The 144,179-nt window shown below is 32.9% G+C and overlaps 2 protein-coding genes and 3 long non-coding RNA genes across 14 annotated transcripts; 3 read left to right on the top strand and 2 right to left on the bottom strand.

Annotated features, from left to right (window-relative positions):
- Positions 1-12,152: 12,152 nt before the first annotated feature.
- LOC143068604 (monocarboxylate transporter 13-like) lies at positions 12,153-28,162 on the bottom strand. 5 transcript variants are annotated; one of them, XM_076242794.1, is made up of 6 exons: positions 27,876-28,162; positions 22,706-22,824; positions 19,921-20,064; positions 19,299-19,445; positions 12,954-14,051; positions 12,153-12,443 (listed from the first exon to the last, which is right to left on the bottom strand). In XM_076242794.1, the coding sequence occupies exons 2-6, from the start codon at positions 22,755-22,757 to the stop codon at positions 12,280-12,282; spliced, it is 1,605 nt and encodes a 534-aa protein (XP_076098909.1). In that variant the 5' UTR covers positions 22,758-22,824; positions 27,876-28,162; the 3' UTR covers positions 12,153-12,279. The 5 variants fall into 5 exon arrangements, with proteins under 5 accessions (XP_076098909.1, XP_076098911.1, XP_076098910.1 ...); XM_076242796.1 differs by having other exon boundaries at positions 22,706-22,768; XM_076242798.1 differs by having other exon boundaries at positions 12,300-12,443; positions 13,738-14,051.
- Positions 28,163-57,722: 29,560 nt separating this feature from the next.
- LOC143068603 (uncharacterized) lies at positions 57,723-74,225 on the top strand. Of its 4 annotated transcripts, XR_012976210.1 has the most exons (9): positions 57,723-57,845; positions 62,065-62,136; positions 64,672-64,735; positions 67,417-67,471; positions 68,516-68,562; positions 69,169-69,312; positions 70,195-70,341; positions 71,556-72,689; positions 73,476-74,225. It is a non-coding gene; the product is annotated as an uncharacterized LOC143068603 (long non-coding RNA). The 4 variants fall into 4 exon arrangements; XR_012976207.1 differs by lacking the exon at positions 68,516-68,562; XR_012976208.1 differs by lacking the exon at positions 68,516-68,562 and having other exon boundaries at positions 70,195-70,345.
- A 7,206-nt stretch (positions 74,226-81,431) lies between these two features.
- Positions 81,432-110,028, top strand: LOC143068600 (monocarboxylate transporter 5-like). Of its 2 annotated transcripts, none has more exons than XM_076242791.1 (6): positions 81,432-82,452; positions 85,818-85,887; positions 87,798-87,941; positions 89,575-89,721; positions 90,393-91,523; positions 109,794-110,028. In XM_076242791.1, exons 2-6 carry the CDS (start codon positions 85,833-85,835, stop codon positions 109,976-109,978), a joined length of 1,662 nt encoding a protein of 553 aa, XP_076098906.1. In that variant the 5' UTR covers positions 81,432-82,452; positions 85,818-85,832; the 3' UTR covers positions 109,979-110,028. The 2 variants fall into 2 exon arrangements, with proteins under 2 accessions (XP_076098906.1, XP_076098905.1); XM_076242790.1 differs by having other exon boundaries at positions 82,358-82,487.
- Positions 89,529-90,500, bottom strand: LOC143068602 (uncharacterized). The gene is made up of 2 exons (XR_012976206.1): positions 90,312-90,500; positions 89,529-89,736 (listed from the first exon to the last, which is right to left on the bottom strand). It is a non-coding gene; the product is annotated as an uncharacterized LOC143068602 (long non-coding RNA).
- Positions 95,313-101,564, top strand: LOC143068601 (uncharacterized). 2 transcript variants are annotated; one of them, XR_012976205.1, is made up of 3 exons: positions 95,313-95,724; positions 98,798-98,878; positions 100,475-101,564. It is a non-coding gene; the product is annotated as an uncharacterized LOC143068601 (long non-coding RNA). The 2 variants fall into 2 exon arrangements; XR_012976204.1 differs by lacking the exon at positions 95,313-95,724 and adding an exon at positions 97,164-97,769.
- Positions 110,029-144,179: the final 34,151 nt, after the last annotated feature.

Below are 144,179 nucleotides of genomic sequence, written 5' to 3'. Positions count from 1 at the left end.
CTTGAAAAGAATTGTTTAATACAGCTTGGTTGGCTGTGTCGTTGACATTATCAGAAAATGTATTGGGCTTTATTTCAAAATCTGACTTTTGTTTTTTATTTGCTGAATTAAAAGATTTCATTGTATCAGCATAACTCGATTCACCTCTATTAGGTAAATTATTCCACTGATTACGTTCATTTTTCGAAAAAGGCGATGAGGTTTTTTCCAATTTTGCATCTGTATTATTTGTTCGATACTTTTCGTGCCTATAATGTGCAGAACTACCACGCATTTTGTAACTCAGCTGTTCTATAGAAGAGTATGAAGGGGGTTTATCTCCATTGCTCCTATATACAATTTCCCCACTATTTGCTAATTTAGGCGAATTACTCGAAATTGATAGAGGTTTTTCATGTAAGTCTAGTGTTTTTATTGACTTCTCTGACCTTTCACACGAACAATCGTCACTATCGAATATATTTTTTGAACTACTACTGACATTTTCTACATTTTTATGTACACTTGGTTTTAGTGGTGAAATAACTATGGATGGAAAATATGATGAATCTTCTGTGGGTCTTTTTAAAACAGACAGCTCTATTTTAGTTAATTTTGCTTCCATTTGTAGTTGGTTTGAAATTTGTTCATAGTTGTTTGTTACATAAGGTAATTCTGCTTTTATATCTTCGTGATATACATAAGACCGAGTCTTCACAAAAGCTGCCTTCCCAACGTCAGGTGCTGTAAAACTAACGTTGCTATTTTGTCTATATACTGAATTTGGTTCATAAACAGTGCTACTTACAAGTGCAGCCTTTCCAGGAGTTTGCACAGAAAATAACAAATCTCCATTATGTTCAACATTAGAAGTACCATTATCTAAATATTTACTGTACGAATGCTGTTCGGGGATCGATTTGGAAGCTTCCATTTCATTTTGACTAGGCATTTCAATGGATTCGGAAGTTGAAATTCCGAATGGATGATCCTCAATACTGACGGCACAACTTATTATAGTAGACTCGGTCAATGTTGATAACGGCGAGTTCTGAAAATTGTGTATCGAAACAGTAGACTGTGAATTTGTAGATGTGCTTGTAAACGATATGTTTTCCGGGAAATAAGAAATCCCGGGTGTTGACATAACTGACCTTATTCCATCTACATCATTTTTATTGCTGTTTCTGTCATTATATTGGAAACTTTTTGCAGATGATGGACGACTTCTGTTATTTAATTGTTCTAAAAATAGCTGTCTTCGTAATTTGATTTTCCCCGTGATTAAATCTCGAACATGATATATCTTTTGCTTAACAGTTGAAACAGGGTCGTTTTCTTTCATATATTTTCTACATTTATAGCAACCATAAAGTCCACAACAGCTACAGAAGACAAGAAACATAATCGGCGCGACAATGTACATTGCAATATTGTTTTTATTGTCGAAAAAATCATCAGCTGATCGCCGAAATCTAGATGAACGTTCATAGTAAGGATATTTAAAAATTGGTTCTTTAGTATATAACCCGACAGAAGAGTTAGTTCGGTCAGCGTTATAATATTCGTACATTTCCATTTCCACTTAATGAATTACAAATCTTGTTTACAGTCTGCTAATGAATAACAAAACTCGTCTTCATATTAACGAAGAATGTGTGTTACTATGTCACGTGGTGGTAGACTCATTTCATCATGTTTTATCTGTAAAAGAAGTAAAGACATGTTAAAGTTTGATCAGGTTAAAAAAAACAAAGAGAAAAAAAGTAAAAACATACACAAGTCGAACAAAAGAGGCATTTCATTTTCAGTGTACATAGGGCAGTTGGAGAAGAGCACAACAAATCATTACAAATTTAAATTGAACATTCAACAACCGTAAAATGATACACCAATAACGAAGAAAAAAATGCAAGCTCAATTCAATCAAACAAACTTAACACAAAATAAACAAAATATTCATTTTGAACCGAACATTAACCTGGAACAAATTTATGGAAATGTAGAAATATGGTTTTTAGAAAGTCAACCAGGTAAGAAATGTGTATATGCAATGTCAATATTTGTTCATATCATTGAAAACTAACCAACCAAAACTTTAATATCTCCAGCCTCGTAATTCTTAAACAACCACACAATAAAAGAAGCAATCCAAATAAGACAAATGAAATAACTACAAAATAAATAATAACAAAACAAATTATCAAATAAGTTTTTCATTTTTAACCGATTATTAACCTGGCTCAATTTGCGTAGAGTGGTTTCTTAATCAATGAATCACCATAAACCATAGTTAAATAATGTAATTCTGAAATAAATCAGCAGTTGCAGTCAACATTTTCATTCAAGCTATATTGATAAAAACCCAATAGTACTCTTTTGCTTTAATTTGTCCATAGAATAAGATTTGCATGAGAATACGATAAACTTGTTGACGTTTTTAAACTTTAAAGTTTATAGACTATGTTGAAACTTCCCGTAGTGAAACACCTTAGAAACTGTAAATAAAACGGAAATCGTATACAGGAGATTACCTTTCTAATGTTAAATTTTTATAAAGTTTATTCCGTATTTGAATGTCTTTACCAGTAAAAAGACGACATTGGACTTTAACAACATTTAATGGTTCAGATTCTACTGCACTAAATACGCATTTCGCTATTTAATGGACAGATAATTAGAGCCATAAATAAACGCATCATAGATACCAGGATTGACATTAAACATGTACGCCAGACGGGCGTCTCGTCTACAAAAGACTCATCAGTGACGCTCGAATCGAATATTTTAACGTTAATGTAAACTATGGTACTTCATTATTTTCAAACGATTTACCTAGTTTTTAAAACAGCTAATTTTATTGAAACAATTATTTTATTTCAATTTTTACGACAAACGACGGAAGTATACACCATCCAATTAAAAAAAAAAAACCATTAGGAATGTGTTGAAATAAACAATGTGTTTGTGACTCAACCCAATAGCGATATGTTTATCGGTTTATGATCTTAAGATATCAGAATAGTCGTTTGATCTTTAACTGAACCGATTTTTCCGTTTTCGTATTTGCGATATTTTGAATGAATGTCGACTGACTGATACACTCTTTCATCCACGTCATTTTAACTATGATTGGTGAAATCTGTCTCATTGGCAATACATAACAGAAAACGCTAATCCTGTTTCGTTCCTTGAGGATTTTATGCGATTTTGGTTTTTCCCCGCTTTATTTGGTCTTCTTAATTTTATGAGATTTATACATTAGTTAACAGTTAAATCACAAAAATACCGAATTCCGAGAAAAATTCATACGGAAAGCCCCTTATCAAATGGCAAAATCAAAAGCTCAAACACATCAAACGGATATATGCTATTGTGGCATCAAATTCCCATGCCAGTAAAGAGATTCAGAGCTCATGGGCTTATGATACCGTTGGGAACCAACAGTTGTTAAACAAGTTATTGTGATCCCTGGCTTTCCGTCTTCAGAAATTTACAGTACGATTTTTACTTTCTGAAAATCTGAAAATCTCTAAATCGACATGACTTTTGTACGTCAAATTAATAACTGTTTCCAGCATGCTTGCATAATGCCATATTTAATATTTCATTATTATATGAGTTAATTTTGTATCTCAGACTAATCGTATGGTTTCTTATGTACCTGTTTCCGTTCTACATGAATCTTTTGTCCACAAAAGACCTTAAGGATGTACTAAGGTGAGGTTAGGTCAAAATTAATAAATTAAGAAGTTAAAATTTATACTATCAGCTGGTAGAGCATCAATTAAGGATAAAAATAAGCTAAAAATATTGATAGGTCATGGACCTCCTTTTCGAGATAATTGAGATTTAAAATATGGCGGGAAAAGACTGACTTGGACTTTTACCTTATATTTGCATTGGTTTTATTGGGTCTCAAAACAAAAGAAAGAAAATTAAGAATCTTCTAAAATTTTGGCAAATGACCTTTCATGAGGTATCAAATCTTGTATGAAAAAATAAAATGGGTGTTATGGGGCAAAATATTTTACCTTGTATCGTATGGAAAAAACCTAAGGAGTCCGAACATTTGACACAAATTCCAAAACCTAACCTAAGTACATCCTTAAGTAAATAATTTCTTCTCTAAATATATATTACTTATTCTACGCAGCAGCAAATGACCACAGGCTTCAATTTTTAAATGTCGTTGTACATAGTATGAACTGAAAACATACAGACATAAAGTCGAATATTACCAAAAAGAACATTACCAAGGGAGTTAAATGACAATTGTAAAACGATGATAGAGACGGGGACAGCGATTTGAGTCATTGGAATTGTTAAGTTTTTATTTATTTTCATTTCCATGAATTTTTTTGACATCCTGTTAATTTCCAAGCAAGGTCTGATATGACATACATTACGCTGTTGCTATGATATATAGCTATAAGTTGGTCGGAGTAAGGTCAATAAATTTACATATTTGAAAATGCATACATTTCTAAATCATACAAAATTTAGTCCTTGTATCTATGATGAGTTTATTCACTAAATTGTTTTAAATTGGATTCTCTGTTTCAATATGATGGCATTAATAAATGATGTCAAACATTAGATGTGTTGGAATTCAATTAATGAAAAAATCCTATCGTTTTCAATCGATAAGATTTTTACACTAAACTGTAACAACTTTTATACTTTGCTAATGAAGTAAACTTTCTCCGAGGATTAATGACATAATTTTAGATTACAATCTTTAATATATTTTATTTACAGTCACTGACATCAATTGAAATATTTTCACATCAAAAACGTTAACCATATCTCATTATAGATAAATAACGTACAATATCTTTTACATAGATAAATGAAATAGATACAACATATATAGCAAAATTCAAAATCATGCTTTAAATATAAAAAAAAGAAGATGTGGTATGATTGCCAATGAGGCAACTGTCCACAAGAGACCAAAATGACACAGACATTAACAATTATAGATCACCGTACGGCCATCAACAATTAGTAAGGCCCATACCGCATAGTAGCTATAAAAGGCCCCGATATGACAATGTTAAACAATTCAAACGAGAAAACAAACGGCCTTATTTAAATTAAAAAAAATTAATGAAAAACAAATATGTAACACAAAAACAAACGACAACCACTGAATTACAGGCTTCTGACTTGGGACAGGCACATAAATAAATAATGTGGCGGCGTTAAACATGTTAGCGGGATCCCAACCCTCCCCTAACCTAGGACAGTGGTATAACAGTACAACATAAGAACGAACTATAAAAAAACAGTTGAAAAAGGCTTAACTCATCAGATGGACAAAAATACAAGTGGAAGGCTGGATAAATTAATACCTTAGAAAGATAGTCCATAAAAAAATAAACTGACTAGACTCTCTATATAGTTAAAAACAGTTACTATTTTATTTCACACAATGTTTATAATGATGGTTGTATATTTCTCGTTAACCATGTTTACAACGTTTATATTTCCAGCACCAAGTCAATGCATCATGGGAAATTTTTAAAGGACAAGGTATGATAAGAGCCGTTTCTGGCCCCCTTTTTCCAGAATTTTTAAACTTAGTTAAAATCCATCACGCTTGTGGAATGAACTGCAGTATCTGCTCGTCCGTGAAGAACCTTACTTATAGGTGTTCTGTTCGGAGACAAAATTAGACATCAGCGCCAACTTAGACCATCCTGAAATTTTCAACCATCAACTGTATTCTTATGTATCTTTCATATCATAAAATATCATTATGGTCAACGTTGGCGCTCATGTCTAAAAAAATGAAAAATGTTCCGATTGTTTACAATTTTGACGAGTCAATATAATACGTCAAAAGAAACGGTACGGGTACGAAATTATTCCGGGATCCACAGTTGATTAGGATATCACGTACGGATAGCTTTTACGTCGTATCCAGTCAGAAAATATGTTGTACGTGTGATTAGACCCAAAATGATCAAAATAGTCTAATACTGTGCTGACAAATAAGAGTTGTGGATAAGACCCATGGCAAGCAGACTTATGAAGTATGCGTCGAAAACATGTGTATTTTTTGCCATTTCAAACATGCATTTTGTTTTGTCTGGATTTTTATGAAAGTGACAATAATTTCAGCACTTCGGTGTTGACATGACTATCCTATCAATTATATATAAAAAAAGAAAATGTGGTATGATAGCCAATGAAGCAACTCTCCACAACAGACCAAAATGACACAGTAATTAACAACTATAAGTCACCGTATAGCCTTCAACAATGAGCAAAGCACATACCACATAGTCAGCTATAAAAGGCCTCGAAATGACAATGTAAAACAATTCAAACGAGAAAACAACGACCTTGTTTATGTAAACAAATATATGGTCATTTTTAAAAATTTCCTTGAATTTTTCGAAAAACTAAGGATTTTCATATCCCAGGATTAGATTACCTTAGCCGTATTTGGCACAACTTTTCAAATTTTGGGTTCGCAATGCTCATAAAAAGACATAAGACATAAAGCTTACTTTAGAGTCGGTATAAGCATTGCAAGTACACACATAAGAGCTTTTTAAAACCGCTCTTCCAACTTTGTACTTGTTTATAACTATTCTGATCTAAACAGTTCACTATAGTTTATTTGGCATTCTAGTGAGTAGTAGCATTAGTGGCCATGTGGTTTAAGTAGTTATTACATTTTAATGTTGTGTCGTTGTTCTCCTCTAATATTTAATGCGTTTCCCTCAGTTTTAGTTTGTTACCCCGATTTTGTTTTTTGTCCATAGATTTATGAGTTTTGAAAAGCGGTATACTAATGTTGCCTTTATTTATCTAAAGACCAATTTACCCATTTTCAAGGTTTTAAATAACTACAAATGCGACTTATTAGTGTGAATTGAGAAAATGGCGGATTTGATGGTCATAAATGATGGTTATAATGTTTGCTCATTCGGTCACATAGCTCGCCAGGTTTGAACATCCTTGTTTTTCAAATTATTTGGTTTGTCAAATAAAGGTATTTTATTTATACATTGTTGTTTTCAATTATATAATTATATAATAAACGAAAACATGATTAAAATAAAGCATGCAGAACGATAAAGATTAACAGTTTCAAAGTTTCAATTTCAACCTTCAACCAGTAATATGGTATTGAGGAGCATTAGTGGCCATGTGGTTTAAGTAGTTGAACTACTCACTAGAATGCCAAATAAAGGCAACAGTAGTATACCGCTGTTAAAAATTAATAAATCGTTAGAGAAAAGCAAATCCGGGTTACAAACTAAAACTGAGGGAAACGTATCAAATATAAGAGCAACATTCAGGTTGGGCGATCAAACCAAGCATGTGACAGGTTCGCTTAACTCCAATCTCTATTGACAAGGATTGTCAGTTTTCCTACCAAAACCAGTGGTTTTGACGGCTTTCTCTACTTATAAAACACTGCCATGAAATAGGTTTATCGTGGCTTTGAACACCAACCATTCAAAGTATTCTATTTTCGTCGTGTTTAAGTCATTAAACCATTTTATTTGTGTATCAAATATTCATGTATTTAGTTATGATGTTGTATTTGTAATTCTGATTGGATATTGTTAAATGTCTTATCGTTTATAGTTGTAATTCGATTTTTAAAATTTTATATTCAAATCTAAAAGTAAAGATAATTAATCACCCAGTTCATTAATAAGGTTTTAGTTTAAAGCAACTTTATGTTCACGATTAATTTGGTTTACAGTTGGATTAAGAAGAAATACCGAGATGGCTATAGTAGATACTACAATTAATTAACTTATTACTTACACAATTTTATATTAATATTCTTGTAATTTTATGAAATACATCAAATAACATAATGACAAACTTATGTTTATTTATTAGTGTTGTCACATCGTACACTTTTGCCTAACCGGTTACTCGGACAATCGTTCGACCGATTAACCGGTTAACCGGTATAGTTCAGATTGGGGTTTGAAAGTCTTATCAATAGTACCCTACACATAGATATAAGATGTAGTATGAGTGTCAATTTGACAACCTTTCATCCAAGTCATAAATTTACGCTTTTAAAATTTAATATTGTCCTTTTGGCATTATACGGCTTGCTTTGAGGATTCCTGGCGAAGTTTGATCTTTAAAATCAGATGCACCGTATCAACTATAGCGTCTGTACCAACTTAAGATTGAAAAATAAAATAAAATTTCTATATCTCGTAGGATTGAATATGTCTGAAACCGCTTATTCTTTTCTTTTCTCTTGTTGTCTCCGAAAATAATGTGGAGTGTTTCAATTTGAAATGATTAATTATAAAAAAGAAGATGTGGTATGATTGCCAATGAGACAATTTTCCACAAGAGACCAAAATGACACAGAAATTAACAACTATAAGTCACCGTACGACCTGTTTCTTTGCTTTGTTTGCTTGTTTCTTTAAGCATGTTACTCGTACTATCACGTATTCATTGAGAACATTCACATTGGTTTGCATTTCACAATTTTTTAGTAAGCAATTCGTTTCAAGTAAGACTACGCCTTGCACGACGGAGGTTGCACATTTAGATGTAGGTTCACACAAAAATAGATTAAAAACGAACTTACGAAGTAAATCATAAAATTTAATCGCATTACTGATTTAAAGTTACTGTTAAAAAAACATGTAAACTAATTATGTTTCTTTAAGATCCTGCCCCAAGCTGAGAGACAAGTTCTAATTAATTTTATATTGTTGGATTAACAATAGCAATCAATATACTGGACAATTGATCTGTCAAATTAATTACCACGACGACAATTTTAAATAAAACATAACTATTTAATGATTTCAATACAAATTTATATCAAATCTATCAAAATTGAAAAAAGTCCGGTTAACCGGTTAGCGATTTTAGTATTCGGTCGTTCGAACGGTTAACCGGTTAACCGTTTAACCGTTGACAACACTAATATTTATATACATTTTTTAAAAAATTTACATGTGACGTCACTTTTGTGGCGTTGAGACATTCGTGTAATGGGCAGTTCGTAATTCTGTTATGCTGTTTTTGTGTACTGCCCTAAATTATTTTACGAGTTCGTTGTTATTCTGTCGTTAGCATGGCGAAATATACTATTATATGACTAATTTATGTATTTCTGTCATGAATGTTTTTGCATTTATTTTTACTGAATTTGATGAGACTGTCGTACACGTGAGAGGTTTAGCGCTATAAAACCAGGTTCAATCCATCATTTTCTACATTTGCCTGGATTAAATCAGGAATATGACAGATTGTCTTGTCATTTGATTTGCCATGTGATTAGGGACCTTCCAATTAAATTTTCCTCGGAGTTCAGTATTTTTGTGATTTTACTTTTTCCTGTCATGTAATGTATTCATTTTAGTGGTTTATTATCATTGCCGTAAAAGCCCGAGGTTCCAGCCTACATTTCTTTTTAAATGTCCCGTACCAAGTCAGTCATTGTCGTTTATTTTGCACTTCAGTGTTTTTCTCCTATAGTTGATGTGTTCGCCTCAGTTTTAGTTTGTCACCTGAATTTGTTTTCTCTCAATCGATTTATGACTTTTGAACAGCGGTATGCTAATGTTGCCTTTGTGTAACGGTAGGAAGAAATGTAGAAGAACACACATAAAAACAACAGTCAACTAAAACTATACACTTAAATATAAAACAAAGATGTGGTATAATTGCCAATTAGACAACCCTTCACAGGAGACTAAATGACACAGAAATAAGAAACTATAGGTTACTATACTGCCCTCAACAAAGGCTATGATTGTATATGCGTTAAAGAAAATGTATTCTTTGAAAATATAACTATCACTCAAGACAGTGACAAAGTTTCGAAGGAACTCAAAACAAAGACAGCAGAATTGTCTTTGTAAAAGAGAAATGTTTGCAATCTTTTAAAAACAAAACAACACCATATGTTGTTATCCAAGTTTAAATGGCAGATAAGTTCAAAAAAGGTAATCGCATTCCTAAAATGAATGTTTGTAAAAGAACCTTAACAATTCGAGTGTACTGCTTCTAATAATTTATCTATTAACTTCCAAACATTCTTATATCGAGTATAACAAAATAGAATATTTACGATTCTTTTTAGTGGCATCATTCATTTATAGAAATGAAACTTATAAATATATTGCATACCTTATAATTTCCTGGCATAATCGGATTATTTCAGTATTATTACTTAACAACACTAAATTAAGATCCATACTAACTTTTCATGTTATCAACTATGCACACCAGTAAAAAAAAAACGTCATCAATGTTTTATTTATGAGTTTTCAAATCCTGAAACTCGTTTTAACAAAGCTGGTTATTATCACATTTTTCTCCAAATCAGTTCAATAAAAATAACGGTAAAACAAGTCAATACTTTATATTTGAACTAATCATTGAATGTATATCTATTGGATTTTTTGAATTATCCTAAACTTTATAGTACAACATTAATAAGCACTTTGCCTACTATTGAAGAAACAAATCAGTATGTACACAAATTTGCCATGAATTTTTCTATAAATGTTGTTACGTTATTTGCAGACATTGTACACTTTGCTGAACGCCCTTATAGAAAAACTGACACAATTCCGTATTGTTAACATATAATTATTTTGATCAATTACTTATTAAAAAAAAACTGTCCCACAATTTAAATATTTTTAAAGTGTTATTCATTTTGAAAGTAATAATCCATAATTCTCATTTATGGCAACTAAACCTAGCTTTTTGACGTAAGCAGGTTAGGAGTAACCAACATGTTCTTCCCTACCATGTTCTATTGAATGCGCATCATGCAAAGAGCAATCTAAGTATAAAAAAACCAAAATCAAAACTTTTCCCGCGCATTGAATTTTTGGAAATCTACATTGTGTACACACGGAGAAAAGGTTTCATGGATATATTATCATTGTCGTCCGGTTGTTTATTTTGACGTTACGTCGATAAAATTATGCGATTGATGCAAACGGAACTTAAAACAAAATGCTTTTGTTATAAGTATGGAGCTTAAATAATGAAAGCGAAACATGGTTTTCAGGTTTTTTGTTTGGTAGTTACATTTAGAACAACTAAGCATTTTTTCACCTTATCTCAGCTGTGCTGGTACTTTTGTTTACAATTATATCAAACTTATTTCGTATACTGGCATATAAAGAATATTTTATTCTATTCAAGCGTACTTTCGGACTGAAAGGGTATGTTTTAAGACTTAGAAAAGAATTCTAAAAATTCCATTTTGAACTTCCACAAAACAATAAAGCATTGCTGTAAATATTCGATTTAAACTATACAAAAAAAAATGAAGAAAACAAATATTACGCCTTTCTTTCATTGTTATAGTATATTTAAAAAAAAAAAGATTACATAGCTGATATTGTAAAAGACAATACTTACCGACAAGAACAAGGTATGTTTGAAAGTTGTTATAACAAAAAAAAACACCTGAGTATATTGAATATTTATAAAACCTTTTACGAATACAACTAGATCTATTTTTTTCCTAAAATGACGGCATGTAATTACTATACTTATGTACCAAACAAACGGTTATTGATTCGGCGTTTCATCTGTCATTAAGCGTTTTAAATCTTTTATAAAATCCATAGTTTGTGTTATTGTTTTATTCATCAATAATACAACTTCAAAAACATACAACACTTGTAATTAATGCTCTTTTTATCACACGTTGAATGACAGAACAAAAGATCCAATAGTTATATTTTAAGTTAGAAAATAAAAAGATTAAAGTTTAAATCCAACTTGCTGTTTCAAATGATGAATGACGCATCAAATTCAGTGAACAAATTGCAAATCATATTTACTTGCGTATGAAAATAATAAATAATTAATTATAATATTTCTATGTATGGTCATGGTGTGCCTTATAGTTTTGAATCGACACGAATGTGTACTAAAAGTTGACAGTTACATAGTACATGTTTATACATTTTAAACAGGTATTTTAATATATGAAAACTTTGACAGTTTAAGCATGTTATTAACTCCGTTTTACAAGAAAATAATGACTGCGAAAATCACATATAGTGTTTACATATTTCGAGCGGATCAATGACCATAACTGGACACTTCATTTATTAGATTATCCAAAAAAACACCTGTCTATAGATGGACTGGATGAACTAATTAAACACTGATTGACTAAAAAATGACTTTAGGAATACTGGTATTGTTTTTGTTTACCCCTTATGATTATCACCTTGTATTATATTACCGATTTGTGGAGCCTACAGAAGAATGGTAATTGAAATATCGAATAATGTAAGTTTGTAACATCAATTACTTATCAAGGACAGCTTTCTGGTCGAACCTAACTCCCTGAGATCGTCTGATAATCCGATTTGTAAGAGGTTCACATAAAAATAATGCCGACGCCAGTAAAGCTAGTGCTCCTATGGTATGGAACGATGCTATAAAGTCACCTGTAGAGTCTCTTAAAATACCTACAAAAACAAGAAGTAATTCTGAAATAATTCTTTTGATAATTGTTTATTTTTACTGTATCTGAAAAGTGAATAGCTAACTTTCATTTTACTCTTTTGCTTCAAAAAGACTTGAAATGAAACGTATAAACTTATTCTGATCAAGAGCTTAACTGAAATGTATTAGTATCGTTTCCTTAACATATTATCTATGAAGAGCAGTGTTTTGTTAATGCCTTACACATGTAGACCAAGTTGTTCAATTTCTCGATGTTCTCACGTGTTCTATATCATTCCATGTGCTGACTTGCCAGTATAAAAGTTAACATTTTGCCCGAATATTAGAAAATCCTAGGTAGATTCAAAAAATGGGAGAAGCCCATAAAAGCAGGACAAAATCATACGTTATCAATCAACGGAAATTGTCTATATTTTGACTTTCTTTTCTTTAATATTCACGTATTTATTGAAGTATAAGTTTATGCAAATTTTTGCAGTTTGAGACAAAAAGACCATACTTCAGCTACTTACCGAAAATTAGTGGTCCAAATATAAACGCAGGAAGTTGACCAACAATAAGGATCGATACGGCAGGAGGAGTTAAGTCAAGTCCAACTATTTCTACAGTATGACTAAACATTAATACAAGTTGGACCCCAGCAAATAGACCAATTGCAACACAAAAAACCACTAGCCCGGCAAACGATGTCAATAATGGATTACAGTTATATATCACACCACATACACCCTGCGATATTGCCAAAATATAGTATGTTTTTATGCGCGGTATGTCAGCCATAATTCCAGAACATATTCTCCCAACAAAATCCACTGCTCCAGTAAGGGAAACTAAAATGACTATTTTGATATTGTCAATATTGTGATGTTTGGCATATAGCGGAAGGTAAGATAAAAACGTAGCAGCGACAGTTGTTGCCAAACAGTTTGCAACAACAAAAAGAACAAAAGTTGGATTCAAGAAAGGAATACATGGATGAGGACATTTTTGAACCTCAATAATTGGCGAATAACTAACTTGATTATCGCTGGAATTTAGATTTGTCATCGATAATCCTAAAGATGCACTTCTATTTCCAAATGTTAATGAATCTGATATTGAAAATCGTCGCTTATAATAATGCCAATCGTTTAATTGGGTGTCAACGTTTCTATCAAGACAATTTTCACTTGATGATAAAAGTTTCACTTTGCTCTTTTTTTCATACAACAACGGATCTGATCCACTAGAAACATTATACATGTTCACGTCACCATTCTTAATGCTATGATCTTTTATAACATCCTGGCTACGTACTTGTCTTTTTGATTCTGTTGTATTTCTTTCGTTGTCGGTCTCTTTCGTAGTTGCATTTTTAGAAATGTTTGAAGCCTTGCCGTTTGGTCTTAATAAACATGCCATTGGGATATTGTGCATCAGGATACCTCCGGTAAGCAACAGAGCTCCTCTTAAACCATAGTTGTCCAGTAAGTATCTGTAAAGAGGAGGACAAAAAAGTCCACCTAAACAACAGCCGGAGATAGCTATTCCATTTGCCATAGCTCGGCGCTTTGAAAAATAGGTCCCAAGTAAATAGATTGATGGTGGCAAATTCAAAGCCATTCCGACACCTAAATTAGAAAACAAAATTGTTTGCATAACATATTTAAAATAATTCGTGTAAAAATGTTTTGATAGTATTTCTACCATAATAATGAACAAAAATCAGTTTCTTACTTTCCGTAAATATTTTCTAATAGTTTCTCCTCATTCAACACAATCGGTGATAATTAAAACGCTACTAGTGTTTAGTATTGTTCAGTACTTAGTCTTTGTTTCAGTGTTAAATAATAAACATAAATTAATAACCACAGAGAAAAATGTCTGCTCTTTGGTCGGGTTGTTGCCTCTTTGACACATTCGACCTTTTACCTTACAAAAAAGTTCGCGTGTCAAATGTCAATGTGGACGTCGTGAATGTCGAAATTGAATATAGAGTGTGCTACAAAGTTTTCCGAACGTATAAGTACATCTTATTCCCCATGAAAAACCCTTTGTGAAACCCAGTATTTAAAGTAAGAATCATGTAAAAGACGAGAAACATTAAATTAAGGCAACAGTAGTATACCGCTGTTCAAAACTCATAAATCCATGGACAAAAAACAAAATCGGGGTAACAAACTAAAACTGAGGGAAACGCATTAAATATAGGAGGAGATCAACGACACAACATTAAAATGTAACACACACACACACACACACACACACACACAGAAACGGACTAAGCATTAGACAAAATTCTATGAGAATAACAAATATAACATCAAAACCAAATACATGAATTTGGGATAGATAAGTACCGTGACACGTCTTATAGTAATGTGAATTCACACTCAAAAATAAGAGAAAACAAACGACACAACGGAAACACAACGTTAAAATGTTTAAAAAGAGATGCATTCAGTCATCAACGAGGTATAATGTTTTCATTTTATTTACCCTTGTAATCATATTTTACTCCATTAACTAGTTTGTATTAACTGTATGTACCATCAACTACAATAAATATTGGCGTCTTAGTAAGATTTGCAATCAACTACAATTAAAAAAAATGTGGGCGTCACTGTCATATTTGTTTGTTTGAAATTATTAAAGTCAGTTGTGTTGTATTTCGGCGATGTTTATTTACACAGTTTTGGCTGCTGGATCCGTTTTATTTACACATTTACTATTTATAAAATCGGGAATGAAAATGAAGAAAGAATCAAATAGTTAACAACTTGACCAAAGAGCAGAAAAAAGGCGACGACCAACAATAGATCTTCAACGCAACGATAAAATCAGATTTCAGCTGGACATTGAACAATAATGTATACTTGTTCATTGAAATAGACACCACACTATACTTCAAAACATATAAATGAACCTTAATCTTATATGACGATTTGACAATAGTTATCAAAGGTACCAGGAGTATAGTTTAATACGCCAGACGCGTGTTTCTTCAACATAAGACCCATCAGTGACACTCAGATCAAACAAATACAAAGTTGACGGAAGCATGTTTTTGTCTATTAATTTAAAGGGAATTAATAATTAAAATTGAGAACGGAAACGGGGAACGTGCCAAAGAGACAACAACCCGACCATAGAAATAACAACAGCAGAAGGTCACCAACAGGTCTTCAATGTAGCGAGAAACTCCCGCACCCGGAGGTGTCCCTCAGCTGACCCCAAACAGATATATACTAGTTCAGTGATAATGAACGCCATACTAATTTCCAAATTGTACACAAGAATCTAAAATTGAAATAATACAAGACTAACAAAGGCCAGAGGCTCCTGACTTGGGACAGGCGCAAAAATGCGGCGGGGTTAAACATGTTTATGAGATCTCAACCCTCCCCCTATACCTCTAGCCAATGTAGAAAAGTAAACGCATAACAATACGCAAATTAAAATTCAGGTCAAGAGAAGTCCGAGTCTGATGTCAGAAGATGTAACCAAAGAAAATAAATAAAATAACAATAATACATAAATAACAACAGACTACTAGCAGTTAACTGACATGCCAGATCCAGACTTCAATTAAACTGACTGAAAGATTATGATTTCATCTCTATGACTATTTGAGATTTCCTACCATATTTTAAAAAAATAAAAATAAAAAAAATACTGAACTCAAAGGAAAATCAATTTGGAAATTCCATAATCACATGGCAAAATCAAATAACAAAACACATAAAAAACGAATTGACAAGAGCTGTCATATATAAAGTTTTTCTGGCTTTTGTTGACTGAAGTATTCTCCACCCCCTTTGAATGGAAACTGAAATACCTTTTGCGTTGAACCGTTTTTTTTTTCATTCTCCGCTTCAGTTGTTATATATGTAAGCAGGAATGAAGAAGATGTACTTACGGCTTCTTTAATTACTGGCACAGCGGGATAGACAATAGCAAATGATAATATCTAACAGCACAGAAATAAATGTTTCATAATATAGGCATTGAACTCATTGAGCAGTAGAGAATTAAATATGGTTTCATTAATAGTAGGTCAAATTCTAAAACGGTAACTTTCTTGAAATATTAATATGATTTCTCTTCGGGAGGTCTTCACGGTCAAATCTTGAGTGAACGAAGTTCATAATCAACATAATAAACAAGAATGTGTCCATAGTACACGGATGCCCCACTCGCACTATCATTTTCTATGTTTAGTGGACCGTGAAATTGGAATAAAATCTCTAATTTGGCATTTGAATTTGAATGATCATATCATATGGAACAAATATACTAAGTTTCAAGTTGATTGGACCTCAACTTCATCAGAAACTAACTTGACCAAAAACTTAAACCTGAAATTTGCACTATCATTTTCTATGTTCATTGAACCTTGAAATCGGGGTCAAAACTCTAATTTGGCATTAAAATAAGAAAACTACTTTGACCAAAAACTTTAACCTGAAGCGGGACAGACGGACGAACGAACGGACGCACAGAACAGAAACAATAATGCCCCTCTACTATCGTAGGTGAGGCATAAAAATCACACTATAGGATAATTGTACATGTTAATCCTATAAACTGGCATCACTCGAATGTTATCTATACTATTAAACGAGAAGACTTCATTTTTGGTGTCGCTTCTCTTCTTTCCAGAATAAATTAATCAACACGCCTCTGTGTCCTATAGGTACAGTGCATAGTCGCATTTGTCATCCATTCATATGATTATTCAGATTGAGTTATTTTAGGAGAAAAACGAGAAAAAAGGCATCCGGATATTGTCCCGTCATTGTACGAAATTTTAAGTCAGATTAGACCTCCGGTTTGCGTTTTTCTGTATACTTTGAACATACATATACTTCGAATAAAGTGTATTTTCAGAATTTTATCTGCTATCATTTTCAAGTTTACTATCCACGGCGGTCACAGAGTTTATTAAATAGAAAGGGTCTGTATACTATATCAATGATCACCATGGATCGATTAGTAAACTTAGAATTGAAAGTAAATACGCTTTATTTATATAGTAATGAATGTTCATAATATACAGATAAGCGCTAAAATTATTCATGTGAACTTTTGATACTTTTTCTGAAATTCTCCAGTCATTAAATCTTTTACAAAATTCATTGATTACATAAAAAAAAGAAAATGTGGTATGACTGCCATGTTAAGACAACTCTCCACAAGAGACTAAAATGACACAGATATTAACAACTATAGGTCACCGTACGGCCTTCAACAAAGAGCAAAGCCCATACCGCATACTCAGCTTCAAAAGGCCCGAAATGACAATGGATCGATTAGTAAACTTAGAATTGAAAGTAAATACGCTTTATTTATATAGTAATGAATGTTCATAATATACAGATAAGCGCTAAAATTATTCATGTGAACTTTTGATACTTTTTCTGAAATTCTCCAGTCATTAAATCTTTTACAAAATTCATTGATTACATAAAAAAAAGAAAATGTGGTATGATTGCCATGTTAAGACAACTCTCCACAAGAGACTAAAATGACACAGATATTAACAACTATAGGTCACCGTACGGCCTTCAACAAAGAGCAAAGCCCATACCGCATACTCAGCTTCAAAAGGCCCGAAATGACAATGTAAAACAATGCAATCGAGAAAACTAGCGGCCTTATTTATGTACAAAAATGAACGAAAAACAAATATGAAACACATAAACAAACGACAACCACTGAATTACAGGCTCCTTACTTAAATCATACTAAATGTATGTTCATATAGAAATTGATAGAAAACCAAAAATTGGGAACTTTGGAAATAAAGGTGGAGGGTAAAAAAAACATTTTCCTGTCCCCAATAACCTATGACTTATGATACTTTTGCTGAAATTCTCCAGTCATTCTGTATTTTACAAAATTCTTCCAACAACACTTTACATACTTTAAACTACGCTCTGAATGCCCGCGATTTCGCGGGTGTGTTCTAGTATTTACTTAATCGACCTTAATATCCAGCAAAGTTAACGTTTAATTGCTACCACCAAAACATGTATGTGATTGTAGATTAAAACTGACAAACATTCAAATATCTTAGTGTCATTTTTACAGTGCATTGCTTTTGTACCAATCCATTTATCGAGAGTTGTCAGATAAAAGTGGAACTGAACGGGTGTATGTAATCTAAATATAAAAATATGAAGATGTGGTATGCTTGCTTACAAGACAAGTCTCAGGCCAAATGACACAGGAATTTACAACTAGTCTATAGGTCATCGTACTGTTCATATATTAAGTACGTGCTTTGTGTGCCTACTCCAAGATAGAGCTTGTGGTCCAGTGATTGTTGTTTTCTTCTTATTGTTAAAATATGAAACCAGGCCGATTTGTTTTCTTCTTTTGATTCTTTAACTTTTAATTCCGGACGTTTTATAGCTTAATTAAAAAAATTATCATAGATACAAAGCTTATAAATTTAACGCTAGACAAATCGTCTAAAAAGATTCATCAGTGACGCTCGAATCAATAAAATTAAAAGACCAACCAAAGTTTGAAATTGAAGAACATTGAGGACCAAATTTTCAATCCGATATAGCTACGATAATCTATTGTTGGGTTAGAAAATCACCAGTATTTCGAACAATTCATTGTTTACTAATATCACAACATCAATGATAATTCAGATCAACACAGAATTGCTGACTTCTATAATATATTTGTTTTGTTCATTGTTGACGACCTTACAGTGATTTGTAGTTTACTTGCATGTTTGACTGTTGATAGTCTCATTAACAATTGTACTACATTGTATATTAAAATGTGAAAAAAGTCATTTCTTAAAAATTGCAAAAGAATCATGTTCTGTTTTGTTGTTAGTTATACAGTTGTATACTTACCCACGAGGAAGCTGAGAGTAAAGAACAGGAAGTATATATTTCCAGCCAGACAACTCAGACTATAACCGGAAGCTGTGATTAAACTTCCAAGTATTACAGTTGTTCTTGGTGTCAATACTTTAATCAAATACATCATGATTGGAAGTGCTGAAAAAAGATATAACAAAGATCTAAATGAAACAGTTCGTGCGTTATCTGAACATGTGTTTAACCGCCACAACCTCAGTCATTTTTATTCTTTGTTTATGAAGAAATATAAAAAAAGATATTAACTGATTTCTGTACGGATCTTTCTATAAGAAATCTATTAACTGTTTTGCAAATGTACAATTTAAGTATACTCTTATAGAAGTATCAGGTCGGTACTTTGTGTCTTTAAATGCATTGGTTGTCTTTGTTTCTGTATTGTCTTTTTATACATAAATCAGGCAGTTGTTTTTTCGTTTGAATTGTTTTATAATTTTTCAAATTCACAACCGGAGGTTAGTATCCGAGACAAAGAAATAATAAAAGCAAAACGGTCTCTATTCTATTTTGTTTTTTAATAAGTTTGAACTCGTCACATGCTTCATATAAACTGATATTTTCAAAACAATTTTGAACTCGAATACAAAAAACTTACATGACAAACAGTAAACTCCATTCATCAGTCCCATGATTAGGGTTGCAGTGGATACTTTTTCATCGTAAACCTCAAGAATCTCAACGAAAAACAACCCGAAAGAACTGACAACCCCAGCTGTCAGAAACTGGAGTGTGACACAAGCTGCAATGCATAAGTAAAACAGTTATCGATACAACATGTTTGTATATAAAACTTTGAAAATTATGCACCCCCTCCCCAAATAGTGCATGCATGTACTTCATTTATGAAGCTCAGAAAAAAAGAAAACCAAAACATTTTTATAAAAGTCACTTAAAATTATAAACTGTTAATTTAATTGTTTTTGGAAAAAAATCATTTTGAATTCCCTGTTGATTAACGTAGCTTTTGGACCACACATCACAAGCTCCCTTGTTGAGCCGTGTCTTTAGAATGGGAATTATATAGATCGAAATACTAGACTACTAATTTGTATCAACAATGATATTGGTGGTTTATTTCTTACATAACTAGAATATAAAATAGAAATAAATAGAGACACAGATGATGCATGCATATAACGAAAAAAGGGACTTTACTGAAGAACTGTAACTGTGAACCTACACAAAATTGTACTTTATCTGTGTTTTGTGGTAATGAGCATTGTGTTTACGTTTCATAACATTCAGTTGAGGCGAACTTAAAAAAGAGAGTGGAAACGAAAAATTCAGTTATCTTTCCATTTGTAAAGGGGCATAACTCTAGAACAGTAAAAGTGACGCCACCAAAATTCATACTTGATCTGTATTTTGTGGTAATATGCATTGTATATAAGTTTCATAACATTTGGTTAAGGTAAAACAAATGTAAGGGAACCGAAGTCAATTTTGAGACGTACGGACAGACAAGGGTAAAGCTTAATACCCCCTCCGCTACGGCGTGGGTATAAATATACTTAGTTCTAATGTCTGGTAATTTAGGAAAAAAAATATCAAACAATTCCATAATGACAGATGCACAATTTCAATGTATGTGCGACCTTCCTTCGAAGTTTCATGGATCTTGGTTGTAAACTGTAGGAGTTGATAGCACAAAACTTGTTCTCTTTTCATTATAAATTTTGCTGAAGTCAAATACAATCTGTTTATGACTCAACATACAAAGGGTATGGTTTTATCTGACTTTTAATGACGTCTTACACTAGATCTATTGAATACTTGATGTGTGGTAATTGATATTTTAGTCTTAGATACATGTTTTTCATAAGTTTATTGGCGTTGAACTAGCTGTCAGCAACTGCGAATACTCTCAGATTTGAACTTTAATGATTGTCGTATGTTGATGTGGTTCATAAGTGTTAGTCGTTTTCTATGTAGATTAGATCTTTGGTTTTTTTCTTTTTGAATGGTTTTACACTAGTCATTATTCGGGTCCCTTATAGCTTGCTATTCGGTATGAGCTAAAGCTCTGTGATGAAGTACTTTGATCTATAATGGTTTACTTTTACAAATTATGACTCAGATGGAGAGTTGTCTCATTGGCACTTATATATGAAGGGCCGTTCGGGTCATTACTCATTTTGTTAAACGTACACTTGAGGTACACTAGAGATACGAGTTAGGCTTTGTTCACGTATCCAAATGTATACGCAACACTTTGTTCACGTCCCCAAGAGGTACACGTAACGCTTTGTTCACGTACCACAGAGGTTCACGTAGCACGTTATGCAAGTACTCTAGATGTACACGTAACGCTTTGTTCACGCACCCTAAAAGTTCACGTAAAACTTTGTTCATGTACCCAAGAGGTATACGTAACAATTTGTTCACGTACTCTAGCTGTATACACCTAGCAGTTTCTGGGAGTCCACGTAACAGTTTGTTTATGTTTCTGGGAGACAGCGTAACAGTTTGTTCGCGTACTCTGGAGATACGCGTAACAGTTTGCACGTGCAGCTAACCGCAACGGGCAGTCTGTTATCCCTCAGGCTATCGCTGAATAATTGATTATCTGTGTCAATTTCCGCCTAACATACTGTTTTTCATGTACACATTCTGTTGACAAAATTAATGTTTAATATAAGTATTAGTTTAATTAAATCAATAATTTTAACCAAGTTTTAAGACTTTAAATTAAGCAATGAATATTACATTCCTAATTAGGTTATGAAAATAGGACTACATGTATAACTTTTACTGTATGTGTCTTTGAATCAAGAAGGTGTTATTGATAAAAAAAAAAGAAAAAGAAGAGATAAACGCTTTTAGTGTAAAAATTACCAAATGGTGTTAAGAGTTTTTTCTACGATATAAAAATGGTAATAATATTTTAAAATAAGAATTATAATTTGGAATATTTTTGTTTAATAGATATAGGAATATATGATCAAGTCGAACCCTTTACAGTTTCGGTCTTATCTAATAAGCCGAGGAAGTACATTGTTGAAATTTGAATTGACAAAAAACTTGATGCCCGAGTTATCTCCCCTGTTCCAGGATCAAGAAGTAATCTCCAGCAGAGGAGTTCATTGTGCATATGGTATATGGATTATTCCACACACGTGAACAAACAGTTACGTGTACCCCTAGGATGAATGAGTAAATAGTTATGCGTAGCTCTATGGTATGTTAACAAAGTTACGTGTACTTCTAGGGTACGTGAAAGACCTCTCAGGCGTACTTCTAAAGTTTTTCGTCAAATGAAACTTGTTTTTCTCAGTTAGTCATAGAATAAAAAAAACAACCGTTATTTTAAAAGTTTAAATTGCAAATGAGAATTAAATAACAAGTATCTATTTATCTTGAATTACCCATTTTCAACTAACCTGATAAAACCACCCAAGCATATCCGCCATCTGTACTGGCTGTACTCCTCATATCGTCAAAATCTGTCCAGATAAAAAGGAGACACTCTGATAGACAATCACGACCACAAATACTCCGTCTGTATTAAAAGATCTTAAAGTTATTAATCCAAATTGTGTTTCTATGATTTATATTTGCATGAATATGCATACAAAAGAAATTTCTGTTTTAACAAGATAATCTTTATATTTTAACATTAATAACACCGTTATGCGTGAGTTTAAGATTACATTATTTCATATAATATAATATAAAGCAAATAAAAATATTAACCGTTGACACAAAGATATGTGACGCGTGACTATAATTTCGATAGTATAATGAAAATATTTAAAGAAAATGTCAACACGTTTAAATGAAAATCTGTACACCTGGCAAAAAAGTAAAATCATAGAACTACTGAACTCCAAGGAAAATTCAAAACGGAAAGTCCCTAATCAAACGGCAAAAACAAAAGCTCAAATACATCAAACGAATGGATGACAACAAGCATTGCGATCAAGAATACCTACAAATTAAATGGTCTTTGAAAAAATAGTTTTTGAACATTATTTGCTAGAAACAAATATATAATATAATGTTAAAGGATGAAATTTATAAAATAAATAAATAGGCAGGATAGGAGTTTTGAGTAAAAACAGGACACTTTGCAACAAAAAAGGCAGGATAAGTCACTTTGCAACAAAAAAAGCAGGATGACAATTTAGGTAAAAACAGGGCGGATAAAATAAAAAAAAAACAGGACCGAATACAGTGTAAAATAAAAAGGCAAGACATATGAAAATGCAGGAAAAATATTTTTTTCATCCTAGCAAGCAATGGAGTGTCCGTACGATAGAAAGACCTTGCAAATTGGGAATTGCTACGAGAATTCCACAGTGTTATGAGCTTTCATAGCTGACCCAGTCTCTGGTGCAAAATATTCCCAAGATTTTTATATACAATATATAACCAGACTAGAAATAGAATAAATGTGCGGTTAACTATTTTGAATCAGCTAGCCTGCAATGTGCCCCGACGTGAATTAACTCGGGGGGGGGGGGGGGGGGGGGTTGAATGCAATACCTCTTCATTTTAGTTTCTTATGCATCCTCCGTTTCGCCGATCGGGATGTATAGATACGTAGCCACGTTCGGTTCAAACTGTGTTATTTAAATAATACCTCGACTAGAGAGTGCCACATTTTATACATTTGAATGGGGACATATAGTTGGAACCCCCTTTTCACAAATGGCTGGATCCGCCCTGTTGTATGTTGCCAGTTGCAAGCCAATATATTAACCCAATACAACATTATCCTTTTTATAGAGAAACAGGCAAAATTCAAGCCAATCATACATATCAGATTGACTGTGAAAAGTTTATTTATCATATATTATTTATATTATCATATCTTCATTGTCATAAAAGCACAATTAGCGTGTGACATTAATCAAAATAAAAAACAAACATGATATAGCAAAGAAATAATAAATTTATAATAATTGGACACAAGGAAATGTACGACTTCTACAAATATGGAAAATATTAAATCCGGAAAGTCAGGCTTCTGGTAAAATAAAAATACGTTATTCCAGAAGCAAGTACAGCTTATAGGATATACATTTACAATTCTAGACATATTAATAATTAAACTAGTACATTATTCACTGAATGCATATATTATTGTCATCAAGATATAATAGGTTTAATTAAGATATTCTACAATTTATGATTGTAAAGAGGTGATGTGTAGTAATTTCCGCCAAGAAAAATCATGACCTTAAAAAAAAACAAAAAATAAATCATTCGGTAAAACACATTCCAATAACTACTAATTGAAACAGATTGATAGAAAGCAAACAAAATCCAATTTAGAGCCAATGACAAAATAGAGATATAGGAGTACTAAGAAGTTAATGAAATTTGTTAGAATTACATTTTCTACTCCTGAAGAAATTAATAGAGCAGAAAGTGACAGTATATGAGATAGGGACAGAAAGTTTGCCTTGCAATAGGCCACCTTCAGAACAAATTTATTTTGCAAGTGCGCTTCAAGTGCAAAGAGCGTGCTCCCTCCTTACAAACGCCCCCATTATCACTGGACGTGGCTAAGTACTTGTTCATTCCGCACAGCCAAACCGCGGTAAGCCCACTTTTGTAAGGGGTTAGCATCTAGTCTGTAGAAGATCGAGTGTGACCATATTTCTATTCCCCAATCATCCTTTGGTAACAAAATAGCGACTGTGGAGAATTAAATAAAGTAAATTCATCTCCACGTCTAGTATTTAGAATCTAGAATCTTTTTACAGTAAAGGACTTACATTAATGTGATTCTGAGGACATGCATTGACAAAACAAATATATACACTGAATATTAGAACACAAATAACAGGAACCTATCAAAATATATATATATAGTGCTCCGGAAGAGTTAACACTTTTAATTCCACTATTGACAATTATAAGTGTGGGCCGTGTCAATGAAAGTGATCTATTAGATGTTCTAAGATGTGTCTTAGGACATTATTTAGGATGGTCTTAGGATGTAGTTCTCATTGGAAAAAGTAGGAAGAGTTCAATAATTTTCCACATTTAAATTAATATTGCACCGTATGTTCAAGTGCAAAAATGCTGTTGATGATAGCATTTTTTAAGCGTCAAAAAAGGCAACACGAAATATTTTAGATGAGCGTTATAATATGTCATCGTCAAATATATTTTTTGGAGAGTTACAGTAACTATTGGTGCCTATTTCATAAAAAAAAATATATATATGATAGGTAATGTTAGTTAGTAAAGGACGTCACCAAATGACTCCGCAATATCTCAATGTATTTATATATGTGCATCAAGTAAGTTTTAGAAGACACACACAAAGTTCTTGTAATATGCTTCTTATTCCAAAAACTCAAACTGAATACAATAAAAGAGGGACGAAAGATACCAGAGGGAGAGGCAAACTCATAAATTGAAATAAACTGACAATGCCATGGCTAAAAATAAAAAAGGCAAACAGACAAACAATTATAGTACACATGGCACAACATAGAAAACTAAAGAATAAGCAACTCGAACCCCAGTAAAAACTAGGGGTGATCGCAGGTGCTCCGGAAGGGTAAGCAGATCCTCCACATGTGGAACCCGACGTGTATAAACGCTTTTTTTTTATATCTGGAAGTATTTTATGGATAAAATTAGTCTACAAACTATAAATAAAGTAACACAGTTGAATATTTAAAAAATCTTTAAAAAATATTTTGTTTAAATAGTTTAATCCGAATAAGAGTAATATAGTTTAATATTGTATAAGTATTTTTTTATTATTGAGTTTATGCCATATTTTCTATTTTTGTTCCTTTTTAGGACATCGTAACTTTTAGGACTATCCTAAGAAACCTATTTATATATCCTAACTTTTCGACCAAATCATAACATATCTTATTTTAGGACACCGTCGTTAACCTGACTTAGAACTAAGACGTGTCCCACGACCATCCTAAGACACTTCCTAGTCCTAGGACAGCTTCGTTGACACGACCCCTGGTACCTTTAATAACTATTTATTCGATGACACTGCTGGTGGACGTTTCGTCCCCGAGGGTATCATGGGGTCTATCGTCAGCCCAGTCGTCAGAACTTCGTTGTTAACATTTGGATAATTATTTTAATACCATGAATACCGACTATTTCAGTTCATTCGTTTTATTATTTAGATAGTTTGATGTGGCTATTTATAACCGATACCTGGTGAACCATCAACACTACTTGTACGACTTTGCCCCCCGCAGAGCTATAGAAAAACAGTACATTAATGGGTGTTACACGGACTCTTTTTAGACGATACACGGACTCTTTTTAGTTGTTACACGGACACTTTTTATGAATAGAATCACTCGTGCATGAACAATGAGTTCATGGGCACTTTAACTTTCAATTAGATTTGAACTTTTTGGTTCACCGACATATTTCCTGTCTTTTTTTTAATAAATATTCCCGTTATCATCAATATGTTTTTTAAAACATTTCCAGTAAAATACTATTCATATCAGTTTACTAATAGATTCGTACATTTAACTTCTAAAGGGGGGGGGGGGGGGGTATGTTTTTCTCCTAATAAAAAGATATTTTGATCCCAAATTTTATGAGAAAAAAATTACTATGGTCAAGCAGATAACAAATTAATGATTCCTGATTTTTCGAATACCGTATATATATTATAGTGCTAATTTAAAAAAAAATAAAAAATATATATATTGGGTGATGGTGTTGTAAAGGTTAATAGTTAATATAATTAGAAAAGTACATACCCCTCCCCCCTTTTTATGGAGCATGGATATGCATAGTAATTTTAGATAATGCTGAAAGTGAAGAAATGATGATACCGACGTTTATATTTCAATTAAAAAAGACAGAAAATATGTAAATAAGAAACAAATTTCATCAAAAGATAAAAACCCTATCAACTCACCAATGCACGATTGATTCTATAAATAAAAAGTGTTCGTGTAATACATGTCCAAATAAGCAGCAACTCTTGAAGAAAATCATCCAACTTATGTCAGGCCTCAATTTTGGACGGTTGGCTGCGATTGGTCATATAGTAACACATGTTTAATTAATCGCGATCAACACTTGCAAAGACCGAGCATGATTTTATTTTTTTTAAGTATTTGTCTTAATATATACAATGAACAAAATCTTTTTTTATATAACATTTCACTCAATAACGAAGTAGAAAATTCATTCTTTTGATACATCTATATTGTTATTGAATTTAATTATAAGTTGAATTCAAATCTATCAGGGGCGGATCCAGTCATTTTAAGAAAGGGGTTTCCAACCCAGGAAAAAAGGGGGTTTCCACTATTTGTCCACATTCACATGCATTGATCGTCCAAAAAAAGGGATTCCAACCCCCGGCACCCCTCCCCCACTATCGCCTCGGACCTTGACCTGACTACTCGTGCAGAAAAACTATCCGGCAACGGTTGTTACCGGCCTGTTTCTTTGTTACCTTTGTATTTTATCTAATACATATTTTTGTAGCTAGGCTTTGACATGTATCCATGAATTTGCTCTACATAGATATACAATTTAATTGATTGACCAGGTTAACCCTTTTAAACTAAAATGTAAATATTTACCTACCTTAAAGTAAGCGTGTTGACCTGCTTTCATTGTATTTTAACAAATCACCTTTCTTCACCATCATGTGGTTTAATAAACTTGAAGTCATTATCTTGACAACAAACCTACTTATAATGTGCACGTTTATGGGTTCTTGAGTACACATTTAAAGCAAGAATATTCAGCTGACAATGTTACGTATATTTGAATGGTCCATCTTTCACTTGTATCTACAACTAAAACGTTTTAGTGTTTAGGTAATAATAATCAAGCTAATCAGTATAAAATAGTTTTCGGTCAAATTAGGAGTCAATGATTATGAACCACTGTCAATAGCTACAACGTGTACGCATTACCGTATTGTACTTATTTAGATAATTACAATTTTGTTATTATTCTCCTGTTATTGCTAGCCCTGATCGGCAAATCAAAATGTGGATGTTTGGTAACATCGGTCCAAAATTACAATTTGTCATACAGATTTGTTAAAACTTGATTGTTGTTAGCATAATATTTGCATGATTTAGTAGCAAATATTTCATGAATGTTCCGGACGAGAATAAATAAACAAAAATTACCATATATAGGTACAGCAATGGGAGACAAATTAGACTGCTATTGGAAAATCAGTAGATATTCCAAAGAGACATTATTTACCCTTATAACAAGCCACTTATAAATCTATCAGAATTATTGCAAGCATGCAGAAATCTAGTCCTTTTCTACACGAGGCGTCTGTTTTAATGTCCCCTTTCTTACCGGACGTGGCTGCGAATTTACCTATCCCCACTTTTTCAATCGTTTCATTGTCGGTCGGAAGAAGACCAAGGGATGACCCTAATTCTATACTACCCATTCAACCCTTGTGTCTTTTTTTCCTTGAAAACAGGAGATTTGTTTTTAATGCCATGTCGAGAAAGAGAATGAATCAAGTCCCGTCAATATATGTCCAAGATTTTGTATGTGTATACATTAATTATATTTGACAATGTTTTGTTGGTTATTGCCCCACAATTGATTTTGGATTTATTTGCAAGATTCTAGTATGTAAATGTATTTTGAAATTTGCTTTAAAAAAAAAATGCCTAAAACAAAACAAAAATAGATAATAAATTTTTCTGTCTTCCTCTCATATTAATAAGTAGGATATTTGGCAAAGCTTGTAGACAATAGTGTTTCCTTCATGCTATTTTCATATTTATCTGGTACTCGCAGTTTGTTTGTGCCCATCGGGATCATAGTAGTTATTCTGTGAACGTATGAAAAAATCTATCAAATATAAAAAAAACTTTTCAGATGGTTTTTGTCAAAAATGAAAGCGGTCGCATCCGTGTTCTTCTCAACCTTTATATATATCGTGTATCATCATCAAATACAACTTGCATCTAAATGTTACGAATAAACACAAATGCGGCCACTTCCAATTTAGACGGAAACCATCTAAAAATTTTCCCAAATACTAAAATTTCAGTAATTTATTATGTTAATATCCAATACAATGTCTAAAACAGCCCATGTTTATGTAACTGAAGTATTCTACATTCCAATAAATAGCGGAAAGTAAACATTTTAACAATTTTGTAAAACTACTATATGTTGGGGCCAAAAAGGTGTAATACTGGACCTATTCCTTCATTAAGTTTGGTTAGACTCTTTTAATTTCTACAAATTCTTCGCTTGGGCTTTTTAAGATACCACCAGGCAGATGGTCTTTAAAGTGGTTCTTTGTTAGTTTGTCAATTGCTGGAAGAATGTATTGTATGTTTCTTTGGAATTACAATCAAAGATGAAGAACTGGATGTTTCCATCAATGTAAATTCTGTAATGGATACCTAAACATCATAAGCGTTTTTACAAACAACGGTATATTATTTTCAGATTTAGTTTATAACCCGGATTTGTTTTTTTCGCAATCGATTTATGAATTTCGAACAGCGGTATACTACTGTTGCCTTTATATCGCCGTCTACAAAGTGCTCCACGAAACCTCTTTCTAAATTATCAACATCTATTTTATCAGCAACCAAAGCCGGACATCAAAGTTATTGTAAAACTACTTATTCTAGAGGTGGCGTGAATCTGATGTTGATACTAAAAAATTCCAAAGATATTTTAGAGTACATACAATTTAAGACTCTTTCATCTGGCAATAGTATTAAAACATTTTACTTTTCTACACTTTACACAAGTATTCCCCATTCCAAACTAAAAGACAAATTGAAAGAGCTGGTATTGCTTTTTTTATATATATAAAACAGAACGGCCAACGTAGATAGAAGTATCTTGTCTTAGGGATAAATACTACTTTGTAAAAAAATACTCTGATTCAAATAAATTCTTGATTGACAACACATTTGTTACGTTAGGAGGACGTGTTTTTCAACATACTGTCGGCATTCAAATGTGAACCATTTGTGTCTCTCATCTTGCCGACTTGTTCCTTTATTATTATGAGGCTGGATCTATACAGGACCTTCTTAGGATGAAAGATAAAAAGTAAGCAATATCCTTTAACTTTACTTTTTGCTATATAGATGATGTTCTCTCACTAAATAATAATTCAAAGTACGATGATTATGATGAACGCAGATATCCCATTGACCTAGAGATAAGGGGACTACATTAATAGCTAAGTCTGCCTCATATCTTGACTTATATCTAGAAATTGACAACGATGGTCGGTTGAAAACAAAACTTTGCGACAAATGAGCTGATTTCAGCTTCCCAACTGTGCCCTTTACATTTCTATGTAGCAACATTCTAGCAGCGGTGTATATATCTCCCAATTGATACGATATTCCCTGACTTGTATTTCCTATTATGATTCCATGATACAGGGTTGTTGCTCACAAGGAAGCTATTACGAAAGCCATCACGAGTTGGTTGTATTTTTTAGGAATAACCGTTCACAGATGTTATCGGATATGTTCCTTATGTCGTTTCTACAATCCCCTTCCCTTTTCATGAATGTGACATACCGAATTCTACTATTTCCCGTGTTTTTAATAACATGAGCAAGACGACGGGTGCCACATGTGGAGCAGGATCTGGTTACCCTTCCGGAGAACCTGAGATCCCCTCAGTTTTTGATGAGGTTCGTGTTGTTTAGTTTGTAGTTTTTCTATGTTGTGTCTTCTGTTGTTAGAGGTTTTAAATATAAACAGGAATACAATATTAAATTAGATTTCTCTATATTAAGATATAGAATGATATGTATGATCAAATATGCATTTAAATTAGTCATTTCTTTTACCTTTAATAAATTACTAGAACGCACCCGCGAAATCGCGGACACATACAGCTTAAGAACTGTTGTAGGATGATTTTTTTGTAAAAGATATTATGTATGGAGAATTCATAAAAGGTATTAAAAGCCCTCTCCCTTATTTCAAAGTCCGATATTTGTTTCCTTTCTGTTATGTTATGATATTGTAATTATTGTATTTATTTATGTTGGCCTGATTTGTGTTGTGTGGCCTGATAGTTGTTTACAGAATAATCTTAGAACTGTGCAGTTTAGAAATCACTGGAACAATTACAGCATGATTGGAACTTTCCAGAATGATCCTAATTAAAGATGCGTTATATAAACTTCTACATTTTACTAGAAACTTCCGTTGTAACTTTCCAGGATGTTCCATTATAGACTGTTCTAGAATTTTCCGTGACAACTATATATATACAGACACTCAAGTTAAACTCTCAGACTTACACTTGGACTTAGACATCGATAGACATTAGTATTCACCGCATTTGGATTGACACTTTATTCTACAAACAACATCATACTGGATTGTGACCTTAGTAGTGAACGTAATATTCAGATTGGATTCCGAAAGATTTCCGGATACAGATAAAGATAAAAGATTGGACTCATATTTTGACAGTTAAGTTGACAGTAATATTTGTGTAATACTTCTTGTAAACTTTTGTATAATAAATATTGTTAAATTTTATTATTGATTTGTGTCTTTTGTTGGCTACAATTTAAAGGTAATTTCTGGCCGTAACAGAAATTGGGGGCTCGTCCGGGAGAACGAAAATATCTTATTCAAAATTTATTCAATATTTTTATTGTAACTAGCCAACAAAATTCTACAAAATGGCATTTGATGCCGGTAAATTTTTGAAAACGCCAGACCTGGAGGGGTTTGATAATTTAAAGAAAGAGGAATTAGTGTTGCTTGCTAAACATCTGACATTAGATTTTAAAGTATCTATGAGAAAACAAATTATAAAAAATTTGGTTATAGACAATTAGTTGACGCAGAAATTTTAGGTGAAGAGGCTCTTGAACTTAAGGTCTAAAATATTGACGCCTTAAAATTAAAACAGCTTGAATTAGAACATGAACTCAAATTAAAAGAACTGGAGATAAGAAAAGAAGATGAACTTAAATTAAAACAACATAAATTTAAATTAAAACAAGCAGAACTGGAAATGAAGGAAAGGTTGGAAATAGAGAAAAAAGAAAAAGAAGATGAATTCAAATTAAAAGAACTGGAAATGAAGGAGAGGGAGAAAATAAAAGAACTTGAAATGAGAGAAAGGCTAGAGATGGAAAAACTGAAAATTGAAATGATCAAAGAAGAAAGCAACTCTAAAGTCCAGTCGAAATCAGATTATTTTGATGCAGCAAAAAATATACGTTTGGTTCCCAGATTTTGTGAAAAAAAACAGTCGATAAATATTTTCCACAGTTTGAGAAAATTGCTCATAATTTGAATTGGCCAAAGCCATATTGGACTACAATGCTACAAAGTGTTTTGGAGGGTAAGGTCGCTGAAATATACTCCGCACTTCCATCAGAAAAAAGTTCTGATTATGACACGGTGAAACAGGAAGTTTTGAAAGCTTATGAGCTAGTACCAGAAGCATATAGACAGAAATTTAGATCTTATAAAAAGTTTGATTCGCAAACCTATGTGGAATTTGCTCGGGAAAAAGAAGATCTATTTGATAAATGGCTTACTTCAAAGAAAACAGATAACAATTTTGATAACCTAAGACAATTGATGTTATTAGAAGAGTTCAAACAATGTGTTCATTTAGACTTAAAAACACATTTAGACGACAAAACTGTTGGGACAATACATGATGCAGCTGTAATTTCAGATAATTATACCCTTTCACATAAAAGAAGTTTCAAGGGTCAAAATGTTAATACTTGTGGAATATAAGTGGAAATTACAAAAATCAAAGCACTGAGCGTACTGAAGGTAAGCCTGTTGCACAGAACAAGAGTCAGTCCAGTTATAATATGCCTAGTCCAAAATTTGTTACTTTTGAGAAGAAGTCACTGATTTGTGCTTATTGTAAGAAAAATGGTCACCTGATGGCTGATTGTTTTAGACTCCAGAAGAAGAATGAACGAGATAATAAGCCGAAGTCCAGTGCTTGTACGACACCTTATATTACCAGTACGTTGGAATGTCCTGCGAGTCAGGCTTTTAAGTCCAGTTTTTGTGATTACATGGAGGAATATAAACCCTTTATGTCTGATGGGTTTATTTCTATTGTTGATGATATCACTCTTCAGCCTATTAAGATTTTACGGGACACTGGAGCTTCTCAGTCTTTATTGTTAGAAGGTGTGTTGCCTTTGTCCGAGAAGACTTCTGTTGGTGCCTCCGTTTTGTTACAAGGTGTAGAGTTAGGTTGTATAGATGTTCCTCTCCATCGTATTTATCTGAAGTCAGATTTGATAACTGGACCAATTATTGTGGGTGTTCGTCCTAATCTCCCCATTGAGGGTGTTACATTATTGCTAGGAAATGATCTAGCTAGGAACAAAGTGGTTGCTGAACCAATTGTTACCAGTGAACCGGTGGTGGATGTTAAATTATCTGAAGATGATGCTGAATTGTATCCAGCTTGTGTTGTCACTAGGGCGATGGCTAGAAAACAACAAGATGAGGATTTGCAAGAAAACCCGTTTGATTACATGGACCTTTCTGACACTTTCCTAGCCGACATTGAAGGTCCTGGTAGCTCAGAAAAGGCCATAATAAGACCACCTAATGTTAACAAGAATGTAATTATGCCATGGCCAGACGTAAACAGCCATTCATTAAACAGAAAGAACCTTTTGGAAGAACAAAATAAAGACCCTGAGGTTCTTCAGCTCTGCAAGAGGGCTCAACCACAGGAGGAAGCAGACAAAGTGGCTGAATGCTATTTCCATCAGGACGGCATTTTAATGAGGAAGTGGAGGCCTCCTGATGCTACCACAGAGGAGGAATGGAGAGTGGTATACCAAGTGGTGGTGCCTAAAGTTTATAGGCAAGAAATTATTGGTCTTGCCCATGACACCCCCTTGGCTGGACACTTAGGTATAAGGAAGACTTGCCTTAAGATCTTGCAGCATTTCTACTGGCCAAGACTTAGAAATGATGTTGCAAAATACTGCAAATCATGTCATATATGCCAGGTTGTTGGTAAGCCTAATCAGAAAATACCACCAGCACCACTTCTGCCTATTCCAGCCTTTGACGAACCTTTCAGCAGAGTTCTAATTGACTGCGTTGGACCTTTACCAAAGACCAAAACTGGAAATGCGTATTTATTGACAATCATGTGTACATCCACTCGCTTTCCTGAGGCTATTCCGCTAAGAAATATCAAGACACCTACTATTGTCAAAGCACTTATCAAATTTTTCACATTAGTAGGACTTCCTAAGTCTATACAGTCCGACCAGGGATCAAATTTCATGTCAGGATTATTTACCAGTTAGGGATTGCTCAGTATAGATCAAGTGCGTACCATCCAGAATCTCAAGGTGCCTTAGAACGTTTTCATCAAACATTGAAGAACATGATAAGAACTTTTTGTCTTCAATTTGACAGAGACTGGGATGATGGAGTTCACTTTCTACTTTTTGCAGTCCGAGAGGATGTTCAAGAATCCCTAGGATTTAGTCCCTTTGAGTTGGTATTTGGCCATACTGTAAGGGGACCGTTAAAATTGATTAAGGAAAAGTGGCTTACTGAACATAATGACTTGAATCTTTTAGACTATGTATCTAGATTTAAAGAAAAACTGTATACTGCTTGTCAAATTGCTCAGAAAAACTTGAAAAATGTACAGAACAAGATGAAAATATGGTATGATAACGATGCCAGGGATAGAGTTTTTTAGCCTGGTGATAAGGTACTTGTATTTTTGCCGGTCCCTGGACATCCTTTACAGGCTAAATATTGTGGTCCTTATACAATAGAGAGTAAAATCAATGATATGAATTATATTGTAAAAACTCCAGGTCGGCGTAAACAAAACAGAGTGTGTCATATTAATATGTTAAAACCATATTTTGAGCGTACTATTGAATGTGAGAGTAAACCAGTTGCCACTTTAGGCATGGTTAAATTTGAGAACAATCATGACAAACCAGATGTAATTGAACCACCTTTTAGTTCTAAAACTATGGAAGAGACAGTTAGATTGAAAAATTCAGAAATTTTGTCAAATTTAGACTCAAAACTTGCACATTTGTCTTTTGATCGTAGAGAAGAAATAAAAACTTTGGTATTTTCTTTTAAAAATCTTTTTCCAGATGTGCCAAACAAAACCACTGCTGTTTGTCATGATGTTGATATAGGAGATGCTTCTCCAATTAGGCAACATCCTTACCGGCTCAATCCACTCAAACTTGAAGCTATGAGAAAAGAAATTAAATATATGCTTGACAATGATATTATTGAGCCGAGTAACAGTGAATGGAGCTCTCCTTGTCTCCTTGTGCCAAAACCAGATAAAACCTTTCGTTTCGTGACTGATTTCAGAAAAGTAAATTCAGTCTCAAAATCTGATTCCTATCCGATTTCAAGGATAGATGATTATATTGACAACATTGGTCAAGCAAAATTTGTGAGCAAATTTGATTTGTTGAAAGTTATTGGCAAGTTCCATTGACACAGAGAGCTCGTGAAATATCAGCTTTTGTTACACCAGATGGCTTATTTCAATATACTGTAATGCCATTTGGCATGAAAAGTGCACCAGCTACATTTCAAAGAATGATCAATTATGTTATAAAAGATTTAAACTGTTGTTATGCTTATATTGATGATCTAATTGTATACATGTAGTGATATCTGGGAACAGCATTTAACACATTTGTATGATACTTTTAATAGATTGTCACAATCAAATTTGACTATTAATCTTGGTAAAAGTGAATTTTGTCAGGCCACTGTTGATTATTTAGGGCATACAGTTGGCCAAGGTCAAGTGAAATCTATTATGGCTAAAGTGGAAGCCATTTCCAAATTTCCTCCTCCTACAAATAGAAAACAACTTATGAGATATTTAGGCATGATTGGATTTTACAGAAAATTTTGTTCAAATTTTGCTACTGTGGTTCAACCACTGACTCATCTTTTACGAAAAGATTCTAAATTTATCTGGAGTGAAAATTGTCAAAACGCTTTTGAAAATAGCAAATCACTTTTAATTAATAGTCCAGTTCTGATTACTCCAGACTTTAAAAAACAATTTAAACTTGCCGTTGATGCAAGCGATGTAGGAATTTGAGCTGTTTTATATCAAGAGACAGATGATAATGTTGAGAAACCTAGATCATATTTTTCCAAGAAATTAGATAAACATCAGAAAAATTATTCAACTATTGAAAAAGAGTGTTTTGCAATGTTGTCAGCACTTCAACATTTTGATGTATACTTGAATCCCACTGTATATCCTATTCTTATTTGTACTGATCATAATCCTCTCACCTTCATACATAAAATGAGAAACAAGAATCAGAGGTTGACTAGGTGGAGTTTATTGTTACAGGAATATGATGTAATTGTAAAACATATTAAGGGTAAAGATAATGTAATAGCTGATGCTTTATCTAGAGCTTATTAAAACAATTTGTATATACTATGTATATTTGTTCATATTATTCATGATACGTTTTTGTTACACTAAAACTTCTTTTAAGGGGGGAGGTGTTATGATATTGTAATTATGTTATATAAATGATATTGTAATTATTGTATTTATTTATGTTGGCCTGATTTGTGTTGTGTGGCCTGATAGTTGTTTACAGAATAATCTTAGAACTGTGCAGTTTAGAAATCACTGGAACAATTACAGCATGATTGGAACTTTCCAGAATGATCCTAATAAAAGATGCGTTATATAAACTTCTACATTTTACTAGAAACTTCCGTTGTAACTTTCCAGGATGTTCCATTATAGACTGTTCTAGAATTTTCCGTGACAACTATATATATACAGACACTCAAGTTAAACTCTCAGACTTACACTTGAACTTGGACATCGATAGACATTAGTATTCACCGCATTTGGATTGACGCTTTATTCTACAAACAACATCATACTGGATTGTGACCTTAGTAGTGAACGTAATATTCAGATTGGATTCCGAAAGATTTCCGGATACAGATAAAGATAAAAGATTGGACTCATATTTTGACAGTTAAGTTGACAGTAATATTTGTGTAATACTTCTTGTAAACTTTTGTATAATAAATATTGTTAAATTTTATTATTGATTTGTGTCTTTTGTTGGCTACAATTTAAAGGTAATTTCTGGCCGTAACAGTTAAATTCAATTATTTTCGTGTTTCTGGCCTCAGACCACAATTATTTTTCTCCTTCAACTTTGTACTTTATTTGGCCTTTTTAACTTTTTTAGATTCGAGCGTCACTGATGAGTCTTTTGAAGACGAAACGCGCGCCTGGCGTATGTACAAAATCTAGTCCTGGTATCTATGATCAGTTTATTTGCTACAATGCTTCTTTTGGTAAAAGTCAAACCAAATTAAAAATTTGCACCGTTTCAAAAATAAAATAAATGTAACTACTTATATAAAGAACATTATTAATAAAATATGCTTCTAGGACAATCCATCAGTGCCTTTTCTTTTTAGAGCCTTATTAACATACAATGGGTAGGATATGAATCATGTATAAATGACTAAGACCAACTTAGGCTAATTTGAGGGGTGGTCGGAGGGATCCTGATCCCGAAATCCCGAGCTTAAAATATGAAATCCCGAGATGCAGAATTTAAAGAAATTCATATCCCGAAATCCCGAAATCGAAAAATATATTCCCGGATTCCGTAAGGATCAATCCCCAAATCCCGAGCTTAAAAACACCCGATCCCGACGCCCCGAAAAAGGCCCTGCCTCCCTCTTATCTCTACCTTACTTTCATACAATCACTATTTTCCCTTTCAACCATAAATTTTTATTGCCCATTTATGGGCATTATGTTTTCTAGTCTGTGCATCCGTGCGTTCGTTCGTTCGTTCGGTCGTCCGTCCGTCCGTATGTCCTGCTTCAGGTTAAAGTTTTTGGTCGAGGTAGTTTAAGATGAAATTGAGCATGTTTTACTTATTAATATATATGCAAGTGGTATGACCCATTAAATAGTAAACATTTCAAAGAAAACAATAGACAGAATCAGGGACTTTCTATACTAACATAGAAAGTCCCAGACAGAATACAGAGAGTCTCTAACTATATATTAAAGTAGTATAATGATCGTAGTTTACATATAGATAAAAGCCGAAAATAATTCTCCTCTCTAAGGAGGTATAATAATTGTGGTTCTTGCGATCTAAACACCATGATATGGAGAACGCTCGGAATGGCTTATTTATTTTTCATTTTTGTTATCTATCATACGATTGGTTGTATTTGTGCATGTGTTCAAACCGGAAGTCTTATCTATGACTAAAATTCAGTCTGATGACGGAATCATATCCGGACTCCTTTTTTTGTCGTTTTTCTCCCAAAATAACTCAATCTGAATAATCATAAGAATGGATGACAAATGCGACTATGCATGTTACCTATAGGACACAGAGGCATGATGATTGATTTATTGTGGAAGGAAGAGAAGCGACACACAAAATGAGGTCTTCTCGTTTAATAGTATAGATTAGTAAACTATGAAATATGCTGTCCAATAAAGGGACCAGAGTAACAGACAATGGGTCATATTATATTATATATTTTTATTATTACAAATTGCTTACTTCATTTGCTTTGATATTTTTTTATTAATCAATTAAATCAAAATCAATCATATTATGTACTTTGTTTAACCTATTGTTAATTTACTTTACATTATGTTTGAAAATTATATTGTAATTATATTGCACATTTTGGGTGCCGCGATTGGCAAATAAAATATTTGTTTTTGTCTGTACTCTTATTTTTCTGGTTGTCTTTTTATTTTTAGCCATGCCGTTGTTAGTTATTTTCAATCTATCCCTCTGGTATCTTTCGTCTCTCTTCTGTGACTGCTTAGGTATTTATGAAACTGAAATAAGTAGAAAAAACAACAACATTAAAATACAATAAGAAGTAAAAAAAATAAATGCCCGAGAAACATTCTTTTAAGTCTCATATATCGTAGGTTACCCTTTGATGTATCTTTTGAAATATTCTTTGTGATAACTTTTTTTTAATTCTCTTCAAGTCTCGTACTATGTGGGTATGCCTCAAAATCTTTTTAACTTTTCTATAATGGGCGACTGCAAATAAATGAAAACTAATATGCCAATGAAATTTTATGTAAAATTGTCAATAATGATTATTTATTCATCAATATCAATATTAATGCACTCAAAGTCGCAATACAAGAGATAACTATTGTTGGTGTTTTATTGAATGTTATGTCAATTGCATCAATCAGAATGGCAATGAAAATAATAATGTAACATACAACAAGACATGCTTACCCTTCCGTGGTACCTGAAATCGTTTTTGCGGGCGTTCTCCTTAAGTTTTGTATGTGCTGTCTTGTTTTTTTTTTTATCTTCAGTTTAAAAAAAATCATTCAAATATTTTTTTCTATCGCAGTCATTTTCAAAAAAAATAATATCAATCAGGACTCAGATTGTACTTTTTTATGTAATGGTCTTAGACGCGATTTGTAATGATTTCAACAATTAACAAATGCCTACTCTAAAATATTTAACAAATGTCATCTTTTTTAAATATTTTTTTCAAACTGAGACCATGCTAATTTTAGTGATATGTCACACGATAAGTAAAAACTATTAAAGTTAAGAAATTTCTATTGAGTTTTATGTTAATTATTATCTAAATGTTCAAAGAAAGAAATAAACTTCAATAGTTCCAGTCTGTATTTAGTCTGAAGTATAAGATGAAAAGATAATTACGTGTCATTTTCATATCTGATCCTTTATCGGCCCTCGTTCATGATAATAATCAGCCCTCGGGCCTTGGCGTATGCAGGGGCTGCTGGAAAGTTGCTACATAGAAATTAAAAATTCACGATTGGGAAACTGAAATCGTCTCTTTTGTCGTAATTTTTTTTGTCTATATACCCTTATTGTCAATTTCTAGATGTAAGTCAAAATATTGAGACTTAACTGTCATCTGTTTTATTAATTACCTTAGCTGTATTTGGCACAACTTTTTGGAATTTTGGATCCTCAATGCTCTTCAAGTTTTTACTTGTTCGGCTTAATAAATATTTTGATATGAGCGTCACTGATGAGTCTTATGTAGACGAAACGCGCGTCTGGCGTACTAAATTATAATCCTGGTACCTTTGATAACTAATTATCCTTTATCTCTATTTCGATGGGATAGCTGCGTTCTACATAGTCACCAACTTTGAAATTATTTATTGAGAAAACATCATTCTTTATTGCGAAAAGTAAAGTTAATGCTATTGCTAACTGCTTTTCTTTCTTCCTTAGAAGTTTTTGTATGAAGTCAGCCTAATAGGAATAAAGGATCAAGTCGACAAGAAGAGAGGCACAACAGTTGGTTTCCATTCGAAAGTCGATTCTTTGTTTAAAAACACATCATCCAAACGAAACAAATATGTTGTCAATCAAGACTCTTCATAATGTCAGTTTCGGAGAATCGGTTATAATGTCAGTTTCGGAGAATCGGTTATAAAGTTGGATTTATCCCTCCCTAAGACATGATACTGGTATTTACGTTGGCTATGCTTGTTTATGAAACAAAGCAATACCAACTCTTTCTATTTGTCTTTTAGTAAGGAATGTGGAATACTTGTGTAAAATGTAGAAAAGTCAAATGTATTAATGCAGTTAAAAGATGAAAGAGTCTTAGATTGTATGTACTCTAAAATTTCTTTGGAATTTTTTAGTATCCACTTCTGAACGTCACCACTGGGTCATTCTTAGAATTAACGATCAAACACTGTCACAACATCATTTCATGAAAAAACAAAATATGTATGTCATATACTTATATGCAAACATGTTGCAATACACACTCTGATGGTTTTATTAAACAAAGCAAAGCTAATTTTTCTATTTAAGTATCAGAAAAAAAATAGATATCATGCAAATAATAAAAAAATGCATAAAACATGCTGTCACAGTTTACCATTTCTAATTTGTCTAAGCAAATTATTGACGTTTCTTTCATCTAAACTAAGAAAGAAAATATTCACGAGAACCCTTATAATCATATTACTATATTTTGAATAAAAATCAAAGATGTAACAAACTAGAAACAAAATCTTCAAGTTAGATTATATGTCACATAGTTGCGTGTCATTTCCGTAACACGGGCTGAAAATTTAAGCTGTAGAAAAGGGGAGATAATACGAATATAGCGTTCATGTCGTTTATGACGTCATCGGCCTTTTACGTTTTGTATGGAAGAAAGATGGCAGATGAAGACAACGGTATGTATATTTTGTTAATCTTTTTACACACAAATAATCACGTATGTTTTTATTGAGTCATTGCCGTACGCGTCTCAATTTATATGCATTTTAGTATTTTCCAAAATTTGATATACATCGTGAAAGGTGAATGTTTCCTCATGAATTTTAGACATCGTCCAGCCCTTAAAACATTTCAAGCCCGCTTATATCCACGAAAGTCAGCACAAGTGTCAATTCGTAACGTATCATCACCGTAACGAATGCAATGTTACGGTGATGACTAGAGTCGTTACGGTAATGACCAAAAGTTATATATAAGCGACAGCAATGATCTTTTTATTTTGTATTACATATAACCTACGCTTGGTTTTGTGAATAAGTTTCTTAAGATTTATTTGTAACGAGACATCTTAATTAAATCACAAAGCAAACAACTTTTTTGTCAACAATTTTTATATTGCTAGAAACGTTAGAGCAAAAAGTTTCCCCAACCTATCAGTACTTGCGTACACTGCGTATATACAATATTTAGTCCTGGTATCTATGATGAGTTTTTATATACATATCTACTAAGATAAGTTACAGTTCAGGGACAAGTGCTTTTTCGTGATACAATTTTATATATAACTTATGATAATAATAATTTTAAATACTCAATAAATAATAATCGTAATAAAAACTTTTATTTTTGTTTCTAGAAATAAGTGAGCTTAAAATTTGGATAAAAAAATTGGATACATCATTAGTCCTAGCTGAATGTGAACTAAAAAAATACTACGAATACATCCTCTTACAGACGACTTTAAGATAACTTGGTCTAAATACGTGTGTGATGTACAAGAGCAAATTGACTCTGCAAAAGAAAAGCTAGTTCTAGCAAACAAAATCGCAAAACAAAATTATGGTACTGACTGATGCTGAAAGAGTGCTGAAGAGAACGCCAAAAATCAGACCCACGAAAATATTCTGAATATCTTCAGAAGGAAAGAAACAGATATAAAGATAAGAAAATATCTGGTGTTGTAAAACCAATTGAAGATATGACAGACCGGGAGAAAAGGCAAACACGAAAACACTGGAGGAAACATCAAGCCAATAAAAGGGAGAGAACAAAGCAGGCAATTGAAACAAATAATTTCTTGGCAGATAACACACCACCTGTGTCTCCAGAAAACGGAGATTTTCAACATAACATCAGAGGAACAAATGCTCAGCGACGAGGAAGAAAAAAAGTTAGAAAAGATAGATCAAAGGCGTACAGACAACTAAAGAAATTGAATGTCCGTCTTATCAGCGCAGAAAAACTAAACCAACGCTACCGTCAGCGTCTTCATAGAATGAAAAAGAAAGGAAAGCTATCATCTGAATCACCCCGATCCAAAACAAACATTTTGCTGAAGGGACAAAAAGTTTGCCCGAAAGTGAGAAAAACCCTTATGTACCATTTCAGTTTAGTAGAGGGCATAACACAAAAGTACAGAGATAATAAAAGTGAAAAGAAAAGACAACTTATACGAAACGTAGTAAAATCAAACATTTTGAAAAAATATAGATTTAAACTTTTCACAGAGAAAACATTTTCTTTCTGCAGAAAAACAAAAACAACAGAACATTTAGAATACACTAGAAAACAGCATAAAAACCAAACTGTGACGAAATTTTAAAAAATAGTCAGCGAATTTCTGCAGAGGGATGAACACAGTAGATGTGCCGCTGGTAAAAAGGAGACTATAACCAGAAATAAAATAAAAATGCAGAAGCGTTACCTAAATGATGATCTTCGACATCTTCACGAGAAATTTTACAGCGAATTTCCAGAACATCCGGTTTCATACTCAATGTTTTGTAAATGTAGACCCTTTTGGGTTGTCAAACCGAGCACAAAAGATAAAGAAACATGTCTTTGTATAAAGCATGAGAATATTCAGTATCTAATAGAAAAGTTGTTCCAATCACAGTTAATAACAACTAAAAGGATTGAAACATTTATTGGCAATATTTGCTGTGATATCGACAATAAAAAATGTATGTACAGGCAATGTGACATTTGTGAAAAGAGAGAAGTCGAAATGAATGAACAAGATTTAACAAAACAGGTATCATGGTATAAGTGGTGTACACGAAGAGAAGAAAAGGTAAAAAATGATTCCATTGTAACAGTTTCAACAACAGTTAAGATTGAAGAAACGGGAATATTAGGCCATCTTATTGATGAATTTCAAGAAAGTTTAAAGAAATTTTACTACCACTATTTTAACATAGTTCACCAGTATCAGGTCCTGAAAAGGCTGAAGGAAAACTTGAATGACAACGAAGTAGTAATACATATGGATTTCTCCGAAAATTTTAACTGCAAATACGAAAAAGAAATCCAAAGCGTCCATTTTGGCGCAAGCCAGCGTTCCATTTCACTACATACTGGTTTGGTATATCATCAAAATAAAGTGTTATTTTCATTCTGTTCTGTTTCGGATTGTAAACAACACAACCCAGCAGCCATATGGGCACATGTTACTCCGGTTTTGAAGATGATTAAAGAAAAGATTGGTACAATTGATACTGTTTACTTTGTAAGTGATGGACCAACAACCCAGTATAGAAATAAACAGAACTTTTACTTGCTGTGCACCTATTTCTTCACCATAGGGTTTAAAGTTGGAAATTGGAACTTTCTTGAAGCCGGTCACGGCAAAGGAGCTGCAGATGGCATAGGGGCTGCGGTGAAAAGGACAGCTGATAGGGTAGTAGCAAATGGCCAGGATGTGACAGATGCAAAATCGTTTATGCAAGTGTTAAAAGACTCTAATACTTCAGTTCAGCTGTTTTTAGTGGAGGAAGAAGACGTTGATGCTGTGAAAAAAATATTACCAGATAGTTTGAAACCAATACCACAAACAAAGAAAATTCACCAGGTATTATTTATATGTATACAATTAACCAATTCTTATCAACTGAATGGTTGCCAAAGATTAAAAAGAAGCACGAGATCATTAAGTAGACCATACCAGACCTCAGAAACCATCAAAAGTCAAATTGCGTAGCCTTCATATGATCACAAGGCCGGTTAAAAATACAAATTTGTTTTTAAAAAAAAAACCACTATGAACAAAGTTCAGAACGTTCTTTCAAAAGCCACATATGAAGTGGTTAAACGTCTAAACCAAATCATCAATACACTAATATATATATCATCCTGCAATTATACTGAAGAGATGAGTAGATGATCATTTCTGTACACTAAAAATAAATACTTCGTGTATTGTATCAGAGATCCTTGTTTAATTCCTACAAGAAGGTAACACCTCCCGAAACGAAAGCTTATTTTTTATAAGCTAGAGTTAGAGGAGGGGATAAGGTCTCTGCGCAATGCTAGGCGGTGTTGTCGTAGAAGTTAGAAAATAAAGTACAGGTTCCAGCCCCGTCGCCGGGGAGGAAGTTACGAATCAAATCTACTCTAACATCGTTAGGTTGATTTTCTAGGCACTTTATACATATTCTAAGGCCTGGTATTTCTTAATCATAAGAAATCCGATGGACAAGGTATAATTTGCAGTTGTCACTACACACAGGCAGACATATACATATATTTATTTAGTGATTGTATGCTTCTAAAAATAGATAAGCATCCTGCAATTATACTGAAGAGATGAGTAGATGATCATTTCTGTACACTAAAAATAAATACTTCGTGTATTGTATCAGAGATCCTTGTTTAATTCCTACAAGAAGGTAACACCTCCCGAAACGAAAGCTTATTTTTTATAAGCTAGAGTTAGAGGAGGGGATAAGGTCTCTGCGCAATGCTAGGCGGTGTTGTCGTAGAAGTTAGAAAATAAAGTACAGGTTCCAGCCCCGTCGCCGGGGAGGAAGTTACGAATCAAATCTACTCTAACATCGTTAGGTTGATTTTCTAGGCACTTTATATATATATATATATATATATATACAACTCGTCTAAACATAAACCCAACAATGTTAGATCTGTAAATTTTATATTTCTGCTAGCATACGAAACAATATTTAAAGAAAATAGTATGGTAATACGAAACGCTAGTACTGTTTCAAGAACCTATCTATTAAATTCCACTGACTTGTTAATAGAATCTTGAATACAAGAAACATTTTTGATAAAATTACTGTTAACAATATTTTGAAACTTTTTACCCCAGTCAAGCGTTTCAAATACTTTGATTTTTTGCAATTGGCGTAAATAAACATAACTTGTTGTATTTCAGGTTTTTTGTCAGGAGCACCATAATCTAAAAGTACAGTCAAGGCATGTTAGTTGCTTCTGTAAGAAACCAGAGCCATGTGATTGTTTTGAGGTATCTGAGTTTCAGTTTGATAAAAGTAATGCAACAAATATACAATCAGACTCCTTGGACCAATCAGTCATTGGAAAATGGTGTATAGTCACTTACGATAACAAACCGTAACCTGGAATTATACAAGATATCGATGCAAACGAATGTGAAGTTCAGGTGATGCACAGGATCGGCGAAAATAGGTTTTATTGGCCTATGGTTCATGACATTTTATGGTATCATCATTCCAATTTTGTAACTTTAATTGAACCTCCAACAAAGGTAGGATCCCGCCATTACGAGGTTGACAAAAGAGTCTGGAAGCGAGTAAAAGATGATCTTGGCATTTAAAACTGTATATAGTTGTATTGATTTCTTTGAATCATGTTTCTAGTTCGTTCGTTTTCATTCATTAAATTTGTTTAAGAGTGACATATTTAATTTTATCTGCACTTGATGAAACCAATTGAAATAACATATTCAATGCATCTTTATATAAAATAAACAACAATTTTATTTGAAAGTCCGGCTGATCAAAATAAAAACAATATTTTGTTTTTATTATAATTATATTAGTAAACTATTAATAGATATAGGAAGATGTGGTATGAGTGCAAATGAGAAACTCTCCATCCAAGTTACAATATATAAAAGTAAACCATTATAGGTCAAGGTACGTTTTAGTTAATATAAGTAGAAGTCATTTGTCTAGTCAAACAATCTCAAAACGTTCAGTTTGATTTTGGATTTTTCGGGAAAAAATATCAAACTTTAGCGAGTCATTGACAAACTATATTGTTTGCGATCCCAGTCGAATACATCCTTTGATACATAACAGTGATAAGTTGAGTGAACACAGATGCATATGCCTAACCAAAGTCCTTCACCACTTATTTTTGAGTTCTTGATTGTCTCATCAATACTGGGTATCTAATAAACTTTCTTTCGAAATAAAGGATACCATATCGTTAATGAACTTATCAGTTTCCTTATTTTAAATGTCGTAGTTCATATTATTTTAATACTTTTTTGCACACTACTGGTGTAAGAGTTTTTTTTTTATTAAATTATCCTACAGCTGAGAGGTTTGGTGTTCAAACAGGTACACATTTTATAACCATTTATACAGTTTAAGGGGACACAGTCATTACCGTAACAGTAACCGTCACTCCCGTAACACTTTGTCATTGCCGTAACAACATTGACTTGCCGATTTGTAACACTGTTATTATATAAATGATACCATTTGTAAAGATTACTATAAAATATAAATACAGTTTATAAGTAACAAGGTGTTAAAACACAAAACAAACACAACCATAATATTTAAAAACAAAATAAGTTCAAGGAAATTATAACAAGTATTGTTTGCCAACATATTCCATTAAAATTTATGTTTTATGCTCATTGTAACGGGAAATAGCTAGAATCGGTTATAAAACTTCAAGATTGTATACGATATGTCAATAGGACAAAAACAAATTGAATAAGGTTTTTACAAAAATTAATGTCTTATAATCCGTTACGGTATTGACATTTTCCGAAACTATGTGGACTATTTCATTTTTTAGAGATCTTAAGGTTACGTTCTAATCACTCCTCAGTACGTTTCTTATAAAACCAATAATTGTGGAATGCAATGATACACAAGAAAAACAGCTATGATCACATTTTCATCTTATCTAATACACGTTGTTAAATGGGCATATATGTGTAGAATGACCCCACTAGAATATACAGTTTAACAATATCTTGAAGCTTGGATTGCTGATAAAAGTGATGTTGATAATTTAGAAGGTTACGTACAGCACCTGGAATCCTCATCAATATACCGTTGTTTTTAAGGGCACTTATGAAGTCTACGGATCAAATACAGTGATGGGATATCCAGGTCTTTATCTTTGGTTAAAAGTCCAAAGGAGCATAGAACATTCTACATCTGATTCTCCAGGATGTCATCTTAAGCAAGTGTTGTAGGGGTATATGTTGAACTTGCAAGTGAATTGTCGATGCCTAATTCATATGTTAAGCAGTTTAAGTAATATAATATACACATAGAAACGATGTTGTTTGGGGATTTAATAATCTGTTGGAACAATCTATATTGGGGATTTATCTCAAATGTAGCATATGGAAGTATTCGCATTTACCTTCTTCCTTCCTATTAACATAACTGCGTATTTCTATCTTTATCACACTGAAAAATGTCTCGTAAGAAGTCTCGCTACTTAACTAGACGACATCTACTTTCATGTTTCCCATTACAGTATAACGTTGCTGCGTACTTATGCATCCCACATTGTAAAAGGAACTTTGCTATGGCTTGCCCTAGGCTATCGTATGGCCCGTGTGATGTAGGAAGTGTGAAAGTCGGTTGATGACTTTTAACATAAAAATTAACAAAAAGTTGAACTGCATTCAAACATAACAAATGTATATTCCATCGGGTTTTACTTACATAATCTGAGGAGATTAAAGTCAGTGTTTCTTGAGATTTAGGATGTTAGTACATTTTGTAGGACAATGCACTGTATTTTTTCAAATTGTTCTGATTCTTAATTTATTATAAAGCAAACACTGAGCTAATGATTTCTTGCTTCGTTTTAATTTATTAATCGTTTATGAATTATGAATTTAAACATGGATTCAATTTGATTACAAAATCGTAACAAAAAATTCCAGCAATTAAAGTTGAATCACTATTGAATTACAGAAACATAGGTTTGAACCGGCCTCTACACAATCTAATAAAAGATACATTAACAATATAATCACAGAACGAAACCTCTTGGCTGAAGAAACTGTCAAAATATGTGTAATTTGGTTACACACACAGGTTTACCTTTTTTGTTTTGATTGTGTCCATAGTGAGAGATATAAGATGGATACAGTGTGGATATATGGTCTTGAGGTATAAATTCTGGTTATTGCCATTGTTTATCATCTTAAAAACGTGGTATATAGTATACTTTTGTTTGTCTTTTTGAATATTACTTTTCCAGTTTCGTTCTTTTGGTGATATCCATTTGTACTTATACATCCCGTCATTGTACTATAATTTTTATATTCTTTTCTTTAATTTTTGCAATTAAGCTCTCTCTTTTAATACCTTATTGTGCTTCTTGGTTACATATATGGCGGTGCTGTGTACTCATGCATCCCGTCATTGTTCTAGAACTTCTGAATTGTCTTTCTTTTTTCTTTTTTGCTAATGTGCTTTGTCTGTGTGCCTTTTTTGTGTTTCATTCTTGCATATGACGTGACTCTCAACTTTGTACTTGTTTGGCTTCATAACTATTGATCTGAGCGTCACTTGTGAGTCTTTATGTACACGAAATGCGTGTCTGGCGTGTTAAATGACGAGCATGGTACCTTTGATAACTATGTGCACCTGTGCATTCCGTCATGGTAAATTTTAGTTTATAAAACTGTTTGTCTTTATAGATACAGTTTCATGGGAGGTGATGACGTTGCTTACGTAAAATGTTTATTTTGCGACGTCAAACTCTGACATATCAGGAAAAACTGCATTTTACGACTATTTTTTTTTTATTATTTAAACTGATTTACCTTATCAATTTTAATGGAAAGTCAACATTGATTTGACTCGAGTCTGGCACGAGTCATAGAAGTCCGAACTCTATGAAATTCGGGGATGAGCTCCCCATCACCACCGCCTCTTTTCATAATTACAGTTACTCTGCCATAGACTCTTTTGATACTATAGCTACTCTGCCATAGACTCCTTTGATAAGTTCAGTAGTCTTTCGATGGGTTCAGTAGGGTCCTCTATTATCGCATTATTTAATGTATTTAAAATTTCGCTCCTTGAAATACTTGTATCGTATGATTCGTGTGTGCTCATTGTTACCGAGAATGCGAATAATGACATGAGGGTCGTAAACATCAAATAAATTGTTCTTAAATTAGCCCTACACTCAATGCGCCAGTAAACTGATTCGGTTCTCTGTCTGTTTTGTTGATATTTGTATCCATTAAAGATTAGTACTTATCCTCCCCGATTCCCGATTTATAATAACTTTTGTAGTCATCACTCAAGTGGTTTTCGACGTAGGATCGATGCATACAACGTGCTTTCAAATTGATAGTTGAGTTGATATAAGGGATTAACCATTCGCTTTTTGATTTCGAGGTAGTAAGGCCGGACGCAAAATGTTACAAAAATCTAAGGTGATCTACTTTCACCTCCATGACTTTTTCTAATAAGAATATTGTGCATATAAAAATGTGATGTGAACAAATATAAGTAAACAGTTTCTTTCTTAGCCTTCCCTATAAAATTCATATAGTTCCCCCAAGTATGACACCCGTCAATCAGATATCTACATTGCAACATAAACGTTTTCACTTCAACGACGTCACCTGTATTTAGTATTTAGCGACTGACGGGTGCCACATGTACAGCAGGATGTGCTTACCCTTCCGGAGCACCTGAGATCACCCCTAGTGTTTTGGTGAGGTTCGTGTTGTTAATTCTTTAGTTTTCTATGTTGTGTCATATGTGCTCTTGTTTGTTTGTCCTTTTCATTTTTAGCCATGGCGTTGTTAGTTTGTTTTAGATTTATGAGTTTGACTGTCCCTTTGGTATCTTTGGTCCTTCTTCTGTAATATACCGACGTTTATGAACATCGCATACATTAGTCCGAGATTACTCTGACGTCAAACGGCTGTTTTGCTAGACAAGCTGGGACCGTGAGACGTCAGAGCTTGTGTAATATCAAAAAGTGGATATATGCCTGTCCAAAATGAACGCGCTGCTTCATTGCTTTAGGGACCGACTAAGGGACCATGGATCAATATATATCGGGCCTCAAGTTGTTCATTTTTTTTATTTATCTCTTCATTTATGTAGTTTCATCTACTTAACACCTTTTATTTTCTCATATTCAGACAGTTTTCACAGTTACCCATGGATTTCTGCATTTTAACTATTATTAAAAATGATTGTCATGTGATCAGCGAGTAAAAGCAAAGCACAATGAATCATAGGAGCTGATTTATGCAAATGACCCTAGGTCAATATGAATACACAATGTTACAACTCGTTCATTTACGATGCAAGTAAGGTAAATGCCGAGTGCGTCCGATTGTTATCATGGTTGACTACTAAATGTTCAATACCGACTTCACACGAAAATCTATGATAAACGGGACGATTTAAAATTCCAAATTATCAATTTCTTAGCAGTAACATACTTTATCCCCTTCGTATGGTGTTTACATATCTCAGTTGATACGTTATGCCCGTGCATGTTCACACTATACGGACTTCATATACAGGTGTGTGCTCCTAACGCAGATACTGCTCCAACAAAGTTATGAGGGGGACAGATTAAAAATGACACTCGGTAAATTCTATGGACACCATCACGAATTGGTTGATCTATACGATTTGCCTTTGTCAAAACCAACCAAGGACATTTCTATCACGTCTTAGATTGTGGTTTGCATTACGTCGTCTGATCTCTTAAAAGTACCGAACGTGACTTATTTCCCATTGTGAATTTTGCAGGGCGTGAATTTGCAATGCTATAAGACGTCAAAAATTCATGTATTTAGTTTTGATGTTATATTTGTTAAATATGGTGATATAAATAGTCAGTCATGTTTAGAACCATTAAAGAAAATAATAGTTTAAGACAAATAACATCATAAATTCTATATAAATAAAATATATAAGTTGAAATATATAAAAATGTATTACTGAGTATTGATTTTGACATATTTTCAACATTAAAATTACGAAAACGACATATAACAGAATTGTAGTATGAGTGCCAATGAGACAACTCTCCATCTAAGTCGTAAACAATTATAGGTAAGGCCACACCAATTTAATTCCTTGTTCGACGGACCCGCCCGCACCTATTTTTTTCAAAATAGAATTTTTTTTATTTTTATTATATTCCCGCTTCCCGCATCCGGAAATGTAAACATGTCCATTTCCTGCACCATTTTTTGTAAATATTTTAAAAAGGTCTCAACATTTGTTTTAAAATCTCAGTCTAACCTTTATATAACGATTTTAAACCTATAAGCACCCCACAACACTGTAAATATCTGTGAGAATATTTGTTTCAGCATGAGTGGAGTGGGAGTGCTCCGATAAAAATATATAACAGCGGGAATACCTGTACATAACAAAACATTGGTTTCTTTCCCCCTGACTTATATTCCCTATCAAAAAATGTTCGTTGTTAAAATAAAGTACTGCAAAGGACTTCTGAAGGATTTGCCTTCAACTGCAATTATATTGTATGCTGAAGGTCATAACCGCTACAGGTTTGTACCTGTCCTGATTGATTCAGGGACCTGTTGTTCAGCAGTTATCGTTTGTTGTTTGGTACTTTCCCGTTTGGAAATATAAATTAGATCGTTGGTTTTCCTGTTCGAATTGTGTACAATACTAAGTTGTGGTCCCTTATAGCTTGTTGTTTGGTCTGGATTAAAGCTCTGTGTAAAAGGACGCACTTTGACCTATGTTTGTTATTATCAGGTTATCCCTCAGACAAGGGCATTGAAGGGGCATTTTACCATGTTTACTGTTGTAGAAAAGAAAATAGAAATACTAAGGATTTGTATAGTGCTACTTATAGCATGTTTCTCTATTGTCATAAAAATTCATAATATCTAATAAAATTAATAGAATTAGCTAACAAAGTCCTTATATTTCAATAAGGTAACTTTATTTGTTAATGGAAAATTGTTTTAATGTTAATTAGGCTTAAATTAAAAATTGTTTGCTTTCCCCTCTCTGTGATTAAAGTAAGATAACTCTGGCCAATTTTCCTAACATTCAATCATTATAGAAAGATGATATAGTTCTGTTTTCATTTATAGTCTTTTTCAGAAAAGTTCTAATTGTTTTGGGTAGGTCCCAATTACAATTTTACACTCTAGCATTCGGCATCAGTTAGAAGCTTCTGGAATAAAATGGTGGCTATGGTGTACTGTTTTGTGTTTGTGTTAGGCGTTATTACACTTCTTTCATGTATTTGTCTTAAGGGATCGAGTAAAGCAGATAAGTTACATCAGCTTTCTGCTTCATTTGAGTTCTGGCATAATGGTATACACCAATCCATACCGATCTTAGAAACAAATGCCTTTACGAGTAGAATGACGAATGCTGTTGGACAGTTTTTGATGCATACCACAACTTGAAACAGTGTATTCTTGACAGCACAATTAATGTTTTTCACCAGCATATTGTACCTCAAATTAAAAGTAAAAAAATTATGTTTTTTTTTAATAATTTCCAGGATATGGCTTTAATAGAGAGCAATTTCATGAATACTGGGAAGATGCTTTTTCTGTGACATAGTCACTTGTTTCAGAATATGTCCCCCTATATTCCTTAATGGTATATTAAGGTATAACAAAGGAAAGTTTTATTCTGTGATCTGTGATTTAGTGCAGTTTGTCTCATCGCTCTAAGTAAGTTAGTGATGATGAAGGCAGCTTTGACCTTGCTTATTTTTTACGTATAAACACGGTAGAATTACTTATATATGTGGTGGTGTTTAACGACCTTGACTGGCTATACAGCCCTCGCACGGTCGGCTCGGTGCCCGAAGGCGTTTGGTGAGCTTTATCATATTTTGATGCCATGGGTCAGGAACAAGTAGTGGAGGTCGCAATATGTAGGCCGCCATCGTGGTTTTGGTGAGTTGTTTTTCTTTTGTCGACTATTTTGATGTTGGTTTACTTCACAACGGCTGCTTTCAGGGCCAGTTTGGTCAGCTTGGCAGCCCGCTAGCCTCGATGATGGAGTACTGGTAGATGATCTCGGACGTAGTTCGAAAGATGACAGGAAGCGTTATCAGGACCAAAGCCGTGAGGCAGTGAAACGTAGGTCGTATCACCCAACAGCCTAGGATACAGCCCTCGGACGTTAATCGGCATAACACTCCCCATGATACAATGGTTTTGGAGTGCATGTTAACGCGGGTACGCGTCTATCTGTACGGCATGGATTGGTTTCTGTCATCTTAAGTAGTAAGTCGTTGATATCTAACTGTAAACCCTCATCGAAGATAGCGGGTAAAGGAGAGCTGGCCCAGCACGTCCGTTCAGCTGTAATGACTGAGACGTGATGATGATGTGATGGATTGATGAATTGTTGAGAATTACTTACAGATAACAAAAAAAAAAAACAAAAAAAAAAATATTTATAAGATAACAAAATAATTCTTTATATTGGTATATATTAATTTTAAACATTTCAAAACAAATAAAAGAAATTATAGATATACATAAATTTCTTTGATAAACTAATGAAAAATATGAGTATCTAGTATATTACAGATTTTGTAACGATTTTAAATTCAATAAAAAAAACTATATCTATTAGATGTAATTATAACCATGTTCAAGGTAGACAATCAACTTATTGACTTTATGAAATTAAACATAGACTCATAGTTCAAAGGAATATAACTCTTGTATACAAATGACACATCAATTGAGTTATTTAGCTGCGAATTCGTGCGCCACCTTCAAGGAAGATTCTAAATTATCAATATAACCACAAGTTGTTAATCTATAGATACTGACGACTAATGAATTCTAACCACAGTAAATAATATTTGTTTGAAATTTTTTAACACTAACTCAGAAAAATGCTCGAACTACTTGACTTTCAAAGCTCATAATTAACGTGTTTACACACTGATATAATATGGTTGTTAAACATTACAAACCTGTAATCGTATAAGACACTATCCACCTCGTGCGCTTGCATTAACTTATCCAAAAATATATTTATTTCAAGCCTAAATATTTGGACATGTTGTTTACATTTAATAAATTTTAGAATCACAATTTCGGGTTAAGATTTGACTAAATACCAAATTCCTGATATTGTCAGGTAAATATGCTACTACTTCGAATTTTTTTACTCAAAAAGAGGAGAAATACATTATATTATTAAACAACTTTTCTAAAAGAGGGGTTCACTTATTTTGAATAATATTAAACTGTTAAAGTCCATGTAAATGTGTTAACATGGTTCAAGTCCAGTAAAATTCTTGGACATGTTTTGACCATTTAATACCATATAGATATTATAGTTCTTTGGGAAAATATTAGCCCTTTTGTACTAAAAGTGTTTTTTACAAAAAAAATATATTATAACTTATATTGACCCCTCATTAAAGGGATATTCATAACATTAAGGGGTTGTTCTGAACCTGATTATGACTTGGATGGAGAATTGTCTCATTGTCAGTCACACATACATACTAGACCAAATTTAATTATTCAATTATCTGATTATTTCTTGTTGAACAGGGAAAAATACTTCATAAATTAAAGAAATGTCAAGGTACAAGTGATAAATCAAGTTTTAATATAGTGAAAACCTACTATTTTATGTTTACAAAAAAAAATTATAATCGCTCGCCTCAACTTTTTAAGCTTCGCCTTAAAAAATTTGCAAATTAAATATTTTTTTATTAAAATTTTCAAATCGCTCGCTCGCCCCAATTTTTGAAGTCCAAAAATCCGTAGAACAAGAAATTAAATTGGTGTGGCCTAAAAGTAAAAATATCACACCAAGATTGTATGTGAGGTATTTTCATTATAACATTTAGAAATAAATTTGAATATGTATGACCGTTTACTTCTCTGATATCTTTACAAACTTGTAGGCCACTAGCGCTTTTAGGTCTTTTTTTTTTTGCAATGAAAATATTTTTTTTTAATTAAAATTGAGATTTACTGAATACAAATTCTTAACAGCTCACAAACAGCTAAGATACATTAAAAAAATGTTCATGTAAAAAGAGACAAATTATTGCTACGACAGAAGATACCAACTTGACATTCAAAGCTAAATAAGACAAAGAAACAGACAAAGTCATGACAAAACAAAACTTAACAATGAGAACGATGACAAACAAGCCTTCTAAAAACTCATACATGATAGAAAACATATTAGGACTGAACATAAAAGACTTGCATTAACTCATGTGACCCCGAAAAAGGAAGCAAATGTTTTGCCTCATCGATTTGTCCTACTCGATACGTTTCTGGAAGTCATAGAAATCTATTTACCTACACTCCTATCCGATTCATTAGAATTTTGTGTTTTTCTTTGGTCCGAATAATATTTCCCTTGAGCGTGACCTAACAATGCTTTTACAACCAAACGAAAGAAAAATAAACAAACCTTGTGAAGCATTTAAAAAAATGAAGATGTAAGACAGTAAATCAATAAGTGTCCATTGATAAACAAATCCAAAGATCCAAGTTATTCCTGTGATGCAAGTAATTTTGATATAAATAATCAACATTGGACGGTTGTTTTTTCTATCGGACTCAATTTGTGGTAATGTTTCCATTCGGAAAATAACAAGACAAAACAAAAGGATATTTATGAGTGTAAAAAAAAGCCACTGGGATAACAAACGTATATAGTACCATGTCTGCCTTTGTAATGTAACAGCGACCACCACCGTACCCTAAACAGCCTAACGTGGGGTCTTCGCTAACGAAAAAGTTAACAATGTTGATTGTTTAAAAAATACAACAAACTGATACAGAATACAGAAGATAGCGTTTAAAAAGCTTCATTGGACTTGGATTACTTATAGTGTTTTTATATTGATATATAAAATAGAATACCCTAAAAATATCAAGCGTACAAACATGCATCCACATGATTGACCCCAACCAGAAATAGTGAGTCAGTAGTCCAATAGCAATACATAGGCCTGTATCGGATGTTGCATTCTTTCCAAAAAGGTAGAGTGTGTGCGCAACTAATAAGTGGAAGGACAACATCATGTGTTGCATTCCTGGAAAAGTTCGAAGTTCCTTCAATAAAACGTAGACAACCAAGGTTAGTGCCAGCGATGTGATTGATAAAATTGAAAAAACATATTAACATTAGTGAACATACACTGAACGAATATATTTAATCTATGATACAATGTAAATACAAAATCAATAAAATAAGGGGGGAATAAATAAAGCCAACAGAAGTATGCCGCTGTGAAATGTTAATCAATTAAAAAAAATAATGATAAAACTTGAACACAAAAAACCGACATATACAATAAGACTAAATCAGAGAATGGCCCCATTATAAGTTGTTGTTTTATGTAATGCTGTGTGCGCCAAATTTTTAAAGTTGTATAAAGCTAACTAAGCTCTTCTTTTTTCAACTTAGGGACATTATTTTTCGGTCCATCCGTCCGTTTGTCCGATTTCATGTTAAAGGTTTTGGTCAAGGAAGTCCAATCAACTTCAAACTTAGTACTCATATTTCCTATGGTATGATCTTCTTAATATAATTTGCCAAAAGAGTTTATACCACAATTTCACGGTCCACTGAACATAGAAAATAATACATATGTAGAAGGATGCACGATGGCAGGCAATCCAAACTTTGTAAACAGACACAAAACATACAATGTTATACTAGAATAAACGGATATTTCAGTGTATACCACATTTTTGATGGTTTTTTTTTTTTATTATTATTTGTAAATATTAATCAATTTGCTTTAGTCTAGAATTTTAATATATTGAAGAACTTTTTGTCTCATTTTAAAAATATGCTTTAAATTGTAAAAGTATTCGAATTAGCTCTCGCTACGATATAGCCTTTTGTGCTAATGCGGCGTAAAACAACCAACAATCAATCAATCAATCTTCATAGACAGAAAAAAAAATGCTTAACTGAATAAAAAAAAAATGTTTATTGTCTCGTAAGGGTACATTGTACCGATCTAGTCAAATATTCATTGTTGAATGAAACTAACTTATTAATATTAGGAATAGTGGCGTGTGTATAAAACTTTCTCGTCAAAGATACCAGAAATTACTTCTGTTTTATCAGATAACAATAAACATTATATCACTTAGTTTTACATATCATCTTAGCCTAATTGTTAATACGATAAGTATACTGTTAGTGCGTGTAACCTTTTCTCTGTGGTTATGTTGGTGTGATTGGATACAATAGCATGGTACAGCTCTTGAAAGCCGGTCTCAGCTGAAGGTTTGTTGTCTTGTTTCGTTTGCTTTCTTTTGTTCTGTTTTTGTTTTAGGATGGATTTTTTTTTTTCAATTAAACAAAGAGAATGCGTGAAAATAAACGATACATTAATTGCCTCCAAAAAAAAATTCATATCCCCCTTTTCTCCCTTTCATGAAATTATACTGTTGTTTCATAACTTATTGAAAACTCTTCCTGTAACATCTTAAATTTATAAATGTAAACAATTGAAGCTCTCAAATATCACAATCACCATTTCAACCAGATTTAATTTAGCTGTGCATAATGTATACATGTATACGTGTTTATACATCCTCTACGGCAAATCAGACAAAAACAATAAAGGAATGCGGTCAGAGAAGTCCGGATGATTGTAATTGAATTAACATTGAGACCCTAAAGTCATTGATCTTGAAACATTTCGTTCATTGTCAAAGCTATCCCAGTATAAAAGCGATATAATTGTACTTTTATCATCGCGGATAAGAACATTGATTTATGCATACAACGTGAAAAGTAAAAGATAAATGTATGAGTGCAGAACTAGATTATCATGATTATAAACACACACAAAACAATTAATGACTCTTTTAAGATTAAATATATAAACTTGAGATACTATACGTAAATGTGTTATTAGGTCAATAGTCTACAGCAAGGTACTGTAACGTGTCAAATCATAAAATAATTACATCTATAGAATACCACAGCATCTGCTACTGGTATTACATCTATGCTGTAACTGATGAAGGTAGGCTTGATTAATATAATGTACAATGTATGTGTTATTTCTGCACTATAAACAAGTTAATATTGTAAAACATACAGCTGATTTTTATAGTTTGTTGTACTGGTTACACCACTGTTCAAGGTTAGAGGAGGGTTGGTGCCCACTAACTTGTTTAACCCCCGCCCCATTATGTATGTATGTGCCTGCATGTATGTCCAAAGTCCGGTAGTTCAGTTGTGGTCGTTTATTGCTGGCGTGCGTAATTGTTTTTCGTTCATTATTTTGTACATTCATTATGCCGTACTTTGTAGGTGTAGCCAGTGTAAGGAAACATATGCGTTGATATGAATTATTAAAGAGTCAGAGTCAATCCCTCTCACCAGAGATTTTTTAAAAAAAAAGCAATCCTCCTGTCCTTTTTTGTAAAACAGTCAATTACTATATCAATGCCATTGGGTGTCTCCTTGTATGCGTGAAGGATACATAGCCCCGAAAGTCACTCTGTTGTAATTGTATAACAAAGATGTTATAATCCGGTGCATGACACTGAAACTGCGTGTTACTGTTTGGATACAGGTCAAAATTGATCAATTGCAAGCTTTCTGTAAGAGTACCAGGGATTTTTCCTTTGCTATAGCCCATCGTGCTTTCTACATTTCTATCTCGATGTAAAAAGAATCATGGTAAAATGGAAGGTCAACCGCAAATGTGTTAAAAAGACGGTTCACAACTGGTAAAGAACTCTCTAATATTGACGGAATCAATTATTTAACTACTAACCTGTCTTCAGGTTTTATTAAGCTATTCCTTAGTCCCTGAAGTGGATGATTAATAAACGGGATGAATAACGCTGGTTTCAAATACTCCTTCGGTCCGGTAGCTGGAACATTCCCCGAAGCTGTTGTCTTACTACCCCTCGTGGCATCGACGGAGTCTGAGAAGTGATATCGACTCGTTGACTTCAACAATCTTTTTTATTTAACCGCACAACGCCCATTTCACTTCCCCTCCACTCACTCTCTATCTCCTTTACATTATTTTTTTTTGTCGAAACGATGTTGAAGTCTTGGCTTCCACCAAGCTACTCCACTAACAAGTTAAAACTACTACAACAGTTATGTTATGCGTCGGAGGTGGATGTTGCAAGACAAAAGTTGGTCGTATAATTGTATTCATCCTCATTTTCCACCGGAAGTCTTTACCGCCCGCAATATTGCGAAACCTATCATTTACATATTATGTGCAATAATAAGTTAATGTGTTCCTATCCTAAATATGCATGACATTTTGACATTTGACTTTCAGTTACAACGGCAAAAAAAAACATGCATTGAACTAAGGTTTAGATATTAAACAGGCACTTACAATGAGTGCTTGAATTTGACATTGTGATGTATTAAGAACAATGGCCTGATTCTTGACAATACAATTACAGAAAAATATATATAATAGGCTGCAATCAACGACAGATACTTATATACATGTTTTATGCTTTGGCTTTATAACTATTTTGATCTGAGCGTCACTGATGAGTCTTATGTAGACGAAACGCGCGTCTGGCGTATTAAATCATAATCCTGTTACCTTTGATAACTATAATCATATATACATGTAATGTGGCAGGGTTAAACATGACTGTGAGCGCTCAATCCTTCTTCTTATCGACGGAAACAGTGGAGTATCCCCAATGTTTTAGCTAAAACTAGTTTAGTTGATTGGCTAAAATTAAAGGATACAATCATACAAGCGATAAATATGCTGACTAGCCTGACTTCATTAAATTCATTGATGGTTGTACATTATATATATATATATGGCAGTCAGCAGGGTTAAAGAACATCAGTTGTTCGACCTGTTAGTCAAATGCGTTTTGGTTAAATATACTTTTTCACTTTTTTGGTCTTTTGGAAAATGTTGTTTGTGCTGTTTTAAGACCCTTCTACAACGAAATTTGTTTTACATGCACACGTATAAAAATTGCGGTTTTTATCTTTTATCCAACGCAATCATATATATATAGATATATATAGATAGATAGATAGATAGATAAAATTTATACATCTATAGATTGAGGTTGAAGTAGACACACAACTTAATCAGTATGAAGAGTAATATTATAAATCATAGCCTAGGCCTTTCAAAGTGTTCTTTTTAAAAGTGAGCATGGTATTCTCTTAACAGGATTTGACTGATAAGACACTCATCATATATTTAGCCATCTTTCTGATTAAAAAGGCTGGACCTGCAACATGTTAAAATTATAAATAAACACTATATATATATGCACATTTCCATAGTTTTTGCTCGTTTCTATAGCCCAAGACGTTTTAAGATTTAACGGGGAAAAGTTGAAAGATGTTTACTTGAATCTTCCAAGATTGCCACTAGCGCTGAAATTTATTGAGGGTTATTATGATTATTGTACAATAAACACCGGAGCAACTTTAGTTAAAACTTGAATTATTCATTATTAGAATATTGGAAATTTAAACAAAAAAGCGTGGTTGTGGGTGCGTAGGCTCATATATATAATATAGCTGATTGTACACTATAAAGAAAAGTTGAGATTGCAGTTGCTCTCCGTGGTGTTTTTTTTTAATGTTTTTTTATTTTATGTATTTATATTTTGGTTGATGGTTGTAACTTTCAAAAGAGGGACTAAGGATACCAGAGGGACAGCCAAACTTACAAATCGATAATAAACCGACAACGCCATGGCCAAAAATGAAAAAGACAAACAAACAATAGTACACATGACACAGCATAGAAAACTAAAGAAGAAGCAACACGAACCCTACAAAAACTAGAGGTGATCTCAGGTGCTCCGGAAGGTAAGGAGATCCTGCTCCACATGTGGCACCCGTCGTGTTGCTTATGTGATAACAAATCCGGTATATAGTCTAATTCGGGAGGTGAGCACTTGTATCTTTCGTTGCGATTTTTGTTATCTTTTGAACCTAGTATCAATATAAGATAGTTATCTCAATACTTCAAATAATCAGATAGCATATAAATCAAGATCAGATTTAACATACAATTCAGAACAATCGAGATACCAGGGGAAGGAAACGATCGATGATTATTATTTAAGGTTTCTGATTCCTCATTTATTTTTATATTTCCTATTTTGTATATTGATAAACCTATTTGTCATATGTGTTCTGCTATTTTTGAATATACGTCTATGTTGGACTATAATATTTATGAGTTTGATTTTAAGTAGAGGAAGGGTGTTAACAGTCAAACATAATTTTTAAATTGTATGGTTAGTAAACATTTATCAATATTCAATATCATAAGTGTCAGTTTGTCACATATATATATATATATATATATATATATATATGTGTGTGTGTGTTAGGCAATATTAGTCATAACAAAATAAAACATCCCGTTCTTAAAAGTGGATGTGAAGCAAGTGTTGTTACCTTGTTACAAGATTATTGGTTTTAAACCAGTAAAAGGTTATATTTTTCGTATTATTTTAATCAGATTTTCAGTTTGCGAGAAATCCTATTCTGCTTAATGATGGCGTAGGAAAACTTCTGAGAATAACCGAACCAGGTATGTTTTATTGCTTAATTGCTATCAGAATGATGCTTAGGGGGTCCATGGATTCTAAGGTCAGTATTTTTTTTATTTTTTTTTATATTGTTCACATTGCAAAGTCATATATCTAAAACTACCCATATTTTAAAAACTTGTGCCTTTGCTCATAGTAGATATTGAATAATTAAAATTAATTATTGGAAAAGGGAGATAACCCGATCAACTGAAATACCTTAAGGTCAACTTTCTTTTCGACTAGGCAGTTTGGGAAAGATTATTAACCATTTTATGATTTCAGTAACTAGTTAATGAAATATTAAAATTACAATTGTGTAGGCTTAGCCTTCTTCGAGTTGCTTTGTCTTTCGTAATTTTATTGAATGATTGATATATCATGCAGGACTTCGTAAGTAACCAACTAGTATACTTTGATGAAATTCGAGACGAGGAAAGTCAATAAAACTTTTGCTGCAAGGACAATTTGGTATAAGACAAGTTTCTAGGTATAACCAAGATCTAATGCATTTCACAAAATCCAACTTTCTATAAAAAAAAATAAAACACTTCGAACTTATTAAATCGAAGTTCGATACAAATTGTTATACATCCTTGTCGTTTGGTTTGAAACTCCTCAGTCTCGAACCAGTATCGCTTTCGTCTTATATTACAAGGAAAATATTATTGCATTTTGTGTTTTATTTCCTCGCTTAAATTATGCATAACTAGTTTATTGTTTCAGTTTATCAAATATTATCTAAATAACTCAAAATAAATAATGATAAAATACATTTCGGAATTTTACTAATCAGTTCATTTTGAGATTCTAAAATATCTCATTGAACTACATCTGTCCATTCCGTGTAAAATAAACGCAAACTAGATGTCCGCTCAATTTAAGGACTTATAATTTCAAAACACTTCAATAGAACCAGGAAAACGGCCTGTAAATTATTTCAAATGTATCAGAATAAAAAAGATGTGGTATGAGTGCTAATGATACAATTCTCCTTCCAAGTCACAATGTGTAAAACGTAAACAGTTATAGATCAAAGTTTGGCGCCTCGTCTCACACCGAACAGCAAGCTATTAGGGGCTAAAAACTACTAGTGTAAAACAATTTCAACAGGGAAACAAACGATCTAATCTATATAAACATAACGAGAAACACTTATGAACCACAATTACAAACGACAACGTGCACAGAAAACAGATCCTGACTTAAGACATGTGCAAACAAATGAAGCGGGTTTAAACGTTTTAACAGGCACCATTTTTTATTACAAAATGCTAAGCTATTTCTGTTCAATATATGACAGTAGTCAGAATTATACAGTTACAAGTATTTCGAAACGAATAAAGGATCGATTTAAGCTTATATTATAGATCGTGCTTCATCAACTCCGTTTATTACATGGGCATCACAAATTTCAATCTAATAAACTATACTAGTCTTTGATCTGCCGTAAATAAAACATTTTGAGTTGTGGCGAGAGAAGGGGACAGTCTTTTTTCTAATTATATACCTTAGAACACTTTTTATTTGATTCTGCAGCATTTTTATTCAACTGTATTTTAAATGCATTGGATATTATTGGATTATTAAGTTTAAACAGTAAATAATTTTTAATGTGCCTTCTTAAAACAAATTTATGATAAATAACAGAAATTGGTATCGGTGTTGTATTCGTTGTATGATATCGAATTTACGGTTCTATAGAAAAACAAAATTAAGCCTTAATGCTTCTAGATTTTATTCTGGGTGTTCTAACACAGCAGGCAAGTAAACAGACGCTGCATACATACGGAGTAGTATATATGTTGTATACAAGATGTAAGTTTGTCAGTTTAATGTCTTAATTAAATTCAAATTTATATACTTCAACCTAACATTTAGTCCTATTCTCCTTGTCTTAAAAACAGAAATGATGACACCTGCATGGTTTAAATTCTATTCTTATTTTTCTCCTTCTACCAAAATCATATCCATAAAAAGTCTTTTTGTGTTCTTATGATGTTTCTTGCATCAAAGCTCAGTATTAGACTGTATCATATTATGTAGTAGTGAAAATATGACAGAAATATGCGAAACAAAAGACTGTGCGCTTGCATCATCCATTTGCTTTAAGCGGTTCATAAAACAATTATAACTTGTACACAAATTCTGTACAAATTATTATTTGCACAACATTAGATCTTGTACACAACTTATATATACTTACCCCAAAGGAACTATGTTCTATCTGTTTTCCTTACTTTAATTGCCACGTTTTATTGCTCTGACTTACTAGTTTATATTTTTCTATCAACATTTATCAATATCACACATGGTGTTTATTCAATATATTGACTTAAACAGAGAACCAAGCTTTCTATTACCTTCCTTGTGTTTCCTTGCATATCATAGTTGACAAACTCAATTTAAATCATAGAGAAAGACTCGAAACTAATAATATACAATTTGATACAATGGATAGTTTAGCTTTTAGCGTCCGATCTAGCGATGTACTAGATGAGATGTATATCTTTGTTATATTGATATATTAACAACAGGTTGCACATGACAGTACACAGATAAGACACAGGAACGTGTACATCAACTGAATAATATTGAAAGGTAAGAATAAACTGGAAAAGAATAATATTTCGGTATTACTTTTTTCCCAATGATTTGACTGTTACAGCTTTTCTATCGATCAAATTATCAGGTATGTAATGTTTTTGAATATCGCTTTGTTCAATACACAAGTTTATATTTTTTCTGACTTTGAATTAAACAATATCTGTTTGAATTTTTAATGATTTGTTTATTATTAAATGGTAAAACAAGAAATTGTACTTTCAACTGAAAATATAATATGAAAAGTACAAGTTGTATACAATGTAAATTAATACGAACTTCAGGGTGTGCGGGTAGATGTCATTGTTCAAGTGGTGATTGACCCGACCTGAATTTAAACGGATGGTTTTTTTTTTGTCTAATTTTGTCTAATTTGACAAACTCATTACTAGTATTCTTAACAGACAATGCCATGACAAAAAAGAAAAAATAGACAAACAACATTATAGAAACAACCAAAGACCGAGTAACAAGAACTCTACCAACAGCCGGGGTGATTACAGGTCAACTTGACAAATACTAGATTTAATGATCGATGCTTTCTTGAATGTATCAATATATCTACATCTGATTATCTTTAGTAAAGAAAATAAATGATGATCCCTTCAATACATTCCCTCCCAAGTTTGCAACAGTGTGTATAATACACCATGAAAAACATGCCTATTCTAGTGGCTCATCACTATCGCTCATTAATTGGGAAGTTCAACCCCTTTTTCCCCCTCACATGTTTCACTAGCAGTTTGTGTTTCTGACCTACTTCTGGAACTATGTCAGTTTCTTGTTATTGGTTATTTATTTTTTCAATTTCATTGTTTATTTTTAGTTTGGTCAAGTTATTTGCAGCTTTGCTATAAAATAGATGTACCTTCGGGGTGCGCTCTTGTTTTATTTTTTATTGGTTTAATCTCATTAACCTTTACGCTATTTCTTTTATTCATATACATGTGAGAAATTGCCGCAACCATGTACTATTAGTATTATTGTAACATCTGGTTGTTGTTGTTAAATGTGTTATATCTATTTATAACGATTATTATACAATATGTGTTTGAATAAATAATTACATACGTGGACGTTTATATATAAATATACATGTATGTTGATTAAGGATGTACTTAGGTGAGGTTTTGGAATTTGTGTCAAATTTTCGGACTCCTTGGTGTTTTTCAATACAAAACAAGGTAAAATATTTTGCCCCATAACATCCATTTATTTTTTCATATAGGACTAAATAGCTCATGAAAGGTCAGTAACCCAAATTTTAGACGATTCTTAATTTTCTTTCTTTTGTTTTGGGACCCAAATAATACCAATGCAAACATAAGGTAAAAGTCCGAGTCAGCCTTTTCCCGCCATATTTTAAATCTCAAATATCTCGAAAAAGAGGGCCATGACCTATCAATATTTTTAGCTTATTGTTATCCTTAAAGAATGCTCTACCTGCTTATAGTATCAATTTTAAATTCTTGATTTATTAATTTTCACCTAACCTCACCTAAGTACATCCTTAACATACAGTGGCAAGTATTTCGGGAATAATCAAGGCGACATTTTTGTTTGAGACATCAAGAAGCTAAACGTCGGTTCCTATAAAATACTATTTGTAATTGCAATGTTTTCCCATCTATCGTTTCTTGCAACCTTACAATCGCTTCAGTCGAAGAGGTTACAATGTACCAACTAAAATTACATGGGCGCAGCCATTTTATGAAGGAACATGACATAGAGATAAAAATAGATGGCTCTCTATGATTTGTTGTTATATCATTTATATATTTTTCTTCTGGAAAGCATTATGAATGAAGTTTCATGCAAGCACAAATTTGTCCTTAAATGTATATGATGAAGGGCCGGAAATATTTGTTTTATGTTGATTAGGGAAAATTTTCTGCGAAATCGTAAGGTATCGTGAAAACCCCCCAAATTCACCAAGAAAAGCCATGGGACCATATATATTTGAGTGTGGTAAAATCATAAATAGATATCGAGCTTCAATTAGACAACAGCAGTTTTTCCATAATTAGTTTATTAAAAACGCCTTTTAAGAAGATAATTGTAAAAATAGCATTGCCGGCAATGGGGCCACCATTTAGTACTTTATATTCTTGACGGTTGATGTAATTTAATAAAAAAAAAATTGTGTTACACAGTATATTGCATTAGAATATTGCTATCGTTGTTGGTTGTTACATGGTGACCTTTCCAGTGACGGATCCAGGGGGGGGGGGGGGGGAGGGGGGTTCCGGGGGTTGGAACCCCCTTTTTATTGGCCGATCAATGCATTTGAATGGGGACATATAGTTGGACCCCCCCCCCTTTTGTCCTGGGTTGGGACCCCCCCCTTTTTTTAAATGGCTGGATCCGCCACTGCTTTCGATATGAACATAAAGATCCGGGATAGATTTAAATAAGACCGCAATCCAACAACATTAAAATACAAAATCCTTCACGTTGTCAACACAAGGTCTTCAAAAACAAACAAGTGTTTAACGTTTTCAAGCTTGAAATCATCCAAGAGTTTGTAGAAATTGTGAATAACGTAGATGACCTCCAATCCAAACAAAACTCTCAAAAGGACAAACACATTTAGATGTCATTAATTTTATTTTACAATCGTATATTTTCACATCGAAATGCTAATTTAATTAATGTTAATATTGATATAAATGTACTAGATGTTAAAAGACAAAGAAACAACAGATGACTGCTATGCTTGGATAGTTTTATTTGGTAAGTTCTAATTATAGTTTAAATTATCAGCACGTTTTGGTTGAACATACATAGCTGAAACATTTCAATGAGGTATTGCTAGACTATAATATTAAATAAAGAAAAAAAGCTAATAAAAAGTAAAATCACAAAAATATTGAATTTCAAAGGAAAGTCCATAATTAAAATTTATGTCAAAAATCAAAAGCTCAAACTCATCAGACGAATGGATAACAACTGTCATATTCCTGACTTGGTACAGGCATATTGCTATTATACAGTTATGCGTACTCATGATGGTACATCCTGTAAATTAGGTTAACTTATATTGTGGCATGGCATAATGACATGTTTGCTCAGACTGTTTATGACGTCCCTGATATGAACTGATTGACCTTTTATTCTTGGAGAACATGGTTTATTTGCAGTTGTAATTGACTTTGAACTAGCTCTCAGCTACTATGAGTTATTTTTCTTGTTTAAGGCAGCAACCATTTGATTTTCTGGGGGGGCTATGGTTTTTTTTTCTGGACAAATTTTTTTTTTCGCCTGCGGCGAAAAACAATCTATCTTTTTCGCGACAAGTCGAAAACAATTTTTTTCTTTCAATTTTAGCATTACATATAGTGGCAGCTGAGGGTGAAACAAACAATTTTTTTTTCTCAGAATCAAAAACAAATTATTTTTTTCTCCAAAAACTGGAAACAAACTTTTTTTTCCAAAAAAAACCATAGCCCCCCCCCCCCCCCCCCCCCCCCCCCCCAGAAAATCAAATGGTTGCTGCCTAAGGATTATGTACCCTTGTGTTGATTCAATGCTAAACATATGGAAATTTTACAGAAAATCCACAGCCTTTATCCTTGCACTCTCATATTTGGCAATTTGATGACTGATAGATATAGGATTATTGCATACAGTGTAGCATTGATTTCCTTAAAACAAGTATTATTATTATTACCAATGTAGTTATTGGTTAAAACAAATAAAAATATGGACGAAATCAAGTACACCTTTTAGGGTGCGCTCGACTTAATGACTCAGCACGAGGCATTTTTGAATTTACAGGTTGGTTTAAACTTTTTGTAAAACACTAGCACATCATAGAAAAGCAAGTGAGTAATGTATGTTCCAAATTTTATTACAAAACTCTCTGTATATAAAGCTGTTGATTTTCTTTAAAAATCCTGGTTTACTTGCCTCAAAGTACTCTTTTTCTATTGAATGAAATGAAACAGTAAATAATAATGCTTGCATCAAGTTTCCCCTTGGTGCATTTACAAAATGGCATATCTCTATTATTCGTTATATCTGTAGTTTTGATACAATTGAAGTTTAAAAAATTCGTACACAAATGGCTACAGGTGTCATAAACCTTAAATTGTTCATTTTTTGGCATGTCGGGGCCTACTATAGCTGTATACGGTACGGGTTTTGCATATTAATGAATGAAGTATGGTGATTGCCTAAAGTTGGTGGATATATAGGTGTCTCATTGTCATTCATACCACAACTAAATATTTACATTTAATTAAATCAAAATTTGATTCAGCATACATTTTGCTCTTGACGACAATATTGATTCAGAAGTTTACCATGGTTAATTTTCTAATAGAACGTTGTGATTCGAAATTAACTTGTATCACAGAACCTCATCCTTATATCATTTCAAGTTTATTATTGCCTTTATCTAATCTCATGTTGTTTTCATTCATTTGCAGCCTGTACAGTGTTGCAGTTTCTGACCGACAGCATTCTGAAATCTTTTGGACTCTTTTACGTTGAAATTATCGACGAATTTCAGGAAAGTGTCTCATTTACCAGTCTAATAACAGGAATAATGTTTGGCGTTTACTGTCTATCAAGTAAGTCCAGTGTCCATTACCACGTGCATCGGAACTAGACTTACTGTGAAACTACCCCTGTACCACAGGACAAGCGCCAGCGGGGTACTGGCACCTGCGTCACAAAAAAACATAGTATTTACAAACAACTTTACATGAATGATTGTAATAAAAATAAGATACTTACAAAGATTTATAAGTCTAATACATTATCGTTAAAAAAACAATCAAACATTGGTTATTTTGTAAAAGTACATTAAAGTAACAAATTCATATTCACATATTATTGGAAATCTTTCTTTCGTCCATAAAAGATTAAAAAAAATATCAACCTTGAAATTAAAAACTCTTAACATCTGATAAATTGTTCAAGATAAATACAATCATATATTATAATCACATGCAGCTTTAAAAGTGCATGTGGTTAAATTTATATTTGATAAAATAATAGATAATAAGGGGTTCTGATATTTATTCAGCTGTTATTAGTTTTTTTTTACAATTGTTCGACGTTTTGAAATTTGAGTGTCATAGATTACCAGATTTGTTCCATTAATCGTATTTGCATTCATTGTTTTCTCTTGAATGACATATCATTGAATTATTTAAGAGTTATAATTGAATATTACATGGCACTAACAGTAACTATATATCGTTTTTGCTTATTTGTTATTGTTTGTCCTGTTGAAGTATTCTGGGTTTTATTTAAAACAGGTAATACAGGATGGCACTTCAGTTAGTACGAGCTATTAGAGAGAGAGAGAGAGAAAAAAAAACCATGCTATATCAAACTGTTTGATACTGTCGTTCGTCGTTTATTAATATTTTTTTCAAAAATCTTACCTGATTCTACGACATATACCCAATGTTTCCTTAAAAACATATACCAATTTATAATTTCAGCGTTACCAGTCATGATGTATCTGATAAAAGCTATCCAGCCAAGAGGTGTCATGATCATTGGAAGTGTTTTGATAGCAGCCGGATATAGTCTTAGTTGTCTTGCACCGAACATTTATTTCCTACTCTTTTCAATAAGCATTTTAGTTGGTGGGTATGTCAAAGCAATAAATACTTTCTAGTTTGATATAAGTTGATTGACCGCGTGGTACAATTATTTTTCAGTTTCGATGGTTTGGTGTGGAAATTTATAAAAAAAAATCTGTTTTAGTAACCGTTAGTTGACGTATTTTTTCTCAAATTTCGTATTACAATGAACATTCTAGTTCATGAAAAGAATGTCGGAATATATTACTTGGAAATGAAATCGTTTTTGGATATTAACAGTTTTAGAAGTAAGTTATTTATGGTTTAAATTATAAACGACTCTGCTACTGCAATACTCCCACAGAACGTGATCAGAAACATTCTTACCGTAGAAACGTATTCTAAATCAAGTGTACCTTGCACATCTGACACAAATGGGAGGGAGCTGTAATGACGCTACATTTAAAAACGTATTATCCGATCATAAACATGCTGGTTGACCTTTGTTCAAAGATAATGATGTATTTTACTGGTACTGTTTTATAGTCTCCAGTTTGTTCAGATATATCTAAAACGTGCATTCTAAGTTTAAAGAACATCTGTCATCATACAAAAGAAAGATATAAAACAAAAACAACACTGGCCGTTTCGGGGCTTTATGTTTTCATGGCTAGTTACCGACATCGCATGAGTACTGCATGGTAATTTGTATTAATCATGAACATAAAATGCCGAAAAGAACACGGCCGTGATATTGGTTCGTTTCATTACATCGTTCACGCCTCCAGAATGCATGCGGTTGTTGAATTGGTCGGGCTTACCATTGACGTTCAAAATAATATTTGGATAATTTGCTACTTCTCCCATTAAAACACTTCTTCCGAAATCAAAAACTAAGAAAGACTGGCTGTGAGTCGCAAAAATGTGTCTGGAAATACATGTAGTTACTCATCTTCTTGTTAACGTGTGTGCTGGAACGTATAAATACTGTATAAATACTTGTCGGCTAAATACAAACGAAGGCATAACAATATATTCATGAAACGTTCAAATTGTATCGTCCTTCGGACATTTATTCAGTTTGTGAGTTGACTGCCCCCGGTAAACACATCAATAAATATATCTCGACAAATATGCCAAATCCTACAGATGCACTTGTCTTAGATGCGTCTTTCTAAGATGTGTCAAATGACGATGCGATTTGCAAAATTGAAAATTTTATTCTAAAAGATGTTCTAATATGAGTAAATTTTTTAATCTGATATATACATTTTCAGGTGTGGGCATGGCATGTATATTTCCACCATCAATTTATGCCTTGGGTACATATTTTACCAAGCGAAGAGCGACAGCAAATGGCATAGCAATATCAGGTTGCAGTTTAGGAGCATTAGTTAGTCCGCCTTTATACCAGTATCTAATAAAAACATACGGTCTAAGAGGATCGCTGTTGGTAACAGGAGCAATTCTTCTCAATAACTTACCAATGGCATTTCTTCTTAGGACTCCAAACAAAGTTGAGCAATCAGAGAAAGCCCATAGATCGCCTTTAATCAACAAAAAAGATCCAGTGCAGGAGATGAAACCGACTAAAACATTAAATGGAGATATTCATACAAATAATTTTCATTTTATAAATGGATATACTAGTATGTCAAAAAGAATACATAAATCTAATCATAATGGAATCGGTTTATTTAGTTCTCATCCTCAACTTTCGACTAATTTAGAATTAGAACTTGAAGTGAAAGTACCGAATATGGATGAAAATAAAAGTAATTCTGACGAACATCTTAATGGTAAAACATTTTATCGGGAGTTTCCACTAAGTTCGTTCAAATATTTCAGCAGTAGTGCATTAATACTATATCCAATATTAGTTGAAAGTGAAGACAGAATTAACGAAAATGAGAGCTCTGTAAAACTAAATGATTCCGTCACTAACCCAGTGTGCAACTTATTAAAGAAACCAACGTTCTTAATATTCTTATTAGCAAACTCTTTATCAACTATTGTGGCGTCAACGTTCTTGTCATTCTTACCTTTACATGCCAAGCAAAACAATATAAATGAAGCTAAAATGGTCATCCTTGTCTCACTGACTGGAGCAGTGGATTTAATTGGTAGAATCTTGTGCGGTATCTTAGCGGACAGGTCACACGTTCAAAGTTATCAAATTCTTGTTGTCTCACAACTAATATGTGGTGTTACTTATAATTGTAATCAGTTTATGACGTCATTTTCGGGACTTGTCGTATTCTGTGTTTTGATTGGTCTATTTAGTGGAATGTTTTTACCTCTGCGACATTCAATAATGGTGGATATCAGCGGAATAGCATTGTATCCAACTGCTTTGGCGATCACAACTGTATCTCAGTTACCAATTTATGTTGCTGGACCTCTAGCATTTGGTAAGATTTTGCCTTGTTATTTTTAGCTCATTGATACGAAAGCGAATATCATAATGCTATCTACTGGATTTTTTAAAGCTTTAACATAAACTTGCTCTTTGTCTAAAAAGCGAAAAAGTACGGAAAACAATTCATTATGTCAAAATAAACCACTTTTAAATAATAAGCCCAAATACCACTTGATTGGACATTTCTGATGTACATGTACCCATTCACCGTAGAAAGGGTTTTGGAATTACAATTACATGTACTTAATCCATTTGTACATGTCTTAAAGAGGAAGTTGTTAAAAAAACTTATTAGTCGATATGCACATTCATTATATAAAAAGTCTTTTAAACATTTAAGGCATTACGGTATCGATAATTATGAATGTGCTTTCTTTTTTCACTTTTTTTTATAAGTAGATATAGGAAGATGTGGTGTGAGTGCCAATGAGACAACTCTCCATCTAAATAACAATTTAAAAAAAGTAAACCATTATAGGTCAATATACGGCCTTCAACACGGAGCCTTGGCTCACACAAAACAACAAGTTATAAAGGGGCCCCAAAATTACTAGTGTAAAACCATTCAAACGGGAAAACCAACGGTCTAATCAATATAAAATTAAAAAAAACGAGAAACGAGAAACACGTATAAATTACATAAACAAACGACAACTACTGTACATCAGATTTCTGACTTAGGACAGGTGCAAACATTTGCAGCGGGATTAAACGTTTTAATGGATCCAAACCTTCTCCCTAAGGACTTCAATGAATCATATTATTACTTTATTTTTAGGTATACTTCGTGATATCAACGGTAATTTCATAGCATCTTATCACTTGATAGGTGTGGTTGCCTTGCTCTCCGGTGTGTTATTTTTATGCGGACCATTACTTAAAAGATGTCAAAAGAATGTACCATGTGAAGAGGGCCATAACACACAAACAACGTAGCTGCAATATTGTTGCACAAGAGATGAACACAAAAAAGCCACGAAGAACCCCCAGAGACATGTCTGAACATTTTCAGTAAAACAGATATGTGAAATGAATCTGTCGCACATTGCACTTAAGATTTAAAACACTGATGAATCATGAAAGGTTGTCATGAACTCGTGTGCCTCAGCTGTTACACTGTTACAAGTTACGACTGCTATTGCATACATCTTTTTATAAATTGTTTGTCGTTAGATCGGAAGAGCCTTGCATATACTTATTGTCATTAAATATCAGCTAATGTTTCTTTAAAATACATTAAAGCTGAATACGTTATGATGTTATACTACTGTTTCAGAAAAGGAGACTGTTTGGTACCATTTAAACGTTTAATCCAGCTGCAATTGTTTGCACCTGTCCTAAGTCAGGAATCTGATGTTCACTGATTGTCGTCTGTTTATATCTATATAACGAAAATCAATACTGTGCTTTTATAAAGAAATTTCAACTATACCTATGTTCAACTATGATAAACCCGAAGTTGTCATGTATTCAAAACTGTAGCATCGATTAACAGATTATCTTGAATATAAGGCATCAGCAAGTTTGACGTTAACTTTTCTTTTAATTACTTAGTACTGAAAATGTTTTCTGCTGTAAGATAAAATGTACTACATTCTAATCAAGATTTTGTTAAAAGAGAGGCAAAGGAACATTCTAGGTCATAAGTCAAAAGAAACAGACAAAGAGACAAACAACAGTACAAAAAACAACACACAAAAAAAGACTGAGTAGCACGAAGCTCATCTAAAACGGAATGGTTTAAGGTGGTACCCAACACTTTCACTAAAATTAATTTGGCTCGTTTAAATTTCATAAAATTTTGACAAAGTATATACTTTGTCCCTTTGACAAAAATATTTAAATTTCAAATAATTTGAACCAACCGTTTTGTCAGAAAAATTACACTGGTTATATAGCAATTTGACAAACTCCAATTTTGATCATTGAGAAGCTTAATATTCCCTTTACAACACAACGTAATTAAAACGTTTAGCTGATTTTACAGAGTTATATCCCTGTAGTGTTAGGTACCACCTTAAGGTGCTCTGGAAGGTTAAGCAGATCCTGCTACACAACAGCAACTCATTATTTGAAAAATGGAACATTTCTATTGGCTTGTCTCATCTTTCTCATTGTTAACAAAAGGGCTTAGAATGAAATTCAAAACAGTGTGGCTGTGGCCATTGATTGACAAATTAAATTCATCCATTGACTGGGTCAATTTAGGTGAACGTTTGTATGTAACGACCACTGCTTACTATGTACTTTTTAAAGACACTTAAACTATGGGGTCACCAAAGGTTCTCAACACCTTAATAAAGTAATTCGAAAAATTAATCAGAAATAACACGATGTTTTGATTATATCAATTATATAAATCAAAACATATAGGTTATTCCTGATTAATTTTTCGAATTATTTTATAATTAAAGCCGTTAAGAAACCTTTGGTGACTCCACAGTTTAAATGTCTATCGTAGGTACGTCGTGAACAGTGGTCGTTACAGACAAACGTTCACGTAAATTGTCCCAGTCAATGGATGAATTTGATATGTCAATCAATGGCCACAGCCACACTGTTTTGAATTTCATTCTATTGAAGATAACAGGCTAATAATGTTGTATACCAGAAGCGCGTTTCGTTTACAAAAAGACTCATCATTTACGATACGAAGTTGAATGAAGAGCATCCCGGCCCCTAAAAGTTTTGTCAAATACAGCTATTTTAGGTAATCTATTTCTGATACAAAAATCCGTAGTACATTGTATTACGAAAGTTCCAAAAAATTTAAATAGTTGATTTATAAATATGACCTTATCAATGATAATTCATGTCAACACATATACCCGAGTGCTGAATACTGGACTGATGATACCCTTGAAAACCTCAACCAGCAGTTAATTGTAATCACCAAAAATACCAGGTTTATAATTGTGTATGTCAGACGCATATTTCGTCTACGAACGACACAGTAATCAGTGACGATCGAAAAAAAGATTTAGATATTTAAATACAAAAAATCTCATCCAAAATACCAGGCGTATATTATTTTTTTTTTTGACATTAGACGAGTACAAAGACTCATCAATGACGCTCGGGAAAAGGCTCAATCTAATTAAAATATAGATATCTGATTTCGTTATACTACATATGAGTATGTAGTATAACGAAATCAGAGATCTATATTTTGATAAGATTGAATAAGGCTAAGAGATGTGAACTTCATCATCTCTAGATTCCCGTTTGTACTTTATATATTTACGTATGTTTATAAACGACCCTATTCCGGACAACATCCAGATAAATAAGATTTCAATGACGACTAGCATTTTATATATTTTTTGACTGGTCTATGTAAAACATGAATAATACAAATGTAACAAATAAAACTCAGTGAATCGCATGAAATTCAAAAGGAATGAGAAAGAGTTAGTCGACTATGTAAGCGTCTTCTGTCATGCATGCAGCAACCACCATACGAATCTACACTCGTGTCTCGTTCAAATAAAGGCAACAGTAGTATACCGCTGTTCAAAACTCATAAATCGATGGACAAAAAACAAAATCGGGGTAACAAACTAAAACTGAGGGAAACGCATGAAATATAAGAGGAGAACAACGACACAACATTAAAATGTAACACACACACAGAGAAACGGACTAAGCATTAGACAAAATCCTATGAGAATAACAAATATAACATCAAAACCAAATACATGAATTTGAGATAGATAAGTACCGTGACACGTCTTATAGTAATGTGATTTCACACTTGTTCTACTAGTTTTCATGCTGTTAGGCTACCAGACTGGTAGAATCCTCGGGGACAGATTGTCCACCAGATTGTCAAAACATCACAATCGGGAATAAGATGCAACAGCGCAGGATCGGTAAAATTTGAGATTATACAATCATTCTTGTATCTTCAGTCCTAAGACACCGAAAGACGTCGCTAGCAGGTTAATATACAGATATACTGCAAGTTAGTAATGAAAGAACACAATATTTTAATGAAGAAAGCCAAACTGCCAAATCGCTTAATTTTCACCAATTTGCTCCACTTTCTACCAACTCGTAACACTCTTGTTTACAAACTTGCCCAACATCATGAGTAGGACGAGTTGGTAATCTTTAATGCAGTACGGTTTAATTCTTTTTTTCATTAGTTGGGAAAGTTATTCATAGTACTGTTAGAAAAGAAAGCACATTATGTATCAACTTGTTACACATAATTAAGGAAGCTGGTTAGTGTCAGGGTGGAGTTTTATTTCTAAGTCGTTATTACATCTTATCTAATTTTTAATAACGGCTTAGTTTATCTCACTCGTTATAACCACTAAGCTTATTTTTTTTAATTACAGAGCTTACTCGTTTAAACAACTTAGCTCGCTCGTTTAAACGAATTAGTTATCTCTTTACAACGACTTAGCTACATTGTAACTCGTTTAAACAACTTTTAGTTGTCTAATTGGCAATCCTTTAACATCTCAATTGAGTTCTCAAGCTTTTCAAATCTTAAAGATACATTATAAAAGGATTTTCTACGTAGGGAACAACTAGTGTTATTAAATATGAGATGAAATATTTAGTTAATAGAAACATTTAGATGATAGATGAATATGGGATTGTTTTTACCATCCTCTGAATAAAAAGTAAAAGCGTGAACAAATACACCTGTCAAGGATCTTATTCGGTTCAAAAATTATGCATTAATATTTAAAATTTAGTCAATCTAAAACAGCGGGAGTAATTCGGCCAATCGTTGATAACTGAAGTCTGACTGCAGTAAGAGATGGTATTTGATGTTATATAGTAAAGCAAGAATTCATTGATACGGACACAGGTATATAGTATTTTTTTCTTATTTCTAAATAAGTTTTCTCCTTTCTGAAAGCATTTGAGAATAATCATTTAAATTTATATTAGTTTGAAACAGAAATTTGTTTTTGTTTTATTAATATTACCGAAATCATTGAATCTCAGTTTAAAAAGCACAGCTTCAGGTCATACTCAGGACAACCCGTCATAAACTGAGAGCCTGTAATTCAGTGCTTGTCGTATTTGCTCTTTATTATCTATACTATTAAACGAGAAGACCTCATTTTGTGTGTCGCTTCTCTTCCTTCTACGATAAATTAATTATCATGCCTCTGTGTTCTATAGGTAACATGCATAGTCGCATTTGTCATCCATTCTTATGATTATTCAGATTGCGTTATTTTGGGAGAAAAACGACAAAAAGGGTGTCCCGATATTGAGTCCGTCACCAGACTGACTTTTGGTCATATATAGGTTTTCCGGTTTTAAACATGCACAACTACAACCAATCGTATGATGGATAACAAAAATGAAAAATAAATAAGTTAATCAGAGCGTTCTCCATATTATGGTTTATGGGTCAATCGTATGATGGATAACAAAAATAAAAAATAAATAAGCCAATCAGAGCGTTCTCCATATTATATGGTTTTTGGATTGCAAGAACCACAACTATTATACCTACTTAGAGAGGACAATTAGTTTTCGCGTTTATCTACATGTAAGCTACGATTATAATACTATGATATATGGAGACTTTCTGTATAATTCTGTCTACTGTTTTCTTTGAAATGAATATTTAAGGGGTCATACCAGTTGCATATATATTGAAATAAGTAAAACATGTGGAAAAAAGAATGTGTCCATAGCACACGGATGCCACATCGGCACTATTATTTTCTATGTTCAGTGGACCGTGAAATTGAGTAACATCTCTAATTTGGCATTCAAAATTAGAAAGATAATATCATTGGGAACATAATTATTTAATAAGTTTCGAGTTGATTGAACTTCAACTTCATCAAAAACTACCTCGACCAAAAAGTTAAATCTGAAGCCGGACAGACTGACGGACGGACGAACGAACGAACGGTCGCACAGACTAGGAAACATAATGCACTTAAATGGAGCATAAAAATTTATTGTTGAAAGTGAAAGTAGTAATTTGGCCAAAATGAAAGTAGGATTGAGACTTGAGGGAGGCAGGACTTTTTCGGGACGTCAGGATCGGGTGTTTTTAAGCTCGGAATTTCGAGATTGATCCTTTCGTGATCCGGGAATATTTTTTTTCGAATTTCGGGATGTCGGAGTAGGAATGTCTTTAAATTCGCTCTCAAAAGAAAAAAAAGCACTGATGGGTTGTCCTAGAAGCATATTTATTTTTGTTAGAATAATAATGGTCTATAAGAAGTTACATTTATTTTATGTTTGAAGCGGTGCAAATTTTTAATTTGATAATTTGATTTGACTTTTACAAAGAAAATGCATTGTAGCAAAGGGGTAGAATAATAATTATTGTGGTTAGAGGCCAGAGACATGAACATAATTGAATTTAACAGAAAGGAAACAGAAAACGGACTTAGGAACAAAAGTGAGGGGACTTTTGATACCTTTTATGAAATTCTACAGACATAATATCTTTTACAAAAATTCATCCTACAACAGTTTACAACTGTGTTTGCCCGCGATTTCGCGGGTGTGATCTTGTAATATTTATTTTCGTTCATTATTTTATACATATATCGGGTCGTTATTTTTTTCGTTTGAGACTAAAATTAACAAAAACCGTACGGCCTTCATACCGAATAGTTTGGTGTACCACAGGGCTCGGTCTTGGGGCCGAAACTATATTGTATTTTTGCAAAACCAGTAGGCGAAATGTGTAGGCGCCACGGAATGTCATACCATTCGTACGCAGACGATACTCAGGTTTATCAAATCACAAGACCGAAAGGAAACTGGTGCGATCTGTCCAAACGCCTATAAAAATGTTTGTCTGATATTGGTGATTGGATGAGTGCCAACATGCTGAAACTTAATGAAGACAAGACAGAATTAATAATCTTTGCACCAAAACATCAATTGAAGCATCTTTCAGATTTTCGTCTGACATTTGATGGAACAGTGTTAAGCGACGTTTCTTGTGTGTAAAATCTGGGAATGTACTTTGATAAAACCATCAGTATAGAACATCACGCCAGTGCTATCACTAAGGTTTGTTTTTACCAAATTCGGAATATTGGTAGAATTCGATCTTTAATTTCAGTTGAAGCCTGTAAAACACTAGTGTGCTCCCTAGGTACATAAAGTCTGGACTATGGCAATGCATTGTTGTACGGTACTAACACCAACATTATCAGTAAATTGCAGCGGGTCCAAAACACAGCAGCACGTTTGATAACACGAAAAAGGAAATTTGACTCAATTACGCCTGTTTTAATATCGTTACACTGGCTACCCATACATTACCGTTGCCAATATAAACTTCTTTAATGTGTGTACAAAGCACAGCATGGTAAGGCTCCTAATTACCTTCAAAATTAAAATACGCTATACAAGCCAAGTAGATCCCTCAGGTAGGAAAATAGTATGCTCCTACATCCTCCAAATGACGTTCGAACGAAAAGCTACGATGAGAGGCGTTTTAGACAAGGCTGCGCCTACACTCTGGAACAATTTGCCATCGTCTTTACGGAGTGTAAATTCTTTAGATGTTTTTAAAAAGCAAATCAAGACTCATTTATTTCTGACTGCTTTTAAGGATTTCTTGTAGATTTTATATACTTTTAATTGACTGCATTAGTTTTAGACAGCTTTGTATATTTTAGGGTACATGCATTTTTCATTTCTTTTTTTTCTTTTTTTTTTTTTCTTTTTTTTTTTTTAAGTGTCTTATAAATTTTTATAAGCTTGTTTGATTCTTTTAAGATAGTGCCTTGTAATCTATGATTTATGTATTTTTGTATTTTATATATTTTTAAATGTGAAGCGCTTAGAGTAATTTTTGTTATTATATAATGCGCTCTATAAATATTGTATTTATTATAATAGTGGACGTCATTTTTCACTGAACTAGTAAACATTTTTTTAAAGGGGCCAGCTGAAGCCCGCCTATGGATTCAGGATTTCTCGGCTTTACTCGTGCTCTTTTGTCGGGTTGTTGTCTCTTTGACTCCTCCCCTATTTACATTCTCAATTTTATTCTAATGGCCTTCTTTCAAAACTATATGGTTCATATAACCGGTGTTCATATAAAGTAATTTATCTTACGTGAAACTTTAATTAATATTACGGAGTGCACTTGTTTTTTTTTCTGCTGTTGTTTTTTTTTTTTTTTTTGTGGCTATCAATTCGACTCGAAAACGAGTTAATGCAGCTGTTCGTAATATATTCAAAGAAGAATATAATCACGGCCTTGTAATTTGCCATCAAATATAAAAGCTCAAGATAGAGATTTGTTCAGCTCATGACGGAGTGCACTTGTCAGATGTAGGTAATGATGTTTTCTTAAATAATGTTCAGGGGGCTTAAGAGTCGTTTGCAAGTTCTGACCGCCGAGTATTCCTAATTGATGAGTTTAATTGTATTTTAGTACGGGTAGTAAACTCGTTTCGTTGGGGATGAGAGTGTATATACCTTCTCATTTGGCGGGATCTGGCAAGATGACAGGGGGTCATGACCCTATAATTCTACGTTAGACCATATGTTAAAATATTCTTCTGTGTTCCACAGGGAAGTTGTGTTTTTTTATAAACGGCTTTCTCTTGTTTACCAGAGCGGCCGGTTCATCACTGTTACCAGTTTTGAATTTCATCCTCCGAGTACCGATAAACCGTTATTCAAGTTATGGCGTCATTGGGTCGTGCTCCTCGTTCACTCTAATTTTCCTTAGAGGAGTTTTTGTTACTTCTGTTATCAGAATAACACCTACTTGCCAATATTAAAAATGCCGGCGGTTTGTATCGTCTTGCCAGACCTCGTTTACTGTTTATTCCCTGTGGCCGATTTTATTCCACTTAAGATTTCTTGAATTATTTAGTTTTAAGGAGTTGCGGAATCGCCTATGAGACACCTCAATTGTACAAACAATGTTGGTAATATCATCTAAAGGTGTCCGTACAACCTTCTACAATGAGCAAACCCCTTACCATATGCGGCAGGTTTTATTCCACATTATTTCTTCAATTATTTTAATCTTTAATTAAATGATTCATATAACCGGTGTTCATATAAAGTAATTTATCTTACGCGAAACTTTAATGTGCTAATATATCAAATGTAATCCTCACAAATTTAGATGAGATTATTTTTATTAAGTTCAGCAATGTAATATCTACTTAAGCAAATATTCATTTATCAACACATCAGAGAGTGTTGTCTGTATGCGTTACACAAGCTTATTCAAGGACACATCGTGGTCACTCGTCATAAAGTTTTAATGTTGTAAATGTCGAATATGAAGTAGCAGTTTCTGAGATGTCATAAAAGTAAACAAAACTCAGTTTGAGCTCCTAAAAGGACATGAGAGAATAAAGTCCGTAGACATTACCCCGGTTATTTAGCGAAGAAGGTAACGGTTTCAGGTTTATATCCTATGATGTAAATTTTAATAACACCATTTTATAACCTACCTTTACTGCTCCCTACATTTTCTTTAGATGTTCAATAAATTAATCTTTATGTTATGTTTCGTTAATCTAGTAAAGCATATCTTTGCTACACCTTTCCAGTTTAATTTGCCACCTTTCGTTTGACTTATTTCATCATCACAAATATTGTCTATATTACTATCTTTCGTCCCAGATTCTATACAGACATGCTTGTTTAAAATAAATACAAGTACTTTGAATTTTTTGAAGGACAAATTTGTCAGTCGTTAATATAACGTATCATCGGACCACTGATATCAAGTTCATATCATTCGAAAGGGATAGTTAACGAATGGACGGTTCATGGTAAATATTATTTATAAAGGACATGTGATAATAAGGTATGGGCAATTAGCTAAATTTGTATATATTTCTGTAACTCTATGTTGCTTGTTTTTTTCTTGAAATACGGTAACTCAGCATAAAACCTTTCCTATTTTTTTTAAGTTGTGTTATATAGAATTGAGAATGGAATTGGGGATTATGTCGCAACCCGACCATAGAACAGACAATAGCAGAAGTCTGGACACTCCGTCAACCAACCGGAACCAGATGAGTTCCTATAAGGGTATGAAGCGTTGCTCCATCTCATAGCAGGTGGCTACGATAAAGGGGGTTAGATTGACGGTGGAGAGAGAAATAAATGTAGATGTATTACATTTAATGACTTGGGGGAAATGAGAAATTAGACCAGTGGTCAATTTCGAAAGGGAGTTTTGAAATTGAAGAAAACCACTGGTTTGCTGAGACTGCTCCCATATACAGTGAGTAGTTGAAGTTGATTAAAGGGAGGTGGGTGGGTATTTTGTAACTTTATGACAACTTATGTTTGACTTTCCCTGTCAGCAGCAAAACTCAAAATGACCAACTACCTAGCATCCTTGTGAAATTTGAGAATGGAATGTATCACTCCTTGCCTATAACCAAATAAGGAGTGATCATGTAGACTGTAGTCCAGGGGATTATCAGTACCAAAACCTGTGCTACACCCATGCAGATTATGATGTCATTAAATAAACAGCGCTTATATTTACATAATATAAGCTTCTATTTATTTTATGACTCCAGGGACTTAGAGATATAACCGAACGACTGAAATCCACAACTTAACAGAAGTAACCATGACATTGACGAACGACGGATACAGCAAGTGATGACTTATTCATTGTTAAGTCTGTTATCTATTTTCTGTGGTTCATTGATAATGATTCATGTACCTTGTTTAGCTGGTTGCCTCTTGTTTAGGTGTTCCTCATGATTCAGTAAACTGTGACCTTTTGAGAACTCCTCTTTTTAAGAGGTGTTCTGGGTGATTATTTTATACCCTGTATTTGTAGCTCTCTTGTTTAGGTGTTCTCTGGTGTTCTTTTATACCCTGTACTGTAACTTATTTCTTAACATACTCCTGAAGTGTTGACAAACTGACATTTAATGTGACCTTCAGACATAGACATCCCTATAAGATTGAAACCGAGAATCTAGTAAGACCAAACATTATATCAGTGAGTTTGCTGCTGACAACAAGATTATTTAATTTCTATTTTTTATTAATAAAACATATAAATAATTTGTCCCTTGGGAGTCAAGTACTCAGCTAAGGGAAATTTAGCTCCAGGCCCTGTCGACGACACTTGGTGTAGATGGACCAAGCCCCATGGACATGGACACTCCGTCAACCAACCGGAACCAGATGAGTTCCTATAAGGGTATGAAGCGTTGCTCCATCTCATAGCAGGTGGCTACGATAAAGGGGGTTAGATTGACGGTGGAGAGAGAAATAAATGTAGATGTATTACATGTAACATAATATGTAAACTAAACACCAATAAGCCAACAACCCGGTTCTTATACAGTTAACCAACATGTGAATCTGATGTTCAGTGGTTGTCGTTTATTGATGTGGTTCATGAGTATTTCTTGTTTCTGGTTTTTATAGATTAAACCGTTGGTTTTCCTGTTTGAATGGTTTTATACTAGTCACTTTTTGGGCCATTTGTTATAGCTCGTTGTTCGTTTTCAGTCAATGTTCCGCGTTGAAAGCCGTACTTTGACCTATAATAGATTTTTAAAAATTGTGACTTGGATTGAAAGTTCAACTTGGTTCGTGAGCACTCGTACCACATCTTCAGTACGCTAGCAACAAAACTCATCACTAGATAAGCCCTATTATATGTCAACCCGAAAAGCCTTCAATGTCAAATTCAGTTCAAAAGATAAAATGATTTATAACTTAAATTGTCCTTTGACAAAATTGACAATTTAAGACATTATTAAGAAACGAAGGTTCCAATTCCCTTAGGTAAAGTTGACCTTTGGTAAATTTGGCCTTTTTTAATTTCTTTTAGTTAAATATTTTTATCACGTGTCTGTCTTATACACCATAAGCTTTCAATTTGTTTGGGTCAAGCGATCCAGAAATTCACCTTAGACACCACGATATAATATTAGTTATCTTGGTGTAATCAGGGGTGTACAGAATTTTACACCGTTGTTGAAAATTCATACACCCTGAGGCGCAGCCGAATGGGTGTATGAATTTTCAACAACGGTGTAAAATTCCGTACACCCCTGATTACACCAAGATAACGAATTTATTTCTTATGAACAATTCCTTACTCATTTTGAAACCAGGATGTAAAATTGAAAAAAAGGTAATGAAAAATTTACAGCGTAACATTTTGTCAATGTCCATGTTGCTGCTCATTGTGAAATACTTTTTACATAATTTTTGAAAAAATTGAGAAATTTTTTGTGTTCTTGGAGTTTTCCGGAAAAAAAAAATTTGAAATATTTTTTAAATTTTTTGAAATATTTTTTTTAATTTTTTTTTTATCTTGGCAAAAAAAAAAATCTGAAATTTTTGGCAAAATTTTATTTATCCCCGGTTGAACCAGGGTGGGGTGTTATTTACACCGGGGTAATTAACCAATCAGATTGCAGTATTTTTGCTGCATAAGAAATAAATAGTGTTATTTTCATTTACTACGAGTATGACAAAGGTCTGTACGATATAAATAGTGTTATTTTCATTTACTACGAGTATGACAAAGGTCTGTTCGCGTAATGCATATCTATACGGAAGTACATATTAAGTATAGAAGTTCTTAAATGACAAGTATTATCACTTGGTGACTTCACTTTTCTATCTGAAAAAATACTTTAAAAAAATTATGAAAGTGGTATGATAGTCATTATTTATGCACATATTTCATTTTATTTTAAATGTAAAACGTAACAAAACTGAAATTATTTTTTTTAATTTTTATATATTTTCCCAACATAACTGGGCAATATTGAATAACTAAAAATACATTTACGACTGATTTTTAGAAATGATGAATTTATTTAAGATACTAGTCATCAATGAATACATCTGTCGTTTGTGTTTGTATCCAAAATACAAGTCTTAAGGGGTTCATTGCAGATATAAAGATTTTCTTTAATTCAGACAAGTGGACGTGTTGGGCTCTATTGTTGATATATGAAACGAAGAGACAAAACATTTCGGTGGGTTTGTCTGCCTTTTAAAATACCTGTTTAATAGTACAGAATGTTCATGTTGTCCACAAGCAGTTTTTATTAGATGAAATTGTTATGTAAAATACGGGCGAAAGACGAACTATTGCAGATACGCAAATTAAAGTATAAACATAATTCAATTTTAATTCTAGATATAGACAACAGAAATGGAAACCGACAATTTACCAATTGACAGAGGTTGGGCATGGGTTATTTTATTTGGTAATTATCCAACTATAGCGATGTTTAATTTTCTGTTTTACAGTTAATATTGCTAGCTATGACATGTTGTCTTAAATTTTAAAATAAAAGTATATTTTGAAAGAAATTTGATCCGTTGTATTGCAGGAAAAAGCACACAATGAATTTGAAAAAAATAGATACCTATTTTTCATTGGTAAACAAAATTTACGAAACCAAACACAATAATTAAAAGAAAAACATAATGGTTCTCTAAACACTAGAATATATATAGTTAACTACATTGTATATTGGCCAAAAGTAGCATATGGTAAAATAGTTTCTCTAATTCTATGGAAATTTATCCCTTTCCGAACCCATTGTATAAATATAGATTCTACCACTGCATCGAGTGTAATACGATATTTATCCACTCGAGACAGTTAAATTTTCAAATTTAAAACGCGAGGCTTGTCCGAGCGTTTTTTAAAAATATCTATTTAACTGTCGAGAGGGGATAAATATCGTATTACACGAGATTTGGTGGTGGAATCTGTTTTTCTAATGATTTTCTAACATTATGCATGCAAACTTATTCCTTCTTTACGAATGATCTGTAAAATGACGTGTTCTTTCTATGTGAAGTCATCAGGCATGGTCGCCTTTTTTCATGCCGTCACAATAGGAATTTCGGAGGAAAGCAAGAAAATTCGATGTCATAATCGAATTTTAACCAATGAAGTACTGAGATAAAAAAACGAACCACACGTTGATTAATTTTTTTTTATACAATGAGTGCAGAAAGGAATAAATTGACGAAGAATTAGAGAAAACAATTTAATCAACGTGTGGTTGCCGGTGATCTCAAAAGGTGATTGGATTATTTTAAGGGTCAAAACCTTTTTTAGCTAACTTGATGAATCAAAATGTGCTAACAGGTGTTAATGAAATCGACAACTTCATGGAATGTGAAAGGCACTTGAAGGGGATTTTCGTTTAACAAAAAAATAAAAAATAATTTTTGAACAATAGAGAAACAGATTCTTACATAGTTACTCGTGGAGGCGGCTCGGACTTTAAAATTGATAATTAAACTATCTCGAATGGATAAATCCGATAATCCACTGGTATCAATGTAAGAATCTATATTTCTCTTATTCTATGGAAATTAATCCCTTTCCGGACAATTGTATAAACAAAATTTTCAACGTGTGATTGCCGATGATCTCAAAAGATCATTGGATGATTTTAAGGGTCATAACCTTTTTAGCTAACTGGATGAATTGACATCTTCGTGGAATGTGAAAGGCACTCGAAGGGGATTTTCGTTTAACAAAAAAAGAAAATTTATTTTTTAATCATTAGAGAAACAGATTCTTACACAGTTACTCGTAGATTATCGGATTTATCCAATCTCGATAGTTAATTAAAAATAATCTATTTTACCTATAAAGACGTTGTTAATTTCATGTAAATTTCATAAGCAACGCCACGTGGCTCCTTAGTTTCTAGCGATAATTTTCCATCTCAAGCGAGTAACATGATATGAAAAATTATCACAAAAAAGATCAAAGAAAAAAATGCACAAAATAGCGATAATCCAGTGGTATCAATGTAAGAATCTAATAGTATATTTATACATTTCTCGCAATATATTGTAACTTTTAGCATGATAGATATGTTTTATAACCACATGGTTTTTTTTCAAGTCGAGTTAATCAATGTCAGTAAACCTCCTCATTATTTACCACAAAAAGACATTAGGATTACTATATTCACTTGAACTTTTCGAGCAGGGTTATAACTAGACATACTGTATTTTACACTTCTATATCCTCCATGAATTCTATTGAAAATTAATTGTTTCCGATTGCAAATATGTGTTTATGTATATATATATCAATAAGCTATTACAGTAGATTATGTAATATGCCAATTGTTTTATATTTAAGCGGCTGTCACTACAAATTTCTTGTACGTGGGGACCCTGAAGTCATTTGGAATATTTTTTGTGGAAATTCTTGCTGAATTCCAAGAGAGTGTTTCGGTTACTTCACTAATCAACGGTATTCAGACGGCCATGTATTGCACAACATGTACGTTAATACGTAAGAATAAGGAGATGGTGTATGATAGCCAATGACACATCTATCAGCCATACAATGTAGCTCAAATGAATTATATGCCAACGTACAGCTTCAATAATTAGAAAACACCATACCGTATTGTCGACTATAAAACAAGAAAAACAAGAAAAAACTAATGGCCTAAACTGTTCTGGTAAAATAAAACGACAAACAAAAATCAGATTAAACACTTTCATTTATCAACATAATCAACACGCCATTTTTTTTTTTATTTGTTACTGGTCTAAAGTGAATTTAGAACTGTTTTTGTTTCACCATAAATTTAATGATGCGTTGTTAGATAAACATATTGGCAACAGTGTCTTTAGCAGGCTACAATCTAGTTCGAAAATATGTCAATATGCAAAAGCGTTTTCAGCATTTCTAAATAGAATTCGGTCTGTAAATAAAATTGAGAATGGAAATTGGGAATGTGTTAAAGAGACAACAACCCGACCATAGAAAAAACAACAGTAGAAGGTCACGAACAGGTCTTTAATGTAGCGAGAAATCCCTGCATCCGGAGGCGTCCTTCAGCTGGCCCCTAAACAAATATATTACGGATTACAAATGTGTCGAGGTTTGTGATTGGATAACAACACAGAGATGTCAGTATATATACTAGTTCAGTGATAATGAACGCCTGAAACACATATGTGAAAAGAAAAATCACAAAAATACTGAACTCCGAGGAAAATTTAAAAGGGAAAGTCCCTAATGTCTTATCAAATGGAAAAAACAAATGATAAAACACATCAAACGAATGGACAACTGTCGTAATCCTGACTTGGTACAGGCATTTTCAAATGTAGAAAATGGTGGATTACGTAAACAGAACACACAGACACAATAGATAAAAATGTCACAAATAAAGGTACAACAGCAACACGAACACCATAAAAAACGGGTTGATCTTATGTGCCCTGGAAGGCGAAGCAGATCCTACTCAACACGCGGCACCCGTCGCGTTGCTCATGTTAAAACAAAGCCGGTAAATAATCTAAATCGGGTCACATTGGTGAAAAGGGAACGAGATTGTAGTCACGACATAAGGAACATTATTCAATATCAGATACCGACTTTCTAGTTTATGACACGTGTCTCTAACATGACCTTCGTCAAGCATGCATAAGAAAAAATGTGTTGGATGTCAAATACATAAAACCTTCAAGACAATTAAAACAAAACAAGAACAGTCTAAACAACAGCTCTATTTGTTTTTTGTATAGTTGGGTTGTTGTTATATTTGTACCGATATCTCCTTTAATAGCAGAGAAAAGTACTAACTAGACTTTACCCGAGGTGCTTCCTTTCTAGTTTCAATATATTAACATAATTAAAGAATGGAAATGTAGGATCACATGCAATGTTTTCTAGACGGGCGGATATAGCTAATATAAAAATACATATTCCCGGAAAACAGATTTTTCATTTATATAAATCATAAGATTTGAAGGAAAAAATTCGACAAAACTTTGCAAAATCATTGTAGTAAGGACACAAGTTATATCAAAACATTTTCTCTCACATATATTACATATGAAATAAGATTAAATGTATCTTCACTATATTTTATATGAAAAATTCAAACTGTATTTTGTAGCTCTTCCAGTATTGTTATTCTTCATGAATAAGATTGGTGCCCGTACACTTGTATTTATAGGAAGTTTAACTATATCTATAGGATACGGTATAAGCAGTTTGGCTCCTAATGTAGACTTTCTTTTCTTCTCCATCAGTGTTGTAGTTGGTGAGTTCATATGTACTAAAAGAATTAAGAATATAATTACTGAACCATAAAAGAGTTATAGAGTTCTGACTTTTAGAATACCTGGTGATATTCTAGCATTATGTATCAATTTTGATTTCCAAATTTCGACAGACAACATTATTATATTACTTACAACCAGACGTTTCACTTCTTGGCATGGGTCATAGTGGTTGATACGATAATAAGATATAAGATGATGTGGTATGAGTGCCAATGAGACAACTCTCCACCTAAGTCACAATTTATAAAAGTAAACCATTATAGATATAGAAAGATGTTGTGTGAGTGCCAATGAGACAACTATCCATCCAAATAACAATTTATAAAAGTAAACCATTAGAGGTCAATGTACAACCTTCAACACGGAGCCTTGGCTTACACCGAACAACAAGCTATCCAGGTTACCATATTTCTATGCAGCCCGTCAACTCTTTTAGTTGCTAGAAATGTTAGAAAGACACAATTTTTCAATTGTGAAAATTTGCAATCAATTTCAAAGAATAGGGAGATAACAATTTGATCTTGAATTACACTACTGTTGTATTTTAACTAAACGATATATAACCTACATTACAGTGTAGTTTTAATTCTTCAACGAACCAACATTTTGTAGATCATTCTAGATTTATATCTACAATTATTTCTTTCAGGAATAGGGTCGTCCTTTTTGTTTGCTCCATCTCTTGTGGTTATTGGACAGTATTTTGACAAACGTCGCGGAATGGCTACTGGCCTTGCCATGAGTGGAGGTTGTCTGGGTAGTCTTGTACTTCCGCCATTTTACCAATACCTTATAGACACCTACGGACTCAGAGGTGCCCTTTTACTAACTTCCGGTTTACTATTCAATACAACTGCCATGTCAGGCTTACTGCGTCCTTTAGATTTTTACAAGAAACAAAAGAAAGATTTAACTTTAGCTAAACCAACATCATTGAAAAATGGAACGAAATATATTTCGATTAATCGATCAAAACATGAAAACAACGCAAACGGAAATAGCATGAATTCAAATATAGTTTCCTTGAATGGCGAACAGTTTTCTGGTTCTCATCCTGTACTTTCAAAATCGTTTCCACATGCAGCTCGTACCAAAGCGAAAATGGATCGTATGAGGACATTTTCTGAAACAAACAAACGTTTTGATAAGTTTGAAGAAATATCAACTTCAAGAATGTCACTTTCAAGTTTTTACAAATACTTAAGTATTGATGATATAGCGAATATGTCCATAGTTTCCGTAAAGGAGTTGAAAGGTCGACATGAAGAATTCGATTCAAGCAGTACAGAATCTCAGAATGAAAAATGCTGTAGATTAGACTTGTCTGTGTTTAAAAATCCATCATATGTTTTATTTTTATTTGTGCACATTCTAGCAACTTTATCACCAGCTTTAGCTCCCTCTTTTTTACCTGTTTTTCTAAAAGAGAATGGATTAAGTAAACAGGAAATAGTAATTAATGTTGCCGTCGTTGGTGCTGCAGATTTTGTAGGCAGAATTCTTTGTGGATACTTTGCTGACAAACCATGGATTAAGATCTATCATATTATTATGGTGACACAAGGATTAGCTGGATTAGTAATTAACTGCAGTGGTCTGTTTAAAACATTCTGGCCACTTGTTGCATTCTCGGCTTTGTTTGGAATAAGTGCAGGTGGAATTTTTGGTGTAGTGGTCACAATGATCATTTCCATAATTGGAATGGAAAATTTTAGATCAGGATATGCATTTTTAATAATAACTCAAGGCCCAGTCATTGCTATATCCGCTCCAATATTTGGTAAGTTACAATATTAACGTTTTTTCAAGATTTATAAGCTCAGTAAGAATTCATAAATACACGATAATAAAAACCAAACAAACACAAAGCACCTTGCTTTCTTACAAAACATTTTATGCTTCTTGATATCGTGACTTTAGTATTTCAAGATAAATTCACATTTCTACGTCTTTTCAATGACAACTTTATAACAGTTATTCAGTTAATAAATACTTCGTTTTGATTATTATATACCCGTTCCGAATAAGAGGGGTATACTGCTTAACTCTTGTATGTTCGTACGTCCGTCCGATGACATTTTCATCACGTTTTTTTAGGAACTGTAATCAAGTGTGTCCTGACACTTGCTACCGAGCTTCGTGATGTTATATCGTGTGTTGCATGTTCATTCGATTTCACAACTTCCTGTTTACCGAGAATATGGTCATATATTCTTACAATAGCCATGTATGAAATTATCGATGCATTTTTTCCCAAGACACTACAAATTAGACATACCTGAAATTTGATGTCCAAATTTATACACTTTACTATGCGTTTTCATATTTGATGATTACTCATCAACTTCCTGTTACCGAATACTTTTATGTACAGTATAGACGTATTTACACTTGTACGCAAATTTGTCAGCAACAACTTAAAATCAGACAAGATTCCTCAAAATATTGCACTAAAATATAAAAAGCTTGACGTTAGAAACAAGTGATTGTTGCATGCATGTTGTCAAACGGAAATACGGAGACAGATCTAAGGTCATGCAGCTGACTAATTTAAAAATTGTCGTTAATTAATTCCACGGGGAAACCATCTCGAGGAAATCATGTAAGAAATGTTCCTGTGGTAACCTACAAGATTTCTGAAACATATTTATTTATAGTGGATTTGGAAACAAGTTTTGCAACTTATATTAATCCCTTTCCACTTTGCGGGTGCGAGTGCTGCCTTGTAGCGGCATTAGCCTGCTCTTTTTCGAAATCTACAAGGGTGTCTTTAACGTGCAAGAGATATGGCTCTTAAATAGTGCCAATCAAGCTGATTATGTATTATAGTCTCGCAGGGATATATTTTTATTGTCTGTTTTCTATGGATATTATTCATTTTCGTAAAGATGAATGCATTTTTACTATTCGTTTCATAAAAAAAAACTAATCCTATGACGCTTTTGTATAACTAATTGTTCGTGCTCTGAAATAAAACGCACAGTAGTGGCGTGATCGTCTGTTTGCCAACAATTCCACTCAAAGTGTTGCTACAAGCCATGTATTTTTGCCGTGCATGTAGTGTTCTTTTGGCATTGATCATGAATAGCCCATATCCTTTCATTTCAGTTTTGAAGTTAAGATGATTTCCATAAGTAACATTGATTTTATTTTAGAAATCTGTGCATTTTTCTTCTAATATGTATTGTGGAAAGTCGAAATTTTGTATGTTCTCAACAACAAAAACAGTTCATTTGTGTATATTTTTGAAAAGTAAGACATAAGACATTTTATTTCCCTAAAGCTCACACATGGGGTATGTAAATTCAACAATTTAATAAGCAATAAAAGTGTGAACATATTAACATTAGAAGAACATGGTAAACAATAATAGTATATATAATGAATTTTCATTCTCAATTTTATTTATATGTGATAGGAGTACAAATCATAGTACTATTAAACATTATTAGGCACATGTATTTAGAAGGTTTTAATAACTCTTTTGCATAATTTTGGTATTCTTGTTCGGATTTTTCTTGTCTCCCTTTGATATGATAAATTATTCTGAGTCGTATGATTTCTGTAGCAGTGCTTAATCATGCTATGCACTCCTTGTAGCTTATAGACTTACTTTAAAGGTTACAAATTCAACACTTGATATATTTTGAATGTTGTTTTTATTGGTATAAATATTGATTCTGATATCAGTAAAATAAAATCAGACTAAATATTGCATTATATTTTCGTATATTGTTTTGTTTAGTTTGCCAGTCTAGTGTTGTGCCGTTGCACCTTTGGCCAATGTTTAGGGGGTCAACCTCGCTGCATTCTGTATGTGCCTGTCCCAAGTAGCTGATTATGCGGTATGGATTTTGCTCATTGTTGAAGGTCGTTCGGTACATTGTTGTTCATTTGTTTGGCATTTTGGTCTTTGGTTGAGGGTTTTCTCATTGGCAATCAACCACACCTTCTTAGTTTTGTTTAAATTTAAAATTTTTATCAATGAATTAATTCCTTAGAAACAACTAAAAACTAACAAGACATTCCGTTGACTAACAATACGTTTTCAATTGTTATCCATATTCCAGGTAGCATGGACACGGATATATAAAGTTATACAAATCTGGCCAACGGTAAAATATTGCATTTTACAACAGTACTTAAAAACAATATTATATAATGAATTTTCTTGGTTAAGGATCTTTTGAAATTTTTGTCAGATTTTCGGAATTCTCAAGCTAAATCCATTTGAATGCCTTAAAAAAAATGTCCATTGACCCCCATTTTTTCTTTTATAAACCTTTTACATGTATAATTATAAGCCATCTGTAAAAGTCTTACAAATCTTAGTTATTTTTTTATGGTTTTGGAGAACTTAACTGTTCAATGATAAAGCTATGATCAAGAGAGAACATTGTCTCGCCAACATTTAAATGGCTGATATCTCGTAAATAAGCACATTGACCTATATTTGTTTTTTTTTTCTTTTGGTTCCTTTATTAATCCCGTATTAATATATAGTAGTGTTATGGAAAGCTTGTAACTGAGAAGCGAACTGCCTTAAAGAAGTATGATTTTTTTTCAGTATTTACATTACTGACAACTTCAAACAAGAATATTTCGTTATAAATTTGTGAAAGAATTTAATGGAAATTATCCAGATATATAGCAAAACAAACAATATGTGTTCATAGTACACGGATGCCTCACTCACACTATCATTTTCTATGTTTATTGGACCGTGAAATTGGGGTAAAAACTCTTAATTTGGCATTTAAATTAGAAAGATCATATCATAGAGAACATGTATACTAAGTTTCAAGTTGATTGGACCTCAACTTCATCAAATTGTACCATGACCAAAAATCTTTAACCTGAAATTTGCACTATCATTTTCTATGTTCAATGAACCGTAAAATTGGGGACAAAACTCGAATTTGGCATTAACATTAGAAAGATCATATCATAGGGCACATTTGTACTAAGTTTCAAGTTGATTGGACTTCAACTTTATCTAAAACTACACTGACCAAAAACTTTAACCTGAAGCAGGACAGACTGACAAACGAACGAACGAACGGACACACAGACCAGAAAACATAATGTGCCTCTACTATCGTAGGTGGGGCATAATATTTGAGTAAAATCAATTAATGGTGATTTTAAAAAATGTATCAAATCATTATTTAAAACTGCCTCGGAAATTCAGCTGACTATCGGAATACCTCATCTTCTCTGTTGTTGGGAAAATATATTATATCCAAACAGAACGTGCTTTGTGTTGGAAATAATTAAAATTCGACTTTTAACAATTTGCTTTAAAAGAAAAATGAACAGATTTCTGAACATAATTCAATACTACATGTTGAAATCATATTGACTTTAACAATTTAATTTCAGAGGATTACACGAACAATCAGTGATCGATCAAGAATACCTTAAATAGGATTATTTTTTATGAAAAAGAATAGCCCAAAACTACGGAGCCCCGCTAGGGACATGCAAAGAAAAAAAAATATATTGTGCGCACAAAATAATATATTGTGCGCACAACTTAAATATATTGTGCGCACAACTTAAATATATTGTGCGCACAAAATAATATCGTGTGCGCACAAAATAATATCTTGTGCGCACAACTTAAATATATTGTGCGCTCAATTTAAATATATTGTGCGCACAACATAATATATTGTGCGCACAACTTAAATATATTGTGCGCACAAAATAATATCGTGTGCGCACAAAATAATATCTTGTGCACACAACATAATATATTGTGCGCTCAATTTAAATATATTGTGCGCACAACATAATATACTGTGCGCACAATATAATATAATGTGCGCACGACATCATATAATGTGCGCACAAAATAAGTAGGAACAGATAACTGCATGTTGCTCCACACGTTTGAAGAATAAAGCTCAAGCTGACATTACCATGTGTTCAAGAAGACTAATTTGAAAGAGGTTTACAAAATGGTTTATGTATGTAAGGTAAGCTTCTTTTTTTATTCAAAATAATAAAAGGTATTCTATATAGTGGTTTTCGGAAATGGGAAAGGGTGGGGGTACTTTCTTTTTTGAAATGGCCATCTTATCGGGGCTTCTTATAGCTGACTATATGCGGTATGGGCTTTGCTCATTGTTGAAGGCCGTAAGGTGACCTATAGTTGTTAATGTCTGTGTCACAAATTTTTTTTTGTTAAATTATCGGTAATTTCTGTATTTTATAAGTATCCTAAAAAATTATGCATTTTTTATTCAGAAATAACTCATATTTATCAAATGTTCATGAATAGAGGAAAATACGTCATTTTTTGCTGCATGTTTATTGAAATTAAAAAAAAATCTCTATTTACAGTTTTATAAAATTTGGGTCACATCATTTCCCTGCAAAATGAAACAAATTGCTGTTTTGAAAAATAGGGGTCCATGAACTCGTTTTCAAATTAAATCAATTTGAATGATAAAAATCAGTCGAAAAATGCATCTTTTCCCGATAAGTCACAGTTTGACGTCGCGAAAATAACATTTTACGTTAGCAACGTCATTACCTTAAGACCCATGCTTATATAAGCACTAACTCATCATCACTCATAATTCATAAATATACTATCTACCCTTAATTTTTTATATATGAATTGACATTCTCAATAGCATCTTTATATATGATATGAAATTCATTCCCCAAATCAATATACAGTTATCAAACGTAAATGCATTTTTATATAGGATGTCACTAAAAAGGAGGGTCATTTTTATATAAAATCTCGCAAAATTATGACCCATATTTTTGGCACATCCCCGTATACCCAATAATAGGAAGTTGACCCCCCCCCCCGTGATAAAAACACCCATTTCTTAATACATTTATTAACCAACTGAACAAAAGTGTATGTGTTTTTCTGTAATTGCCCTGTTTTTTCTGTTATGGCCCTGTATTAATGCCCAGTTTGTCTGTACTAAGCAGCCCAGTTAGGGTTTTTAATAAACTGGCAGTAATTTTTGGCAATAATGTACTTATAAAAAAGAAGATGTGGTATGATTGCCAATGAGACAACTATCCACAAAAGACCAAAATGACACAAACATTAACAACTATAGGTCACCGTACGACCTTCAACAATGAGCAAAGCCCATACTGCATAGTCAGCCGCGTATAAAAGGCCCCGATAAGACAATGTAAAACAATTGAAACGAGAAAACTAACGGCCTCATTTAAGAAAAAAATGAACGAAAAACAAATATGTAACACATAAACAAACGACAACCACTGAATTACAGCAGGGGCGGATCCAGCCATTTTAAAAAGGGGAGTTTCTAACCCAGGACAAAGGGGGGGGGGGTCCAATTACATGTCCCAATTCAAATGCATTGATCGTCCACAAAAAGGGGGGTTCCAACCCCCGGAACCCCCCCCCCCCCCTCTGGATCCCTGACTTGGGACAGGCACATACATAAATAATGTGGCGGGGTTAAACATGTTAGCGGGATCCCAACCCTCCCCCTAACCTGGATCAGTGGTATAACAGTACAACATAAGAACGAACTATAAAAATCAGTTGAAAAAGGCTGAACTCATCAGATAGACACAAAATACAAGTGGACGTGGCCGGGTATTTATACATCCCGACACAAAAAGACATTATGAACAGATCTGAGAGTATTCGCAGTTATCTGACAGCTAGTTCAAAGCCACTAACAACTTATAAAAAATCATGCCTCTAAGACTAAACACTGAATCCGTACACATCCAACATACTCTTAGTTGGTTAATAAAATTACATATATATATATAAGTACAGATCAATCTCTGTTTCTTTCAGTATAAATAATATGGATACACAATTTTAATGTATTATATATATAGAAAGATGGGTATATTTTAAATGGAGAAATGGCACATTCACACCCGGGGACATCTTACAAAAAAATATTGAAGTTACCACCGTGACGATAATCGTTCCTTTCCCCACCCATCTTTGGAACGCAATATAATCTGATCCCAAAGTCAAAGATCGTACAACCGAACGAAGAAGGTGATTTATGTCACATCATGTGTATGTCTATAAACTAGGAGGCAGACTGAATTTGACCAATAGTTGAATTATTCTCCATATTTTTGTACAAATTGGTATAATCTCAAAAACACCTTGCCCTTGGCCACCAAAATTTGATCTAAACTGAGCAGAAAATGTATGCATGGTCCGGCTTCACCCCTCATTACTTAAACGCTTCAATTTGACCATCATCCAAGTATGGGTATGCTTACTTAGCAAAACATTGTATATAAATAAGTAGCATATATGACACCACTTACTGTATCTGGTTAAAAAAGTAAAACAATATAAAATTGATATTGAATCATTAAATGTGGCCTTTATTAATAATTAGTCTTTTATGATTTTTAATTTTAGTTCATGTATACATGTATGTTGATGTTTATAGTATGATGTCGTTTATCACTAAGGGACGACATCAAAAGTTCAATGAAGGATAAAAAACTTAATTCAAATAGTTTTTTCGCTGACCCCCCTCTACCCCCCTATTAACTTAATTTGAGAAAAAATGATTGACCCATATGGATATGTAAAAATCAATATCTTGCAGCAGTTCAACCCCCCACCCCCAAACTATTTGAATTAAGTTTTTAATCTTACATTGATCTTTTGATTTCGTCCCTAAATGTGTACATGTTTTTGTTTAGGGGCCAGCCAAAGCATTGCCTTGCTGTGATGATGATCTGTTGGTGGCCTTCACCTGTTTTCTGCTCTCTGTTCGCATCAGGTTGCTGTCTCTTTGACAAATTTCCTTTTTTCATTCTCAATTTTATTTTACACATGTCATAAACTAAAATTAACATTATTCAGTAAATAAACATCTATGTATATTGTCAAATTTAAAGCTATCCAGCATGTTCAGGAGTTGATGCAATAGACAGAACCTATTGTGTATCAAAAATTAGTAGCAAAACAGTATTGTAGCCCTCACAGTTTAAAAAAAACCATTTTTATTGCAAAATGAATGTATTTTGATAAGAATTAATTATTGATTGTATCTTTGATAGAAATTATAAAGAAAAATGGTCTCCCTGATAGAATTTTTAAAAGAAAGAAACATTCCTGTAGACAAGGTAGAGGAAGATAAGGTAAGCATGAATTGGAATATATTACAATTTATAAGAAAAAGACTATGAATATGCATCTGAATGCCATGTTTTTAAAACCACCATCCATCAATCAAATGTCATGGTCAAAGTCGCACTAACAAAGGATTGACTGAAATTAGAAATAAAATGTTTTCAAACAGCTTTTTTTTTAAAAAGGCAACATATATTATTAAGAGGCTGTCCAAGTAAATATCAGGCAAATCCTATGATATGGGTGGTACAACATAATATTTTTCCAACTGAATTTTTGGTTCTAATGCAATGTTTATACCATACAAAGGATATATATGTCAAAGATATTTTTGAATTAAAAGTGGATGGCTCAGAAAATGATTTTAAAATTCACTAACAATGCAACAAAATTTTGTACAAAATGAAGAGTTATCTCCCCTTTTCAATGAATTTTTAGTGCTTTCTATGTATTTTTTTTCTCTTTATCTGTTGCAGTTAATAAAAATACAAAATTTAACTTTGAGAAAGAATGAATTTGTGATATGAAATAGATGAAATAATTTTGAAAACAAAATATGTTATGTGCCATCCACTGCCTGGTTTTTCCATGGACACCCTCTTAAAATCTGCATACATAAAAAAAATTATACTTATGTCAAGCTGTTCTCCTCAAATCTATGTTTAACCATATTTTTAGCTCACCTGGCCCAAAGGGCCAAGTGAGCTTTTCCCATCACTTTGCGTTCGTCGTTGTCTGTCGTCGTCCGTCGTCTTTAACTTTTACAAAAATCTTCTCCTCTGAAACTACTGGGCCAATTTAAATCAAACTTGGCCACAATCATCATTAGGGTATCTAGTTAAAAAATGTGTCAGGTGACCCGGCCGACCGACAAGATGGCCACCATGGCTAGAAATAGAACATCGGGGGAAAATGCAGTTTTTAGCTTATAACTCAAAAACCAAAGCACTTTAATAGAGCAAATCTGTCAAGGGGTTAAATCGTTTGTCAAGTCAATACATATCCACTTAGTAATTTTCAGATGAATTGGACAACTGGTTGTTGGGTTGCTGCCCCCAATTGGTAATTTTAAAGAAATTTTGCATTTTTTTGTTATTACCTTGAATACTATAGTATAGATAGAGATAAACTGTAAACAGCAACAATGCTCAGCAAAGTAAGATCTACAAATAAATCAACATGACTAAAATGGTCAGTTGACCCCTTAAGGAGTTACTGCCCTTTATAGTCAATTTTTAACAATTTTCATTAATTTGGTAAATTTTTACAAAATATTTTCCTCTGTAACTAATGGGACAAGTTTATTATAGATAGAGAAAATAGTAAGTAGCAAGAATGTTCAGTAAAGTAAAGATCTACAAAAACATCACCATCACCAAAACACAATTTTGTCATGAATCCATCTGTGTCCTTTGTTGAATATGCACATAGACCAAGGTGAGCGACAAAGGCTCTTAAGAGCCTCTAGTTAATATTGTTGTAAATAGAAAGTGTAAATTGCAAGGTGAGCAATTTTAGGCTCTGTTGTATATTGACATACATCTGTTGTACAAACAAAATGATACAAGCTCTTATATCAACATTTGTCTCTTTGATATTTTCAGATTGATTGTCAAGTGATATTATTATTGTCTGATGATGAACTGACAAAGTACATCCCTATCTATGGGGACAGGATAGCTGTGAAAGATTTTTGTAAGAACCAGGGTGGTACAGGTTCAAAGTCCAAAAAAAAGAAGACACTATTACAAAAGATAATAAAAAGACTCCATCCATCATCAAAAAGAAACTTGTTTAAAACAAAAAAAGATATAGATGAAAGCTCAAGTGATAGTGATGACAATCCTTCTACTTCCAAGAATATTGGAAATGATCATGCAGCAAAAAGTGAAAGGCGTATAGAACTTGGTTGGCTGATGAAAGAAGGGGATAGGATGAAACAAGTTCGCGGGCCAACTGGAGGGGGGACGAGACATCTTATTGTTGATAAAGATACTCTAGTGAGTGCCATAAAAGAAACAGCTTTAAAACTTTACTTTCCAGAAGGAATATCACCCAGGGGCAAGATTGAAAATTTTGTGGTTGACATCATGGACTTTAAACGCCAGTCAGCTAATTTAGATTTGTCTGTAGAGAATATTTATGACCGAAGCAAAATGAGGCTGTTAAGGTTTTATTTACTAACTGTACCTAAAGAAAGGGATAACACTGAACAAGAAAAGAATTCAACAACAAGGACCAAAGAAAATGAAGACCAAAAAAGTGTTTCACAGCTGTTGAGGTTAGAAAACCATGAAAATAACAGTTCTCATAGTTCTTATAATGAGCATACCAGTTTGAACATGTGCAGTGATGATGAAATTCAGTTTGGACCTGTATTGGCTGATATTGATGATATCTATGACTCAACAATTCCTTTGAATGATATCCACACTCAATCTGACAGTCAGCCAGAGAATAGTTATGTCGCCAATGATCCTGGAATAATCACTAATAGTCTTGGAATAATCGCCGATGGTCCTGGATTAATAAATAATGAACAATTATTTCTTGATCCATTCCATTCTGTGAAAATTAGGGTTCATAGAGGAAATTTAATGATAGAAATGATGAAAATATTTTCAGATCCAACAATAATGTATGCTACATTTTTTGATGTCAGTATGATATTGCCAACTGGAAAAGCGGAAGAAGGGGTAGAGAAGGAATTTTTAGAGATTGCCTTACTGAATTTTGGAATGAGTTTATGGACAATTGTTGCATTGGAAATTCACAGAAAGTCCCTACAATAAGACACGATTTTCAAGAGGAGCAGTGGCTGTCCATTGGCAGAATTATATTTAAAGGATGGCAGATAGCCAATTACTTGCCCATTGGACTTTCCATAATTGTTATGGAAAATGCAATGTATGGAAAGTTTAAGTCAGATTTAATGGAAAATTTTCTTTGTTTTATCACTGAGGAAGACAAAACATTATTTTCCACTGCTTTAAAAGATTACGAGTCAGTTGATAATGATGAACTTATAGAAGCTTTAGAGAACCATAGCTGCAGGTCTGCAGTCACAAAAGAAAGCATTACGCGTATTTTGCTAGAAATCGCACACAAGGAAATGGTTCAGGAGTGCAACTTTATAACTGATGCTTGGGCCAAGATATTATCTCAACTCGGACAGTCTCTTTCTTATGAGAATTTGACAGAAATATACAGTAAAATGGAACCCAGCAATCGCAAAGTTACCAAAATGCTGCATTTTTCAGATAATTTGTCTAATTTGGAACGTGAAGTTATGAACCACCTTCAGCGGTATGTTAGAGAACTTGATAAAGTATTGTTGAAAAAATTTCTTAGATTTTGCACTGGATCTGATTTAATTTTGGATGGAAAGGATACAATCACTGTTGAATTTGTAGTTCTTGATGGTTTTGGGCGTCGACCAATAGCCCATACATGTGGTCGTGTTCTCAGAATACCAAGAAATTATGAAAATTTTACTATTTTCCGTAGCGAATTCAACAACATTTTAAATACTTCTGTATGGGTAATGGACATTGTATAATTGCATTGATTTACATCAAACCAGGTAAAATCAGCAGCAGGATTTTATCATTGATTGCCTTTGTATCAATATCATGTTCAGTATTTCCTGTTTTTTTTCACATGACAATAAAAGAAACTAGCCTAAGAACCTACAAATTAGGCATGATAAAGCTTATGATGAATGGAAATAAGATATTGGTTTTGTTCATTTAAGTCCTTTTTTGTGAAATACACAACTTATTAGATATTAAGATTTAACATTTTTATTGAGATTTCAATTGTTTTTTATTAGTCATGTAAGTAGCTGAAATGCAACTGATTTTTTAGTTCATACAGTTTTAATTTTGTTATAAAACTGTTTGTTGCTGAAGTGCAACTTCTTATTAGCTATACATAGTACCCTTAAATAAGGAAGTTGGATTAACTTGACTTTTGTATACTTTTTTTATATTTTATTTGAGAGATTTTTCACAATTTTTGATTTGTGTAGACCTTGTTCTAAAATAATTTGGACGTTGACCAGCAGTCATTTCTTCATGTGGTGAATTTAACAGCATGTTAAACACTTGTGTATGTGTATGTTTTTATAAACATTGTATGATTATTGCATTAATTAACATAATCACAAGTGGAAAAATCATTGAGTGGTCATGTTCAGTATTTTCAGTTTGTTTCATACTCAAACATACACTTTGTTGTTATTTCATGAATGTAAAATAAACAAACTAGAGCTTACAAGCAAGGTATGACAAAGAAGAGTATTTTTTTGGTGAAATACAGCTTAAGAGAAAGAAAAGATTTTACTGATTAAAGAGTTTTGCATTGTTAATTTTTAATGAATGGTTGCTGAAATGCAACTTTTGTGATTGTTAATTTCAACATATTTGAATACTTTATTAAATTTGAAATAAATAATTTCAGTAAGATATATGTATGGTTTTTTTTTAATAACTAGACAACAAACATGAAAGTGTGTTTTAGATTCATGTATATATATATATATATATATCTTGTTGTCTTGTCTTGTCTTGTCTTGTCTTGTGAAATAAACATATTCAATGTGTACTATTTATATGGTGACACTTTTGATTTTCTCTGGCCATTTTCTGAATGTGAATACCCTGGTTGCAGAACCCTTGATTGCACTTGTATTTATACTTCTGTTACAGAAGCTTGTGTCTCCGGTAAATGTTGCCTTTTGCTTGACGCTGTTTGGGATCTAAGGTTACAAGTTCACTGAAAATAGGCAACAGGAGCTTAACTTACCTTATCCTAAACATGAAAGGACTTCGGTTACAATAGTCAGGCCTTACTCAAATACAACAGAAATATTATAAAGCGGGAACATGGGTCGTAAGGGTAAACAAAAGTAAAAATTGAGAAAGGAAATGGTGAATGTGTCAAAGCGACAACAACCCGACCATAGAGCAGACAACAGCCGAAGCCCACCAATGAGTCTTCAATGTAGCGAGAATTCACGCACCCGTAGGTGTCATTCAGATGGCCCCTAAAAAATATGTATACTAGTACAGTGATAATGGACGTCATACTAAACTCCGAATTATACACAAGAAACTAAAATTAAAAATCATACAAGACTAACAAAGGCCAGAGGCTCCTGACTTGGGACAGGCGCAAAATTGCGGCGGGGTTAAACATGTTTATTAGATCTCAACCCTCCCCCTATACATCTAGCCAATGTAGAAAAGTACATGGTTTGGTCAAACGGTGAAGACGAACCCTATTTTATCATAATGACACTCCAGACAAATACAAGCAATAGTATGATAAAATAAAAGTAAAATTTAAGTTCTTTTACACGCATTTGCTAACAACAAGCGACGAACTTGACTACGTAGAAAATATTGTTCACTGAGTAGTCTGGACATACACCCATGTACGAATTAAAGTGACTACTTGGAAACTATTTATGTTGATTTCTCTCTTTTTATAAGAAAAAGGATGACTATATTTGGTGTATGCATATCTAGCAAGATCCTTGTGTTAGACTGTCATGTTTTCGTGATAATAGGCCCTCTATATTTGGTTGTATGGAATGATTTTACCCAAGGTTTCCAACTGGCAGGCATCTGACCTTGTTCTCATTATCCCTTATGAAAAGAGAAACATTGCTGCAAGAAGACCTGAAAGTTGTTCACCAGTGTTCGCCACTAGCAGCGACCTTCCGGCAAATATATGTAAAAGTTGCCGCAATGTTGCCGCAAACTCTTAACTTTCTTAAATTTGAAGGAACTTTGTAAACAAACTTTAAAGCAATCCTTCGCCGCATACTGAGCATGCTCCATGTACTAAAGTCAGACTTGCTGCTTCTTTGAATTTGAAATAGGAGGGAAATTTTAATGTTGGTGTTTTCATGTAAAAAGTAAACGGATGTTATATATGATTGATTAGTTCCTGGAACAGGCCATTCATCATTGATCATCTCTTTGTAAGTTAATTTAGACAGTTTTTGCATAATAATAATTTTGGTCATAATAATTAATTAAATGTTGATCCTCATGTGCATCATTTTGAATAAGAAGTGCAGTTTTGAAAAAGAATCAACAGAAAGGTGGTCATAAGGCATCATTATCATTTGTTTTGTCAGAAGTTCACCGCAAACTATACAATTGTTAAGGCTTTAAAAGTTTGCCGGAGATTCACCACAAAAATTCCCAGAAGTTCGCCACAAACTTTATCAGGCTATAGATCAAAGTTTGCCGGAGGTTCACCACAAATAGTCGCCAGAAATTCATCACAAACTATGTAAGGCTATAAAACTTAGCGGCAGTTCAGCTGCAACCTTCGTTTGCATGGTAAAAAGTCGTGGTGAAGTTACGGCAAACTATTTGCAACAACCGTACCGCAGTGTTTGCGGCACCAACAGTTTGCCAGAAGGCTGATTTTTCGGTAAGGGATCCTGGTTCAGTGGTCCTGCAAAGTTAACTTTTTGTGATTTATATGTAAAATATCTTATAAATAAAATTGAGAAAGGAAATGTGTCAAAGCGACAGCAACCCGACCATAGAGCAGACATCATAAGGTATAAAAATATAGCCACTCTTGTTTTTTCATTATATCTGTGTATGCTTATTGATAATATCTTAGACTAGGGAAAATGATTTCCATTTTTTGCAATTGAATTTAAACTAGTTTTCAGTACTTTATTGGGTTTATTTATTACAAGTTCTGTGCCTTTTTTTCATTTCATAAATAAATCCGTTTTCAACAAGTTATTCTTGTTTTGTGCTGATTCAGTTTTGTCACAGTTGTGTGGATGATTGCTCGTTCATAAACATGTTTAAACTGTGACATTTTATGTTTGCCTGCTTAAAGTCAGGATTCCGCAATTAAAGGCTTGCATCGATAAACGTCTGTCAAAATTGGTTTCGTTGATTTTTTCTTTTTATGGGATATGATGGATATGCAGTTAATTTGTCTCATTGATCGCGATCAATCGCACCAAAACTATTTGAATAAATGATGAACCAAAAGGGACCATATTTGGAGAAAACGATTCATAATTGTATATTTTGATTCAAAATATACTACTGAGGTATACATTTTCATTGACTGTTCCTAAATTGCTTTGTTACAGTTTCAAAATGTATACTGACAACTTTTGTACAAATTTATCGTAGATCGATAAAAAAAAATAGATACTTGTGACCTATTGTAATATCTGTCATATTAACCAGAATGAAACTAAAACATGACCTGAAACATTTCACACAATTCTTACAAAGTTTTCATCATAATTAGAATGCTGTTCAGGATCCTGTTGAGTGTCGTTTGTTGATGTGATCATAAGTGATCCTAGTTTTTTTTATAGATTAGACAGTTGATTTTCCTGTTTAAGTTGTCTTACACTAGTCATTTTGAGAACCTTTAAAGTTTGCTATTCGATGTGAGCCAACGCTCCGTGATGAAGACCGTATCTAAACCTATAATTTTTAACTTTTAATAAATTGTGACATGGATGGAGAGTTGTCTCATTGGCACTCATATTTCATCTTCTGAATTATATATGTACTCAGTTTTACCTTGTTGTGAGCATTTATGGTAAACTCCTTCGACTGATCACACAGTCACATTTCACTACTGATGAACAGTAAGTTTTGGGTCAAACTCGTACTTTTACATGATCAAACATAAAAGTAATCTTTTGATATGTGAACTAAGTATTAATTCGATTTGGCTAACTTTATATATGTTACACTTTGCCGATGACATCTTCAGAGAAACCACAGAATTTATTTCAGTTGAAGACTTTATAACCTGCGGGCTCATGGTTTCTTTTTCAAGAATCAACGCTTATCCATTGTATCTATATCACATAAACTACTATGACTAAAAACATTTATTCTAAAAAGAGACGGACGGACCCAAGACTTTTGAATATAATAACCATCTTAAATATATCGTCGACGTGGCATAACAAAATTAATGTCGTAAATTGAGCAGCATGTCAGTCTTGTGTCAATCAACATTAACGAAACTAGTCCGAGATTACTCTGACGTACAACGGCTGTTTTGCCAGACAAGATGGGGCCGTGGGACGGTCGCTTGTCTGGCAAAAAAGCCGTTGGACGTCAGAGTAATCTCGGACTATAACGAAACCAGACATAAAGTAAAATGCATAAACACAAATATAATTTTAAAATTGTACATGTTACCAGAGAAAAAATAATCATAATATCGAAGTCTACATAAGTTTGATAGTGATATCACTGTAATGCTAAGTCCGTTTCAAATCGTTCCAGTAAACACCGATACAAAGTGGCAGCTTCAAAAGCATCTGTTGGTAAACTATGTCCTAATTCTTCCATGTATAAATTTGCGAGATCGTAAATGTCTTCATCGCATGGTAGACTACAATACGTAGATTGCTCTAAACAAATTTCAACTTCATCGATGTCAGGGCTAGTAACATAATCACTTGTTCCGTACACTTCAGGAACCGAGTAGAGTACATACGGTCGTCCATACACACCATGTTGTTTATTATTTTTTCTGATTTTATGGGCGTTCCAAATACTTACAACCTCTAAAAGTTCTTTCTGGAATTGAAAATAAATAATTAGTTTCAGGTTTCAGTCGATGAATTTTCGTGTATAAAACACTTTATATGCAAAGACATGAGATGGTACGAATATTTTCGAAGGTGACATTATGTATGATATTAAAGCATATATTTTAAGGCTGATGTTGACATTGTAAAATTTGGATAACATTTTTATTGCACAAAATATGTTCGTATTATAGTCTTTAGTTCACAATTATTATCTAAGTGAAAAGAATTTTATGATAGCTTTATAAAGCAGTTAAGTTGTTGTCTGCTTAACGTAAATAAACAGAAGTATATGCTATAATATATACATTTCTTTACAGTGTTTTTTTTCAAATAAAAACAATTAATTTCCTCACTATAAATGAATTTCATGTCGGGAGTACTAATCTGCCTTGTAATGACATTTGATTTGTTTTTCAGAGAGGTTTTATTCTTATGTATAATAACAGTTAAACAAACAAATATTGAAGTTTAAAACAAATGGCTAGCCTTAAAAAGGTATAAATGAACAGATAAACGGACTTAAGTTGAAGCATTAAAATCGGACATGAGGGCGGATAGAAGTCTAAAGGGCGTTTATTTGGTCTATGCCCATGCATTGATGGGTACATAAGTCACTATTATGACTTCTTTTTATTTATCCACAATTACATTAACTGTGGACGTAAACAATTTTCCTTTGTTTTGCTTGGTCTATATAATTATATTAGCGTTAAAATAGGGAAATAGGAAGGATAATTTTGTTCGAAAATAAGTACCTGAATCAGTCTCAGGAAACAGAACCTTATCAAGTTTTTATGAAGATGATCTCCTGAAAATAATCCATCCTCTTTTATATCTTTAAAAAATGTCATCCAAAACTGTGAGTTTTCTTTTCTATAAATTCCCCACCATGATTCAATTCGTTGATTATGTTGGCTTGTGCCGTAAAGAAACGCACTGTTATTTCGAGCATACGTATCATTATCATTGCGTCGTAAAAAAGACTGCATTTCAGCGACCTTACTATTTTCGGTACCAAGATCTCCTCTTATCACCATAGGTCCTCCCTTCCGTAGAATAGCTTTGACAAAATACCCAGAAATAACCCGAGGGTCACTACTAGTCTGTCCTGCCTCCAACCATATTATCAGTCTAGAAAAGCCATCTATGCATCCATTTATGCATATTCCAAAAGGTTTAAGTTTATCATAGGAATCCAAATGCCATATAAAGTTTGGCCCTTTCGAACAATATTCTCTCCTATGTAATCGACCTTTTCGTCGCATTTCAACTCCTTCAGGGTTTATAATTTGCATTATAATTCGCACATACTCTTTTTGTATAGTTAAACCTGCTTGTCTACACTTCATAAACATCCAGCGATAACCATGAAGCCTTCCAGATCCTTTAATGTTGTCTTTGATAAAAGCAACGACATCTTCAAGTGGCGTGTAGTGTTTTCGGCGAAATAAACGTAGCTTCTTCAATATTCGTTTCAACTGTCGATAAGAAATAATGTAGTGATGATGTTTTGCTAAAAGTGCCAGTATTTCCATATAATCGAGTCCCATTTCGAAATAAACCCTTATGTATTTCTCCATTCTTTCACTTTTAAGAGAAGATATTAGTCGCCGTACCATCAGCGCTGAATGAATTTGAATAACATTTTGTGCGCACATTATATTATGTCGTGCGCACATTATATTATATTGTGCGCACAGTATATTATGTTGTGCGCACAATATATTTAAATTGAGCGCACAATATATTATGTTGTGTGCACAAGATATTATTTTGTGCGCACACGATATTATTTTGTGCGCACAATATATTTAAGTTGTGCGCACAATATATTATGTTGTGCGCACAATATATTATGTTGTGCGCACAATATATTTAAATTGAGCGCACAATATATTTAAGTTGTGCGCACAAGATATTATTTTGTGCGCACAATATATTTAAGTTGTGCGCACAATATATTATTTTGTGCGCACAATATATTTAAGTTGTGCGCACAATATGTTATTTTGTGCGCACAATATATTATTTTGTGCGCACAATATATTTTTTTTTCTTTGCATGTCCCTAGCGGGGCTCCGTACAAAACAATATATTTTTTAACGAATTTGAATGATTTCTTAAGGAAGTCGACAACAAAAACATTTCTCTGGAAAAATATACATATTTTACTGGTATTTAGGAAAAGTTAGGGGGAGAATGATGTGCACACTAACAAGTAAAATAATAAGGAATGCATAACACTAAATAAAGATTTTTGACTTATCTTTTTTTCCAATTTTATCATTCTTTTTTTTCTCCGACAACAGGTTATCTGAGAGATGTAACCGGGAGTTACAATGCATCATTCCATTTTGTTGGTACCGCTTCCTTGCTTGCTGTTATTCTGTCATCTATTGAAGTTTTTCTACGAAGATGTAAACAGACAGAAAAGGCCAACGGTTTAGATCTTAATGAGGAAAAAGAATCTCTTCAGCCTGAAAATGAAATATAGTTGTATGAACATGCTCAAAGAACAAATTGTATTTTCAATTAAAAATAAATTCTTAAATCATGACTTCATTTATCATTGATACAACGCAGTCCTTCCTTAGGTACCAAAAGAGGGACGAAAGATACCAGAGAGACAGTCAAACTCATAACTCGAAAATAAACTGACAACGCCATGGCTAAAAATGAAAAAAAGACAAACAATAGTACGCATGACACAACATAGAAAACTAAAGTATAAGCAACACGAACCCCACAAAAAACTAATTGGTGATCTCAGGAAGGTTAAGCAGATCCTGCTCCACGTGTGGCACCCGTCGTGTTGATTATGTGATAACAAATCCGGTAAATAATCTCATTCGGTAGATCACATACCAAATGTTAGCGGTCCCAGCACTCGTTAGTAAACGCGTTTTGCTTGATCAATAAAATAGACCAAACAAAAATGAAATGTTATTGTTCTCATATGCTAGTCAAGATGCAAGGATAAGGACATGTACAAATAGTTTGATTGATTGGATCAATGTGAACTGGAGGCGTTGGATCAATGTGGACTGTACTTTGTTATTTTGACTTGAGTATACTGTTACATTATTTTCTGTTTGGTGGTTGAATGGTTAGTGGTTTTGTTGATTGCCTTCCAACATTTGAATTCTTTGAAGTAGTTGTCTTTCCCAAAAGTATGCTATTGATCCAAGTCTTGTTATCATTGTAGTTTAGATTGGTGTTAGCACATTGCTGTATGAGGAGAATTTCTGACAGAAGATATTCTTTAATGTTCACTGTTTATTTTACTGTGTACAATTTTCACCTTTACATCAATTAGGCACATATTAAAAAAGGACATAAAGACATGATACTTACAGTACATTTTTGCACATACTGTTTATATGTTAATCACAAGAATTTTGTTTCACCTTGATTAAAACCAGTTATACGATCCAGGGAACGATTTTAATTGAAATGTGCGCCTCTTCTAGCTTACCTCCTCTTATTTTCATATGGATCGGGGTTCCTTCAGACACTTGTCAATAAAGAAGATCAAAGTAGCCAGATTATTTAAGTTCACATTCAGATATATTGATGATGTTAGCATGTCGAAATGTACTATTGTATTGTTTATTTCTCTGTTCTGAATTGTATTGATTTCACTTGTACTGTAATCCCGTCATGTTGTAATTTTAGTGTGATTTTTAACATTGCCATCAAACCACGATGACAGTCGTTATCTTATAGTTCGTTTCTGTGTGTGTTGCACTTTCGTTTGATCTTTTTTCACTTCAGTGTTTCTGTTGGTCAATGTTGTCCTCTTATAGATGATGTGTTTCTCTCAGTTTTAGTTTGTTACCTGGATTTGTTTTCTCTAAATCGATTTATGACTTTCGAGCAGCGGTAAACTACTGTTGCCTTTATTTTTTTACCTTTAACAATCAGAACTTGTTTGATTGGGTTTCATCAATATATTCCATAGAACTAGATATTATAAAAACAACAGACACTGCTTCCTCTGTCTCACTTTTAGACTTAGAACTCGAATTTGACATACACAGTCGTCTCAGTATCAGAACCTAGTACGACAAACAAGATGATTTTAATTTCCAAATTATCAATTTCCCTCACCTTAGTACCAATATACAAACTTCACCTGCATAATGGATATACATATATACGCTTATTAGATATTAAAGAGCTTGCAGCTCCTCCTCAGATTTTGTGTAACGTCACCCGTGTCTGAGCAGAAAGTTGAAGAACATGGGGTATGTCAAACTTCATTGGAAGGTACCAGGACTTTGTTGATAAATATTCCGTATCAACTTCCAAAATAATACACGATGATCTTGAATTATAGATTTTGGGTACTGACGTTGTTTATCATCTTAATAACGAGTTATAATATTCTTTTATTTGTCTTTATGAATATCACATTTACTATTTAGTCTGTTTTGGTGTTTAACGTGACTCTGTACTTATACATTCCGCTATTGTACCATGATAATTCATCTATTTTTGTCTTTCATTTTTGCTAATGTGCTTTGTCTATAATGTGATTTTTTGTGTTTCTTTGATGCACATGACGTGGCTCTGTACATGTACATCTGTTATTGTGCTATTGTAGATTTTTGTATTCTAAGAAATCATTCAGTTTTGCTAATGTGCTTTGAATGTATGCCTTTTTTTGCTTCTTTATTGCACATTTGTTTGTTATTAGTGATTCAGATTATTTAACTGCTGTACACATTTTTTTTCCAATTATGTCTCTGTTTGTTTCGGTACACATCGTTGTTAATATAATGGAATTAATTTGACGCGACTGTTATACAAGTGCGTGGTTTAGCAAGCTATAAAACCAGGTTTAGTCAACCTTTTTCTACATAAGTATATGCCTGTGCCAAGTCTGTAATATGACTCGTTTGATGTGTTTGAGCTTTTGGTTACATTTTCATTTCGAGACAAAGCAGACGAATAATGACATACCTCGACTTCGGAAAACTTTATTTTGATCAGGCCGATTGGTCTAGAATGCTAGACATCATTTCAATGGTGTTCTCAACGAAACACGAGTGTGAAACCACCTTAAGGGAGAGCATGAAAGCATCCAAAATTTATCGGACATACTTTAAGCAGAAGTTTTTTTATAAATTGTGACGTTGGCCCTGTATTACCTGAGGTTATCTAAAGTAAATGTTTCACATAAATCATAAAAAGTTACTGCATAGCCCCTAAAATCGGATTTGAACTTGATTGACTGGACGTTTATCGAGCAATGGCAATTAAAATGCGTATAGAGGACGAAAATGGGATGATATGGTATGCATCTGAACCCTGCTTATTGTATTGTACAATAAAGGCAACAGTAGTATACCGCTGTTCAAAACTCACAAATCTATATACAAAAACAAAATCGGGATAACAAGACCGATACACTGAATCTGATTTTTTGCGCACGGGGTAACAATTAGTTGAAATACATGCCACACCCAACCCGGACGCATTATTCTTGCTCCGAGTAAAGCAGTCTTTGCTTTTACACTAAATGTCGTCATCAGAAAATACCAATTTTCTACATATCTTTAGTTTGATCCGACTGGGGATCGAACTGCACTACACCACAACAAGACCAGCGATGTGAAGCAGTTTATAACATTGTTTAACATGTTACCATAATGCTTTTTAGATTCTAGTCGGTGACGTTGTTTATAATCTTAATTACATGTTATAATGTTCTTTTATTTGTCTTTGTAAATAAATACTTTTACTGTTTATCGCATTTTGTTTGGTAATATTCATGTGACGTGGCTCGTTACTTGTACATCCCATCATTGAGTTCTTGTGCTGTAGTTTAATAATGATTAAGATTATAATACCATGTTGACCGCTGTACCCCCTATTTCGTCATTTTTATGTCTTTTTGTGTTGGTCACACATTTTTATCAATATAATAGAATTTGTATGCGACTGTTACGGGGCGCTGTATGGGACTCTTGTGGTTTTGTACAAAATTCAATTCTGTCATAACAAAATCACTTTTGTCTTACAAAACTATGTGATACAGACTTGTTTTATGAGAACTTCAATTTTGTGATGACAAAATTCAGTTTTGTCATCACAAAATTCATTTTTGTAGACAAATTTCATTTTCAAAAAGGTATGCAAATATAAACTTATTTGCATACAAAATTGACTTTTGTTATCTAATATGGAAATTAAAACACAAGTCAATTGTGTGAGACAAAATTCAATTTTGTGAGACAAAATTGACTTTTGTGAGACAAAGTTTTGTATGCAAATTTGTTTAGTTTGGATTCTGTGAACTAATTTGCATACAAAATCGACTTTTGTGAGACAAAATTGACTTTTGTGAGACAAAATTGACTTTTGTGAGACAAAATTGACAATTGTGAGACAAAATTGACTTTTGTGAGACAAAATTGACTTTTGTGAGACAAAATTAACAAAATTGAATTTTGTCTCACAAAATTGAGATTTGTCTCACAAAATTGAGTTTTGTCTCACAAAAGTCAATTTTGTCTCACAAAAATCAATTTTGTGACGACAAAAGTCAATTTTGTGATGAAAAAGTTCTATTTTGTGACGACCAAATTTACATTTGTGAGACAAAATTGACTTTTGTGAGACAAAATTGACTTTTGTGAGACAACTCAATTTTGTCTCACAAAAGTCAATTTTGTCTCACAAATGTCAATTTTGTGTCACAAAAGTCGATTTTGTATGCAAATTAGTTCACAGAATTCAAACTAAACAAATTTGCATACAAAATTGACTTTTGTGAGACAAAACTCAATTTTGTCAATTTTGTCTCACAAATGTCAATTTTGTCTCACAAAAGTCAATTTTGTCTCACAAAACTCAATTTTGTCTCACAAAACTCAATTTTGTCTCACAAAAGTCAATTTTGTGTCACAAAAGTCAATTTTGTGTCACAAAAGTCGATTTTGTATGCAAATTAGTTCACAGAATCCAAACTAAACAAATTTGCATACAAAATTGACTTTTGTCGCCCAATTTTCAAATTAGGTAACAAAAGTAAAGTCTGTGTTACAAAAATGAATTTTGTCATGACAAATGTCCACTGAAAGATAATTTTGTATGACAAAATTTTAAATTTGTAGTATGCTACACATTTTGTTAAACTGAACTCGTTTTTGTTGAACAAAACTCACTTTTGTCCGTACAAAATTGAATTTCGAGTACAAAATCACAAGAGTCCCATTCGGCGCCCCGTAACTGTAATACAAGTGACATGTTTAGCTAGCTATAGAACAAGATTCAATGCCATTACAAAGTCAAGAATATGACAGTTGTATTCCATTCTTTTAATGTGTTTGAGCTTTTGATTTTGCTCTTTGATTAGGGACTTTTTGTTTTGAATTTTCCTCGGAGTTCGTTTTTTGTTATTTCACTTTTTAACAGATATGTAAGATGAAAAAATACAACTATAAATATTAAAAATGTTTTTAATTGTTTTATGTATATTCAAGTGTAAATAACAGCATTTTGTAATAAAATAACAATAGTATACACATATATCTTTCGTATATTTGATTTTTAATCAGTATCGTAGCACAAATCTTTAGACCTCCTTTTTTGGCGGGCGGGCGTATGAAGAAACGTTGGTATCTTATTTGTGTAATCAACTTCTCCAATTGTCAATAAAGACAACAGAAGTATACTGCTGATCGAAATACATCAATCGATTGAGAAAAACACAAATTCGGGTTACACACTAAAACTTAGGGAAATTCATCAAATATAAGAAGAGAACAACGACAAAATAGAACACAACACTAAAACGCAACACCATAGAAACGAACTATAATATACAATGGCCATTTTTCTGACTTGGTACAGGACATTTTAAGAAAAAGTTGTGGATTGGAACTGTTTTTGTGGCAATGTTAAATATAAAATATAACATTAAAATAACAACATTGAATGACAGGACTACAATACAAATAAACGGGAGGACATACCGGACAGAGAAACACACAAATAATAGCTATCAATCCAGACCACTGAAGATATCACATAGTTTTACTTCGTTTCTGTTTAGATTTTTTTTATCGTTTGCCACACATTGGAACTTAGTAATGTTCATCAATTTATATAAGATGGAACAAGCTTTGTGTAATAAAATGATTCTTTCAGTATCAACCAAGGTCCTTGAAACTTCACAGGAAAATTGCACATATGATTAAATTGTGCACAAAGTAGTTCTATTTTCGAATTGTTTGATTACCTTCTTTAACGTTTGGAACTAATTTTTTTTTATATTATACTTCATACAAAAAACAAATGGTTTATAAGACACATATTGTTGATTTGAATGGTATAAATAGAGAGAACATTGAAGTTTGATATATTCGATTTTACTAGACTTGAAACAATGCTACGTAATTCGCCTTTTTAGAATTTAAATAATCATGGGTAATATCATTGTTAGTTTAAACAATATTTATTCAGATAATTCAGCATGAAACGATATTATACATATGAAATAATATTCAGGATTCAGAAACAAGCAATTTGCTTTTACAAATCTGTCTCCTTTTACAAAATAATACACTAATTGAACAATACATAAATATAAATACTGGCATGCTCTGTAATAAATATATGAATATGAAAAAGGTGAAAGAAGAAGAAAAAAAAATAATGAGAAAAAGAATAAATAAAAATAAAAAATAAACATAAATTATTGTAATTTATACAGTGTGAAATGCTTTGGTTCCTATTGAGTGGTGACGCATTAACATCAAGGGTTAAAACGTTTACTTTTAATAATATATTTCTGCACCAAACTAATTAAAAGACTATTTGCTCATCTGAGAGTACCATTAATCCAAAAAGCAAAGCTTTTGTGTTAACTTGGAAAGGAAGAACTGAAACAGAATCTAATAGTTCTTGTCTTAAATTACTATATATAGGACAAGATAATAGGAAGTGACAACGACAATTTGGAGAGTCTACTAAATTACGAAGGAAAAGGTGAAAATTCAATGAGCTTGAATCCATTCTTAAGCGAGCATGAAGAATTTGACCAAAACGATGCCCTATATAATAATACGCTGGGATCTTTTGTTGTTGCAGGGATGAAATATTCATGATATAAACGGGTCCGTGTGTTGACTTGTATATTATTTCTTCGTATTGTATAATGATCATGCCTACTTCCTACTGAATCAGGCAACAAGTCTCTTAAATACTTTGGAGTTTAATAATTCAAAATGTTGTGATAACGAGTTAGTCTATGATTACGTCGTCTATCAGATATTTTTTCCCATCGAGTTTCAACATATAAATTGTTTATACTGGTAAGTTTAGTACCCCCTCCCCCCCCTGTGACGATACGCGCTGCGTCAAGCTGAATACTTTCAAGTTTAGCAATCAAATTCTGATTTTGAGAGTCCCAAACGACATCGGCATATTCAAGAACTGGGCGAACAAATGATATTTCAAGTGAAAATCTATCAAGAACATTTTTCATTTTTCTCATTATATTTATTCTTTTGTAAGATTAAGAAACTATATATTCAATATGGTCGTTCCAGGATCCGTTGTTAGAAAAAAGACACCTAGATGTTTGTGTTTACCTACTGTTTGTAGCTCTTGGGGTTCATATTTAATGCAGAATGAAAGGGTCTTTTTATTGTTTTTGAAATTATCATACTTTCAGTTTTTGGGGATTTAACATTCTCAAGCCATTTTTTTTTACCAATTATAAATCTTATCTAGATCGTCATTTAAATTTGTTGCTGTTTCTGTTGGATTGTCAACCATAATAGAATGAAATTCAAACCAGTGTAGCGGTGGCCATTGATTGACACATTAAATTCATCCATTGACTGAGACAATTTAGGTGAACGTTTGTATGTAACGACCACTGCTCACTATGTATTCGAAAAATTAATCAGAAATAACACGATGTTTTGATTTATATCAATTATATAAATCAAAACATTAAGGTTATTCCTGATTAATTTTTCGAATTATTTTATAATTAAAGGCGTTAAGAAGCCTTTGGTGACCCCACAGTTTAAATGTCTATCGTAGGTACGTCGTGAACAGTGGTCGTTACAAACAAACGTTCACGTAAATTGTCCCAGTCAATGGATGTATTTAATGTGTCAATCAATGGCCACAGCCACACTGTTTTGAATTTCATTCTATATAATTAAGTGTCATCTGCGAATAGCTCAATTTGAGCTTGAATGTCTTCTACAATATCGTTTATAAATATAAAAAAGGAGAGGGCCTAGAATGAACCCTTGTGGGACGCCTGCATTTACAGGTAACCATTCGGAACTTGAACCGTTAATAACCACCCGCTGGACTCTATCTGTAAGATAATTTTCAAACCACCTTAATAAAGAACCCGATATGCCCGCTTGTTAAAGTTTAAATAGCAGTCCCTTATGCCGACTCGATCAAACGCTTTACTTATATCACAGAATACTACCCTTATTTCTTTACCGCTATCTAAAGCCTTCCCAAAATCACTTGAAATGTTAATTAATTGATTAACCGCTGATAGCCGGACTGATTTTTCGTTAAAATATTATTGCGTATATAGTGATTGTAAACATGTTTATATACAGATCGTTCCATACACTTTGATATTACACTCAACAAGGAAAAAGGTCTATAATTTTTAACGTCATTCGGTTTACTATTTTTATAAACTGGGGTAACATTTGCTCTTTTCCATTCATCTGGAAAAGTAGACGTACTTAACGATAAGTTAAATAGCTTACATAGTGGATACTTTAAAACAGAAGATGCTTCTTTTAACAATTTCGGACTTATGAGGTCTGGGTCAGAAGCTTTTGTGGGATTAACAATTTTCAATATATCTTCAACTACAGTAACAGTAAGTTCTATATAACTAATGTCATCACTAATAGTTTTAAGTTCTTCAGGTAACATTGCACTTGAATCATCAATATTTGACTGGGAAGAAAAAAATCGATTAAAATCATTTGCCTTTTCGATTTCATCAAATATTAAGTTGTTATTAACCATTAATGGAGGTACACTTGCGTCGTTTGTTTTTAATCCGGATATTTGTTTAACCGTTTTCCACCAATTAATAGTTATATATATATCTATCTTTATTTTGTCAAACCTTTGCAATTACAATGGTATACAGACATATATAGTATATATATGGTATATAGTTGACAGGTTACTGTTTATGTTTTTAATTAAATTGTTGTTATAATCATCCTTTGATTTTCTCATTAAACTGGTAACTTCATTTCGTTTTTTCTTAAATTTTGACCACTCCGATGGGTTATTATATTTTTTAGCCTTTCTGTGGATTCTATTTTTTTCCCTTATTTTATTTAACATCATTTGTTAGCCATGGAGGTTCATTTTTACAAACAGTTGTTATTTTATTAGGAAGAAATTTTTCAGCAGCTTCTATGATAGTTTTTGTTATTTCGGTTGTAAATTGTTCAACGTTATTTTAGTTAATTACGGAATCCCAATTTTTTTCAGATAAAATGTTACGATATCTGTCATAATCTCCTCGATCATATACAGCCAAATTTTCCGCTTAAAAGTTTTTTGACGACATTTTGGAAAGTTCAAAAGACTAATTATAGGACAGTGAAAACGTATTTGGTCTAATGAAGGTGGCCCGACTCCACAGTAATTTATTATGTGAGCATCATTTGTTATAAAAAGGTTTGACAATGATGACGACGTTTCAGTAAAATGAGTAGGTTCATCTATCATTTGAGTAAGAGACTAAATTGGCTTAACAAGGGTGTAATTTTTGAATTATCAGGGGCTAGTTGGTTATCGTTAAAATCGCCTGTGGCCATTATGTAATTAATAGTATTATCATTAGACGCCATATCAAGAGAATATTCATTTTTTCCCAGATATCTGATCCACTATTAGGAGGTATATAAAAGGTTCCGAGTAAAGCCTTTTTATCTTTAAATTTAAATTCTAACCATATTGCTTCCAAGCTTTCGCTTTCGAGATCAATTCGACGTTGAACATGTATATCATTTTTTACATAAACAATTACCCCCTCCACTTCCAACCTTGTGTGGACCTCTGTCACGACGGAAGGGGTGCTGGTAATTTAGAATTTCAATTGATTCGTCTGTATGATTATTGTTTAACCAGGTTTTACTAAACGCTAAAATGTCGAAATCAGAATATTCAGCTTGAATCAGATCTATTTTCGGGGCTAGGCTTTGTACATTTAAGTGAAGAATTGAGACTGATTTTGAAAAAAAAGTTCACCGAAATCCGACATGTCAATTGAGTTAATTGAACTTTGAGAAGAATCGATATCGTCACTTGGACCTGGATTTACCTCTATTCCTGCTAGGATAAGCACAATTTGAATAACAAATAGTAAAAATAAAATAATAAAAAATCTAAGATTAACATTTACACTTGTTGTTTTTTGTACGTTTGAGTCTACATGTTTCATCTCTGAAGGTCTAAGACGTACGCCTGGTTGATGCGACAACGTGAAGATTAAAATTGATAACACCAGTGCCTGCGAGACACTTTTACAAGCGAGAAATAAGTTGATACAGATAAAATCAATATAATTTAGTCTTTGTTTGATGTTTTTGCCTGGTGAGTATTGGCCCCTTGACCCCCATGAGTTATGTTAACTTACATCTGGCTGAAACTGGTTAAACTGAGAGAGGCCGTATACAAAGTTAAATAAACCATAGCATCCCAAACAAAAAAAATTGAAGAACAAATCCTGGTAACAAATGATAAATAAATCGTATGATTTCTTTGTGATTTGAAAGTGATAAAATTTCAAAGCAAATGAGCTAACAAATCACAATAACAAATCACTAACAAATTGCTTACAATTCATAAGCAAATCATAAACAAATTGTCAAGAAATTGTTTTGAAATCATTAACAAATCAGAGGAAATTGGTTTCCTACTTCAAGCAAATCACAAACAAATTGTTTTCAAATCGTAATGAAATTGTAAAGAAATTGTTATCAAATCTTTAACAAATCAGAAGTAAATCATATTCCTACCTTAAGCAAATCGTAATGAAATTGTTTTCAAAATATAAGAAATTATAAACAAATTGTTAACAAATCTTTAACAAATCAGAAGTAAATCATATATTCCTACCTTAAGCAAATCAGAAGCAAATCGTAAATAAATTGGCATCAATCAGCAATTCACAGAATAAATCATTTACATCCAGATCAAAAATATGTTCTCCCCCTGAAACCACTAAACTTTCAAGCGCAATTGTCTTCATTTTACCTTAAATAGCTACTCCTCTAATTGTAAAAAGGAATACTATCTTTGGTTGCGGTGAGGGACGAATTGTTCGCTCTGTGTAAGTTTCTCTTACTTCTCTCCTGAATTTGACTATAAAGAAATTTGAAAAAAAAATACGGGCAACCACGTGTACTTAGTAGAATGATGTCGAATAGGTGATTGCTCTTAGTCTTGGTCCAATTCTGCTACATTGTAATATAGCTTTGCCCATTTTGCCCGGGACCTGGTCAGTAAACATCATGCACAATTAAAACATTAAACTTACCAGTATATTATGTCTGCTGGCTCTGGAAGCCAGTCTTTAAATAAAGGTTTCGATCTGTTTACACATCTTTTACTCATTTTTATTGTGAAAATTAATCCTTACAGTACAAAATTATCATGATTATAATGAGATACTGAAATGCACAGTTTTTAAATTTTAAAGGTTAACGAATAGTATAAGTTGAATATTTGAAATTATAAATATAAAGATTCCTTACCACCGTCATCTTTCATATACTGAATTAAACTCCTCATCTTGCAACCTTCTTTGTTCAGTTAATATAGAACAGTATTTGAAATTCGAATTTGACCTCAACCGGAAGTTGGAGAGATGGATAAACAAAGAAAACTGGAATGCATTAACATTTTGTTCATTTTAACAAATCATCAATGAATCACACCATGATAGCTAACAAAGTTAACAAATCATTTCATATGATATTCTAAGTTAAAAAATTATTTTCAAATCATTTCATATGATATTCTAAGTTAACAAATCATAACGAAATCACACCATTCTAGCTTACAAAGTTAACAAATCTCTGTCAAATCATTTCATACGATATTCTAAGTTAACAAATCATAAAGAAATCACACTCAAACATAAACAAATTGCTTACAAATCATACAATAGAAAGAAATCGCAAAGAAACCAGTTTTAGGGAATTTGAAAAATTCTGATTTGTTTATGATTTATTTAATGAATCGTAAGCAAATGGTACTAATAAATCGCAGAATCACGATTTGAAAGAGATTTGAACACGATTTGAAAGCAATTTGTTAATTTATTTTTCTGTTTGGGATTTCATCTGTTTTGTGAAAAAAGTGCATGTAAGTAAAAAATATGAAAAAATTGTGAGAACAAAAACTGATGAACAATATGTTGTATGCATGAAGCAAAAGAAAAAGTATGCACATGTACATGGATTTAACAAGTAGTTTGGAGGAATGAGTATAAACATGTATAAATGATTGGTGAATGATACACCTTTATCTTCATGTATACGTAGTAATTCAGAACAACTGTTAATGAACCAGCCGTGTCAAATCATCTCGATTTAATTTTGATTGCCTAATAGATTATTTGGTCGCTGAATTGACAAGATCTGTCCATACAATTTACAATATACTAGAACACACCCGTGATATCGCGGGTCTGTGACTGAATTAAACTGTATATAAATATGCGTAAGCCTTATTTGATCTTATTTTAGTATTGGTATTGTCATCTGGTAAAGTCTTGCCAATTATAAGATGCACAATTTTTTCTGTGTGAACCCGTCGACCTGGAACCTGAGACTACTGTGTTATAGTAGTCTCAGCTGGAACTTATCAATTATTGGTAATATTAATTATTTGGAAATAAAAGGGCTTGGAATGGAGTATTTCTAAATCAACAGCATTGTCCTATATTAGTTATAAATAAAATTGAATTCTTTGATTCGCTGTTTTACGTCATGCCGGCAAACAAATTGAAAATTGTATCTATACGCATTATTTTAAGTCCAGATTTTTATTATTCGTATTGTCATCTTAGAATGTCATCCCGATTAAAATACTACAATAGGGAACAATGTGACAATGATTGAATTTAGCAGTGTCAACCCTGTGATTATGGCCCGTGTTTATAGCAAAATCTTAAGTACATTTTTTGTACACCATTTCAATGGTGGTGACCCTGTCAGATGCGGAACGTACAGATGAGGTAATAGGTAACATGTGTTCTATTGGTATCGGTATCGGATTCGACCGGGAACTTGTTAATTATTGGCAATATTAATTATGTCGAAAACAAAAGGGTCTGGAGTGGTGTAATTTTTAATCAACACCATTGTCCTTTATTAGCTATTCATATAGTTAAATTCTTTGTCGTTTTTACCCGATGACGGCTGACAAATTGGACCTCGTTATTTTAGTATTATAGATAGTAAGCATAGCCGTTTTAAGCAGTGCAATTCACTGTACGTGTTGTTTAAAGTTTGCTTGTATACGATAAAATTTATAAATTGAAAGTAATATCTTTTTTTAAAAGTTGTTTTATGAGCTTGAAGTTAGCCATGAAACTTTCCTTATCATGGAATTTAACATCATGTAAAAACAACCGTTATAGTTTTACCATTTTCACGCATGAGTAATTAATTTTACTATGAGAGTTTGTGTTTTGAACATCTATACGTTAAAATTTGTCACGTGACAAATCAGCGATCAAGGTAAGTATTCTCGTGTAATTAACAGGAATGCGGATGAATTACAAATGAGATGCATTATGTACAAGAATTGTGTAGTATATGTAATTATAGTAAAATAAACAAATACGTAAACAAGAGACACAAAAAGCAGACTATTTGACATCACTATATTTAGTCAGAATACAGTTGTGTTTGCGAGATTCTGAAACAAGACTGTCAAATAGTCTAAAAAAATGTAGAAATATGAACATAAACAAATTTAAAAATATGTTAACTTTTGTCAATATATATACATTGTATGCAGTTTTATTCAAAGTTAAATCATGACATTTTGACACTCGTGTTTTCAGCTGATGTATGATGCTCTCTCTGCTAATTCATTGGCTCGTGCTTTCGCATATGTTGTGAGTTGTGGTGGTATGTACTCGCGTCTGTTTTGTTTGTTGTTGTAGTCTAGCCTATCAAGGACGTCCATGGAACCAGGACAGCAGTATATCGATACAAAAGGTAGAAACGCTGGCATTGTGTTGACAACATGGACTTGCATTTGATTGTCCTTTAAATTTTCCCATCAACTGTCCACGTGTCTCTTAGATGACGCTCAATACTGAGCTGTCTGGCTTTGTATGCAATGGCGTTCCTCGGCTTGGTCAAGTCCTCATTCGTTCTGACATACTGGTATTCTGATTTCTCTTTTAGGAATTTTCTGCATCCAAGGGTCCTCTTTTTAACATTATTATCCTTATCTTGACAATTATTTGTCTAGGAGGCTGAAACCTGTTGTTAACTCGGCCGTCTTCTTTGCCTTCCCTTGTGCGCAATTCTATGAGATCGAATGATGTCTTCGGGTGTTAGATCTTCATCGATGGTTTTGATAAGTTCTTTCACTAACTCGTTTGTTTGAAGGGAAGATTCATATATTCCACCGTCAGAAATGCCGTTGATACGAATAAGTCCCGTCGGCTGTATTGTTCTAACGCATCCATGTCACTTTTAATTGCAAGATTATTTGAATGATATCTGACTGGACTAAAGTGCATGTAATTGGCTGAGGTAAAGTTTCAAATGTAGTTTCAGTCGTTGGCTAGTATTGCAGAGAGCTGCGGCCTGCAGAGACAGAAGCATGATGAATAGCGTTTGGGTCAATGAATATGAACGGGTGAGGAACCCGGAGAAGACATATAAGCGATTTTTTTACTTGAATCTTGTTCAGGTGGTGTAGGCTTGCTGTGATGACGGAGCCTGTTTGTATTTACTGGAGTTTCGGGTTGAATTTTGTCTGTGATGATGTAAAGATGAATGTCGTAGTTTTGTAATATAATTAATGAAAATAACGTCACGTCATTGGTTGAATATTATGACACATTAATCACAAATCAAATACATTAAAAACTTGTTTAGATTTACAATTAAACAAACACTATTAAAGTTACGACACAATATTGCAAAGATGAAATTAACAGTCAATCAAAACAATTACAACGGATTCACTTTTAAAATTATTTCTTCTTATATATTCTGATGACTGTCAACTACCATCTCGAAATCAATCACAACATTTCAAAAGAACAGAAATGATTATCATCATACACTATTATCATTAGGTTTTTTTAATGCTACCGGAAGTGACGTAATCTGATGTAACTGATCGGTGTGGTCTTGATATTGTCGACACCCGCCCTTTCAATATACTTGAGGTCGAATTGTATGAAGATCCACTGCGTGATAATTTCTTACACCCAACCAGTTCAACAACACCTCCTCGGAATCTGCGGTTCGCAACGAGGTAAACAAAAAAGTTGATAGTGTAGTTCAGTTGCTCTAGAATCTGCGAAACGTTTCTGAAGATAAGGAATGGTTTCGGATTGTTTCCAAACGATTTGACGCCCTGGAAAAACGAAAGCAAGTGCAACAGTGTAACTGGTGCAACGCATACTATGTATGTAATGACGATTGATAGCAACATAGTTGTGATCTTGACAATTTCGATATCTTTTCCTTGATTGCGTGTCATTTCCTGTCTCTTTTTCGCTCGCCTCTGAAGAGATGCAATTATCATTGGTGTAAGTGTTACCATTATGACAATTGGAACAAATGAATAAAGGCAGCAACCTGCTATCAACATGTTCCGAAATATAATAGCAGCTTTCGGGTCGTTTTTATTAAATCCATCAGGATAACATCGACCATCTTCAAGAATATTATGAGCCCATGACCATGCTCCAATGTACACTCCTTGTACTATGTAAACTGCAGCGATAGCTATTAAACCATTCCGCTTGCAAAATAAGGATTTAACTCTGAATGGATATTTCACGGCAACGAAACGCTCAGCACAAAGTAATACAACAAACCAAGATGACGTCATTTTACCGTTTTTGAAGAACCAGAAGAAAAGCTTACAACCAACTTTCGAAAGTGCACGATAATCTCTGCCGAACAAATCCATCACGACTGGTTTGTTGAATGGTTGAGTAAGAAGAAGTAGATTATCTGATAATGACAGAGCCACGAGAAAGTATTTTGACGTCCAGTTTGAGAAGATTTTTTTGTTCAATACGATCAAGGTGATAAAGTTTCCACCAACTCCGAGGATAAGACAGGTTGGCAACAAGAAAATATCTATATATTCCAAACCGAGAAGTATGTCGTCATAAATGGTTTTTCCGGATATTTCTGGTACTTCTGTTGTATTACAGCATGACCCATTGCAGTTAAGTGATGTCAAATTCGAAAAGAGACCAATTGTTTCTAATGTAGTCATCGTTTCGAACAAATCTGTCTGAAAGAGAAAAAAAATCGAAATTTTAAGTTTTTTAAAATCTATAAAAGAGGAGCGAACTATACCAGAGGGACAGTCAACCTCATAAATCGAAAATAAACTGACAACGCCATGGCTTAAAAATAAAGACAAACAGACAGTACAAAAGACGCAACATAGAAAACTAAAGACTGAGCAACACGAACCCCACCAAAAACTGAGGGTGATTTCAGGTGCTCCGGAAGGGTAAGCAGATCCTGCTCCACATTTGGCATCCGTCGTGTTGCTCGTGTTATTACAAAGACACTGTGTCACTAAAAAAATAGAAATTGGTCAAACATGCATTTTATAAACAGGTTGAATAAATTATTAAAGGTGGCTGTATGTCACCAATGTCATCTCCTGATCCCGTTTCTTTAAAATGCAGCGCCCGATTCAAATCTAATAATTTAACCAGATCCAGTTGCGAAAGGTAACACAAGGGTTCTTTTCGATGTCGCTGTTTTTTTTTTTCAAATCCTAAGTTTCAGGATAAAACTGTAGTAAAACGCCAACTATTTTTCTGTAAAACAAACATGTAATAAGTCAACTTGAAATCTTACCGTTTTTAGAAAAATCGTGTTTTGCCTAAATTGATTTCTATCATGATGAAATTCTATGCTTATACTATCACTAAATCTGCATAATATATTCGCACTTTACGACTGAGACAATATACCACTTTTGTAGTGAACACGGCTGGACACCACAGAGTTTCAAAGTTGAAACACCGCAGCCACACACTTTTTCGGTACTCCTCGGCAATTTCCTACGGTAAAGGTCTTGCCCATTTTAGGTTAGATTTACCATAGTTTAAATTCATCTGAACGCGTGGTAGGAATAATGAACCTATAAAAAACAAGTGGCGTGCCAATTTCCAATTCACTTATCCTTTACTGGTACGTGCGCATTTGACAAAGACATCAAGTCAACATTAAATTAATAAATTAATAATTGAACACCATGTTGGATTACATTACAAATTTATCACGTATGATTGATAGTTCTTCTTCACAGCATAAAACAGATTCACACAACATGCATATCAAACGGATTTCATTTTATGTATAGAGAAATATTTTAGTTTTAAGAATAATACGGGATATTTGAGGATGTCGGATGTTAACATTTCATTTCATGTAGTATAGAGGAACATTCATTTAGAATTGTTTTAGCATAAATTTAGTTGAGGAAGTCGAAAAAAGCCTACATATAGTTTTTTTTTTGTATCGTTGACTGCATCGATCTTCCTTATTCCATTTCATTAATTGTATACATATATGATATACATATTTTTTTTCTAAATTTACATAAATCAAATATTAACACAGGCATTTGTTACAGTTCTTAAATTTACCTCATAATCTTCTGCAATAGAACAAAAAGGGAGCGAGTAAAATAACTGATTTGAAAGTGTAGATAAATTGTTTATATTGAATAAATAAACTCGGCCCGTTCTCCCTTTCCCTCCAATTAAAAAGGTGGGTGTGAGTATAATTAGTTTATGTCTAAAAGTAGGTTTCAGCATAAGTGAATATTAACAAGACTAAAAAAGTAGGGCCCTAATGATGATTTGGAGTTGAGGGTTCAGCTATTGATATATAAAAAAAGAGATGGCATGAGAAAGCAACAACAAACAGAGAGTATTTAACAACTGGAGGAAGAAGTAGCTGTGATGTTCTGGTCTCTTTTTCAAAGACGAGTAAAAAAACACCAGATAAAGAAGCCAGAATGCAAAGCATTGTGCAGAAGCGCATTGATTTTAAGCGGTTCTTTATTCATTTTTTCCTAGATTTAAAGAACACAGATACTCAAGCCATTGATGGTCTAACGAGTGAATACTAGATATGGAAAGTTAGGCATGGCTATTTTAATATGAATGGATTCTGTAATGTTATTATTATGTTGGCACCAATGATATTTTCACCATATCTATAGTGATCAATTGAGAACAAATTACTGTTATTTTATCTCCTTTATTGCCAAGGCGAATAGATTTTTCAATTTTCCGACAGTTTTGAATTGAAAATAGTGATTCACAACTTCTTGATTTTTTCTAGAAAGGTTGGCTTCACATCTGCTTGTAAATATTTTTATGATACTAGATTTGATGGGTCGATTTTCCCTTTATTTCATAAAATAAGACTGATTACATTTAAATCATGCTGGAATTCTAAAACTTGTTTATTTTATAGCTTAATTGAGTTAAAAAGACACTGACCTATGGAATTCTTGTAGAGAGTTTTGTAGCAGATTTCTATTTTAATTTTTCAAAAGGGTGATTTAGCTTATCTCTTATTGTGTCCTTTATAAGCGTTTATAACGGAATCTTATTTGTTAGCAGGTTCTGTTTTTATTAACCAACTAGTACATTATTGCCAAAAATGACTGTTTATTAAAAATATTACATATTTTCTGTAATGGCCCTGTTTTTCTGTAATGGCCTTGTTTTTTTTCTGTAATGGCCCTGTTTTTCTGTAATGGCCGTGTTTAGTCTGTAATGGCCCTGTTTTTTCTGTAATGGCCCTATTTTTCTGTAATGGCCCTGTTTTTTCTGTAATGGCCCTATTTTTCTGTAATGGCCCTGTTTTTTCTGTAATGGCTCAGTTTGTCTGTATTAAGCCCAGTTAGGGTTTTTAATATAATTAATAAAATTAAGTTGTAAAGAGTATAATACCTGTTTGTATTTTATTTAATTTAGTAACCAGCAACCAACATTAAAGAACCATATATAAGGATTACTGTTCATCCTGTTTTTCAACACAAATTCTTTCAACTAAATATCTTGGATATTTGGTATATTTAAAACTTTATCATGGTGAAGTATTGTAACAAATTATTTTTTCAAACTTAACTGTCATTAAAAGAGTAGGAGAGTACATCAAGTTGGCAGCAACACATACACTTTTGTTCAGTTGGTTAATAAATGTATTAAAAAATGTTTTTTTTTTTTATAATGGCCCTGTTATATATCCTCGGTCAGTAATAATGGCCTCGGATGTCTGTAATGGTCCTTGGACTTCAAAAGGGATGATAAACCTTAATTATTTGGTTACTATAATGTTCATAAGAGTTACCTTTCTATTGTGACAGCTTCATCAGTGTACAAAGTTGCTAATGATTACAACAAACACAGAATAAGTTAAACAAAATTCATTCCTTGCTGTCGGATTGTGAAAGGTGTACCTGAACATTGCGTTGTAGACATCATAGTAATAAATAGAGATTTATTCTAAACCTTGAAGTTGTCTACAGATCACCGTATCAGAATGAAAGCCAAATATTCAGTAAGTTCAGATACATATAAGTTAGGAAAAGTGAAAAGATGCAATTAAACTTTACAAAGTAAAATGATTGCAATGAGAGTACATACGTAATAAATAAGTATTGGGAAAAGATTGCAACGCGACTATGGAAAAGGGGGATGTAAATGATAGCAATGAGACAATTGTCCATACAAAACGAAGGCTAAATATGTAACCAATTACAGGTTATTGTATGTCTTCATATATATCCGGCTCAAGACCCTCACTCGTACAACTCTGATGAAATATATGTTTTACTATCACACTTTTGCCTCACACAACCCAATGAAATTGATCCCAAAAAAGAAATTTTCAAACAAAAATGTGCACCCTGTGTAGCCAACAAGCAATCGCGCGTTTTACCCTATATAATTATTCAGTAAGATAATGCAAAAGAAACTGATTATCTTGTACTAGAGAAAATTCATACTAAGCTTTGTAAATTTTCACTTGGAGTTAATATAAAAACATCAAATATGGCATGTAGAGGAGAACTAAGTTCACTCCCGACACTGTATTATGTAATAATGAATATGGTAAAATATTGGATCCATCTTATGAAAGATATTGAACCTTCACATATTATTCTAAGGGAAGCCATAAATCTATCTCATTCTATGGACAAACATAACCAGTAATCTTGGATAGGAAGCATAAAACATATATTTAAATTTCTAGACTTAGAATATCTATTTGTTAACCAGTCAAACTTTAAACAAAACCATATTCTATAAAAAGTAAAAACATCTTTAACTATTAAATTTAAAGAAAGCTGGTTAGCTAGTTTAGAAAGCAATTCTGGGAAGTGTACTAATTTACAATCTGGCAATAAATTAAGAACTTACAGAAAATTTAAAAATATTTTTATGTTTGAACCATATTTAAAAATAAATTCAAAAAAAGACAGGCAAATAATCACAAGATTTGGAACTAGCTGTCATGATCTTGAAATCGAAAGAGGGAGGTATATAGGAATTAAAGATGAAGACAGAAAGTGTAAGCTATGTAAGAACGCAGTTGAAGACGAACTACATTTTCTTTTAAAATGTCCTGTTCTAAAAGATACTCGATCTCAACATCTATCTAATTTAAAAAAAATTCAAAAATTTCTCAAGATTATCTGATGAAATGAAAATTTGTTTGGATTCTTTCATCTGAAGATTTGTTTGTTACTTCAAACTTATCTAATTTATTGCACTCCCTTTTTGAAGAACGAAAGAAAATTATAGAAAATATTGTTGTTTGAAAAAAAAAAATAGAAGAAAAATATATATATAGGAAATAAAATTGATCAGGAGTTGTCTCCCATAGACCTAGAACTATAAAGATTTATGTAACTTCTCCAGATCACAGTGGCACCCATAACAACTATGTTTTGTCAATAACTTGGTTTATATCAGGTTAATTAGTTTAAATGTGTATTCATGTGGTTTTTTGTTTAAATGTACTTTAATCATTCTAATCATTTTCTGTGCTTTATTTTGTAATTCATTTGATTGTATAGCTCAAATTTTGGGCACCATGATTGGTTAATAAAATTATCTATCCATCTATCTGTTGTTTTTTTTTTCTAATTTTGCAACTGACTTTGAAACTTCAAATATAGACAATTGCCAGGATAGGTATTTTTTTTTTTAAATCAGTTTAATAATCAGTTTATTTAAAATCGTTGTAGACATATTTAAAAGAAAGATATAGATTATTTGTTGTCAGCTTAACGACAGTAATAACACTTATATTTAGAACGTTATCATACTAAATATAATCACCTGTTACTAACCACAACGATTTGTAAGCGCATATACAATAGTTGAAAGCTTGTTTTTAGATAATGTGTCAATTATTGATTAATCGAAAGTTACTGATCGTACATCTAGTGGCGAATATTTCATATAATTCATATTAAGGACACAACTGACCTTAGTTAGTCGTCTATAATTTTTAATTTTAGTTGTACGACTTTGCCCCCCGCAGAGCTATAGAAAAACAGTACATTAACGGGTGTTGTACGACTTTGCCCCCCGCAGAGCTATAGAAAAACAGTACAGTAACGGGTGTTACACGGACTCTTTTTAGATGTAACACGGACTCTTTTTAGTTGTTACACGGACACTTTTTATGAATAGAATCCCTCGTCCATGATCAGTGAGTTCATGGACACTTTAACTTTCAATTAGACTTGAACGTTTTGGTTCACCGACTTATATCCTGTCTTTTTATTGAACAAAATATTTACGTTAGCATCAATATCTTTTTTCAAACATTTCCAGCTAAATACTATTCATATCAGTACACTAAGGGATTAGACATTTAACTTCAAAGGGGGGGTATGGTTTTCTCCTAAAAAATATATTTTGATCCCAAATTTTATGAGAAAAAATTTATTATGGTCAAGCAGATGACAAATTAATGTTTTGCATGATTCCTGATTTTCTGAATACCGTAAATAGTGCTATTTAAACATATTTAAACAAAAACATTTGGGTGATGGCGTTGAAAAGTAAATAGTTAATATACTCAAAAATGAACATACCGCCCCCTTTATGAAGCAAAATATTCGGTCAATAAATGTTTTCGTATTAGATAAAATACAAAGGTAACAAAGAAACAGGCCGGTAACAACCGTTGCCGGATAGTTTTTCTGCACGAGTAGTCAGGTCAAGGTCCGAGGCTATCGCCTCGGACCTTGACCTGACTACAAGTGCAGAAAAACTATTCGGCTGGTTGTAACCGGCCTGTTTCTTTTGTTACTTTTGTTTTTTATCTGACTTGTACGACGTTTCAAGAAAGTAATAATACTTATAGCAAGACTAAACATTTGAGAATCTTAGATAGCCATAAAGCAGTAAAAGTAAGTTATAACATAAACACATTTTTTTTTTCATTTCCCTTCAACCGAGATTTTTTTTCAATAAAAAAAAAAAACAGGAATCTAATAATTTGATAAAAAAGAAAAAGAACCATTTCAAGTAAAAGATAAATGTTTTACACATTTAAGACTTTTTAAAATGCAACTTCGTAAAAAAGTAATATATCAAAGAAATATTTTAGTGGTAAGTAAGATAACGTTTGATTTTTATGAATAAAACGGAAAGCGGGGAGGGGGGGGGGCTAATTCATTTTAAAATAAACAGGCTGTGATCTTTATTTTTGATGAAAAAATGCAGGATGTGCCATTCCATCCCCCCCATTCCCCCTTAAAAAAATCGTAAAAATCGCGCGTTTGTTTCCAAATACATGAATTTTATATGCAGTGGTGGGAGTCCCAGGGGTTGGAACAACCCTTTTTTGACGATCAATGCATTTAAATGGGGACATAAAGTCCCCCCCTGTTTTGTCCTGGATTTAGACCTGGATTCGCCACTGATATAAATTCGATAACAATATAAAGGTATAAAAAGAATGAATTTCCTACTTTATTAGTGAATGAAATGTTTATGAAAAAAATGGATTTTGTCTTAATATTATATATATTCAGCCATATACTTTGATTGTTTTATTAATTCATACTCGTCTCTAGATCTGCAAGTGTTGATCGGGGTTAAACACGTGTTACATTATGATCCAATCGCAGCTTACCGCCCAAAATTGATGACATAAGTTGAATGATTTTCTTCTAGATTTGCTGCTTATTTGGACGTGTATTACATGAACACTTTTTGTTTATAGGATCAATCGTGCATTGGTGAGTTGATAGGGATTTTATCTTTTGATATTAGATTTGATTTTTATTTACTTATTTCCTGTTTTATTTTTATTGAAATATACACGTCAGTATCATCCTTTCTTTACTTTAAGCATTGTCCAAAATACTATTCATGTCCATATATTGAAGAAAACATTAACCAAGGACAAAGGGGGAAGAGGGGGGAGGGGGGTGTTCCAACTATATGTCCCCATTCAAATGCATTGATCGGCCAAAAAAAAGGGAGGTACCAACCCCTGGACCCCTCCCTCCCCTCCTCTGGATCCGCCAATGAGCACTATTAACGGTATCCGAAAATCAGGAATCATGCTAAACATTAATTTGTCATCTGCTTGACCATAATAATTTTTTTCTCATAAAATTTGGGATCAAAATGTCTATTTTAGGAGAAAACCATAACCCAACCCCCCCATATTGAAGTTAAATGTCTAATCCCTAAGTGTACTGATATGAATAGTACTTTACTGGAAATGTTGGAAAAAAAGATATTGATGCTAACGTAAATATTTTGTTCAATAAAAAGACAGGAAATAAGTCGGTGAACCAAAAAGTTCAAATCTAATTAAAAGTTAAAGTGCCCATGAACTCACTGATCATGCACGAGTGATTCTATTCATAAAAAGTGTCCGTGTAACAACTAAAAAGAGTCCGTGTAACACCACGGCCGACACTCGGCTAACCGAGAGATAGGTCGGTTAATCTATATTGAGTATGCGGCTATATCGGCGGTTGGTCTGTTAATCGGGTTGGTTATACGTCTGTTAAGAGTAAAACGCACAATTTTAATATTAAAATCCATTTAATATACAGATTTTAGGTACATTATAAGAATCAAATCAAAAAAAGAAAAGTGTCTGACAAAATGATATATATCATAGAACATTTTCCAACTGTAAAAACATTTCATAGTCTGCGCAGTTTTCAGTAAAACTAAAAGGCGTCGCGCAAGTATGTAGTATTTATGCTTATACGCATAGCAATTTTTGTAATGAAAGGCGAAAAAAACAATTTTAGATATCATTTTTAAGGACACAAAATCGTACTTTGGTTCTAAAATATAAATTGAAATTAGTAAATATTTCATAATTGTAATATAACGTGAGTAATACCACGTTTTAGTGAACATTATGGGAATAAAGTCTGTTAATGGGTTGGACAATTGAAATTGTGGCAGTTAAGAGTTATTTAGCCACGACAATAGTTGTGCTACCTTTATATTTTCCTTTTGAAAAAGTTAAGAATGAGATGCTCTTGAGTAAAAAAAATGACAATACGCTGCAACAGTATCCTTCTAGTAAGAACATTTTTATTTTGACTTCCTTTAAATTTTATTAAGGGGTGTGTCACTTCAATATATGGATATGAATTGCCTGCTGGAATATGCATAAATCTATTATTAACGTTTTCTTCAGCCTTAATGTTTGTGTCTGTTCAAAGTAGCACGTTCTCAAATCCGTCCGAAAGTGTCTTTCTAATACAACACAGGATATAACGTGTTGTCGTTCTCATATGCACATGATATTTGTCACTGGACGTTAAACTCTAAATCGTCAACATCATCCGATTGGTTCTTTTCTTCTATTACTGAATCATCTTGTGTACAAATCAGTCTATAGAAGTAAATGGAAGGAGCGAATGCAGCTACATTTGGTTATTTTAAGTTTTAATTCATTTTATTCCGTTTAGTTCCTTTCTACATAAGTGCAGAGGAGAACTGCAGTTGTCCGCATGTAAACTTTTAGCATTTATTACCAATATGAGTACATAGCAATCCGTTACTGTTTCAACACCCAGGGGTGTTTCATGTCTTTTTTCTCAAACAGTTATTATTTTTTTCTATCTTTTTTTATTAATGCATCACTTCCTACTGTCCTTATCTATTAATCTATATATTCTGTGTTTCCATCCAGATTCTCGTGTATACAATGAGGGTCCGGATTGGGGGTGTTGTTTATTTTCTATCTTTAAATTGTCTGTTACTTTTCTCTACATTTTATTTTATCTTACTCATTATTATTTCTTTATTCTTTATATATTCTAGCATCCCAATATATTTTACTTACTGATGTTTAGTTACATTAAGACGTTTGTCTCTGATTTATATACTGGTTAATACCAATTTAGATACAAATTAGTGTCATTCATGACAACCCAACAGAATCCACATGATATATGCGACCATTCTTGGATGAAATCAATATGTATAGATTATAACATGCCCTTTTCTATATTATTCCTGGTATCATCCCGAGACTCCCATATCGGCCTCGAGGCTTTAGCCGAGGGCCGATATGGGTCGAGGGATGATACCAGGGTAGATATGGAAAAACATGTTATAATCTTTAAGCTATTTATCACATATTTAAGTGTTGCAGAAAAGAGGGAAAAAGTTCAATTATAACAATTTAATGAAACATAACAGGTAAATCTTAAAAATTTATCCGTATCCGTAACAAATATGTGATAAGATATAAATAACACATAGCTGAGAGGGTGATAGAGCAGATTGGGTCACGTACTTGACAGCGTAACGGGTATTTGAAAAATCATCAGAAGTGAAGTAAATAAACAATAGTAGTGCATTGACTTGACATATAACGATACAACTTGACGGATTAGGCTCGAAACGAAAAAAAAGCTCTGCTATCAAGAAAAAAAATATTTTCAATTGTTGTTATTTTGTTATTGTTATTTATTTTATTTAAGTTTTGGGTAAATACCCCTTTCAAAAGGCCTCATATCTGGCTGAGAAATATACATCACAATGAACATGATGAAATGTACATCACCAGTTGAAACCCATCGATGGTGAACGAATGCGTTTAATATCAACAATAAGAATAACACACAATGATTTATAGGTTTTAAAGTAAAAATATTAACAAGTGAAATACGTTTTCCCAATAATTGTAAAAGAAATAAGTTTGAGTCGTTCCACGCTTCGTTGTATAGTAAATTAGAACTTTAAGCATTGTCTATAAAATAACTTGATGTAGATTCAATTCATTGTCGTTTAAACTGCCGATTATATTGATTGGTCTAGCCGAGAGGGTGACATTCCAAAAAATTGTCACCCGCTCAGCCATGTGATAGAGTAAATTAACACCTTCGTATTAGGCAATCAAAATATGGCATTTTAACATGATGTATAATAATACTTTAATATTACACTTTTTTATATCAGTTTTCAATATTCATGGCCTAAATTCATTGTTGATGTCAGTGTTTCCGTATATATTATGTTTCATTGCTCATGTGTTGTTTCCGTATATTTGATCCGATAACACCCCATACAGCAATAAAATTATACTATTATTGCCATTCATAACTCTTAACAGACCAATTAACAGACCGGGTTTTATACATCCGACCCATTAACAGACCAGATTTTAAATAAAGACTGATTTATGCCACCAAAATACAGATTTTTGTGTAGATTTTTCACACAATGATATCAATTTGGTTGACAAACATAATGCCTGTCTTTGTTCGATGTTCAAAATATCGCATGCAAGTAAATTCAAGCAACGTGTCTTTTTGTGTACATTTTGTGTGTGTAAAATGTGTATAAATTTATTGATGAGTAACACGCCTTTTCATTTTATAGATCGTACATCGAAGCTAGAAAAATAATAATTACACCACTGGATTCAGAACATTGAATTGCTTTGTTAGACATGAATAATTTTTATGATAAACATATATTTAAAAAGTTATACAATGAAACATGCAGAATTTCCAATGATTTCCTCGATAACACCTGATTAACAGACTTTAGCCAACCCGATTAACAGACCCACCGCCGATATAGCCACATACTCAATATAGATTAACCGACCAATCTCTCGGTTAGCCGAGTGTCGGCCGTGAACACCCGTTAATGTACTGTTTTTCTATAGCTCTGCGGGGGGCAAAGTCGTACAATTCAATATATGAACATGAATAGTATTTTGGACAATGCTTGATGATACTGACGTGCATATTTCAATAAAAATAAGACATGTATAACAGAGCTATAAACATGTTCTTAATTTATGTAAGGCATTGATTAATGGTCTTAGATTATTTGGATAAACTTGTAAATGCTATTGCAGTTCAACTGTGCAACTAATGTATCGTATAAAGTGTCACATTAAACAAGATGAAAGATCATTAAACTGATTAAGAACTGACCATCAAATCTTAGATGTAATTGATTACGCCACACATGAAATAAGTAAATAAAAATCAAATCTTATCAAAAGATAAAATCCCTATCAACTCACCAATGCACGATTGATCCTATAAACAAAAAGTGTGCATGTAATACACGTCCAAATAAGCAGCAAATCTAGAAGAAAATCATTCAACTTATGTCATCAATTTTGGGCGGTAAGCTGCGATTGGATCATAATGTAACACGTGTTAAATCCCGCTCAACACTTGCAGATCTAGAGACGAGCATGAATTTAAAAAAATAAATAAAGTAAATACCTGAATTTATATAATATTAAGACAAAATACATTTTTCATAAACATTTCATTCACTAATGAAGTAGGAAATTCATTCTTTTGATACATATATATTGTTATCGAATTTATATCAGTGGTGGATCCAGCTCCAAATCCAGGACAAAACAGGGGGGCAACTTTATATCCCCATTTAAATGCATTGATCATCAAAAAAAGGGTTGTTCCAACCCCCTGGACCCACCACCACTGAATATCAAATTCATGTATTTGGCAACAAACGCGCGATTTTTACAATTTCTTTTAAGGGAGATAGGGGGATGGAATGGCACATCCTACATTTGTTCATAAAAAATAAAGATCACAGCCTGTTTATTTTAAAATGAATTAGCCCTCTCCCCCCTTTCCCCGCTTTCCGTTTCATCCGTAACAAGAATGTGTCTATAGTACACGGATGCCCCACTCGTGCTATCATTTTCTATGTTCAGTTGACCGTGAAATTGGGATCAAAACTTTAAGTTGGAATTAAAATTAGAAAGATCATATCATAGGGAACATGTGTACTAAGTTTCAAGTTGATGTAACTTTAACTTCATCAAAAACTACCTTGACCAAAAACTTTAACCCCAACTTCGCACTATCATTTTCTATGTTCAGTGGACCATGAAATTGGGGTCAAAACTATAATTTGGCATTAAAACTAGGAAGATCATATCATAGGGAACATGTGTACTTAGTTTCAAGTTGATTGGACCTCGACTTCTTCAAAAACTACCTTGACTAAAAACTTTAACCTGAAGCGAACGGACAAACGGACGGACGGAGGCACAGACCAGAAAACATAATGCCGCTCTACTATCGTAGGTGGGGCATAATAAAAATCAAACGTTATCCTACTTACCACTAAAATATTTCTTTAGTATATCACTTTTTTACGAAGTTGCATTCTAAAAAGTCTTATGTGTACAACATTCATCTTTTACTTGAAATGGACAGGTTCTTTTTTATCAAATTATTAGATTCCTGATTTTTTTCTTGAAAAAAAATCACGGTTGAAGGGAAATGGAAAAAAATGTGTTTATACTATAACTTACATCTGAGATTACTATAACACTATGAAAAAGCTTTTAGTGGAAGCAATCATTCATGAAAATTAAAAAAAATATATTAATTATTATTATTATTCATGTCTAAAAAAACAATTCAATGTACTGATTCCAGTGGTGTAATTTTTATTTTTCTAGTTTCGATGTACGATCTATAGAATAAAAAGGCGGGTTACTCATCAATAAATTTATACACATTTTACACACACAAAATGTACACAAAATGACACGTTGGTTGAATTTAGTATTTTGAACATCGAAAAAAGACAGGCATTATGTTTGTTAACCATATTGATATCATTGTGTAAAAAATCTACACGAAAATCTGTATTTTGGTGACATAAATCAATCTTTATTTAAAACCTGGTCTGTTTATGGGTCGGATGTATAAAACCCGGTCTGTTAATTGGTCAGTTAAGAGTTATGAATCGCAATTAAAGTATAATTTTATTGCTATATGGGGTGTTATCGGATAAAATGGGTAGGCTCAAGACGAGCGGATAAAATATACGGAAACAACACATGAGCAATGAAAAATAAAATATACGGAAACAACACATGAACAATGAACAATTTAAACAATGGAAATTGAAAATTGATTAAAATGGTTTCAAAAAGTGTAATATTAAAGTAATATTGATTTCATCCAAGAATGGTCGCATACATCATGTGGATTCCGTTTAATTGTCATGAATGACACTAATTTGTCATCTACATTGGTAACCAGTATATAAATCAGAGGTAAATGTCGTAATGTAACTAAACATCAGTAAGTAAAGTATATTGGGAAGCTAGAATATAAAGAAAAGAGAAAGAATAATGAGTAAGATAAATAAAATGTAGAGAAAAGTGACATAATAATTTAAAGAATGCAGAAATAAACAACACCCCAAATCCGAACCTTCATGGTATTCACGAGAATCTGGATGGAGACGCAGAATATAGAATAATAGATAAGGACAGTAGAGAGTGATGCATTGCTAAAAAGAGAGAAAAAATAAAAGTTGTTTAAGAATACAGACATGAAACACCCCTGGGTGTTGAAAAGTAACGGATTGCGATGTACTCATATTGGTGAAAAATACTAGAAGTTTACATGCGGACAACTGCAGTTCTCCTCTGCACTTATGTAGAAAGGAACTAAACGGAATAAAATGAATTAAAACTTAAGATAACTAAATGTAGAGCTCTGCATTCGCTCCTTTCCATTTACTTCTTTAGAATGATTTGTAAACAACATATCATGATTCAGGGGCGGGTCCAGGATTTTGGAAAGGGGGGCGAAGTTTTTAAAGATCGCCTTTTGGGACCTTTTTGTGGATAAAAACATAAAGTAAGTGTAATATGCACATTTTATCTGTTCCTGGCGTGGAGTATGTATATTTGTAGTTGCTGTAAAGTGTAAGGGTTGAACATTTTCGATGCTTAATTCTCTCTATTAATTGTCTATCATAAAATGATAGTATGGATCTTAAGCTATGTACTGATAAGTTTGATGTGGAACTTGGTCAGTAAAAAAATATACATGGAAAATTCTCGCCGTTTTGATGTAATTTAAGTTATCATAACCTCACAGATTTCTTGTTGTAAACAAGATATACGCCGAGCTATTCAATGAAATTTACAATACGACCGACACCAGTTGAAAAAGACAAACAAGCAATTGTTATCCAATTTTTTGGTTGATATGTTTCACCCAACAAAATTAAGGGAAGTGAGGGTTTCCGAATCAACCAAAACCTACGAATGAGTCTGAAATGACAACGAATTTATGAATGACGGTCGACAAATGGAGACATAAAGGCCACACCCAGCAGACAGGTTGCAGTCTGGTCTTGAAAAAAATATTTAATATATCAGTTCGGCTAAACAGACATTCCGGTCAGACATGCAAACCCCTGCCACAAAAAAAAAAATATGCCCGTTTTTATTCATCGGAAATTCACGTTTCTAATAGCAAACACAGTGGACAAGATTATTGTTTTCAATCCAGTGACGGTCAAAATTTTTGTTTAAGGCAAAAATCAGAGTCATTTTTTTCTCTCTCAAATATCTCAGACTGTCTCCTCAAACCAAATGGTTCGTACCTTAGACTTAAAATACATCTAGAGCTTATACTGACTGGGGATTATTACTCGGCTATGTTATTTTAAAATAGGCTGGGGCGTTTGGGGTTAAAGATGTTTTCGTAGGTAGATAATATTGCAGTGGAAGTTTTTTTCATGAGAGTGTAATAGTCAATAGAGTATTACTTTTTGTTTGGTGGAATAGTGAAATAGAAGTCAATACGTTCTTGCTCAATCCTCTGTCGCTTTGAAGGTGTCATGATTGTCATCCTCAGCCTAAGCAATGGGTTACTGTAATTTGAATTTCAAAATTACTGAGCGACGTTTTTTCAACGCACTGGTAAACTCCACCATAGCGAATCATATGGCTTTGACAATCAGGGATTTCCAGCGAAAAATATCTTTATAAGTAAAGAATTGTCACATAAAAATTAAATACTAGAGTACACGGGAAATGGCAAAGTTCACGAAGTCTAGTCTGATTAATCATTTAAAGAAAAAAGAAAAAAAAAGAAAAAAGCCCAAGCAAAAGAGGGGCGTACGCCCTCAACGCCCCCTCTGGATCCGCCACTGTGATTAGGTAATAGAAGAAAAGAACTAATTGAATGATGCTGACGAATTAAGGTTTAACGTGCAGTGACAAATATCATGTGCATATGAGAACAATAACACGTTATATGTGCCCTGTGTTGTATTAGAAAGACACTTTCAGTCGGATTGGAAAACGTGCTACTTTGAACAGACACAAAAATTAAGGCTGATTGAAAACGTTAATAATAAATTCATGCATATTCTAGCGGCCAATCTATATCACGCTATATTGAAGTGACACTCCCTTCAATAAAATGCAAAGCAAGTCAAAGTAAAAATGCTCTTACTAAAAAGATACTGTTGGACCGTATTGTATTTTTTTTATACAAAAGAACACCTCATTCTTAACTTTTTCAATAAGAAAATATAAAGGTAGCAAAACGTTTGTCGTGGCTAAATAACTCTTAACTGACACAATTTCAATTGTCCAACCCATTAACAGACTTTATTCCCTTAATTTTCACTAAAACGTGAATTATTCACGTTATATTACAATTATGAAATATTTACCAATGTCAATTTATTTTTTAGGACCAAAGTACTATTTTTTTTACCTTTAAATGATATCTAAAATTGTTTGTTTCATCTTTTATCAAAAAAATGCTATAGGTATAAGCATAAATACTACATACTTGCGCGACGCCTTTTAGTTTTACTGAAAACTGCGTAGACTATGAAATGTTTGTACAGGTGGAAACTGTTCTATGATAGATATCATTTTGTCAGACACTTTTCTTTTTTTTTTATTTGGTTCTTATAATATGCGAAAAATTTGTATATTTAATAGAGTTTAACATTAAATTGTGCGTTTTACTCTTAAACAGACGTATAACCAAACCGATTAACAGACCAATCGCCCATATAGCCGCATACTCAATATAGATTAACCGATCAATCTCTCGGTAAGCCGAGTGTCGGCCGTGCACTGAATCAACTTAAAAAACTATTGTCTGATCGGTTGTCAGGTGGAATTTTCGAAAATTCATGAACATTTAAAAAAATTCTAATTAAATATTTCGTGGAAGGGCAGACTAGATTTTTTTAGTGGCCTGCATTTGATTAAACAGTCTGAAACTTGTGTAATCTAATAGTTTGTTCACTACGAAACTCTTTCTTAATGCACATCTTATTTCATTTTAATGTCTCCTATAGACATTCCGGTTTGTTTTACTTTATATACTAGAAAGATCTCATTTTTTCTGAATTGGAGAACCATTTTTTATTGAAAAATATCAGACTTCACATATGAAGGTACAACTCGTGTTACGTAGTGGACATTTTGATGAGTTTCGTAGTTGACAAAACCGTTTCGTAGTGAACAAAAATTTCGTAGTTTATATCAACCTTATTCTATGTTGATAAAAACATACTGAAAATTACATGAGAATAACCCTTATTATTTGTTTTGCACAAATAAAATTGAAAAAAGAGTAAACAAGAATGTGTCCCAAGTACCGACGGATGCCCCATCCGTAATAAATGGGACATAAAAACGACTGTATGGTAGTGGTGGTAGTGTCCACCACGAAACGTTTTCTCCCATACTTGTTTATATCTCTTGCAAACATTCATTTTATAAAACTGTTTATTAGCAAAATTTAATGACTTCGTTTCGTAGTGGACACCTTCTAAAATTAAAAATTCTTTGTAAAAATTAATTACATTAACTAAATGTCAGTTGCACCTTTTAACATGCTACATGTATGCTAAATAATACTACAGAAAATTTAATCCGGGTATAATTTTCAGTCTTATATTACACCTGTCATTCAACCAAAACCTCTAATTGAAAAACCCTTTGTTCTTGATTACCTTTGATCTCATCTATCCACTTTTTTATTTACCTGAACTACCTATAATTTTAGAAAGATGGATAAATGAGAATGAACCGATAAAAGAATCACATAAAAACCGGGGATAAGAAAGGCACTGTAACATAAATAAAGGAACGCTGTACGCTTACAAATACGAAAGCCTAAAATCTATACGTCCAAGAATACTAAGCTTTTGTTTACCTTTGCCACCTTTTGTATGCTTATCCTTCTTTCTGATAAATGACTTAAATGACTTTCTGGGTCTAAATTATAACAAACTTTAACAAGGAAATGAATAGTATGATAGGATTGTCATTCAATAGGTGCACTGATTATCTCCTTGCATTTTCTATTCTCTTAATAAATTTTTCTTCTAAAATCAGCACAGCTGCTTTTGTCAAGTTCCATTTTTTTTTAGTTTTACTATAAGTAGTTTGCTTACTAATTTTTGATGAAATATTACCTTATAAAAAAAATATTAGCTTCTTAAAGACATATATCAAAACACCTTACCTTAATTCCAGTAATGATCTTGTATGTAGATACGTCGTGTTCTGCAGTTCGCATCCGTCTTTAGAATATGACTTGAAGGTTTATATATAATATACTGATATAATTATTATGCACAGAATAGAAGCTTAAAATTTATGACGAAAACAATAATCTGGTACATTACTTGTTAATTCAAGTAATCCAACCTCTGCTAATTATTTATTGGTTGGGCGGTCAATTTTTTCTAGACCTCCTTTATGCTTTTTGTGAGATATTGAAAATAACATCATCATGGATTCCTACGCTTCTGTTTTTTTTTCAAGAAGATTTAAATAATCTGGTCTTATCTGGTATAATATGCCAAATACTATTGAGGAATAAATAATTTAGATGCATTCAAGATAAAATGTTTCAAATTATCTTTCAACTTTACAGAATGAAAGTATCTGGATATATGTATTTATTCTTCTATTGAAAGCTTATGTGCTTATTCAATGTTCAGACTGCTTTATATAGTTTAACTGTATCAATATTTTTTTTAAAGGACTCATAGAAGATTTATTTAATATGTAATTACCTTCGTTATATAATGAATTATATTCATTGATATATTT

This window comes from Mytilus galloprovincialis, chromosome 3, assembly GCF_965363235.1.
Source record: "Mytilus galloprovincialis chromosome 3, xbMytGall1.hap1.1, whole genome shotgun sequence".
NCBI classification, from domain to species: Eukaryota; Metazoa; Mollusca; class Bivalvia; order Mytilida; family Mytilidae; genus Mytilus; species Mytilus galloprovincialis.
The sequence above is the reverse complement of the archived record's forward strand: the minus strand, read 5'-3'. Positions and strand labels throughout refer to the sequence as shown.

What these genes read in the sequence shown, in the direction of transcription:
- LOC143068604 (XM_076242794.1), bottom strand. Translation starts at nt 22,757, where the DNA reads ATGAGGAGTACAGCCAGTACAGATGGCGGATATGCTTGGGTGGTTTTA. An exon ending in TGCTTGGGTGGTTTTATCAG is followed by an intron (nt 20,065 to 22,705) that starts GTTAGTTGAAAA and finishes TATGCATTGCAG; the next exon opens with CTTGTGTCACACTCCAGTTT. An exon ending in TGGAGTTTACTGTTTGTCAT is followed by an intron (nt 19,446 to 19,920) that starts GTAAGTTTTTTG and finishes ATCTTTTTTCAG; the next exon opens with CACTTCCAATCATGATGTAT.
- LOC143068600 (XM_076242791.1), top strand. Translation starts at nt 85,833, where the DNA reads ATGGAAACCGACAATTTACCAATTGACAGAGGTTGGGCATGGGTTATT. An exon ending in GGCATGGGTTATTTTATTTG is followed by an intron (nt 85,888 to 87,797) that starts GTAATTATCCAA and finishes TTTATATTTAAG; the next exon opens with CGGCTGTCACTACAAATTTC. An exon ending in CTCCATCAGTGTTGTAGTTG is followed by an intron (nt 89,722 to 90,392) that starts GTGAGTTCATAT and finishes TATTTCTTTCAG; the next exon opens with GAATAGGGTCGTCCTTTTTG.